We start from the raw sequence: 140,992 nt of genomic DNA, 5'->3' as shown, positions 1-140,992 counted from the left end.
CCACTACCATCGAAAGATTGACTTTATGCTAATAACATATAAGTTTTATATATGATTTCGGTGATGACCTAATAGATATAATAGAAAACTGTATTCGTATCCAGCGATATGACTGTGTGTTGTTAAAATCCATGTGGCAGTTATTACTTTTCTTCTTCTTTCTTTCAAGATATGCCAAGTATACCGCTAAGCGTTCCCGAACAAAGAAGGCATAAAAATAATGTTTAATTAGTTTAATAAACGCGAAGAAAGAAAGAGCGGTAGTCCTATCTTTTGCATTAATAATCGACTTCCAGCACGATCGAAAGAGACCCCCTACACTCTATTCCAATTACGAAGTCTCATTTGACAGATGTTATTATTTGTGTTATTGTGTGTGTGAATTAATTGTATAATAATTTAGATTGATTGTGTATTTTTAAATGATGATTTTCGACCGTGAACAAAAAATGTTTATTATTTCAAATTATGCGAAACGTGAAGAGTTACGTTCTAAGAAGTGTCAAAAGGGACTTCGTAATTGAAATAGAGTATAAATGAAGTAATAATAATAATAATAAATAATAATCTATCTATATATATCGAAACGAAATGCTGTTCGTTAGTCTCGCTAAAACTCGAGAACGGTTGGACCGATTTGGATAATTTTGGTCTTGAATTTTGAATTTGTGGAAGTCCAGAGAAGGTTTAAAAGGTAGATAAATATGAAAATGCTCGGAATTAAATAAAAATAAGAATTTTGTTTTTCCTTTGATGTGTCCGCCGTCGGACGGATTCCTTTTGTTTGTTTTGAGTTTATTTTATACAAGTTTAGGTCTTTTTTTTTCTTTCTTTTCTTAGATGGGTGGATGAGCTTACAGCTCACCTGATGTTAAGTGGTTACTGGAGCCCATAGACATCTACAACGTAAATGCGCCACCCACCTTGAGATATCAGTTCTAAGGTCTCAGTATAGTTACAACGGCTGCCCCACCCTTCAAACCGAAACGTATTTCTGCTTCACGACAGAAATAGGCAGGGTGGCGGTACTTACCCGCGCGGACTCACAAGAGGTCCTACAGTAACCAGTAGCTTAGAGTTTCCTTTACAAGCTTAATGCTAGCTTCATAATTCAATACTTCTTCTTTGTTGTATTACTCTTGTCAGAGCGGTCGTGGTTGTCATTCGTCGTGGAAGGTTGACCATGCGATGGACCGACCAGGTCAAGTTGGCAACGTGCGGCTGTTGAGTGTGCCAGGCTCACCACAAACCGGATGCGGTGGCGATTGCTCGTGAGGCGCATAACATAATTCAATACCACTTACCTACCCGCGCGGACTCACAAGTGGTCCTACCACGAGTAAGCGGTACTACGAAGTCTGCCGGGTCAGCTAATAAAGTATAAAATAAAGTATAGTATGGCACGAAGGCTTGATTTAAAAATAGGTACAGGAACTGCTCTACTAAGTTTTATTCCGACAAGGAAGAAAAGGTGTCGCCAGCGTTTCAACGAACGAAATTCCATCGAATATCGGTAAATGTCAGGGATAAGTTAAAATACATACCAAAACAAACGCCTCTTGTGTGTTAGACATGGAGTTCGTGATTTGTATCTAGTCGGTAATCATAAGGCTTGGTCACAATACATATTTCCAATCAATTAGAAATATGTGAACAAAATTCAAGCTATCTCATTCGTAAGTTACTAAATACGCTGAATCCTGAGATATCTGTTATGTTATATAGCGTGCATGAAAAAAATTCTAACTGGATTTTAATAAAAAGATGATTTTTACTTTCTCGGCTTACCACTACTGCTACCTAGTAGTAATATTGATTCGTATAGACAGACGAACATACGCCCCACTAGGTGTGAAGTAAATACAGGAGCCCAAGGACAGCAGAACGTTAATGCCGCTAACCACCATAATGTAAAGTCGGTCTCAATTTTATTGCATAAAGGCAAATTGCTGCTTCACGCAGAAATAGGAAGGGTCGGGGTACTTATTTGGGATTGCTCTGGCCTCTGACCCTACTTCGCTTTCAGTTACTATCTCGCATGCTAGTAGCTAGCTCCAGCCTAAAGGACGAGACAGCCAAAGTAAGTAAATTAAATTATATTCACATACATGTAGCTTCCGCTGACGTTATTATTTTGGCCAAAATTACACGTTACTTAATTATAAGTTAATTATCAGTTAAATAGAATGATTGATTAAATTTGAGTTGAAATGATTTATTTACTTAATTATTGCCTATTGTCAGATGGTTTCACAGTACATCTGGTGTTAAGCAACCAGGGCCTCAGATATAATTATCTGGATACGATCGAAGTTTCGATTACATTAGTTGACCGCGGGAACCCCCGCTACTCTGACCGGGTTCTGAACCCGGACGGAGATCGGACGTCGGGTGTAAGAGTGCAGGGAAGTTGCCTTCTAAGCCGCATCGTATGCTAGCTTAGCGGAAAAATAGTCAGAAAAGTGGTACCCACCCGTCTGAGCTTGCAACATGACGGTACAGTCACAGGATTAAAGATTGTTGTTACGCTAGTTTACAATTATGTAATATTCTATTTTCATTAATATATATAATTTATTTTATTGTATTATGTTAATGCTACAAGTAGTAATGGAAGTGAGACGGCCACATATGCCGTCTCACTGACAATCGGTGGATCATAAAAGTACTGGAGTGGAGACCTCGTACATGGGCAGTCAGCCAACGAGGTGGACCGATGACCTAGTCAAAGTGGTTGGTAGAGACTGAATGAGAAAGGCAAGAGACCGAAGAGAATGGGGTGCATTCGAAGAGACCTACCTATATACTCAGCATTGGGTGGACACGGGTTCAAGAAGAGAAGCCACGAGTAGAAGCACTTCTTCTACTTAAATTTAAGGTTTAGTATGTGGTTTGTTGGGAGAAAAAATAATTTTTAGTCTGTTTACCTTTGCAAATGCTTTATTACTTAAAAATAGATATTTTATATCTTTATATATAAAAATGAATTGCTGTTCGTTAGTCTCGCTAAAACTCGAGAACGGCTGGACCGATTTGGCTAATTGTGGTCTTGAATGATTTGTGAAAGTCCAGAGAAGGTTTAAAAGGTATGAAAAATATGAAAATGCTCGGAATTTTCCTTTGATGGGTCCTCCGTCGGACGGATTCCTTTTGTTTGTTTTAAGTTTATTTTATACAAAAGTTCAGGTCTTTTATTTCTCGATTGAGGCATTACGAAGTCTGCCGGGTCAGCTAGTTTCCAATAAAAAACAATCGCTAGTATGTCAATTTTGTTTTCAAATTACAATTTCGAGTTTATTCAGAATTGTGTTTGAAATGTAGGAATTTCGACTTTATATGTGTCAATGATTTAGTAATTTTAATGCTTTTTCATTATGCAATTAAATTATAGTGAGTATTTGTTTAACGTTACCAGTATACCACTAAACGTGTGTGTAATATCTTTAATGAGCGTTTAGTATTGCAATTAATGCGAACGATACGGTTACGAAAGCAAAACTAATGTTTGTGTGAAAAAATGTGTTGAATGGTTAGGCCCGACTTTGATGTTAGGGCGGCTTGTTCTAATTTGATTTGTAATTTATTTTTCGAAAGGTCACACGATACTCTTTTTTGGAATATCAGGTTTTATTTTAAATGGTCAACGACTATGCAACATAAGAAAATCGGCAGACAAATAGACTAGAAAGTTATACTTAACTGTTCTATATTTTACCTATTTTACATAAAGATTATCTTTCAATTTCGTATAATCGCATTCTAAGATTGTTATAAAATAATGAATGTAAATATAACGCTCTAGAAAAGTGGTGTTATATTTTGGCTATAATTAAAGCAATGTTTACACTTCAACATAAGGTTGTATGCACACAACTTAACAAACTTAACTAAAACCCGACTCATGCGTCAACATCACTTGAAGTGACAGGTCATATTATTACAGTTAGGTCAGTTTCGAAGCGTGAACGCCTTGCGTTATTCCGAGAAATTTATGTTTATTATATTATGACTAAACATAGAACATTATTCTTGTCAAATATTACAATATTGTAACATTTCGTGAACTTGTAACTAATCATGAGAAAGCCTTGAATGCGTAATGAGAGCGTGCGTTGATTGATATATTGTCTTTAAAGAGTCTAGATATAGTACCTCTTACATATAGGAGACTTGACTAGAGAAATTATAGACGATGCTTTTTTAATTAAGCACTGTTCGTTTTCATGATGTCTTTGTTGACGTTTTTAATAGAAAAACGTATCTAAATATGATTTTTACAAAAAAAATATGTACACGTGGTTACCATAATTTCTATTGTATATTTAAATTTTGAAAAAAAAAAAAACCTGATTACATTCTACAAAAAAGATTTGGGATCGCCATATTTTACATTTGAGTTTTAACTTGGAATGTAATGTTACTAATTCATTAGGAACGTATTTCTTGTACAATTACATGCTCGGTTAAATTTTAAATGATTATCTGTGTTAGAGATTTTTATGTCCTTGTCGGCTTCTTGTTATGATACTATTGCTAAGAGGCATTGACTTTTAGGTTCACATTGTCTCACGTAGCGGCAATCTCAGTGGGATATTGAATTAAATAATTGAATTATTTTTATATAAACATTTTCAAGCTAATGTAATCAAACAGAGTAAAAAGAGGGTTCTTTAAATTTGGTAATTTTAATAGAAGTCGAGGAATGCTATGAAATGTTTATTGTATACATAACTACATTATTTTATTATATATTATATATTATCGCTGGAGCAGACGAGACCTCGAGTGGAGACCGCGCAGCGAAAGACGAAACGTGGGACGCCCCTTGGCTAGGTGGTGCGATGACCTCCGCACGGTGGCCGGCAAGAAGTGGATGAGGAGAGCCGCAGACCGTGCTCAGTGGTGTGGATTGGGAGAGGCCTATTTCCAGCAGTGGACGTCTGTGGGCTGTTGATGATGATGATGATGATGAACTACATTATTGTGCACATGCATATGCGAATTACAAATTGTAAATTTTTTTATTGCTTATATCGGTGGACGAAATCACACCAAGCCCACTTCAGTGTTAAGTGGTTACTGGAGCCCACAAACATCTACAACCAAAATGCACCACCCACCTTGAAAAAGTTCTAAAGTCTCAAGTAAAGTTACAACGGCTGCCCCACCCTTCAAACCGAAACGCATTACTGCTTCACGGCAGAAATAGGCAGGGTGGTGGTAACTAACCACCACCAGTAATTACGAAAATTATAATTTTGCGGGTTTGATTTTTATTATACGATGTTATTCCTTCACCGTGGAAGTCAATCGTGGTCATTTGTTGAGTACGTATTTATTGTCTTAAAGTAACGCAGTTTCAGGGCTCTGGTTGTGATCTTGTCTTACGCTTTCAGGAGGCGTAATTCCCAAATGATTATTACGTAATGTTGTTGAGTTAAAAAAGTGTTGATTAAATACTTAATTTATCTATAAAACCGAATCAACTATACGTTTCATGTTTATGTTTCAAATAATGTTAATAAAATACGAATAAGAATCACTTATTTTTACTGACAATTGTGACAAAGATATGCACGACGAGATCGCTTACGTTAATAACGGAATTTATGAGTTGCAGAGTAAAAGTAGATCTAGATCTAACCATCCATGCCACCCAAGTGCGGTCAGTACGTGACCGACGCCAAGGGCGTCAGGTTAACTGCAAATAGGGTTGCTACGTTCGAGTTTATAACTTTGAATATATTTAGTTATTTTTTTAGGAGGCGCATTAGGTAAGTTTGATTCGTTCTTTTGCATAATACGTAGAATGAGCTCTAAGCAAGCTGGTGATTATTAACACGAGAGCACTAAAAACCACATCTAATTCATTTTTACTAAGCACAGAATTAATTCACAGTCTTCTTATAACAGGCTTATAAAGCTCCAATAACTTGTCATTAATTAGGCCGCTGATAATATTTTTTTGATTAGTGCGCAATGTACCACTTCCTTTAACTTCACTTTTTAATTGTTTGTTGAAGAGGTAAGCGAACGCACGTCTTATCTGATGTTAAATGGCCATCAGCCAAAGATATCACATGGTGAATGTCGCAAAACCTTTGAGAAATAAGTTCAAAGTATCAATTGTATAGTATAATAGCTGGAGTACCATTTAACCCCGCATTACTGGTTTCCAGAACACCCTAACATCGCTAAATATGACTTTAAGGGTTATCGTTTTTAGTATTAAATATTGTAGAAATGATGAAATGAATTTACTTTATTGTTCAATAATCTTTCATTATTCTTTTCAAACCTCCTTCAATTTCTTCGAACATTTCAAAGCACACAGGAAGCACAGAGGGTTGACTTCGTACCTGCATGACACGTGCCAAAACATCTTTTTTTATTATTTATTAGTCTCTTTACACCCTGTAGCATTTACTTAGTCCTAATTGAATGAATTCAATGTCTATCTTTAATCGTATATATTCATTCATATGGTGAGTTATTAACCTGAAAAGTCAACCGTCCGAGTTCATTTGTACGTTATTCAATAGAACCGATGAAAAATGGGTGAATTTTTTTTTATGGAAGATTCCTGCTAGCGCTTATTCCTTTCCAGTTTCACCGGGATATGTGGGCGAGTCAAAGGTTCAGCTAGGAGAGTTGTAATATTGGGAATATTAAAAAAGTTTACGCATGACCGGAGAGGCGTGAAGCTATATAACTCATATTTGACAAGTGTATTTGGGTTGAGAGCCCAAAGAACCGATGTAATGGATATCGATAGCCCTTTGTGACTCGAGGTTTGAATAATAATTGCATATAATTGCGTACCATCCGGCTATGGAATGAGCTCCCCTCGACGGCCCGAGCGCTATGACATGTCCTTCTTCAAACGAGGCTTTAAGCGGTAGCGAGTTATTAAGCGGTAGGCAGCGGCTTGGCTCTGCCCCTGGCATTGCTGAAGTCCATGGGCGACGGTCACCACTCACCATCAGGTGGGCCGTATGCTCGTCTGCCTAAGAGGGAAATAAAAAAAAAATGCATGAAAACTGGCCCCTGAAGATCCGAACACATGACTGCTTCACGGAAGAAATAGATAAGAAGGCAAGGTAAGTAGGAAGGTAGCGATCGGATCTTGACATTACCAATAAAAAGTTTATTTTTTGCGAAATACGTAATTTTCAACACACCGGGAGTTGTTGTTTGTAAGCATATTTAATTTTAAATAACTAATAATAATTGTAATTTTTTTTTTTATTGCCCTTGTAGACAGACGAGCATACGTCGCACCTGATGGTGAGTGGTTACTGTCGCCCATGGACTTCAGCAATGCCAGGGGCAGAGCAAAGCCTCTGCCTACCGAATGCCTACCTAATAATGGCTAATATTTTACGTTGTCTATTATATGATATGATTTATTTTTTCCATAATGAACAATAAGTAACATAAGTAAATAAAAACATAAGTATCATTTTTATCTGCCTTTTCACTACAATAGTTTAGTATTTGTATTTGTACTTGGTGATGTCATTGTCTTGATTCAGAATGCTACCACCCATAAAACTGGGTAGCGACAATTCTCAAGGGCGTCGGGTCAGCCGTCACAAGCTCGATTCTTGGTTACAACCTGCAAAAACTATCCATTTGCGGCATAGAATGCAAATAATAATTATTATTTGAGCTCTTAAATATTTGAATATAACGGCTTAGTAAACTTTATAGGCACAGTTCTGTTACCAATTAGTTTTGATAAATGTACGGTTTTATTGAATACGGGCTCAGACTGTTTATAATAGACGCTATTGTTTGAAACGATATTGTAAGGGTATTTATGTTATTATAACAAATTTAATTGTGAGCTATTACGTTTTTAGGTTATTACGTTAGTAGGATTTCTGAAATAAATCTAACTTAATCGATTTCAAATAAAAATTTCAAGATGATTTTTTAATTAAAAAGTTTCAGACTGATTAAGGACGATGATAATGTATTCATTTGATAACTTTGACCTAAAATCCTTTAAATTTTATGTTAATATAATTTTTAGGCTGTCTCGCTGCTATTACACCAAATTTATATTCATAAGCCGGAGCAAAGTCGGATCGACGCGTTTGAGATGTGGTGCTGGAGGAAAATGCTGCGGATTCCCTGGACGGCGCATCGGACGAACGCATCAATCCTGGAAGAACTAGGCGTCTCCTCAAGACTGTCCACCATTTGCTTACGTAGGATTTTAGAGTTTTTCGGTCACGTTGCGAGGAAAAAGGGTGACAATCTCGAAAGACTTCTCATCACCGGCAAAGTGGAAGGAAAGAGGCCTAGGGGGCCTAGTCCCATGCGCTGGTCCGATCAGATTAGGACGACTTTGGAATCCAGCATCAATGTCGCTATCCACTGCGCGGAGGACAGGAGTGAATGGAAGAACATAGTCCTAACAAAAGCGTTCCGTAAAGGTCACGACTCTCAGCACTGAGGAATACGACGCACGGAGCAGAATATTCATAAGCCACATTCATTGTTTTATCCGAAGAACTACTTCTTTGAAGAGCACAATTTCATATATGCAAATAATATAATATATATTAAATATTTTAGCGATAGTCACCGCCAAGTCGTAATAAGTAAACAAACTAGACTAATAAAATATGTAAATTATATCATTATGGTATCACCCAAATCTACATATTAGCAATTAAACTACGCAAGACAAGTTGTAGGTCAAACGCAAGAAACATTTTAATAAGTCATTATATCCGAATTATTACGTACACGCGTATGATATATCGTAAGTAAATATTGTATTTAATATGTTCCTGGATAATGAATTCATTCGGACATGAATGCAAATTAAACTCAAAGGTCAATTTTGATTGGTTACAATGGATATTTCTAATTTATATTAGTTCTCAACTAGTTTCAGGTCGCACAGTAAAAGTAGGTACCTATAGTTCCGATAATGAATGATATAGTTATTTGGTTATTTAACTGGTCCTGGCATAGAAGATAAAACACCTGGAGCTTTTGTTTGAAGCGATATGACGTGTATTTCGGCTTAAAGAGTGGGGCAGCCGTTGTACTGTAAAACTCCGGTGTGAAGGTGGGTGGCATGTACGTTCTAGATGTCTATGGGCTCCGGTAACCACTTAATACTAGGTGGGTCATGAGCTCGTTCACCCATCTAAGCAATAAATAAATAAATCTTCGTTTTAAGACAAAATATTATCAAGTATTCACTTTAGAGAAACAAAATTACACAAAAAAACATTTTTGTTATAAAATTGAAACATCTAGTTGTTATTCACAAAAGCTTGCGAAAAGTAAATAAGACATGTTTATATTCATCAGTAATGTCTTAGTATCTCTATTCTAAATAGCTTTTATCAATTTTCCACGATCATTTTTGTGGTAAATCTAATTTTGACGTAACCTTGTGTCTTTTTATAGAAAACCATTAGAATTACATTGTTTTTTATCAATCGTAGTCAGCTCTGAAGAGCATGGTTGCATTACATTATTGATTCAGGGTAGATTTTATGAGAACCATAAAACATAGCGCCATATATACATATATTTAATTTTTGTGTTTTTTTTTGTTGCTTCAATGGATGGACGAGTTCACAGCCCACCTGATGTCAAATGTACTGGAGCCCATAGATATCTACCACGTAAATGCGCCACCCTTCTTGAGATATAAGTTCTAAGTTCTCAAGTATAGTTGCCACGGCTGCCCCGCCCTTCAGACCGAAACGCATTACTGCTTCACGGCAGAAATAAGCAGGGTGGTGGGTGGTACCTACCCGTGCGGACTCACAAGAGGTCCTACCACCAGTGTAGTTTTCTTGCACATTGATGTCATTGAATACGTTTTTGCTCCGAAAAACTGGTGCCTATAAAATAATTCGTGCCGGATACAGTTTTGTGGCTTCCTATGATGACTCCTATGAGAGTAGTTGGGATTCTATGGATGCTTGATTATAGACCCAGAAATCGCTAATGCTATCTGAAAGCCAACAGCTTAAGGCACAGTTAATGCATTTTAACGGCAAATCTTGTTTCGATCCAGTGATTTAATGATCAAAACAACATTATTTATCGATATTTTAATTGGTGAAATGTGATTAAATACCCATTGTGAAGTTATCGGACTATTTTATTTATTTTTTTGTGTACTGACTGCTGTATTGTCCGCTTATTAACACTTCGGCTGTTTGTTATCAATGTTAATATAATATGTTATGTACAACACGAAGCGACTGTGATTTATACATCTAAGTGTAACAGGTTTTTCTTTTTAATTTTATTTTTAAGTCTGTCTAGATTGTAACTATGATTATATTTAATTTCTAAATATTTTGGTTTATGTCGCTCGTAAGTCATCTGTTCTGACTTATTTACGAACGGTTCCCATAGTGAAGGAATAGCATTGCGTAATAAAAGTACATAAAATTTATAAATTCGCGTAAGTACTAGCTGTAGTGCGCAGTGTGATTGATATAGCGTAGGATAAGTCTTACTTAATCTTCTTATCACTATCTGAGAGTTTCTGCGGGAAGCGGTCTTGCGTTCCTATTTGCAGGACAAAGCAGCCGTTGTACAACAAAATTGAGACGTCGTCCTCATTTTAGCCTCATTCCCTTCATGACTTCAGTGGGCTTCGGTAGCTATTTAACACCAGATGAAGAGAAATTAAAACTGAAAACGTACAACCAAGGCTGCCCTCGCGGTTCCTATATCATTAAAATACTTGAAATATAAAATGTTCGTTATTACCAAACGTAATACTATTATTAGGTATTAAAAAGTTACACATAAAAACGTATTTAAGCAAAATAAAATGAAAATATCATGATTGTGGTCGAAGTCAATAAAATAATGTAATATTAAGAATAACTCATAAACTAACTGGTCATATTCTGATAAAAATTAAATTGAACCACATGAGAAGCACCAGGATTTAAATAAAAAAATCATCACGTAAAAGAAGCGTATCGAATTGATAATTTCCTTCTTTTTTTTTTAAGTCACTTAAAAAGTATACTTGAAACGGTATTGTGAATAAAAAAATAAAAAAATTAAATTTTTAAATTCGATTAATTATTGTTGATTTATTCATATATGTAAAAGTAATCAAGGGCGTAAACTCATTTGAAAGACATGATTTTTGAAAACTTTTCCTTGATGTTTTTTTTTTTTATTGCTTAGATTGGTGGACGAGCTCACAGCCCACCTGGTGTTAAGTGGTTACTGGAGCCCATAGACATCTACGACGTAAATGCGCCACTCACCTTGAGATATAAGTTCTAAGGTCTCAGTATAGTTACAACGGGTACCCCACCCTTCAAACCGAAACGCATTTCTGCTTCACGGTAGAAATAGGCGGGGTGGTGGCACCTACCCGTGCGGACTTACAAGAGGTCCTACCACCAGTGATGTCAAATAAAAAAAAGCTTCATAAAAGTAGTTTTATGAAAAACGTTCTGCCCTTTTAGTTTTCGAATCATTACCGATTATTTAAATGGATTGTTTCCGGTATCATACACTCAACAAGTTAATGTCATACATAACCGGCTCCCAAAACTGCTTAAAGCTATATAAATTAAAATTGACGTAGATAGGTACTTAGCACCGACAATAAAAATATTTGATCATACGAAATTAAATAATTTTAATGCTTAATGATGAAGTACAATGTTGTATTTTGGAACTGTATACTACTGTTAATTTAACTTAAGACCAGTATTTATTTTGCGGTAAGCAGTACCACCACATTTCTGCCGTAAACTAACGTGAACGGAAATAAAAATTGATTTACAAAGCCAGGCATAAACAGTTAATCTTTTAGAAATCTATATTTGGCGGACACGTAATGTAAGCGAAGGCACGTAATGGACACTCCCCATGCGACAGTGCGTGGATACCCGCAGTCCCGCGCGTTAGCTGACTTTTATTTGTGTTACATTGCATGCCAATTAAGTCGTTTCTAAAATATGGTTTTACGATCGCTATATATTTTATATTACAAGTAACCTTTAGTTCCTGTTAACTTTTTCTGAAGTGTTTTTAATAGGCCCCTCTATGTATATGGTACAAAAGATTTCTCACATGAATTATATTCTAAAACTCGGAAATCGTAAAATGCAATATCTAAGTATATTAATACGTGAAGAAAAAACCTTGTATCCCTTTTACACACTTATAGAGAATATAGAGAAGAAGTGCACAATGCTAATTTTTTTTTTAAAATAATGCATAAAAGATACATTAAATCAATAAAGAAAACATTACACACACTACATACCATGTATTTGACGCACACGCGCATGCATACTATTTATTGTCAAACTTTTGTTCTTGACGTCTGTGGTCAAATTGAGAATAGATTAATTATTGTTTGTCTTTATTAACATTTTTTTATAGTGTAGCCTTGGCGAAATTTGTGATTATAGACGTATAAAATACAATCATAATAGTGTACAAACTTACAATCCCAATTAATTATAGTCGAATTTCGACTACTGCGGGACCTCTAGTAATATTAATTATCTCCATATGTGAGTTTAGGTAAATTGTTGTGGGTTGTTAAATATATTTTTTCAATACAAATATGGTATAACGATTGTGGCAAATACTTGATGTATGTTCGCCTAATAAATGTACGTTTGAAATAATTAAGCAATTTTATTTGGCGAGGACGGCAATTAATTCGATGCTTATTATTTTTGTAGTTCCACTTTATGTGTTATGTGCTATGTCTATATTTAGTCATCGTATTAAATGATAGTTTTATTTAAATGTATCCTGAGGCATGCCTTCAAAACTACTTTGTTACTAGTTGGAAGATAAAATTATCTTTCGACATCAGATATAGTTTTTTTCCCCAGTTGTAAGTACAGACAGAGAGCAATCGACTAGGATGAGTGAAATTTCATTAGAATAAATTTAGCCTTAAAATTCTATGAAAAAAAATAATAGGACAATTAAAAATATATCAATGACTAGCTGACCTGGCAGACTTCGTAGTGCCACTTACTGGTGGTAGGACCTCTTGTGAGTCCGCGCGGGTAGGTACCACCGCCCCGCTTATTTCTGCCGTGAAGCGTAATGCGTTTGGGTTTGTAACTATTGTTGTAACTATACTGAAACCTTAGGGCTGATATCTCAAGCTGGGTGGCGCATTTACGTTGTGGATGTCTATGGGCTCTAGTAACCACTTAACACCAGGTGGGCTGTGAGCTCGTCCACCCACCTAAGCAATAAAAAAAAAAAAAATTTTATGTACCTTTTAAACCTCTGGACTTCCACAAATACATAATTCAAGACCAAAATTAGCCAAATCGGTCCAGCCGTTCTCAAGCTTTAGCGAGACTAACGAACAGCAATTCGTTTTTATATAGATAGATAGATTTACAAACCATCAACTAAAACAATCCGCATATAAATAAATAGGAAAAAGAGTACCATTTGATTTTATATCACAACTTTAATTTCAAATGTCGAATACATTCATTTAAATTATTCTTATCTCGGAACTCGTTCGAAAACTGATTTTGTAAACAAAAAAAATACAGGATCGGCTGTAATTAGTTAAGTTAATGGAAATGTTAAAGGATTTTCGTATCAACATTTTATGTTGATTGTAAATTTTTAAAGGTTTTTTAACTCAATAAATAAGGTACAATGGATATGGCGATATGGCAATGGTGACATACTCGCCTTTTTTCGAATTACCTCGCCACAAAAGAAATACACAAGGCGCTCCACTGATTCACGTGATAAATATTGTTTGTCGAAGCATGTTTACGATACGTACTGGTAACTACATGCTTAAGGTTTTCCATTGTCCGACAAAGATGACAAATGTTGATAATTTGTAACTTTATCGATTTATGAAGCTTTTATTTTTTTGTTAATTGTGTTATTTGCATTCAAAATGTTACACTCGACCAAGTGTAATCCAAAAGACTTGAATTTGTTTTAATACTGAATAAGATGAAATATTTTTATCGCCGAAGAAAAGTACATTGGTCTATAATATTTATAAACTAGTTTATAAACTTCTAGAAGATTCAAGAGAGTCGATGTGCTATCTTACTAAGGGGAGACGGAGCATTGGCTCTGCCTCTGAAAACCCTGACCTCACGCAATTCACCTCATTATAGTCTTGGTGACTGATAGCAGGAATGAACGCTATACATATACACATATATAAACCTAGAATTATTAGTTAAATTTGCATGGCTGTTCTCAATACTTAATGTAAAAAAGGTAAAATAGCCGATATTTTTATTAGGTGCTCAAAGAAAGTGTACCTTTTTGTTTCTGGTAGACTTTTAAGATTGGTCTAGGAGTTTTGGAGATCCCTTAGGAATGTTTTTGAATTTCAGATCCTTCAGATCTACTCTCGGTGCTTTTAGACACTCCAAGCACCGGTCACCGTTCTGATCGAACTGGTAAATGCGACGAAAAGTTCAAAGTGCAACCTAGCCCATAAACACAACCCACTGACCTCTCGCCGGATCTTTTCAGCGGGTCACGATTCCGATCCGGTCGAAGATTCAGCGAAGAACAGCTCTTGCTAGGGTCAATGTTAAAAAAACCTCCCAGGTTGAGGCCTGTGAGCTCACCAACTAGACTACGCGTACTAGCCTTTAGGCTATCAACGATTAGATGAAATATCTAACGCCGGATCTTCTCAGCGGGTCGCAATTCCGATCCGGTAGTAGATTCATTCGCGAAGTAGTTGCTCTTGAGTTGTTAGGTCTCCTTCGGGGGCGCTCGGGCAGCTGCTAGCAAATCCCATCCCTTCTGGCTGAGCCTTTGCTTGCCCACCTGTCCTGGTGACTGGAAAGGCCTCCGGGCCACCAGTAATCCTTTAGTCATAAAAAAACACCTCTGTAGCATTTTATAACTGGTACATGGGACACGAAATTACCGATCGGGCTGCAGGCGCGGATATCGGTGCTCATAGTCATCATAAAGGTTAAGAAATTCAAGTCAATGCTTCCATTTATCGGTCAAATTATTATTCGAAATTTAAATTGTAAAATTTATGATAATCTTCTTTTTCTCCACCTTATCCCACTAGGTGGGGTTGGAACAGTTAATTTTTCTCTTCGATTCTCTTCTATCAGCCGTCATCGCAACATTCACTCCTCTCTCTCTCATATCGTCATTCACACACTCAATCCATGTCTTCTTCGGTCGACCTCTTCCCCCTCTACCCCCTATCTAAAATTTATGATAATGTTATAATATTTATCTGGATTTACATGTAATTTCCTACGGATTAAATGTAATGTTCTTTTAAACGCACCGCCGAACTAGGAAATATAAAGCGATTTGAATACAATAGCAGCGAGACAATAATCGTGCGTTACTAAGTCTTATAGTAATACATGTTGGTGTTGGCGACAATAACAAAATTATACTCTCCAATCGGGAGTTTCACTTAAATTGGTTGGTTATTCACGAAGTTAGAGAAAAGGCATTTTTGTTGGTTTATGTAGGATATTTTCTTTCCGTAATCGGCAAATGGTCGCTTGGTTTTTTTTTTTTCCTACCTATGCTGATAGCCTTGAGAAGCTATTTCAGCTTCGCCTTGACGTGTAGGTGGGCTCACGGGGCTCAAACCGGGAGTGATGAGCAGTGCTTCGCAGAATCTACCACTGGATCGGAAACGCGACCCACTGAGAAGATCCGGCGAGACACTTTGTCTATTCATTACGGATTTATGTGCGAAATAAGGTCGAAATTTTAATAATGTCTCACCCTTAAAAGCAGAACGCATAACTACTTAGCGCCAGTAATAGACAAGACGGCTGATATTTTGCAGGCTTATAGTAGTATTATATAGTATACACAAAATATAGTACCCTTTTTTTAAGTATAATCATTATCATATTTCATCCGGTAATTTTTGATTGTACTTTCAACAAACAAGTAAACGAACCGATAAAGATCTGATATTTGTGTTGTGGAGTCAAGGACACATATTATAATTTTTATACGTTTATATCTTTATTCTATAGGTAGGCGCTTCCTTAACATTTACGTAAAAATAAATATAAAATGCTTTGAAGTAATTGCATACACCTAGTACGGTAGTAAATAGATGCGGTAGTCTGTATTAGTTGCACATAGTCGAAACTAGGGCGCGCTATATTTTTTAATTTGATATGTTAATTGTTTCACGCATTCTTATTTGTTAATACTTACGTTGCTTGTGAAGCAAGACATAGAATAGATCTAGGTAGAATAATTTCTGAAGTTTTTGCAAAATTTGAATGTGAGAAAAAAAAAGATGTTAGTTATTTAATATTGGAGAGATCACGTGTGTCTCGTAAACTTAATCGTTATCTACTAGTAGTACCTAATTAGGCTAATAATAAAAAAATGATGATCCTTCAAAACTTTCCACATTCGTCATTCGTCACCCCAAGACAGGATTGTCTTCAGTAGACAAGAAGGAATCTACCAATGCTTCGATATTTCTTCAATTTAGATTCGATTTTATGGGGAACTGGCTGACCAGTTGACCGGCACTTCTTTCCATAAAGATCTTTTTTGTCTAGCCTTTATTAACGGTAACGGAAAATCCAATCTGCAGTCCAACTGATGCAGTGAGATACTGTCAATAGGCCAAAGTTATTTTCCAATTCATTCATTCTTCTCTTCATTATTAGGATTCCATTAGGATTAGTAGCCACGATACTAACAACTGATTAACTTACACTAAGATATATATTTTGCTATGATTATTTCGCTCCAGTGGCTAAAACATGTGTCAAAACATTTTGATCTCATGCAAGGCTTGGATGTGTCAAATTGATTATCCAATGACTATGGTTTTAAGACGCGACCTTCCTACACGCACTTCGTGTGTGGTAACAATATATCATTCACACCAGACAGATAACTGACAATGATATGTAATCTTGTGATTTAAGTGAAAAAGTTTTACTTGTTTTCTTATTGTTCTACAGGCGACCAATAAACAGATTGATTAATCTAAATGTCGATTGTTATCCAAATTAATTATAATGAATTTGTATATCGCGATAAAGTTAAATTCTCGGTAACAAAACTTTATCCATACATCAGAACATTACAGTCCCAAGTCACAGGTCAACGCAGACCATTTTATCTTAATAACCTAGATTCTGCTAACTCCCATTGTGTAAACGTCCATAGCCGCGTGCCATTCGGCAACTTTATTATAATCACAAAGATTTACAGCACATAATCCGATTTTGTACAATAATACCAATTCTGTAATTTTTTATTTTTTTTAATTTTTTAATTTAGTTCTGTTTTGATGATTCTTATAATTAAGTAAATATTATAGCAAAACGAAGATGTCATTTTAAATTATGTTGATTTAGTGAAATGTCTGCTAAGCAGTTGTAGTGCTTGTGGTAGCCAGCGACCTGGCTGTGGTCCTGGCATTGCTGACGTTCGTGAGTGACGGTAACCACTTACCATCAGGTGGACCGTAAGCTCGTCTGCCTACAAAGGCAAATAAAAAAAAATCACTCATATATACTTCGATAAGTAACTCAAATCATAGGCGAAATAATAAATTCAAACAAACCAACTTTCTCGAAAATAACCTATTAACCAATTACTACAAATGAAATACGAAATATTGTGAACAAAAAAAAAGAAAGAAATGCATGCGTAAACACAATAAATTGGTTCGCGCGTCGCGCAACGCGCTGCCAAGGTCATTACCGAACGTTTTCTCTGCAATCAAGCTACATACTTAGGAATTTGGTTGGTTTTTTGTTTCCGCTTATTAAACTATTTGATATCGAACGAAGCTGATAATCATAGTCGCTGATCGTCTAATTGACGCCTGTGCCTTTAGTGCATGCCTACGCGTAGAGGAACAATATTTAGGTCAGACATGCTTAAATCAATTCGACTTGAATCAAGACCGCTTAAAAAGTTTTTTAAGATAAAATTACAGTAAAATGAAGAGTTTAAGATTTAAGATACTTATTTCATGTATTGGGGTGTGGTCGTGGATTTAAGCAGTTTCTTGAGAGTGCAGTCACGACGGGAGAGTGAACTGAATATTTCAGAGGGCGGCGATCTTGTACTAAAAAAATAGGTTAGGGCTTTCCCGAATTCTGTCAATCGATTCGAGTGGTGACTCCTTTGTTGACACTAGCGGCCAATTCTTAAAGTTCTGATCTGTGTTTTCGAAAAACTTTTTTTTATGATTATAGGATAACTTGTGGCTCGGAGGCCTTTCCAGTTTCACCAGGACAGGAGCAAAGGCTCATCCAGGAAGGGTGGGATTTGCTAAATGCTGCTCGAGCGCCTCTGAAGGAGACCTATCCACTCTCCTACGATATATAGTATGTATTGCTTTTTTAGCAAGCCCGAAAACTGTTTGTTAAAACATGTACATTAATTAGACGACTTAGATACGGGTATAAGACATCGGTCTTTCTAAACCACTAACGATGATGTCTTTCCCACGTAGAACTTTGGTAAAAACATATCTTTTTCTGTTAACCTAGCTTTTCTATTCTAACCCTTTTGTGAGCTGGAAGTAGTACGAATCATTTTTATACTATACTAGCTGTACCTGTCCGCTTCGCTGGTTATTTAAAATTAACATTATTATTTCTCACCCCCACAAAGATTCTCATCATTAACGCCCCCACAACTGGTGTAGGGAGTCCAACGCTCATATAAATATTAACCTATCCATTAAGTACATGTATTTTCTACATCGATACCAAGTTTCAAGTCAATCGGATGCATGGTTCAGTAGTTATAACGGAACATCCGTAAAAACCACTGTAGATTTATATATTTTTTTTTTTATTGCCCTTGTAGGCAGACGAGCATACGGCCCACCTGATGGTGAGTGGTTACCGTCGCCCATGGACTTCAGCAATGCCAGGGGCAGAGCCAGGCCGCTGCCTACCGCTTAATACTCTCCACAAGCCTCGTTTGAAGCAGGACATGTCATAGCGCTCAGGAAACACCGTGGAGGGGAGCTCATTCCATAGCCGGATGGTACGTGGCAAAAAAGATCTCTGGAAACGCACTGTGGATGACCGCAGTGGCTCCAGGTAGTATGGATGAACTCTACTCCGGTGGCGGGCGGTGCGATGGTAAAAACGAGATGCCGGTATCATCTCGAACAACTCCTCAGAGCACTCCCCATGGAACATACGGTACAAAATACAGAGGGAACCGAAGTCCCTCCGCAGACCCAGAGGATATATTAGTATAGATTTGGGATCGCATTGTGCTATGGCCGTTTTGCTTAATTCTGCCGCCAAGCAGTCACATGTTTCGGCGATTTCAAGAACGCGACAGCTGTATTATTTACATTGTAACTAAGACGGCGACTCATTTCCCAAGATGGCTAGCAACATTTACGCGTTACAACTACACCGGAAACTTTTAACGTAAGAATTTTTAAGATAAGTTTGTTGACGATATAAATGTAAGGGCTTGAATTTTACTTTAGTTTTTTACTTATATGATTTAGATGTTGTGATCGATTGACCAAAATTCTGGATCGATAATGTTCTGATTATTACCGGTTCTATGTATGCAGAACATATAATTACCATTTGAGATTTGTTGATAAATTCACTTTAACTAGCTCGTTGTCCCACATTTAAGATCTAATGATAGTGTTTAATTATCAATTTGATTGACAACACGCCGGTCAAAGTGTATGAATTGTTAATGCATAACGTCATGTCCGCATAACTGCCTTCTACCTGTTGTTATTTCCGTGGCTTGCTTAGTTTACAAACTCAATGATTTTTTTAAATTTAAGTATTACAACTATATATACTAAAGAGGCCCGCTCCGGCTTCGCTCGGGTCTTTATCAAAAATTTCAACGATATTTGACGTTGGTTTATTTTTTTAAATTAAAAAGCACTTATTGCGGCATAAGAATAATAGTTAGACATATGCTATCGCGACATTTTTTTTATATAATAATGTGTTGTACAAAGTCGTAGTACATTATTATATTCTATCATCAATAGTTTTCGCAGGGCACGCGATGTAAAGAATATTTTAGGTAATTTTTTTACACCTTGGGTTACATTATTGTAGTTTTAGTAAGGATCCCTATTTTTTTTAAAAAAAGATTATAATCTATGTCACTCGGGAATAGTGTAGCTTCCAAACAGTGAAAGAATTTTTCAAATCGGTTCAGTAGTATCGGAGCCTATTCAATACAAACAAACAAACAAATCTTTCCTCTTTATAATATTATTATAGAAATATAGATAACTAGGATGTGGATTTGGTTATTATATTTTTATATCGTGTTTAAATCAACACACAGATTAATAGTCTCATTATGTGTGAATGCTGTTTTTTTATCTTTTTTCCTTCGCTATCGCACTATCGGCTACTGCAGTATTAAAGAACTTAAGTACGTAATAGATTTCTCATTAAATAATTAAGAAACGAGTAAGAAAATTTTATCGTATCACTAGCTGACCCAGCAGACTTCGTAGTCCCTCAATCGATAAATAAAAGACCTAAACTTTTGTATAAAATAAACTTAAAACAAACAAAAGGATAAAAATCTCCCGTCCGACGGGAGATGCACCGAAGGGAAAACAAAATTGTTATTTTTATTTAATACCGAGCAAATTCGTATTTATCTACATTTTAAACCTTCTCTGGACTTCCACAAATAATTCAAAATTAGCCAGATCGGTCCGTTCTCGAGTTTTAGCGAGATTAACGAACAGCAATTCATTTTTATATATATAGATTTATTTTATCATTTGTGACATAGTGAATGAAATATACAATATAAATTTCTTCTCCGTTGCCTCTCTGCTGTTGCTGCCTCTACTAATAGAGGTACAGTCATACTAACTTGAGGCCCTTTCTTTCGCTAAATATATTGCTTTTTGTCTTCGTTGTCCCGCCATATCGGACCCAGGCGGCAGGGAGGCGCAAAGCCGCCGTCGCCGAAAACGTCTTTTCGGATCCCCCGGATTCACTCTCGGAGCTTTTAGGCCTCTCAAGAGTTCGACAAGTGAACTAACCCATAGACACAACTCACCGAGTTTCTCATCGTATCTTCTCAGTGGGTCGCGATTCTGATCCGAGCGAAGATTCTGCGAAGAGCTGCCCTTGCCCTAGGAAGTGTTACCAAATTCTCTCAGGTTGAGCCCGTGAGCTCAACTACTTGTCCGCGCGTAACTGGAAGAGTCCTTTAGACCATCAACGAACAGGTAGGGGAAAAAAAACGAGATGCGAAAAAACGAGATATATCGTAGATTAAGAGTCAAAATACTTTTCGGTAGGCAGCGGCTTGGCTCTGCCCCTGGCATTGCTGAAGTCCATGGGCGACGGTAACCACTCACCATCAGGTGGGTCGTATGCTCGTCTGTCTACATCGGGCAATAAAATAAAAAAAAACTTAATTTTATTACTGAAATTTATTTTACAGTACATTACATTAACTTTTTACACTTGACAATATAACTAGGAATATTGAAGTAAAAGAGGTACAGATTGGCAAGCATTTGAGTGATTTAAATACCTATTATTAATGGAATATTAATACTACGAGTATATAAAATTAATGAACATCAAACGTCATTAAATTAATATCAAATTGATGTAATTCAAATAATATTTTAGTTAATTATTTATACAAACGAATAATAAATACAAATTAACATCATACAAAAATACATTTATTTCGTTACTAAAACAATACTTACGTTCCTCGTCATGTCAATTTGCGATGTGACGTAGTAATCATAGCCTTTTTCTAATGATAATGAATAATTAATCTAAATAAATTACGAATATTTAATAGAAAAACTCGGAATGCACGAGCTGCGAGTGTATATTTTATTTTTGCCTTTTAATAGTTTGTTCTCATTTAGTTGATGGAAAATCTAAAGTGGTATAAGCAGGTCTAGCTCTAGACACGGCTGACCTTCGAGGCCTGGGATGGGTCTTCCCTCCTTCCATATTCGTACTCAAACTAGTTTCGCCTTCTTCAGGCAAATACGGGGCTCTGGGACTTAAGACCAAAGCTTTGTAGGATGAGTGCGAATCTGCAATGCTTCTGCCGTCCCCTTCATCTCTTCTAGACAGTTCCGAGAATGGAGACACAGAACGTTTCTCTATTCCACTCGGTCCGGGCATTTCATCTTTAGACTTCAATTCGTATTGGTTTTCTTCTTTTCTTTTGATATTAACATCTTTCTTGAATTTTGTTTGACGTTCAATTAAGTCGGCTGTGGTTAAGTTAGAACCCTGTACGTCGGTTTCTAAGGGAGGCGCCGACAGCCACGGCCTAGAGGTGCTGTTGCTGCACCATCTCTCGTCTGTTTCACTTGTGTCTCCTAAGAGTCCTAGCTTCTCCAAGTTTTGCAGTAGTAGGTTTTCACTGGAACTTGCCGTCCTCATTTCTGTTTTCGATTCTTCGGCAAGAAGGAGCTCAGCTAGAGGGGGCGCGAGGCCAAGCCCGATGTTTCTTTCGTGATAAACTTCTGATATGGTGGGCGTGAGTTCTCCGCTCATGTGTCGCACGTGTGCCATAGAATCGCGACTGTTCGTTCCCATTTTGGGTCTGGGAGCTCGTTTTGAAGTGGACGGTTGATTCAGTTGGTCACCCTTATCCTCCTCCGACCTCCTCGGTTGCGCCGTGGCAAGCTCATAGAAGGCATCCAAGTACCTTGTATGGGCGTGTTCAGGTCGTCTTCTTAGTACGGTATCGTGACCGGAGTTTTCCCAGTCAGAGTCATCGGAAGGCGGTCTTCTGGTGTACAAGGTGCGGATTTTAGTTTGGTGTGCGAGTGCGAGGGAGACGTCGCGAGGAGGTGCGGCGGAGGGCGGTGGGGCTGCGGGGGGCGAGGGTGTGAACGCGGCGTCACTTTCCCCGCGGTAGCGTGGTGCCGGGGGTCCGGGGGGCGGAGGGGGGACAGTGGAGGCTGTAGAAGCGGAGTTGGGACCGGGGGCGGGAGCGGGGGGCGGCGCAGTCCTACCATCCGGCTCTCCTCGACCCACCTCCGTGGTCGACCCTCGTACATACATAGTAAAGGCACCACCGCAGGATCCAATCGGTAACGGCGGAGGCGGTACGGAAGACGCACTCTCTTCTGTGGATATAACAATCACTTACTTAACACAATATGCACATCGAAAAATTTGGTACGTAATAAACAAAACATATTAAGGGAAGTAGTCAATTTTTTATTTCATAATTTTATTCGCTGTCAACCGGCACTGGTAGTTACCGTAATCAAGTTTATTTCTACTGCGGAGCAGTAATGCGTTCCGGTTTGGAGGGTGGGCAACTGTTGTACAATACAATCTCGACTTTAGCCTCCTGACTCAAGATGGATTGGATGGACACTTTGTTCAGTCTGTTATAGTCTATATAAATTATAAGTAGTCTGTATAAATTGGCCGCGAGTTCGTCTTCTTATCTAGCGAAATCAATACCTCGAAAGTCATATTGGCAGTGAGCACAAAAAGGTCAAGTTTTGCTGGGAAACATCACCCACATTTTGTATGTATTTGTGCGAAACAATAATACGGTGGAACTCACGTCTATGTTGCCTTGGTGGGGGCTCTCCGTCAGAGTGTGGTTCGAGGTCGCCGTCGTCAATCGAAGCCAATGATTCTACGCTCGAACTCGACTCGAGGCTGAGGCTGCGTGGTGCTTCTTGTGTATCTGAAATAAGAGTAACTCAATTACTCAAGTCACTAGAATTAGTCATCATCATTATCATCATTCTTTCCTATTACTCTCTGCTGGGGTGTAGGGCTCGAATCAAATCCTTCTATTTATACTAGAAATAGTCACAAGAAAAAAAAAACCCATCTAGGCCCGTTTACGGAACATCTATATCAAGATTGACTCCGATTGGGAACATGTTCTTGTATACAGTTTTATTTATTACGTAGATGGACGAACTCACGATCCACCTACTGTTACGGTAGCCTATAGACGTTATCGCAAGGTGATGCATCTACCCACCTCGAGGCTTGAGGTCGAAGGCTCAAATGTATTCCGGCTGTCACACCAGTGCGGGCTTGTAACGCCTTCAATAATTAACTATTCATCTATTCTGCGAAGTACTGCTGTTGCTTGGGCTAGTGTTAACATCGTTACCAGGCTCGGTAACGCTGGCATATCCCTCTAAGGTGACCAGCGTCGGTAGAAAAAAAATTAACCTATATTTTAAAAACATAGGCAACCCTAGCATAGTTTTATAAGATACTAATAGCAAAATCGCGTGTTAGACAATTAAAATAAAACTGAGCCCCGTGGTTATAGACAGTAAACGTAAAGTATACTCACCGAACAACGCAAGAAGAGCCTGTAGTACAAATTGTATGTGTCGTCTGTTTGCAGCTTTACCAGTGCGCAGGGTTACCTCGTCTTGTCCTACTTCGGCCAGGTCGAAGCCGAGGGACGCCAATAGTTCATGACAACCGTTCACACGCCATAACCTACAACATTTGTACTTATTTGTTCTTTTATTGGTGGTAGGACCTCTTGTGAGTCCGCAGGGGAAGGTACCACCACCCTGCCTATTTCTGCCGTGAAGCAGTAATGCGTTTCGGTTTGAAGGGTGGGGCAGCCGTTGTAACTATACTTGAGACCTTAGAACTTATATCTCAAGATGGGTGGCGCATTTGTGTCGTAGATGTTTATGGGTTCCAGTAACCACTTAATACCAGTTGGGCTCGTCCACCCATCTAAGCAATAAAAAAAAAAGTTTTTTAGTCATCTTTTTAGAAAATAAACTCTTCATGTTACACATGACATAATTGAAAACGAGCAAGATTTTTCTTTCGGCACTGACAATTATACTTTTTTTTGTCTCACCTAACATTCACAGCTACTTCGATGGTCTCATTCTCGGAGTTTTTCACCGAAAACTGTGATATGACGGACCGGACTAGTCCTATGATGTCATCAGCCACATCTCCGTTCGAGATAAGCTTCGACAAGGCTTGAAGAGTAGTCGATGTTAGACCTGAAAATAATATTGGTTCACTGGTACGAATCAATTGGTTTACTTGTGGGGAAGAAAGGGAAAATATGTCCCGCTTTTTGCTACCTTTACTCTAGTCTTGGAGTCAAAGAGGAGAACGTTTCAATGATCTCATAAAAATATCGCCCATTGATTAGAACCAGAAAGGATGATGATAACTATCAACAGTCCACATTTCAAAATTGGCACGAATTGATGAAACGAAATGAAAATGAGGTTGGTAAGAGAATGTTAACTATGAATGTGGAAGGTTATAGAGGAAGGGGTAGACCTAAGAAGAAATGGATGGATAGCGTTAAGGACCATATGGGTAAGAGGGGAGTGAACGAAGAAATGGTACATGATCGAAGAGTATGGAAGGAGAAAACATCACCCCTGGTAACTGGGAGAAGGGCAGTATAATGATGATGATGTCAAAATATGCACAATACTATAAATAATAAATTAAAACAACTGGTTTGATTCCATTACACAATGTTATTCCATCCGTGCTTTTCAATACAGTTATTATATTTGTTAGGTTAGTACATACTATAAAAATTGTATCCGGTAAAATATTTCAACCATAATTTTGCGTTTACTTATAAATATAGAAGTAGAAGGATTGTTTTCTTACCCAATAAAGCCTGTAGACTGGCCGAGCATTGGGTCAGTCGTTCCTCAGGATCGCTTTGTGGGAAAAACACACTTGATGGAATACCATTAGCAGCCGGCTCGAATCTGCGATGAGAAGGTTTGTTTGTTGAGAATCTGTGTTTCATTTTTGGTGCATTCAACAAAAACGTCAATTAAATTAATACTGAATGATCGGTGATCGAGGCATTTTCTGGCTGAACTTGAAAATGTATTATAATTGTAGGTTTTTAAAAGTGTTCATCTGTTAATTGGTTTTATAATTTGTGTGTTTTGTCTCTGGTCTCCTTTGGAGTATGTACAACGAAAGCCGGGAAGAGACAAGTAACGTAAGCCGCGAGGAAAAGTCACGTAACGAAAAAACATTATACCCCTCTTGCTAAGAGCAATATAGGCATAAACAAATGTGACCTTTAAGTATACATATATAGAAACTAAAGTCAGTAGCAATATTTACAGAGATTATTTTGTAAATCTGGATCTAATGGTGGAGTCTGAGTCAAAAAAAAATAGCATCTCCGTATTTTTATTCTCACAATAAAATTATGATTACTACTTACTACTTACATGTGTTGAATTAAAAAAATACTAATTACTGATGAATTAATGATTATTACTTTTTTATTACCCTTGTAGGCAGACGAGCATACAGCCCACCTGATGGTAAGTGGTTACCGTCGCCCATGGACTTCAACAATATCAGGGGCAGGGCCAAGTCGCTGCCATAAAGCCTTAGATGGTGGAACTAGGCAGCAAGCGATAGTATACAGTCAATATACAGTAAATAGTACCTGAATCCAACGCTCATGAGTAGTTCCTTCCAACCGGTAGCATTGCCGGCCTTGTTCTCAATGCTTTTCTGTGTTGTATACATTGCGTTCTTCTGTCCTCTCACGATCCTCTGAAGGGACTTTTCCACCAAATGCAGACATACTCGTAAGGCATCACTACGAAGCAAGGAATATAATCTTTGAGCCTTTTGATACCTAAATATTATCATCGCATTGTTGTGTCTATGATTTCTAGTAAATGAATTCAGTAAGTGCTTCTAATGAAGTAATTGCTAATGAAAATCAATATATATCAAAAACTAGATTCTTGGAGGACTTCATATCGAAAGGTTGCAGTAACAAAAAAGTGTCACGGCAAATTTAAGCTTTTATAAAAGTCATGTTTCCGATGTCATTTGCTATACATTTTGTACTAAATCCAGCAATTACCCTAGAATTTATTGGTTGCTCATGATCTTCTAATGTTGATATTAGACACCGATTGACAACTTTACTTGACAATACAAAATTCGTCGGTGTGTGTCAGCACCAGTGTAATTTAATAAAAAAATAAATGTGTATGTCAGGTCAGACGCACAGCTGCAGTTTATTCTTTAAGTGTGACTGTGATGAAATATAAAATAAGTAAAGAATAAACGCATCCCATAAATGTCATAAGTAAATCCATCTCTTATAACACTGAAAGTATAGGTATTTATATATTTTATATTTGTTTAGAATACTTGTAGAAATATTTTACATAAATCACGTTACGTAAATACTCGTAATACATATGCCATCAATTTGTTAAAGTGATAACTTCTTATGGGAGTGTAAGCCGCTACGTTACGTAACGCGTTACGGCGCCAGTACTGCCTTCCTTTTCTCTCACGCCTCAGCGGTACTGAGACCTCCTAACTATTTATATATCTTTTCAATTTATGTTACAACGTTCCTTACATTATCATATTAATATACATAAAATTTAAGTAATAACCTAAGCTTTTCTCAAGTTAAACAATTTCAATATTATATAGTTCAATTTAGATGAATTTAAGTTATCACCTTTATCGACCGTTCCGAGGCGCACACGTTTTTTTTGGTATACATATAATAGGATAGGATATTTAATTTTAATGCAGTTACTTTGATAGCGCTAATCGAATGAACATAATGTATTACCTTGTAATTAATTAATATTAACACGGTTGAGACAAATATCTCTAAACGAATATGTATTACTAACACTATGGAAATTATTCAGATATTAAATGCCTTTCAAATTAGGTTTTGTGTCAGGAGGAAATCGCCGGACTTCCGCCCTTCACTGGGGATGGAGGGCGGGGCATGTCGGAGTCGAACCGGCTAAAACCTCCTGTCTCTCAACAACCAACGTCGAAACCTCGCATGAGACAAAACTCATGGAAAGGCAAAGGGGGGAAAGTGAAGCGTTTAGTGCGGAGCACATCTCTCCCATCACCCTCCCCCTCCCCCTAATAAACATGTACTAAAATTGAAATGTCAAATAGACACTACAATGGTGCTCGACTATTGAATAAAGTAAATTTGACGATTGTGTTTTTTTTTATTCAAATCGGTCAATTTTTATGCCCATGAGAATTTCGTATCAATTTTTTTTAAATCAAATAAATTCTTAATGAGTATATTCAAATAACTACTAACTAGGTTTTGTTATACTACTTACCGGCATCGATCTGGAGTGGCCATTAGTTCGCATAGGGCTTGTCCCATGAGCGCTACCTTGTTGCTGAGGCGGACGTTAGCCCCGAGCAGCATGAGGCCGGCCCAGTGCGCGGGGTGAGCGAAGTGCTTCGTGTGACGCACGGTTTGCATCGCGTCACCTAAAGCTCTGGAATCAATCAGAATCAGGCTTTTTTTTCTTTTTTTTTATTGCCGTATAGGCAGACGAGCATACAGCCCACCTGTGTGCTTAGTGCGAGTTTTTTAAAGTTCTCGATAGCGTAAAAGTTAGCTCATATTTGTATGGAGTGGGATCTTTTGCGTACGTTTGCCGCTAGGGGCGCTGTTTCAACTGCATACAAAATTGGGTTAACTTTTACGCTATCGAGAACTTTAAGAAACTCGCAGCACACTGATGGTGAGTGGTCACCGTCGCTTATGGACGTCAGCAATGCCAAAGGCTCCGACCTCGTACGTCAATAAAGATGGTTTGGTTTACGCTACAATGTTTGTAGGCCCCGTAACTTATTAGCACTAGATAAGCAAGGTGATGCATTTCGTGTTAAGTGGTTTTATCTGAATCCATTGATGTAGTAGCTATTAGGTCTAAGTTTCAATTGTATAGTACGTATGTTCCATAGCTGACTTAGTACCTGAAATTGGTACCTACACGTGAGGGTTTACAATGAACCCTACCACTAGTAATTACGCAATTAAAAAAAAAGTTTTTTTACGTGCATGCGAAAATCATTTAATAGATTCACTAGACCGTTAAGAAGTATATTGATAGTGAGCTTTAGAGCTCATTAATAATTAATTTATAATTCACTATTATTATTAGACACTAACATTCCACTTGCAGCTTCAACCCCGTGGCCTATACGTCATAATGTGGGGGTGTTTCCATTAACAAAAGCGGTCTTCATTATTTTCTCTCAAACTATCTTTATGCCGCATTTCGTCAAAATCAATACTGTACTTTGGGCATGAAAAAGTAACACACAGGCTTTCGCATTTATCTATATATTAATACGTGAAGCAAAAACTTTGTACCCCTTTTTACGAAAATTGCACGGACGGAGCAGTATGAAATTTCCCACACTTATAGAGAAGATAGAGAAGGAGTGCAGAATGTAAATATTTTTATAAATTATGCATAAAAATCACTTTAAATCAATAAAGAAAACATTGCACACACTACCATCTATTTGACAAACACACACTTTTAAAGTCTGTGGTCAAATTGAGAATAGATTAATATGTATTATTGTCTTTAATATTATTTGTCTATAATGTAATCTTGGTGAAATCTGTGAATTAAGAAGTTTATGTCTTTGACAATAGAACCATAATAATGTTCAAACTTATAATTTAAATTACTTAAAGTCGAATTTCGACTACAGCGGGACCACTAGTATCATTAATTATTGCTTCGAAACTTACTTGGCAACCCTGCTTCCTTGTAATAGAGCAGAATAAAGAGCTCTATACAATATCTTGGTGGCTGTATCTTGGGGAGAAGGCCATAGAGTAAGTAGAATGGCTTGAGCTCCAGCAGTCAAGAAGGCCCTCATTAGTCTCGAGATACCTTCACCTGCTTGCGCAATGTCTTCAGACTCCTCAGCGGTGGAACCTTGAAGGGCAGCGCTTGATGGAGCACACGAAATAATAACCTATAGAAAGGAAGGAAAAGGATTTTAAGATCACATTTTTCTTGTAGCATGTGAAAGCTATTACTTTATTGATCAAATGTTTCGTGTTGGAACTCCATTCCCGGTGAGGGTAATAATCCTCGTAAACTTAATTGGTATTCTAGGTCTGGGTGTACATGTTATTAACTTATCGTCGTTGTCAAACCAAAATCTGCTATGTTCACTTTTTGAGATTTTTACTTTTTGACCTTTTCGTATAGGAAGTTCACAGCCTTAACTGCCGTATAAAAAAATATGTTATGTGTCTATAGCTTTAATATTTATCGACAGATTTCATTTCATATAGTTCTTAAAAATTCACTTTCATATAACATTTTATATGAAAATATTTTTACTCGTTAATTCAGAATAGAGTTTTTGCACATAGCAGATTTTGGTTTGACAGCGACGTTATGTGTGTTTGCGTTACCCATAATATAGAAGAAAAACTAAATTTCGGCCCAATTAATGGTTAAAATTTCTTTTCATATTAAAGTAATACGTACCAATCTGGCTGTGATCTTTAAGTTTATAATTTCTGCAGCCGTCAGCATGAATTCTGACGCCGGGGGCAATTCTTCATTGCTCGGGGAAAGCTCTGTACCTGTGGAAGAAAATTAGATAATAGAAATTTAGTAAAGTATGCAATTTAAATTTTTTTGGCCCAGACAAGGCAGCATGTTTGAAATTTACTATGGATTAATCACTACATAGTATAAAACAAAGTCGCTTTCTCTGTACCTATATCCTTATGTATGCTTAAATCTTTAAAACTACGCAACGGATTTTGATGCGGTTTTTTTAATAGATAGAGTGATTGAAGAGGAAGGTTTATATGTATAGTAACATCCATTAAATAGTGGAGAAATCAATAATAAATGACAGTTTCCGAAGCGAAGCGAGGACGGGTCGCTAGTTGGATATAAGTCAGAATTTAATAAAATGAAGAAATGTCAAAAGTCAATAAATAACCACTGGTGGTTATAATCAAATAAATGGTGAATCAAATAATGCTAAATGAAATAAATAGCAAAAGAGAGAGGACAAATCGATGACACATAGTAACCTGCCCCCAAACTAGGACTTAATACCCAATGTATTAAGAAAACCAGAGACCGATCGATATACCAACTTACATAACACCCAGATACAGAGCAAACCAATTTGTTTGGCCACATAAATATTTCCTCGAAGTGGGAATCAGATCTATGAAACTGGACCTAGCCAACCAGGAGTGTTAACTACTGGTCACTGAATCAGTCAGTTAAATATGTGATCAAATGTTAAACTCACTTTCTTCTTCGTTTTCGGTGGTTTCAGCAAGTCCACTACCAACACTTGTGTTTAAAAGACGCTTGGCTTGAGAGTCGACCTGAATACAGAAAAGACTTGTTATCTTCTGTACAACGCTTAGACAGAGGCGGATTATCCGTGGACGGATTATCCGTCAAACTAGGCACGTGCCTAGGTGCTCGTAGTTACAAGGGGCACGCGAGCTCAGAATGTATAAATAAATAAAGAAAATAACATATCGACTATTAAGAACTAAATGCTGATCTATAATCTAAATCTATAATAGATTATATTGCACAAGCATCGATATACTCGTATTATGCAATATTGCGGGTTTGTTGCGTCGTCGCGTCGTTCTCGACCGTGGGGCGGGGTAGAGGCGCGGCTACAACTAGTTAAAATTTATAGTATTATGATGGCCATTTATGGCCGGTACAGGGGCGCCGATAAAGTGATTGCCTAGGGCGCTCTGAACCTTTAATCCGCCACTGCGCTTAGATCTTGACGATACATTTTTTTTGTTCAAATGCTACTAACCACTTCTCCGGGGCTCAGGACAATAGCAGGTGACTTCCAGCAAATGTGTGTCGCGAAGTGGACGCATTCCGCTTGAGGTAGCTGTGCTAGAACGGCTTCTTTTGAGGCCTGAAGCATAAAAAGAAAGGGCTTACATTAAGCCTTTACGGCTTTTACCGGTCATCGCTCTCGTCGAACCCGTCGCGTCGCTTGCGCCGAAGGGCTCGGCGAGTAAATTAACCCATAGACACAGCCCACTGCGTTTCTCACCGGATCTTCTCAGTGGGTCGCGTTTCCGATCCGGTGGTAGATTCTGCGAAGCACTGCTCTTGCTAGGACCAGTGTTAGCAAGTTCCTGGTTTGAGCCCTGAGAGCTCACCTACACGTTAAGGTTACGCTGACATAGCCTCTCAAGGTTATTAGTTTAAGTAGGAAAAAAATTCGGCCTTTAATAATACCTTGAATGCAATTAATAAACAAATAAGAAAACAATTATACTAGCGTCTAAGCGTTTAAGCGTTTACAGTATTTTATCCTGTCCAAGTTTCCTTGTATCGTATATTTGGGTTCATACCTGATAATCAGTGAGTGGTGTGACCCGGAGCATGTCCGCGACAAGCTCGGCCTCCTTGAGTTGTGTGTTGGCCGGAGACCACCGCGCGCCGCCCACCCGCGGGGCTCCCACCACGAGGCAACGCATGCCCGTGTCCGCATTATTGTTACCAGAACCACCTTAATCAAGTTTATTATTATTATTATTATTATTTTTTGTTGCTTCGGTGGGTGGACGAGCTCGCGGCCCACCTGATGTTAAGTTGTTACTGGAGCCCATAGACATCTACAACGTAAATGTGCCCCCCATCTTGAGATATAAGTTCTAAGGTCTCAGTATAGTTACAACGGCTGCCCCACCCTTCAAACCGAAACGCATTACTGCTTCACGGCAGAAATAGGCGGGGCGGTGGTACCTACCCGTGCAGGCTCACAAGAGGTCCTACCATGACGTGACATCATTGATAACGATGACGTACCTTGTTCGTTTTGGGGTCTGGCCCGTAGATGTCGCTGGTGGCGCAGCGGCCGGAGTGCGGGTGCAGCAAGTAGGGCGTAACGCTCGCACAGGGGCTCGGTGTCCGACGTACTGCGCAGCGCCCCCCACGGACACGCGTACAGGGCTCCCTCCACTACCACCACGATCTCCCGTCGGCCCCCGCAGCCGCGGCGCCCGTGTGAAGCTGTGCCGACAGATACGTGGTCTTATTTATATATTTATATTACAGACTAATAAAGTGCGCGCGGAACTAGTTGGCGGCGCTTTAGGTGGCGACAGGGGTGAGGGGGGGGGGGGGGTTGCCTACTGCTCGTAACGCATATAAATATTTATTACAATAAAACAATTGAACTTTTAGAAGTTAATATTGTACCTATCTAATTATATTGTAATTAATAGTAAAATAAACCAAAAACAAATTAAGTATATTATTTATAAATAAATATATAAAATAAATTATTTAATTAATATATACTTATATGAAATTACTCTGACATATCCTCTAAATCTACCATCTTGTAAGTTTATAATGATTTCGTCCTTCATAGTATCAAATCTTATATCAGTAATGACAGCAAGCGTCCCCGCCTCTCCGTCCCACCTCTCACATACCTAAGGCGCGACCAACTACCTATAGTTCCGCGCACAATCTACTTTGTTGTGGAAGTCCTTCACGTAAACGTTCTTACGTACTGTTAGGAATATGCTGGCGTCAGTCTAAAAAAACACAAGTGCTTTTCTACAAAACTGTGTTATTTAAAAAACGCTCACAAAATTGTTGTTTAACACCTCTGTTTCAATTTCTTTATTATATTTTGACTGTACGCCGCTGTACGTGAAAAGATTGAGTTGGCTTTACAGCACTGAGATTGCTGCACTAGGACTGGCTGACTGTGAATGTCCCGCGCCTATTTTTTGCCTACCTATTCTGATAGCCTTCAGAGGCTATTTCAGCTTCGCCTTTGCTTCGCCGTGTAGGTGAGCTCACGGGGCTCAAAGCGGGAGTGTGGCTAACACCGGCCCTAGCATAAGCAGTGCTTCGCAGAATCTACCACCGGATTGGAAACGCGACCCACTGAGAAGATCCGACGAGAAACTCAGTGGGCTGCGTCTATGGGTTAATTTACTCGCCGAGCCCTTCGTCGCAAGCGACGGGTCCGACGAGGACGGTGACCAATGCTTGTGGTACCTAAAAGCACCGTTAATGGATCGGGAGGATCCGTAATGACGTGTTCAGGGCGACGTCGACTGTTTACCATTCGTGGCTGTCTCGATTTTTCTATTACTCTACACTGCTTTTCTAAGCAAATTAGTGGAGTCATGAAAGGATATAACATGGGCTGCTTGTTTAGTACATTAATATAGTATAATAAAAGTATATAACGGTACGTATTTTCTTAGATATTTTGGTAAGTACCTGCTGGAATTTAACTCCGGCACAATCTCATAGGTACACACATCGTATTTACTGAACGAAATCACCGAAATTACTAGTCAACAATAGAGATGATATTTATTTGGTTACACGTAAATTTAGAAAAACATATACCATGGCTGTTGTTGCAGGAAGCGGGTAACAGGTCTTCGAATGGAGCCAGAAGCATTTGGTACAAGGAGCTAAGACAGGGAGGTCCCTGCCAGGACGGCTGTTTTCTGCGCGGCCCGTGTACACTTGACCTGTTACATTAAAATATTAATACAAGAAATAATATATAATTGCAGCTCAACTATAAAATATCGCAGGTCCAATTCGGTGAAAAATCCGTTATGCTATTATTATTATCATTCAAACTTAGAGATAATGTTTCAAGGTGGGCGGCGGTAATCACATAGTGCTATTTATGGGCTCCCAAAACCAATTAAATAGGTGAATTGGGAGCACTATCACCTTTCTAAAAAAAACAATTAGTCATAAATCATCATATTATATACAGGTTGATGTTTATCATTTTAAACTGTTTTTATTAGAACCTAAATGCAAAATTTGACGTGTTATGGCGTAAAAACTATAAAAACTTTAAATCCTGAAATCTTGTCTTCATTAAGTGTAGCTGTGTTTTATTTATATTTTTAAAGTTTGAGAACTAGCGGCCAGTGAAAATTTGAGAACATCTGTTTTTGTCGAAATATGACTTTGTACAGCTTACCTGGTAGAGCCTTGTAGACTGGCAACGGAGCCCGCCACCGAACCGCCGACGGAACCGACGCTGAACAACGAGCTCAGCGAATAGTTAGAAGAGTTCAACAGGTGATTCCGAGTCATCTGGACGGTGTTATACAATACGAAATCAGTAAGAAATAAAATAGGATTTTCCGATACATGAGTAGACTATTATCGAAGCCGGCAATCTGACTTTTGGACAATGATTGGTAAATCGGAAAAACGAATTATTGACTTTGTATTCCATTGGCAGTCACAAAACTCTTCGGAACGACATCTTAGATAAATAACAGGTTAACTATTAACCTTTATTTAATGCAGGTTTTGAACCGTATTCTTTGAAGGAGACGATTATATTCAAATCAATCTGTATTGACATATCAATAACATTTTTTTGTCCAAATGCACAGATTGCCACCTTTAATAATAGACGACTCATATGTACCTTCGAAATTATTTAGGTAAGATCACATATTATTAGGCCGTTTGATAGTTTTTTTTGAAGAATAGATTGTAACGCAATTTTTGATGTCGCAACATTAGATTTTGTAATGTAAAATTTAGTAGGAGCCGATTGTGAACACTCCTAGGTACTGATTACGTTACGTATATCGCACGCATTTTTATATATTATTATATATTAGCATTTATTATACTATATTATTTTAACGATCCACTTAGAATTATTTAACATTACTGGTGGTAGGACGTCTGGTCGGCACGGGTAGGTACCACTACCCTGCCTATTTCAGCCGAGAAGTAGTAATGCGTTTCGGCTTGAAGGGCGGGGAAGCCGTTGTAACTATACTGAGACCTCAGAACTCATATCTCAAGATGGGTGGCGGCATTTACATTATACCTTATAGATGCTTATGAGCTCCGGTAGCCACTTAACACCAGGTGGGCTGTGAGCTCGTCCACTCATATATGCAATAAAAAAAAAAAAAAACATGACAGTATTCAGTACTCTATAATAATTTATTATATGAAATTAGTATTTTGTTTAAAATATTTCGAAAAGGCATTTTGACCTGTATTCTTACCATTCGTGTAAGTCCAGTGGGTCTTTCGTCTGGATCCCACTGGTCCTCATCGCTTCTGCGTTCGGCTGTCTTTAGCCAGTTGGACCATTCGCTGATATACCGCTCGAGTTTGCCCAGGCCTCCTGGATTTAAGAACACACTATGTACAGCATTAAATATAGTTTGAAATTAGGTTAGTACTTGGTTGATTACGGTTGGTCGGGCATTAGGTTAGGTATCACCATCGTGACTCTTCCTGTAGCGGTGTATTCATACGTACCAGTTTCAAGGGGGAAGCGGCCTTTGTACATTACAACTGAAACTTGAAGCTTATGTCTTAATGTGGGTGGTGGCATTTAGGCGTGATCTCTATGAGGTCCGGTACCAGTTTATCAGTCGATGGGTTCCATAAGTTCGATCACTAAGGTTGCAAAATTAATTAGCATATTCATTACCGTTGCTCAATTGTAAATCGTCTGGACTGATGTCTGGCAAGCTGTTATCATTATCTTCAGCTTCTTCTAGCAGTGAAATTTGATGGAACCTCAGAATTCCTGAAAGCATTTGTAATTGTTTAGAAAACTTGTTATTTTACTCAGTTCCCCAAATTATTCAGTTTTTTTATTTATTTTTAAGGCTTAAATCAAATTATTCTTACCTTTATGTGGCTGCATCAGCCATGCATAGAGCCGTCCAGCAGCGAGACTGTAGTATAGAACTGGTGCTTTTTGTTTATTAACTACTTCTAATATTTGTTCGACGTTAGATGGACTCCAAGGTTCAGGACGCTCTTTACTCGATTCCTCGTTGTTCCTAAAAAATAAACTATGAAACTCTTTAAATCGTGTAAGCCAAAAAATATATTCATAAAGCTTAAGTATTGTCAGCGGTATACGCAAGTCTTAGATATAATTAAAACTACTTTATCACTTTAATCTCCTGTTTCTAATTTTCATTATATTTTTTAGGAGACTTGGAATACTTGACAGTCAACAGACAGTTTGACTGTCAAGTATTCCAAGCCTCCTGACAGTGACCATGTCATTGACGACTAAGGTGTTACTCGTCGTTTAACTTACTATAAATTTCTGAGAAAAGTAAATACATATCTAGTAATTTTTTTACATTCGTATATAAACATCAACGTACGTAAATGAACGTTGGATTACACTGTAAAAGTTGGTTTAATTTAATTTATGGTTAAAAAAATTCAATATTTTTTTTACTTCTGCAAAAAAATCTGCGTACAGTATTTTGAATTCATGTAGAACATAATATTAAACATTTCTAGTATTAAATAAAAAAAAAAACGAATTGTGTACAAAAATCAACATCCTTTAAGTGATTAAGATTTCTAATGAAGAATGTTTTCTAAAGCGCGCTGTAAACGATCAAATTGTTTGTCAAATTTTACGTGTTTGTCAAATTATTTGACAGTATGCAGCTTTGTTTGACGAGTTTGTCAAACAGTCTACGTGTTTGCCGTGTTTGATGGAAATCTTGATTGACGGCGCGTTTGACAAACAAATTTGAACGTGTATCAGGGTGTTTGTCAAACAAGATCTCAGTCGTTGCTCGACACGACGTCTTGTTACGGCGAGGAGAAAACCGAATCTATGGGCAAGTTAACAAACTTGTTTGATTCTTGGTTTGGTCGTTTACGCTATTGTTTGATGAAAACGTAAAGTTTGACAAACAAATTTGTCACACAAATTTAATCGTTTACAGGGCGCTTAAATTGCACGTCGAATCGTGTTGTGAATAAGTAGACCGACCTTTGAGCAGTATGAAGCTCTAAGTTCATCTGGTTGAGGGTTCCCGACTGCTTCTCGGGTACAGTGTCCAGGGAACGGCAACGTCCTCTTTCAGCCACCACAAGGGCTTCGGGGTGACGGCCCAGCTCTAAAAAACATTCGGAGCTCAATTTGTTATTGATCAGTACTAGGGTCGTCAGTTGTTTTAAAATTTGAAGAGGAGGGTCTAAAGGAAATATAGATTGTAAAACTAACAAATGAAATCTAAGAAGCATATTTAAAAAAAGACAAATAATATTTTAATTAATTAATATCGACCAAGTCATGGAGTTTGAAAAATCAGCATCGGCTCACAAAAATTGCGCATACGTTGGGTACGTAACTGGGAGCACATTGCCCTAAACAAGTCATTACGTGTCCTCTCGATCCATTAACGGTGCTTTTAGGTACCTCAAGCACCGGTCACCGAAGAGCTCGACAATTAAATTAACCCATAGACACAGCCCACTGAGTTTCTCGCCGGATTTTCTCAGTGAGTCGCGTTTCCGATACGGTGGTAGATTCTGCGAAGCACTGCTCTTGCTAGGGACAGTGTTAGCAACACTCCCGGTTTGAGCTCACCTACTAGTTCGGTGAAACTAGAATAACCTCCCGAGGCTACTAGAATAGGTAGGAAAAAAAAGGGAGCTCAAGTAGCACTATCTCATCTGCCAGTATGAAGACCAAAACCAAACTTGTGCCTTCAGGGAAAAAAAGATAACTATTATCAATCTTTGGTAATCTTATCGTAAAAATTGCGATACTCACCAACTAATATCCTCTGTAGGGCATGCTGTGTGGAAGTGTACAGGGCGGCCACTTTCCTATCCCTGTGCTTTTCGTTACCAAACTCTAAAACGTTTAGAGCGGCCTGCAACTGTTCCTTTGCTTCTTCTAGCTCACCCGACGCCCAAAGTGCGAAACCGAGTCTATGCCGTACTCTAGCCTGAGAAATGTAGTTTGTGTCTGAGTGAATTGAATAAAAAAAGGCATTTTTAATAACGGTCCCAGTATCGAAATTCACCATTTAAAGTTACTTTCAACAAAATTAGTTGGCATAAATACTAGTACCGGATAACAGTGTGTTATCGGCCAGTGTACCGTTTAACGAAACCAGTCGGCTTAGTGCAATTTTTTTAACTTCTCGATCGCGTAAAAGTTAACTCAAATTTGTATGAAGTTGAAATAGCACCCCTAGCCGCAAACGTAGGGGTGCTCTTCCAACTCCATACAAATTTGCTAAGGCTAGTGTTAGTGACGTCCATAGGTTAGAGCCCTGTGAGCTTACCTACTAGTTCGGTGAATCTAGCATGTATGACCCCTCGAGGTCACTAGAATAGATAGGAAAAAAAAAACGCGATCGAGCAGTTAAAAATCTCGCACTAAGCACACAGTTCGGGGTTACAAACATTACCTCTTCGTCAACATCCGTGAGTCCTTCAGTAGCCGCCAGCGCCTGTCGGAGATACGATACGGCGCTGCCACAGGCTCCCATCGCGAGGTGCGCTCTGCCGAGATCAGCTAGTGCTTGAGCGCGACCCCGGGTGTCGCCTGGAGAAATATTCGAATTTGAAAATAATCGGCAACTTTGATTGAATCTCATGATAAAATGCCTGGTAGGTATTGTACAGTAAATGCTGTTAGCTCGGGGGGTATTTATTCTGTAAATCTGCCGTCAATACAGAAACCGTGAACGTGGAATGGTAATTTACATGTAAGGGATTATAGGGAATACGTTCTTAGGCGATAAAAAAAAACAAGTACATATATGTATAAAAAATGAATTTGATTGAATTTAATGGTCACATTGATTAATTATTATCTTCGATTTTGTAATTTTACATATAATGATAATATGTGTAATACTTTTTATCAATGTGTATATACCGATTAGATCTGCCAATATAAAGAAATCTTTAGCCGCGAATAGGGGAATTAGGTTGCATTTTTTATATCCGCGAATAGTGAAAACGCAAACAAAGAATAATAAATTTTTACTGTATTGAAAATAGTTTATATTTCTATTAATGATTACCAAATGATTGCCTACCTGCAGCAGTAGCGTGACGGAGTCTTGATTCATGCCACCTTGCTGCTTCTGCGTGAGCACCCATTGAAGCATGGGCCGCCCCTAAGCCTCCAGTTGCACGAGCCTGGTATAAGACGGCAACAAGACTTTAGTATATTAAATTTGGTAGCAACCAAATCTCTGAACAGATGTGGTTAATAATCCTGAGTCAAATAGATAATCTAAGATAGTTATAAAAGTTAGATTAGCTTTCATTAATTCTGACAAATTTAATAGATATTCGTAGATCAGTTGATTTACACGTGATATGCGAATACCATATTCGCCATATCTGGCTATAGAGCGCATTTGCGCATTCGCGCATTTGGCTATAAAAAAAACTGAACGAATTGGCCTTTTAAAGATGAAAAACCTGACTATTTTTATGCTAAATGTCGCTTATTTTCTGATTATCTTTTATTTTTGAGGCCCAGTGTTTGAGTCACTAAGCTTGTAAAAGAAAATATTCTAAAAGTCGCTTCAAAGGGAAACACTATTCTTTGTAATGGAATGAATCTTACTTGTAGATGTGTAAGTCCTAGTCGATGAGCCAACTCAAGTTCAGCCCGATGATGTCTTATGGCAGCTGCATGGTCTCCGAGTGCATGTTGAGCTACGCCAAGTGAGTGACAGGCTTCAGCCTCCATTATGTGATTGTTCAATTCCCTATTGAAAGCATCCAATTAAATTGTGTTTGAATAGTCAAAAAAATTTAGGAAAACTTAGGTATTTGAGCTTTTGTTACGTCTGGGATTAAATGGTACCTGAACCTGGTATGACTCAAAGTTGAGACACGAAGTTGAAATCTCAAATACTCTGTAGCGTACAAGTACACAACAACTCAAAAACTAGCGGTAGATTCCAACATTTTAATGTTGCTACAAATAATTTCTTACTTGGCAATATTTTTTTGATGATCCAAACACAGCACAGCTTGTTCTAAATTGTTAAGGGCAATATGTAAAGCACCAAGTTCTCCATAAGCTTGGGCCTTTGCTTCAGGAGCTCCGAGTTCATGGGACACAACAAGCCTTTTTTCAAGGCATACTAAGGCCTGTTGTAAGTTGCCCACAGATCTAAAATATTAAACGAAAGACGCATTAGATGTTACAACAGACGAGGAATTTATTGTAAAAACTAGTTTCTGGGAATGTTATATTTCTCTTCTATAGGTCTCGGTAAGCAGATGTCGTTATTCGTGATAGGTACCTCTGTTTCTAATTAGGCTTTGGTTATGATAACTGAAAAACTGGAAATAGAGTAGTCATATGGACAAAAAAAAAAGTGACGGTTGTGCACTATTGGTTGGTTAGGAATTAATAAATCCGAAACTTACTTTTGGCTAAGTCCTAAGCCTCGATAGGCTCGTTCTTGCTCCCTCGAGTTATTCAACTTCAATGCAGAAGCTAAGTGTTGCTCGTGATATTTTGTTGCTTCTTCAGGATCGCCTAACGCATCGTAACAATCTCCAAGGGATCCTAAAGCCCTTGCTTTGTCTAATTGGCAGGTTGGGGTGTTAACGCGCTCCAAAATGGCAAGTTGCTGTAAAATTCAATCTCATAATAAATCTCTATAAATGATACTTATTTGTATTTTTTTAGATTCGCTAGAATAGGGACATGACATTCATTCATCAGCTTCAATTGGTACTGAAAAAGAAATCTTTAAAACATTTTTAAAAATATTGTAGTTTGAATACAAACCTGTTCCAAATAGCCAATAGCGTCTTCGTAGTGTCCCATATTTAGTTTGGCGATACCCAAATTTCCGTACGCCTGAGCTTCTAATGCACAATCTTGTAGTTCTTGAGCCCTCTCTAACTGCTCCTAGACGAATATTTTATTTTAATTTTAAATCCGTTACAAAAATGGATAAACTTTGTCATTGATAATAAACTTACACGGTAGCATCTAGCAGCATGTGAATAATGCCCCAAAGCCATATGGACAGCTCCAAGATGAGAGTGAGCTCGGGCTTCTCCAGCAGCGTCCCCTGCTTCTTGGCGAAGTGTCAATTCCTGAAAATCAACAAGCATGCTTCTGAAACTGAGACTTGAAGTAACCTAACTAGAAATAGTTCGCAAGTTAATTAATTTCTCAAATGATTTGATACATGTTCATAACTGTTCAAATATCAGTTGTAAAGTTAAAATGAAGATTTTAATATCTTACTTGAGTATGATGTCCTAAGGCAGCATCCAGTCTTCTCTGGAGTCTTCTTGCAAGACCTAAAGCACCACAAGCCGCAGCTTCCAATGATCTATCACGGGCCTGTCACAAAACGATTAATGAAGCTTTTAGTGAATAAGCATTTCAAATGTCTACCTTTTCTGTTATAATATAAAGTTTTTAATTACCTGTCTAGCGAATCCCAGTTGTCTTTGATACATTTTTACAGCTTCTTCTACGTCACCCATTTTAATCAGTACATCTCCTATATTGCCCAAGGCCCTGAATTTGCCTTGTAGATGCTGTGTCATGTGTGCTATTGCGAGAAAGTATTTTTGACATTCTAAAGCAGTTTCTAAATTTCCCAAAGCAAGATGGGCGAGTCCAAGATTGCAATACGCTCTGCCCATATTCATTTTATCTTGGAGATCTTTGGCTAATGACAAGTCCTGATCGTAGTATCTGTACGAAAAATATAATAACGTTTAAATTAGTATCTTTTTTTTCTAAATTGCTAGAACAGCTTAGGATATATTATGTTTTTTTACAAACCTGACCGCTTCTCTATAATTTCCCAAACAATAATGTGCATAACCCAAGAAGTGACAGGCTTTAGCCTCGGCTGTCACGTCACCTAGTTCTTGTGATAGCATTAAATGTTGTTCATAATATGGAACGGCTTGAGCGAATTCCCCTCTGGATGAGAGGCAATTTCCGAGATTTAGAAGGGCACATGCTTCTCCTGCTGTGTCTTTGAGTTCTCTTGCGATTCCTGATAAAAGACGCAACAGCATTAAACATATCTCTGAACATTTTGAACTATAAATGAGCGATGTGATATTTAACCTAGTTGAGGTAGCTATTCAATTAGTATTAAATCAGAAAACAAATTAAATGTGGTTACAAAATAATTATCTCCATAAATATTCCACTCACCTAAATGTGCTCTGTAATGAAACAAAGCCATATCATGAGCACCTAAAGCTTGATATGCGACAGCCAAATTTCCATGCGTTGATGCTTCGGAACTTCTGTCATGTACTTCTTTGGATATCGTCAATTCTTGTTTGTGGTATTTTATGGCTTGTTCATAGAAACCGGCCGCTGAGTAAGCATTTCCAATATTACCGTATGCTCGTCCCATTCCTGCTTTATCCTATAAATTTATACCCATTTAGCCAATTTTCTTAGTACCCCAAGTGCTTTTATATATTGTTCCAATGTTTCGTACCTGTAATTGTCTGGCAATGGAGAGATGTGCCTGATGAAGTTTAAGGGCAGCGTCGTGCTCTCCCAGTAGCTGGTATACGATACCTAAATTTGAGCATGCGCGACCTTCTCCTACCTTTAATGAGAAAATCATGTTTATCATTTGCTGATTTTGTTTGGGCTTTTTCATGTGACACTTTACGTTTGACATCTTTATCTGAAGGGAGTTGACGAGAAAAATACTTTGCACTATATTATCGGTGTAATTTACGAGTTTTACTTTAACCATACATATATATAATAGTTTATATGTAATAGTTTACCTTGTCTCTCGCAGCTAATGCCACGTCTAGTTGACGTTCGTGCCATTTCTTTGCTTGTCCGTAATCACCGGCACATCTGTAATAGATGCAGTATTTTCCAAAATCAATTGTAAAGGTGCCAATAAACGTATTTTAAAAAAATATTTCATGTGGGCAAAATTACATCTACCAAAGTGATCGTAAAAGTTAATGTTTTTTAGTCCCCTTACCTTGCTGCGTGTCCTAATCCAGCATATGCTCTCGCTTCGATGGCTCTGTCGCCAAGATTTTGAGCTATCCTTAAAACGTTCTCATGATAGGCAATGGCCTGTGAAAAGTTTCTTCTGTAATGATAGGAAGATCCAAGATTTGAATACGCTCTTGCCTCTTCAACCTGCAATGGAGCAATAATTGAATAACATTAATTGTTTTCATTAATGCTTCAGTGTGCTTAGTGCGAGTTTTTTAACGTTCTCGATAGCGTAAAGTTAGCTCATATTTGTATGGAATGGGATCGTTTGCGTACGTTTGTCGCTAGGGGCGTTGTTCCAACTGCGTACAAAATTGGGTTAACTTTTACGCTATCGAGAGCGTTAAAAACTCGCACTAAACACACAGAATATGATAACAGAAGTTTTCTTAGTCTTACTTATTTAAATAACTAACATTGTAGCTATTCTCGACTTAAGGTTAAATTTGTAATATTAATAGATAATACCTGATCACCAAGTCGTCTCGCTAATCTTAAGTGCTGCGTATGACAGTCGACTGCCGAGTCGAATTCGCCCATAGCTAAATACACAGCTCCAACATTTCCAATCTCCCTCGCCTCTTGTAATCTATCTCCCATTTGTTTCACTAATTGCACGCATTGCTTGTGACTCGCCAAAGCATTTGGATAATCACCGATTGCTGTGTAAACGTGTCCTAAGGAGGTTAACGCGGCAGCAGCTGCTTGAGTATCCTATAAGAAACAAAGTACATGATATATTATTTTAATTTGCATGGAAGTCATTGTGGCTTAATGGGGAAGACACACACACGTGTGATGCGACTATACCGGGTTTCAGATCCAACTGAAATGTATCATTTTTAAGACTTCCATGATAGGAGAATAATAACATTATGAAAAAATAATATGAAACTTCTAAAACATAACAATTTGCGTATTAACTGGTGATAGGGTGTATTATTAGCAGGCAGGGTAACTATGAGCTTGGGGCGAGCCAATCATGCGGTCAGGTTCGAAGATAGCCGCCATGAGAAACAAAATTTAACCTTATATCACATATATTAAGGTGTATGGCGGTGTTCACAGTGTGATGTCTCTGATCTCTAATAACAACCCTATTGAGTTTTTGCTTAAAATTTCGTTGTAGAAATCTGCAGTTATAAAAATCATCAGGTACTCGACTGCACGGGTAGGTACCACCGCCCCGCCTATTTCTGCCGTGAAGCAGTAATGCGTTTCGGTTTGAAAGGTGGGGCAGCCGTTGTAACTATACTGAGACCTTAGAACTTATATCTCAAGGTGTGCGGCGCGTTTACGTTGTAGATGTCTATGGGTTCCAGTAACCACTTAACACCAGGTGGGCTGTGAGCTCGTCCACACATCACATCAATTTTTTTTTATGTAATTTAAACGCGGATCCCTTTATCGAACCCAAACTAATTTCGGTCAACGGTACTAAATAAAGTTACGACGGCATCCAACAATCTAACTAATTAAGTATGTGCGACATGAAACGATAACGCAGTGATTTAAATACCGACTCCGTAACCGACCGGCGTATTCCATCTAAGGGAATTTCAACGTAGTGTGTTCTGCGTTAACTATGTATAATAATATGAACTAGAGATCCCGCAGTAGTCGAAATTCGACTATAATTAATTGGAATTGTAAGTTTGTACACTATTATGATTGTATTTTATACTTCTATAATCACAAATTTCGCCAAGACTACACTATAAAGAATATTAACAGAGACAAACAATATTTAATTTATTCTCAATTTGAGAACAGACGTTAAGAACAAAAGTTTAACAATAAATAGTATGCATGCGTGTGTGCGTCAAATACATGGTATGTAGTGTGTGTAATGTTTTCTTTATTCATTTAATGTATATTTTATGCATTATTTTAAAGAAAATATTAGCATTGTGCACTTCTTCTCTATATTCTCTATAAGTGTGGAAAATTTCATACTCCTCTGTCCGCGCAATTTTCGTAAAAAGGGATACAAAGTTTTTACTTCACGTATTAATATATAGATACTGGATCGAAAACGAATGTCTTTAAGACGTCAGTTGTAAGCGCATGCCTTATAAAAAGGGCTGTACAAATATAATACTCGAATGTGTTTATCGGGTTTTATTACGTATGCATATTGTTTCTTTTGTTTATTCGTAAGCACAATAAACATTCTTGTGTCGAATATTTAACATGTTGGCACTCGCATCGCGGTGTACCTGCCGTCTTTTATTTATCGATTTAAAAGTTAAAAAACTAATGTAATACTTTATGTTGCTTTATGAATTACTAGCAACCCGCCCTCGCTTCGCTTCGGAAACATTAAAACACACATGAAACCAAAAAAAAAAAATAAAAAAAAAAATTAAAAAAGTAGCCTATGTTCATCAGGGACAATGTCGGCTTCTAATGGAAAAAGAATTTTTCAAATCGGTCCAGTAGTTTCGGAGCCTATTCGAAACAAACAAACAAACAAATCTTTCCTCTTTATAATATTATAAGTATAAGTATATAAGTATAAGTATAAGTATAAGTATAAGTATAAGTATAGATCTATAGTTGTTTTCTAATATGATTTTCGTATTTATCTAAAATACTATCGAGTAAATTAATTTTTATCATCGTAATAATTAGTGACTTAATTTATCGTTATAACATCGATAATGTTATTCAAAACGTTTTTCCAAATACTATAACATAAACTATTTGCCTAATTAGTACGGCGGTTGTACTCTTTTAAATAAATATTAAAAACTAGCTGACCCGGCAGACTTCGTAGTGCCGCAATCGATAAATAAAAGACCCAAACTTTTGTGTAAAATAAACTTAAAACAAACAAAATGAATCCATCCGACGGGGGACACATCAAAGGAAAAACAAAATTACTATTTTTATTTAATTCCAAGAATTTTCATATTTATCTAATTTTTAAACCTTCTCTGGATCTCCACAAATAATTCAAGACCAAAATTAGCCAAATTGGTCCAGCCGTTCTCGAGTTTTAGCGAGACTAACGAACAGCAATTAATTTTTTTATATATAGATTATGATTATATTACTAAAAAAGATTGTATTAAAGATATGGCGAAATAATAAATTCTAGACGGCAATTGAGACTAAAAGGTCTCATTAAAGCGAACTACTGTATCGATGACAGTTACAGATAATATGTTAATAACACTGTAATTTTATTCCAAATACTTAATAATTTATATACGCATTCATGTTGAAGATCTCAAGTAAAATATGTTGAAGTATAAGCAATGAATAAAAATAATGTTTCAAATTATAATCAAAGCATAGAAAGAAATAACACAAGACACTTGATGTTTTCAAGATTACTTTGCATATATAGGGTGTAGTATCACAAAGGGCTTATCAAGACAAAACGTGGTTATACCTTAGTATCCACAATGTAGGTCATATTTAACAAAAAACGTAGGTTCGTAATATGTATCAATCATGAGTTAAAGCAAAGAATAAAAAAAAGTTAATTCAAATTTGTTCCATAGATGAAACTTCTTTCGGATTATCAATATAAAGACAAACTCAGCTTAGCTAAGCTGAGATAATATTTTGACGTGTGGCAACATTTTGTGTTCCGTTCATTCATTTTAATTTTTAATCAGGTCCCAAGTTTAAAATAATAGGGGTTAAAGTATGAATTATGAGTGAAACTTTTTTCAAATGGTACCTATAAAAAAGTACGATATTCGATTATCGACTTTCAGTTGTTTTTTTAATCAGCTTAGACAAGAAAGATGGATACTTCGCAAATTCGAGTGATTTTTGAATACGAGCTCCGATGCGGAACGAACGCTACAGAAACAACTCGCAATATCAATGTTGCGTTTGGAGAGGGGACTGCTAAAGAACGAACGCACCGTGCGATTTTGGTTTAAACGCTTTCGTGATGGAAATTTTGATTTGAAGAACGAACCACGTGGAAGACTGCCCACACATGTGAATAACAATGAATTGGAAGAGATGGTGGAAGCCGATCCGAGCCAAACTACCCAGGAATTAGCAGCATGATTTAACGTTACCTTACTTATAATATTGACTCTTTTGCGTCAAATCAATAATAAAAAAAATATGAAAAATGGGTGCCTCATGATTTTACTGATCTGCAGAATAAAACGCGTGTTGAAACTTGTGTTGCCTTGTTGAATTATCCTAAAGCAAAACTTACCAATAAAAAGCTAATGGTAACTGTTTGGTGGTCTCAGCATAGTGTTATTCACTATAGCTTTCTCCGATCTGGTCAAGCAATAACGGCATGTTGTCTACTGTGCCGAACTCCGAACAATGATAGCAAAACTTGCAGTGAAACAGCCCCGATTCATGAATCGACCTTCACCATTCGCCATCACAGTGGGAAAAAAATTACAGAGCGTCCAAACTTTTTAGGATTAATAAATTTAAGAAAAATAATACTGGTTCATAATCATACAGAAAAACAAATAAAAAAATATATAAATTCACTGATAAACAGAATCAATTTGAAAAAAAATATATCCGTAGTATCGTAACCAATAGAATAATGGTCTTTCTTATCTTAGACCACTTTTTCTCTCAGAAATTTATTGATCTAGTGAGTCATAAAAATCGTGGCTTTGGTGCATGGCTGAGACCAACAAACGAATACTGGTAATTTAGTAGTGAACCAACTAAATCTTTTTTTGTTGTGTTGTTAGGGAACGCACTTCTAGACGTAAATACATTTTTGTCTTCTAAGCGTATCTCAACAATTTTAACAAACAGTACCCGACTAAGTTGCAGAATTGCTTTAAGAATTAGTTGTAGACAAAAGCTTTTAATAATCCTTTTGTCAATAGTTAAAAAATAATGTTCGATTTTGGGATTTACATTTTGAAATCTCCCGCCAACTTGCCCGGTACTCGCGCAATCAAAACTGAGCGCGACACTAGCGCTACGTTTTGCCGCAGTTTGTGCAACATTTGAAAAAGGAGTCGTGAAATCTTTGAGCAGTTGGCGGTAAGTCCGTAATTCTTTAAATCTTTAAAATATCATAAAACTGAGCTATCGTACATTTATGATCATTCGACCGGATTTTACCTGTTACGAAATCAAATACCAGTGATTCAGTATAACAAAAACATAATTATTGTAAAACAATTCCTACAAAAACTTTTATTCGTAAGTAGGTAGTTGTGCGTTTTTGTGAAAAACATAACTTCTGTGTTTTGTGTTTTACAATAAAGAAATTTATACAGTGATTCATAATATACATCGGCGTTCAGGTATTTAGTATTATTTTCGTTGCAATATTAAACTTTATTTCAAATTTGTTGCGAACTTTTTAATACATAAACATATCTGACGCCTTGCCGCCATTACTGGTAGTAAATTAAATTTCAATAAAATAACCATAAAATATTTTTATTGATAATTCTTATTGTTTGCTATTGAATTAAATCTTAGAATCTTTAATTTTGTCGGATTAAATCGTTTTTAACCATAGTATTGTCTTCGAATATTAATTAATTAATTATTAATATTGTTTTGTGTTACAATTTTACTTGGTAGAATTTCTTTTAATATTTGTTGTTCGATTATTCGTATTTTATAACATTCTACTAATTCTTAAATTGTGTTTTAAACAAGTTAATTTGTAAATTCATAAGTACCTACCTAAATAAAATTGTAAGATGGCGAAAGTAACATCTGGAAAAAAAGCAATAATTTCCGATGACGATGTCGATCAGTTGTTGCAACCACATCAGACAACCAAGGAGATGGCATTTATGCGTTTACAATCGTTGTACGAGATGTCACGAGTAGTTAGAAGTAATACTGATATGCAGCCACAATTTCGCGCCCGTTTTAGAGATATTGTCGCTTTGAGAACTGCATATGAAAGTGCTATGAGTGAAATGATTTGTGTCCAAAAACGTTATAATGCGTCGTATGTAACGTCATACGACCAAATCAAAGCATTTGATGAGATGTATTACTCTGTTTGTGATATCGCGGATAGTCTAAATTTATCAGGTAGTGATAATACTAGATGTGATTTCGGTTCCGGTAAAACTGTAAAACCTCGATTACCGAAATTAGAAATTTTCCACTTTGACGGAAAGTTAGAAAATTGGCCCACATTTAGAGACACTTTTACTAGTTTAGTACATTCTAATACTGATATAGTTGATATTGAAAAATTTTATTACTTATTGTCAGCTGTGAGTGGTCCAGCACTCACTATCGTAAAATCAATGCCGATAACAGCAACAAATTATTCCATTGTATGGAATTCTTTAGTTACACGTTTTGAAAACAAGAGGGCGCTAGCGACTACATATTTAGATAAAGTATTTAGTTTCGAAACATTACAATATGAGTCAGTAGACGGCCTAAATGCCTTTTTACAAGCGTGTCAAGATAGCGTCAAAGCATTAAAATCATTAAACATACCAGATTTATCAAGTTTTGTTTTGTTTTATGTAGCTTTGCGTAATTTGGATTCAACTACTAGGCGCGCATTCGAAAACAAAAGTGTACCGGGTGATCTTCCGACATTTGAGGGTCTTATCGCTTTCGTGGAAAACCAGGTCCGTATCCTGGAGATGTCGGAAAGTAAATCGGTCTCAAACCAAAGCATAGACAATGCAAAACCTATATACGCAAAGGGTTACCAGAATACCAGTCGTTTTGATAAAAGGCTTAATAATTCAAATACCAGGGTGGGTGCGCCTAGAACATCTTTGGCCTCGGCCGCAACTGCGGCTACTAAGAATCTTCAGAACGAACAAAAGTCGAATGAAACTTTAAATAAAATAAAAAAATGTTATTATTGCGGCAAGCCTCATTCAATATATCGGTGCTTCGAATATAGTGATCTCACTCCTGAACAACGGCTTCAAAAAATAAAACAGTTGAAGCTATGTGAAAATTGTTTGCGTGATGATCATATATTAAAGAGTTGTCCATCTAGGGTACGTTGTACAGTTTGCAAAAATATGCACCATCACACACTTCACATCGATGCTGGCGCTGGTGCCAATTCAGGAAATAATGCCAGCTCGGTGGCTCTTACCGTTTCTACAACTTCGACAGTCTTGCTCGGAACCGCAATTATACACGTCGCAGATTGTTGGGGCATCTATCAACCCGTACGTGCTATAATTGACAGTGGTGCCATGACGGGCTACATTACTCAAGACTGTGCATTAAGGTTAGGACTAGGGCGGAGAAAGTGTGATTTCGATTCCATTGGTCTAGGTGCCAAGCCTATTGCAGATCTGGGGCTAACTACCTGTACTGTAAAACCGCGTCAGTGCGATAGCCCCATATTAACTACCGATGTAGTCATAGTTACGAAAATAGCCGAAAATCTACCAACTATGTCTATCTCAGATGATGTGATCCGTAAATTTCAAAATCTTTCACTTGCTGATCCAACTTTTGGTACATCGGGTCCCATCGACATGTTATTGGCCGGTGATGTATTTCCTCAAATTTATGATGGAGAAAAGATCATGCCACAAGATAAGAATATGCCGGTGGCATTGCATTCCATTTTCGGCTACGTCATCGCAGGTCAAGTATCGATTTCGGGTCATAGAACTGTAGACACGGAAAATCATCATAACAAAAGCAATAATACAAAATCATTTGTGGCCCTTTCTGTGAACTTGGAGCAAGAAACGCAGTCTGTTTCTGAGAAGGAAAGCATTCTTATCAACGAACCACAACATCTAGATAATATATTAGCAGGGACATTGTTTGATCGCGATTGTAACCGTGATAAGAGAAATAGGTATTTCGTAAACTACTCTTTACAACCTTTTATAAAACTTGGCGTTTCATCTGGAGCAGAAGAACATAAATACATTAATATAGAAAAGAAGTTGGAACGCCATCCGAATTTAAAATTTATTCGTGAGTACGAAAATCTTGGTGGACACAAGAGCCACGTAGGCGCGGTACAAAACGTGGATTCGAAATTTATTATCCCGCATCTTTGTATTTTGTGGCTTTCTAATACAACAAACAAATTTGGAGGCGTGTTTAATGCATCATGCAAAACACATGAGTGGTTTAACGGCCTCCATTGGCTTAATGACTTCCAGTCAGAGGGTCCAGTTAAACCTATAACTCTAAGCCTAGAACGAAAAACTTTAAGTACTGTACTTGTCTCAATAGAAGTCAAAGAAGCATATTCACTGCTGGACCTCACTAACAGATACTCTAGTTTTAGTAAGCTTGTGAGTATAATCGCGCGGTCTTATTTGTTCATCCACAACTACAGAGTCTTTCAATTAGAACGTAGATCGCTTTTTGTGGATGACAGCAGAAAGGCTCACGATATTATTATTAAAATCGTACAAAGTCATTTATTTGTGGACGACATTATGGCCTTACAAAAAGGTCAGAGATGCTCTCAGAGTTTGCGGAAACTAATTACCTTCATGGATTCAAACTGTTTCCTCAGGGTGGGGGGTAAATTGTCTAATTCTAGTCTTTCACCTGATAGGAAACCTTCTTTACTTTTACTTAAAAATTCAATTTTTACAAACATTTTAATAGATTATTGTCATAAATTTTATTTATATGTTGATCCTCGCACTTTGCAAGGAATTACAACAAGTCAATGTCTCATGATTATTTCAGATAATGCCAATTTTGTGTCGGCTACGAAACAGTCAGCAGATGTTTTGCGTTTAATCGGGTCTTACTTAGAAAGCTTATCAAGAGAACTTGTAGTGCGTAATATTCGTTGGAGCCATAACCCTCCTAGTGGTGGTCGCTTCGGTGGTTTCTATGAGTCTGCAATAAAGTCTGCTAAATTATATTTGAAACGGATTGTAGGAGACAAATCATTTCCATTCAAAGAGCTCCGAACGCCTTTTGCTCGGGTTGAAGCAGTTCTCAATTGTAGACCGCTATGTCCACTGTTCGATGATCCAGAGGAGTTCCAAATGCTGACGCCGGCACATGTGATCGGGCGGGAATTGTTGGCTGTACCGGTATTCAATATCAGTGAGCATCGTTTTTTGTCTCGCGAGCGGTGGAAAATTTTACAACTCTTTACACAACTTTTTTGGAAATGGTGGGGCCAAGAATACCTCCACACATTTCAGCAGCGACAAAAGTGGTTCAACAACTGTCGAATTTTAGTTCTCATTAAATCACACGCACCACCACCACCTTTACAGTGGGATCTAGCGCGAGTCACAGTATTTAAGTCAGGCGTGGATGGTGTCGTGCGAGTGGTTAAAATTCGTATAAAAAATAACGAAACGGCGCGTCCTGTCGTTAAGCTATGTCCGCTCCCAATAGCGACGGACATAGAGTTAGCATTAAAAACATAAAAATTAACTCATAACAAGATTACATAAAGGTAGGCCTTTGTGTGATCTCTCTTTTAGTTATAAGTCAAGTTTATTGTTTAAATACTTGGATTTAATTACTTAAAATAATTTTAATATAAATACAGTCCACTGTGAAACTGAATCATCAAAACATTGTTATTGGTATCGTAATGGGAAATCCGGGCGGATTTCGGTGGGGGGAATGTTCGATTTTGGGATTTACATTTTGAAATCTCCCGCCAACTTGCCCGGTACTCGCGCAATCAAAACTGAGCGCGACACTAGCGCTACGTTTTGCCGCAGTTTGTGCAACATTTGAAAAAGGAGTCGTGAAATCTTTGAGCAGTTGGCGGTAAGTCCGTAATTCTTTAAATCTTTAAAATATCATAAAACTGAGCTATCGTACAAATAACATGATTTAGGATAAAGTAATATTCAGCTATTGACTTAATTTCAAATAATGTATAGGTACGAGCATTGTGTCGATTTGTAATAAATTAAATTTGTTTAATATCATATAGCGATAGTTTGGATGTTTTGTATATTTTTTCGAAAGGGAACTGAAGACAGAATAGAGAGAATTAATTGTATATGACTCTTTAAGAAAGGAAATAATGTAATAATGTGTGTAATGAATAGGAATTAGGAAAGGAAATGCAAAGGAGGAAATAATGTCCTTGACATTTGATAATGATGTTTTGAATACCGCACACAATGTATTTATTACAAAACTAAACGCAATGAAAATGCGCGGAACTGGTTTTTATTTTTAAAGTTTAATTACTAAAGCTTATTTTCTACTATAGGTATGAGGCCGATGATCAAATCCGGCAAGCATATTCATCAGGAAATACGTATTCACCGTGACCCGTATTCACGGACATCTTTCATGTTGAACAACAATCGTGTAATAAGATTACTGTTGGTATATTACGGTTGGTTGAGACAGGTAGGTACCATCACCGCGCCCATTTTTGTCGTGAAGCACTAATGCGTTTCGGTTTGAAGGGTGGAGTTGCCATTTTACTATAAGACTTAGACATACAAAACTGATGTCTCAAGATGGGGTGACGACATTTACGTTGTTGATGTCTATGGGCTCCGGTAACTAATTAATAGCGAGTGGGTCGTGAGCTCATCCACTCATCTAAACTAAAAAAAGTGCGGAAAAGTAGTACTAAGTACCCCCCTACTCTGACCGGGTTTTGACCCCGGACGGAGATCGGACGTCGGGTGTAAGAGTGCAGGGGAGTCGTTTAGTGGGTAAGGCCCTAAAATTCCTTGGGCCCGCGGTCGTCTCCCAACACCTTGCAGATCGTCAAGTCCCGCATACCCCGAAATTTTGGTAATAACGTTTTCTTTTCGGCTATCGTGAGGAAAGGCTGCCTCTAGACCATGCAGATTGCAGAAACAATTGCTCTGTTGCCTGCCTGGACCACTTCTAAGACCGCGACTTTAAATATAGGGAGGTTTATTAGGAGCCTTCTAGAATTATGTAAATTGTGTATTTATTTCGCAAATGAAGCATCAAATTATTATGTTAAAAATAAAAGCAAAACATACAGTTATGGACGGTACTAAATAAGTTAATATTGAAAATTGTAAAAATAGTTTAGTTCTCAAAGGGATACGCAGAATTTTTTTTTTAATACAATACGCCACTGTTAATGCAAAACGACCATGTATTCGTTTGATGGGTAAGGTAGCCCATATATTGATATAATTGAGAATCAAGTAATGGTAACGAAAGGTTGGGAATTTCCCGATCCGTGAGTATGTGGAATAATATTTAAAAAAAAATTGGAGCTTCGAGAAGTTTTAGTATTAAAAAGATCGGTTTGCTTGGTGCGAGTTTCTTAACGTTCTCGATAGCGTAAAAGTTAACTCAATTTTGTATGCAGTTGGAACAGCGCCCCTAGCGGCAAACGTACGCAAACGATCCCATTTCATACAAATATGAGCTAACTTTTACACTATCGAGAACGTTAAAAAACTCGCACTAAGCGCACGGACTTAAAAAAATTAAAACACCCGTAATTCAGATTAAGTAATAATTAGAATGGGGCTCACAAATCATTAAATTTATTTCAAGTAGGATAATCAAAGAACTGAAATCGTGTGCGCGGTAATTGGAATGCGAGCCTTTTAGCGCGATAACACCTGTACGGAGCGAGCGATCCCAGGCATCCCCTAATGAAGGCTAGCTAGCTTCACATGTTAATGTCAAATTATTCGCGCTTTATGCCGACCACATACCTGGTAATTTTACTGCAGATGAAGAGTCGTGAAGATTTTAATATTGAGTACATATTGTGAATAATATTCAACAAACGAATTTAAGGTTTGAGCTATGTATTATACCTTTGTAATTCTAAAATAACTATATTCTAAAATAACTATACTCGAGACCTTAGAACTTATATCTCAAGGTGGGTGGCGCATTTACGTTGTGGATGTCTATGGGCTCCAGTAACCACTTAACACCCGGTGGGCTGTGAGCTCGTCCACCTATCTAAGCAATAAAAAAAAGTGCAGTTTTTTTAAAGTAAATTTCGAGTTTAGCAAATAGTTTGAGGACGTGTAAATGTTAAATATAAACACTGTTCATAATATTAAAATTGTCGATAACTTTAGGTAAACAGTTCGTTTCAATGTTGCCATTGTCATTGGAGAACATCGTAGTTTAGGACTAAAATATGAAAACAATTGAATACCTATTTACATTAAAAAGTGTTTGTCATTTTTTTTTACGTCTATATAAGAACATGAGCAACGTTAAATTCCTGGCAATCTTGTGAAGAATCGACTTCACGCGATAATTCTTTTGATTGTAATCGCATCTGCCGAGACGAGAGGTGTGCGCAGTGCTCACCCTGTCATGTAATTATTCCGCCATTCTCAGATTACCGATGAATGAATTCCAATGTTGCCAGCATTACGCGGCTACTTTTATAACCTGGTAAGTTTTTGTTAGCCTCCGTCCGAGTGGAACGGGGCTTGTTTTTACGACTATTTGTTCTTTAAATTCGTTACTACGCATAACTTATATTGAATAAAATAAATTCTTAATTGAAATTGTAACAAAATACGTAGGTACTTTTTATTATGCACGAGTGCATCCATAAATACATCGGTGTTAAATATATTATAATGAATATTGAATAAGTTTTATTTGAATAACATTTTTGAAAACATTTTGCTCAATTGAGCGAGACTGGACGGTTAGAAAAGCTGATAATAGGAACTTTAAACGTTATTACATAACATGTCATATATACATAACTAGCGACCCGCCCTCGTTTCGCTTCGGAAACTGTAATTTATTATTGATTTCTCCACTATTTAGTGGATGTTATTGTACATATAAACTTTTCTCTTCAATCACTCTATCTATTAAAAAAAAACCGCGTCAAAATCCGTTGCGTAGTTTTAAAGATTTAAAAATACATAGGGATATAGGGACAGAGAAAGCGACTTTGTTTTGTTTTCGCTGGTCGCAGATATGACGATTCACGTTTACCTCGCGTTTATTATTCGTTCCTTCATTTCCATTATTTAAAAGGTTAAAGCTTTATGGGGACCACAAACATTGGAAAGTACTCGAAACATATTTTATAACGTAGGGCAAGAAATTATTACACATAATATAATTGTGTGTCTGTCTTATGAATTACTGAATGTCACATGTATATATCGTGGAGAACGACTTTATAAGACACTGTTATCAACAAATAAGTGTCAATTTGACTAAAAAATAAAAATATTTAGGTTAAGTACGTCGTGACACCAAACTTGCATATTGAAGGGCGGAACGTGCACAGAGTTGAACTGAGAACAAGACTGTGGGCTTATCCTTGTTGTTGAGGATAACTTAAGGATGACTTGATGAGAATAACTTTGGGTTACCAGCGATATGGTAGGAAAAAAAATTATAATTAAATTAAGCAGATTTAGACAAAAAATTTTTATTGCTAGATGAGTGGACGAACTCACAGCCCACCTGGTGTTAAGTGGTTACTGGAGCCCATAGACATTTACGACGTAAATGCGCCACCCACCTTGAGATATAAGTTCTAAGGTCTCAAGTATAGTTATAACGGCTACCCCACCCTTCAAACCGAAACGCATTACTGCTTCACGGCAGAAATAGGCAGGGTGGTGGTACCCGCGCGGACTCACAAGAGGTCCTACCACCAGTAATAAAATCCTAAAATATGTTACACTACAAATACTCAGGTTAGTTTTTAAACACATCTAGTTTATTGTTATTGTTGCGTATAGCCCTGAGCGGAAAATTCATTGCACAAAATAAAATTTAATTTTAAAATTATGCAAAACAATACATTTTATCACGAGGTGTGTGTTAATAAACATGATCACTGCGTGTGCGGGTGCGCCGGCAGTGATCAAAAGGACAAATAAAAAAGAGGCTTTACTATCTCTGGTTTTACTTTTAAAGTGCAACACGTCCGCGGGTTCTCGGCGACATTCGACGAGAACGAAACTTAGCTTTAGTTACAGAGCAAACACAACCAACTGTTTACGTTTGGATGTTTGACGTTTTCGAATGGAGCACTACGCTGTGTTATTTCCGTTCTTCATATAAAAATGGTATTAGTGTGGTATTTTTGGTATTCAATGTATGCATATTGTTTATTGTGCTTTCCCGATTTAACACGTTGATTGCGGGAGCATTTTTGTAAGACTTTCAGCCAGTGCGTTTTAGGTATTTTCGAAGCAATATCGGACTTCTTTGCAGTGCGTATGGGACATGATAAGCCTCACAAAGGACCGTGTTTTAACATGACTCATGCCCATAGAAACCTGGACACGGTCGCCTCATGTTTCGAGCGTTAGAACACGAGTATGACTGCCGCATCAGAAGACAGTTGCGTATGGGGCTTTTTAAACCGCACAAAGCATTCAATGTGTTAAAAGTAAAGTAGATTATGTTTTACTGAACCCTTAATTGAGGCAGTCAGCGCAAAAGTGGCCTAGGCTTACCATACTTATTATGGAGCAATGAGGTTTAAGTTTTCATGAATTTGAATTTGAGTAGGCAAAAAAATTATACGCGCAAAAATAATTTTTACAAAGCCATCTATTATCTATGGGTGAAACTATGGATAGGCCGGTTTTGCATCAAAATTAATTATATTTTAAATAAATTGCAAAAATACATAATTATAAACATGATTATAAAAAATTGTGGGTTGGGCCGCTTTTGCACTGACGGCCTCAATTATACTTCACAAAAGCAAATCAGGAAGTCTTATCAGTCACAGTAATATTTTCTTTGGAGCAACTTAATAGGCTACTAATATGAAATATTAGTGATAAATCTTTTAAATTACTGAATATTGTGTAGAAATAATGATTTAATATTATATTTGTAGTTTAAGTCTCTAATTATTGTATTTTTTGTATTAATCAATCTGAATAGTATTGGTCGTAGTCGAACGAGATCTGCCGTGTTCTTTTTAGGAATTTCCGTATGTGAAAACGGATGGAAAATGCCGCCAATTGTTCAAGTAATACGTGCATATTGACCGATTTTCAATGTCTATTGTTTTTTGGTTTTCCACAAAGTGTGGTTTCTCTAAATATAAATATAATGATTCATTTTTTCTTGCATAGATCATTGAACTAGCTCACGATATTATGACAATGTGAACGCCGCCACTTACCTTTCAAATTCTCAATTGTATTGTACAACAGAAGTCCCACCCTTCAGACCGGAACGCATGTAACCGGTGGCATCTAGTCGTGCCCTTAACACGCCACCGCTAATCACGCAAATCTTATAAATTTCGCGGATATTTTTCCTTCATTATCAACTTTTAATACAAAAGATTTGTGCTTTTTCTATAAAACGACTAGCTGACCCGGCAGACTTCGTAGTGCCTCAATCGATAAATAAAATACCTAAACTTTTGTATAAAATAAACTTAAAACAAACAAAAGGAATCCGTCCGACGGGGGACACATCAAAGGAAAAACAAAATTGTTGATTTTATTTAATTCCAAGCATTTTCATATATTTATCTACCCTTTAAACCTTCTCTGGACTTTCACAAATAATTCAAGACCATAATTAGCCAAATCGGTCCAGCCGTTCACGAGTTTTAGCGAGACTAACGAACAGCAATTCATTTTTATATGTATAGATATATAGATTTTATTCCTTCATTATAAACTTTGAATACTAAGTTAATCGCGTATCTTAATACACTGGGCGCCTAAACACAATGCGTTAATGGCGTGAACGTTTGATAATTGATGTTTAGAGTCATCACGATGCATCATGTGACTAATAATAGTTGTGTATTAGTGGATGATTTGGTTGTCCTTTCTCGAAATGCCGTTACGCGTAATGCGGTTCCGTTCGGGAGAGTTTTGTAAAGGTTTTTAGGCAGGCACTCGAGAGACATTCGAGAAGTGATTACTAGTTTAGCGAGCGAGAAAGGTTAATAAGATTAAAAGGAAACAAGCTGTCGAACTTGAAGCGGCGAATATGAAGTCATGCTGTAGTGTTATTTAGCGGAAAGAAAATATATTTTTATTGCTGTCTAAGTGGGCTAGCTGATGGCCTACTCTAGTGTCAAGAGGTCACCGGAGCTCATAGATATCAACAACATAAATGTAACCACCCAGCTACCCAGCTTGAAACACAAATTCTAAGTTTCAGTTTTATAGTATGGCTACCCCATCCATAAAACCGAAAGGCATTACTACTTCATATGAGTCGACTATTATCAAAGCCGGCAATCTGACTTTTGGACAATGATTGGTAAATCAGAAAAACGAATTATTGACTTTGTATTCCATTGGCAGTCACAAAACCCTTCGGAACGACATCTTAGATAAATAACAGGTTAACTATTAACCTTTATTTAATGCAGGTTTTGAACCGTATTCTTTGAACGAGAAGATTATATTCAAATCAATCTGTACTGACATATCAATAATTTTTTTTTGTCCAAATGCACAGATTGCCACCTTTGATAATAGACGACTCATATAGAATATAATATAACCTAAAGAAACATTGAATTAACAAAATAAAAGAATACACATAGATTTGTTCCTCGCGTTCCCGCTAAAAAATCGTTTATTTATTTGTATACTGTCACAAAGGAACCATAGTTTAGACATAATTACATAATATTAATTTTAAGCTTGTATTTTCATTGAAAATAAATTTTAATAAATTTGAATTAAAAATAGTGTAAGAAAAAATGATTTTATTGTAAAAAAGCGTGGGGTGCTTTTCAGGATATTATCAAAATAACCCTTCTACTCATATCTGTTCATAAAATATTTATAACTACTGATACCATGCACCCCACGCTTTTTTTTACAATAAAATCATTTTTTCTTACACTATTATTTATTTATTATTAAACTATTATTTATTTTACATTTTATAGTTGAATTTCAATTTTTTCAAATTTTTTTATATATTGAATTGCCATCGGTCCTTAATAAGTATACCAAATTTCGAGTTAATCCGACGTTTTGAAGGGGGTCAAAATCATGTTCAAAGATTCCGTTACATACTAACACACATACGTCTGAAGCTAATAAAAGCGTATTGAAAAGTTAGCACATACCTTGCATTTCATGGCCAGTACCAGTTGATATCTATGTGCTGTCAAGGCGTCTTTGTAGGAGCCTTGGCTAAAGTAAGCCGCCCCGAGATTGCCGTGAGCGCGGCATTCTCCTGCCGTGTCCCCCAGTGATTTCGCGACAGCCAGGTCTTGCTGCATGTAGTTGATGGCGGCGTCCAGTTGGCTCAAAGCCCAGTGAGCTGATGATAATGCACTGAATACCGACCCTCTGCGGAGACCAACAGTTTTTTTAGTATGATTAAATATTTATTAATTTGAGTTTTTGGGATATTTCATCAGTATTTCCCCTTGCAGTGTGTGTAGGTTAATGAAATTTGAATGTGTTTTAAATAAAATTACATTAAAAAATTAAATTTAAAAAGAAAACCGTTTCAACACTCCAAGGGAAAGGGAAATGAATACTATTATATTTATTGAAATGTTTTGTTTCTGATAAAAATAAGAACATTCATCATGTTTGAGATAAATATTTTTTTATTGATAAAAATAATGAAGCATACGATTTTTCCTCTTCACAAATAAATTAGTAGATACTAAAGAATTACGTTTAGATAGAACGAAACGCAATGGGCCGACACTTTAATTAAAACTTAATTTTTCCTACGAGTATAACTTATTTGAAAATTGACATTACGAACAAGGTATAAAATTACAACATTTACCGTAAATGTTTAATTACGATTCCAAATTATCCATTACTTAACGGGAAGACATTAAGATTTATCAGAAGACCGCCTTACGGGTTCAACAAATTGAAACTTTCTAAGTGAGATAAAAAGGCTTACGACAATAACCAGTACATTTCAGTAATTATTTCCAGCAAAAGCAGTATATTATATAAAACAAGCTGACCCAGCAGACTTCGTAGTGCCTCAATCGATAAATAAAATATCTAAACTTTTGTATAAAATAAACTTAAAACAAACAAAAGGAATCCGTCCGACGGGGGACACATCAAAGGGAAAACAAAATTATTATTTTATTTAATTTCGAGCATTTTCATATTTATCTACCTTGTAAACCTTCTCTAGACTTCGACAAATAATTTAAGACCAAAATTAGCTAAATCGGTCCAGCCGTTCTTGAGTTTTAGCGAGACTAACGAACAGCAATTCATTTTTATATATTACTAGCTGACCCGGCAAACGGTGTCTTGCCATATATAAGATTTCTAGAGAATTTCTAAAATACTAACTTATTGGAAGTGTATAAGGATGTGGAATATGAGTGAAAAAGGCCTGGAGCGCTGGGAACGATGAGGGAATGTTGTTTAAAAATAACAAAACACCAAACATTAATTGTTTTAATTTATTAAAAGTAATAATTATATATATAATTAATTCATTACATAATATTAATCTCTTAATGCTACAGCGTGAACAAAATTTTTTGTTAGCCCGCTTAAATTGAATTGGCACATCTGTGGGTATAATAGGTATTCGTGGTATCAATATATTTTCACCTCGAAACTTGCCATTTAAAATGGTGCCTTCGATAACTTTTTTCATTATTTTTTTAATGACTAATCGCGTACCATTGCGTAGCCGTGGCGGGTTCAAATTACGAAGCAAAATAATTGGAGATCCAACCTTCAATTGTAAGTTATGTGGTGGCATGCCTGGCAAATCCAGTAAGTTCAAAAACTCTGTTGGAAAATTTACAGCTTCAGTGCTATCGCAAACTGTATCAATAGATCTATATAATACCAAGTCCCCTGGCAATAACTGTTGTATCTTCAGATTTAAAATGTCAACGTCCACATTTTTTGCAGCTAACATTGCTCTTTCTGCAAGCCACTCCACATTTATGTAATTCGTGTGTACATCGGGAAATATTTGTTCAATGAGAGCATCTTGCGAATCAATGATAGTGCAGAAATCATTCGCTAATTTTATGTATCCAGTTTCAGCTATAGTGACTTTTCCATCACCGATATCTAAGAGTTGTTTAGAGACTGTTTCAGCGGATGGATCTTGAAGCATTTGAACGCACATATTTACTTTCAGCTGTACTATTTCAACATTACGCCACAATGTCGATGATTTTAAGCAGGCGTTGATTTCATCAGCGTATGTTGAACGTGGAATGACGGGAAGTGTTTGTCTGAAGTCACCTGAAAGGACTAACAGAGTGCCACCAAATAGTTTGTCGTTATTTTTAATATCTTTCAATATCCTGTTCAACGCCTCAAGCGAATGTTTGTGTGCCATGGTACATTCATATTTTCCACTCTAAACACCGCCATGTCACTGCCTTTATGGACATAATTGCAAATTTATTTGATGCTCTTCACAGAACTGCAAAACTCAACATTAATATGAGCATTGTATGTTTTGCTCAGCAGGGGCGAATATGGCACGACCCAACGATTGTCAATATCAATGTTTGTGTTGCTGATGTTTATAATAAATGATTGTCCGCCATTATCTGGATTCCTTCGACGATATATTGGATATCCGTCGACATTTGTGATTGTATCGTTAGTGAAATATTCAGGGAATTTTTTTGTACTTTTTCCATCTGACATGCAAGACGATGAACTAAAAATGTTTAACTACTACGCTTGAAGCATAAACACTAATAATAGCCGAAAACTATAGAGGTAACATCCCTACTCCGTGCTGTTTACTTGGTCAGAAGTGACACCTGTAGACATCTGGGAGGGATAACTAATTAAATGACGATTGATCAGTTTTCGACCGGAGAGGAAAAATGATTAAATTACTAAAATGGCTATTAAAAAATAAGGGTTGATCGTAGAGGGGTGAAAAAATAGAAATAAATTTTTTTGTCTAAAAATTAAAAAAAAAAAATTTAGGTGTGGACTACCCCTAACATTTAGAGGGATGAAAAATAGATGTTGGCCGATTCTCATAGATACCGGATAAGCACAAATTTTTTTATCAAAATCGGTCAAGCCGTTTCGGAGGAGTATGGCAACGAAAACTGTGACACGAGAATTTTATATATTAGATATAGATAGATACGTTTAGAAATTATAACCAGACAGATCAATGCGAAGCATAGCTTTATTTTACATCGTAAAAGAGATAAATGCAAAAGGAAGGCATTAGTAGAAGAAGACCCACTAAGCTCTTGCCCAAACGTCCGGTGCCCAATTGAGGTAGCGGGTTACCACCATCAATACTGGGCAGACTCAAAGCCCACCCAGAGGACGATCGACCGTCGGAGTCGTTGAGACGATTCGACGACTTCGTTTGAATAAGTATTTAAGTATATAATATTTAATTTATTTCGAGACCAGAATCGCTGAAATAAACATTACATACAAATAAGTCGTCAATTTACTGATCCCAGAATATAATGCAGCTGTAAATATATCATAACCATATTTATCTAGCACTTTACTGGTGGTAGGACCTCTTGTGGGTCCGCGCGGGTAGGTATTTTTTTTTTCCGGGTAGATGGCCGAACCTCCTACGAGGTCCCCGCGCAAAAGGGGCGCGCGGGGTATGTGGGACTCAACGATCTGCGTGGTGTTGTGAGCAGACCGCGGGCCCAAGGATTTTAGGACCCACCCACTAAACGACTCCCCTGCACTCTTACATCCGACGTCCGATCCCCTCCGAGGTCAGAACCCGGATGAGGTAGGGGGGTTACCGCGGTCAACACTACAACCAGACGGCGCGGCTCACCCCAAGGACGCCCAGCCGACGGAGCCTTCGAGGCGAATCGAAGGCTCTGAAACGTCGGCCGTCTCGGTACGGCAGCCCGTCAGGCCGCCCAGACGGTGCCGCTGGTGACCCGGAATACCCCGCTGGACCAAAACCAGCCTGCCGGGTCGGGACGCAATACACCGCCAACCGGTCGCTCTATTTACTCCTCGGCAGCGCGCTAGAGTGCTGGTAGCGCGCCGCGCGACCTCTACACCCTCAGGTCGCCCCTTGACCTTCACCGGAGGGAGGCCGCTACCTACAGGGAGGTACCACCACCTTGCCTTTTTCTGCCGTGAAGCCGAAATGCGTTTCGGTTTGAAGGGTGGGGGAGCCGTTGTAACTATACTTGAGACCTGAGAACTTATATATATCTCAGGGTGGGTGGGGCATTTTACGTTGTAGATGTCTATGGGCTCCAGTAACCACTTAAAATTAGGTGGGCTGTGAGCCCATCTAAGCAATAAAAAAATAAAAACTTGGGAAATACCTCATGAAATTCCAACAAAAGGTAAAAAACTAAAGAATACAAATAAGGTATTACAAAAGGTAAATAACAGATAAACAAAGACTACCCACAAACCTATTTACAAATAAACACTTCCCACCCGGCTAGCGCGCCCGCGATCGCTAAATAGCTAGTGTGAAACCGATTAAAATAATCCGAGATAAATATTTTAATTCGTGGCCAGCCTAATGAATCACGTCACCCGTCAACCCTGGCAAAGGCGCGTTGTAATGCGACGTCACACTACGTCACCTCGGAGAAAACGATTTCGTATTCCGTAATTGATACTTTAAGGTTTAGAAAATTGATTTATTTTTCGGTATTGAAATAGTTAATCAATAAATATGATTCTTCGGTTTTTTATCTTCAGTTTTTATTTTATGGGCTCACGGCCCACCTGGTGTTAAGTGGCTACCGGAGCCCATAGACATCTACAACGTAAATGCCGCCACTCACCTTGAGATATGAGCTCTAAGGTCTCAGTATAGTTACAGTGGCCCATCCTTCAAACAGAAATGCATTACTTCTTCACGGCAGAAATAGACAGGGTGGTGGTACCTACCCGTGCGGACTCACAATACGTCCTACCACTAGTAGACTGGCAGAGGAAGTTCAGGTGTCATTTGGTGTTGAGTGCTTTTCATAGTTCATTGACATACAAAAAGATTTTACTCACCTTGAGACATGAGGTCAAATTCTCAATTGAAGATGGCGGCTTTTTTTTTATGGGTACGCAAATTTGAGGGACATTCTCAACAATTAATATACAATATTTGTATAAACATTCCTAATTTAAATCCTAGAAGAAAGCTTATTCATTAGCCTTGAAAAAAGAATAAGAAGTTTTTTTTTTAAATGGCAACACATATCTTAAATAGAAGTACTTACATAGTTTCATTTTTCTTAAAGAGATCAGTGTAAATTTTGGTAAATACTAACTCACGTAGATTACTGCATTAAATTACTTAAATATACTATATATGTCTTCTTAATTACGCAAATCTCTTTCACTAGTCGTTTATACTATCATTATTTAAATCAACACAGTGATGACCCTAAGTTAATCGTATCGCTATACCATTTTAATCTCGTCATCTGTCAACGAGGATGGTATCTTAAAAAAAAAACTGGCACCTATTTTATATATGTAGTATCGTTACAGAATAGGGCCGTATCGGTTCGCTTCGATCCATCAAGTGCGAGATAAGATCTAGTCGAGGTGTGGGTTTCGACGCCGCTTCGATTCACTTTGGCCCGAGTTAAGGTGACAATTTTGGATGAAAAGAGTCACTTAATGTCCCCGAAATGTATAGAGACGACGCGGCTTATTCAATCAACGTCTCGTACGATGGAAACCTGTTTAAACGTTACAATGTTTATAATCTGGACCAGAGCGGAAAAGCTATTTAATACCTTTAAACGAGCAATTCTTATATATATTTAATCTGAATCTTGGAAACGGCTTCAACGATTTTCATAAAATTTAGTATACAGGGGATTATCGGGGGCGCTAAATCGATCTAGCTACGATTTATTTTCAGAAAATGTTGTTTTTTTCGTGTTTTCAATAATCAACTTTATCGATAATCAACTTTCACTCTTCCCGGCATCTATTGGCGAATAATAATACTATTTTTCTTAATTGAGAGCAACTAACTGCTTTAAAGACACAACAAGATGGCGTTATAAAAAAAAAAGGGTAAAGCTCGGTCATCATCTAGTTTGAATTTAAATACCAATTCGGTCTTTGTTAAATAATTTTATTCTTTCGTGTTCGTTTTTTTTTAATGGCGATTCCCGTGCAGAAATTTCGTGATCTTTATCAAATACCACTACATTTGCATTCGTATCGAGATCAGAGATTAAAATGATAAATTTAATTATTATAATCAATGATTTCGTTAAAATCATAATAAAATTTAGTTTTAAAAGAATTCATTCATTCAATTCACTATGCGTTTTAGTAAGAAGTCAGTAATAAAAATAAAACAAATCACTTCAAGATTACCGTTTCTGGAACGCCTGTACATTAAGTATCAAGTAGATAAGGTGTCTTATATTAAAATAAATTTACAGTATATTTCAAATGATGTGTAATCAGTTTGACTTAAGCGATCATTAGTACGGAATCTGGAAGTGGGCTTCTTCAGACGTACTTTATGTAACCGATCGATTTCACAATTTCATTTTGTAGAACCTTCACAGTACAGACAATTCGTTAAGAAATCAAAGAATAATCTGTTATGATATTATTTCTAGAGATTCGATTATTTGTAGGCAAACATTTTTTATTCATTTTGTAGTTTATATGAAAACGATTTGTGAAATATATCTATCTATCTATAAATGTAGGTATATAAAAATGAATTGCTGTTCGTTAGTCTCGCTAAAACTTGAGAACGGCTGGACCGATTTGGCTAATTTTGGTCTTGAATTATTTGTAGAAGTCCAGAGAAGGTTTAAAAGATAGATACATAATATGAAAATGCTCGAAATTAAATAAAAATAACAATTTTGTTTTTCCTTTGATGTGTCCCCCGTCGGACGGATTCCTTTTGTTTCTATTAAGTTTATTTTATACAAAACTTTAGGTCTTTTATTTATCGATTGAGGCACTACGAAATCTGCCGGGTCAGCTAGTGATAAATGAAAATAAATTGTGAATTCTTAAATTCAAATTAAACTACATATGTATATGGGTGATTATACAAAAATTGGGTAACTCTATGTCATCAGCCAATATATACAAAGTCTTATTATATTTTATTGAAATACCAATTTATTTTAAAACAACGAAACGTCCTTTATTTGGTCACCCAATTTCACTTCTTTATTTTAAATACAAGTTAGTAAAAAAACCAAATTAATACTTAAAACGTCAGTCCTTTGGCATGTCACAATCCCGAAAACTAACAATCAAGTGACTATCCATTAAACATTATCATTGGTTTAAGAAAACTTACTAATTTACTACAATCTGTTATGTATATAGTATTATATACTACAACTTTCATAATGCAATGTTCTCCATTTTATTTAAAAAAAAATAAGAAACTTTGTGTTCGTTTCATTGGTCAGTCCGTTGTGTGTTCTTTAAAATTTGAAAATCTCGCCAAATATCATCGAGTCAAGGTCAAATCCCTGTTTAAGCTTTAATGTTGATAATGAAGTTAGTGTCGGACCGCACAATTTGACGGTCGCCATAACTATATCACTGCTTGGGTTGTGTTTGTCGTCTACACACGTGCGAAGCCAGTCAAAATTTCAGTCCTGTGGTGAGTCGTTATTTTCTTGTTAATGTGAGGTTTATTTTCATTTATATATAGTTAACTATGATTTGTTAAAATGTAGTTTGTTGATATTCGAAATTACCAAAAAAAACATTAGTTCTGATTATAACCTCCAATTATGCCTTTTTCGTCAGTCCGTTGGCGTCAGTCCTTTGTTAGGTATCGCGTTAGAGGACTGACGTGTCTCCTTAGTACTGTTTTTTTATATTGTTTTAGAGCGCAAGTATCTTAATTGCTACCATGTATAAGCATTTCTATTTTATATTTCAGTGTAAAACATCATGCGACACTCTAAAAAACTAGGGAAGAAATATTTAAAAAAAAGAGAGAAGCCGGAAAGGCTCGCTTGGACAGAATTAAAAGTGATCCTATTAAATTAACGGAATACAAAAAAAAACCAAAATTTCAGTACTTAAGGGAAAAAAAGAAAGGACAAAGAAAAAATGTTAAAGACATGACACCAACCAACGAATCACTAGAAAAAAAATGGATAAAATATTCATACAGGCAAAGAAAACAGCTATTGAAACCAACCACTAATAATTTTATATGCCAGAATACTCCTCCACTAACTGACGACGAAATACGACCCATAGTTAATCAAGCAATCAGACCTGTTATTAACGAAGAACAAAGATCAAAAGAAGTCAAAAGGAGAAGTGAAAGACAGAGAAAATCTTGAAACAGGGAAATAAAAAAGATGGAGGCTATAGTTTCAAAGCTTAAAGCTAAACTAAATACTCAGCGTCAAAAATGTACGAGTCAAAAAACAGCTAAATTACTATTACTAAAAAAGTAATAAAATCTGTTAAAAAAACGCCAAAGACCGGAATTGAAGACATGAGAGACCAATATCTCATAAATAAAACAAAATATCATTATACAGCGGTCTGCTCTTCGGTTGATGATGAAGACGGTGAAGTAAGAGTAACTTTTCTCAAAATTTGTAATCACAATGGCACTCTGTTCAAAATGGATGAAAAAGATGTATCAGATGTTCCCGTGGATCAAATAATAATAAAATAATAAAAAATACCCGTACCAAACCTCATTACAAAAGGGATGAGGGTTTTTTACCAATTTAAGGATAAAATGATGTTTTCGAAAATATACATGTTTCCATTGTTTGTTGATTACTTGAAATTTTAAGTAAAACTAAGTAAAAGTAGTAAAAGCTAAGTGAATAACTTTACGTTAAATTTCAAAAGGCTGTATTGAAAATTGAGATAGTATTTTCTCCCAGTATTACATATAATATTAATAATTATTTTTAATTGTTACTAAGTGATTATAATACTTAAAAGACATGTGCCATTATTATTAAAAATAAGAGATTTGTACTATTTTTTATTAAATTTCATTATAATTCTTACAAAATTGTGTACTTTATCAGTACTATGTTAGCCTCGTCAGTCCCCTGGCAGTCAAATTCAGAAAATTTTAAATATCTCAGAATCTATTTAAAAAAGTGACTGGCCCGATTTGGAAGAAGATAATCATTAGATTAGCCATCATATACACCCAAATTTGTAACAATTTGATTTAATAACTATAGTAAACAAAATATCCTCAATAGTTACCCAACTTTTGTATAATCACCCATATATATTCGCTAATTATAGTTGTAGATTTTATGAAGACACTCAAAACGCTTCAAAACAGATTACAACACGAATATCGTCAGTAAAAAGGATTACACCACTTCATTGAATAAAATTTAACTGACATAAATTGAACTAAAATACGTGTCGAAGTTACTTTGCACGGTCGTACAAGGAGAAATGCCAATCGTTAGGTCCGCCGGGTCATTAACGGTGGTTTTAATAGTCCCATAAACAGTCCGCCCTCCATACAGAGATGGGTAGATCCTCAACTGTATTTCGGGAATGTACGCGTACGTACCCCGAAGTCGATGTTTCAATTGGTTACAATTTGTTCTTATTTATTACGCCATTGATATTGCAGTGCTCCGTGTGACGTTCTCGTCAATTTCATCGATCTTTTTTCTTAACATAAAGCCGTCGAAGACAACAGACACGCATCTATAAAATATATAAGAGGCGTTCTCTTTTAAATTTGTTGAATCTAATATATAAAATTCTCCTGTCACAGTTTTCGTTGCCATACTCCTCCGAAACGGCTTGACCGATTTTGATGAAATTTTTTGTGCTTATCCGGTATTTATGAGAATCGGCCAACATCTATTTTTCATCCCCCTAAATGTTAGGGGTAGTCCACCCCTAAATTTTTATTTTTATTTTTTAGACAAAATTTTTTATTTCTATTTTTTTATGATACAACATACAAAAATACATACAATCCTCAATTTTCACCCTTCTACGATCAACCCTTATTTTTTATTTGCTAATAAAAACTTTAAATTTTTTTGCGAGAAGTTTGTTTTTATTTTGTCATGACGTAGAATAAAAAAAATCATATTACTTTGAAATTTTCACCCCTCTACGATCAACCCCTATTTTTTATTTGTTAATTATAAACTTTAATTTTTTTGGCAAGATCTTCATTTTTATTTTTATTTTGTCACGAATTAAAATAAAAAATCTGATGTTACTCTCAATTTTTCATCGCTCTATGATCAACCCCTATTTTTTATTTGTTAATTATAAATTTTAATTTTTTGGCAAGTTTTTTATTTTGTTTTGTCATGACTTAAAATAAAAAAAATCATATTACTCTAAATTTTCACTCTTATACGATCAACCCCTATTTTTCCATCCCGATTAATATTTTATTTATTCTATGCACAGATCCGCAATAAGGTTGCAAGATGGCAATCAAATATTATAATTGTAGTACGACAAATTCTTATTCAGAGTTTATAATTTCAAGTTCCTTTAATTATGTTTTTTTTAAATTGAATTTGATCTCCCGCCCTCGCCGGTCGACTACTGATCAACTGTCAATCGATCAGCTATCCCCGCCAGGTGTCACCACTCATCCAGCAAACATCACGAAGTAGGGATGAGGACGAAGCCGGTCTTCTGTCTTACTTACTCACTATACATCGTAGATTATACACTTAATATATTTGAGAGCTATACAATACTATACATTTTTCAGCCATGTTTTTTTGGTTTTAATTGTGTACCAATAGTATGTTCAGTAGGTGTGAGAATCGGCTACTATCTATTTTTCATACCCCTAAGTGAAAATGGTTGTCCACCCCAAACATTTATTTTTTATTTTATTTTTTTTGATATTATTTTTTGTTTATAATCAGGTATTATGTGGTTAAATGAGATTTTTTTTTCTACAGTAGAATTTCCCTAGAAATCTTATTTAAGGCAACACAACGTTTGCCGGGTCAGCTAGTATCTATATATATTAATACGTGAAGCAAAAACTTTGTATCCCTTTTTACGAAAATTGCGCGGACGGAGGAGTATGAAATTTTCCACACTTATAGAGAATATAGAGAAGAAGTGCACAATGCTAATATATTTTTTAAAGATAATGCATAAAAGATATATTAAATTAATAAAGAAAACATTATGTATTTGACGCACACACGCATACCATTTATTGTCAAACTTTTGTTCTTGACGTCTGTTGTCAAATTGAGAAGAGATTAAATATTGTATGTCTTTATTAATATTTTTCTATAGTGTAGTCTTGGCGAAATTTGTGGTTATAGAAGTATAATAGTCTTTGAAAATAGAATCTTAATGTACAAACTTATAATTTCAATTAATTATAGTCGAATTTCGACTACCGGGCGACCACTAGTTTCTTTAAAACTGTGCGCTATATTGGCATATCTATATTTAGCAGCATTATCTCTCACATGAACTTCAACTTTTTATGGATGGCATTTATTTGTACATTCAATAAAAAGGTTTAATGAAGCACGAAAACACAAGAAACTAGCCGAAGTGTGAAAAATGCAAGCTGAATTCCTTTTACCAAGTTAGTGAAGTCACAAACAACAATTTGGAATGCAGCGGCCGATACCAGACAAGTAACCTTTATGGTAGCAATTTACGTTATATTATAAATAGATACTGTAAATAAATCGATGAGTGTTAATATGAAAATTGGAAAATATTTTTAACAAATTATTATTTATTTTTTTGTTTTTTGTTAATGTTCTTTAACGGCAATTTTTTTGTACTGTAGTTTTTTTGTTGCCCTTGTTCGTATACAAGCATAGGGCCCACCTGTTGGTGAGTGGTTACCGTCGCCCGTGGACTCCAGTAATGCCAGGGGCAGAGTCAAACCGCTGCCTACCGATATCAGCATTTGCATTCATAATTCACTCGACACTTCTTAATGGTGGTAGGACCTCTTGTGAGTCCGCATGGGTAGGTACCACCACCCTGCCTATTTCTGCCGTGAAGCAGTAATGCGTTTCGGTTTGAAGGGTGGGGCAGCCTTTGTAACTATACTGAGATCTTAGAACTTATATCTCAAGGTGGGTGGCGCATTTACGTTGTAGATGTCTATGGGCTCCAGTAACCACTTAACACCAGGTGGGCTGTGAGCTCGTCCACCCATTTAAGAAATAAAAAAATACATATATATTATATGAAAATTGGAAAATATTTTTAATAAATTATTTATCATCATTTTGTTTTTTGTTAATGTTCTTTAACGGCAATTTTTTTGTAGTACAGTTTTTTTTATTGCCTACGAGCATACGGCCCACCTGTTGGTGAGTGGTTACCGTTGCCCATGGACTCCAACAGTGCCAGGGACAGAGTCAAACCGCTGCCTACCGATATCAGCATTTGCATTCATAAACCACTCGACACTTTCGAGTTATTAAAACTGTTCAGATAAAATTTACCGCGTCTTCATTTCTACGGTCCGCGCAATAATATAAATCAAATCGATATAAATAAATGCCTTTAAGAAGAGGCTACGGTTCCTTTTTAGTAAATATAAATTATAAGACTGTCAACGGTTACATACCGCATGTGATTAAAAATAATGTTACAATCAACCGAATAAGCCGTATCCGAAGACATTTGTCTTCTTCTTATTAACTCTGAAAGGGTACGAGGCGTGTTAATGGCGCGAAATTGTTATTAAAGTATAGAGATCGATCGGTTGATACTCGCTGAATGTACAATATTTCTTTTACTTCTCATTTTAATAAACAATAATAAGTGGTTTCTTATTCTTGTCAGTACGATTTTCTTCGTGAAACTAATTAAAATAACTTAATGAGTCACTTATAACGTGAAAATGTGTTATATGTATAATGAAGTTAATTTTTTTTTATTGCTTAGATGGGTTGACGAGCTCACAGCCCACCTGGTGTTAAGGGGTTACTGGAGCCGATAGACATTTACAATGTAAAAGCGCCACCCACTTTGAGATATAAGTTGTAAGGTCTCAGTATAGTTACAACGGCTGCCCCACCCTTTAAGCCGAAACGCATTACTGCTTCATGGCAGAAATAGGCGCGGTGGTGGTACCTACCCGTGCGGACTCACATGAGGTCCTACCACCAGTTAATTTAGAATTTAGACTTTTTTGTATTTGAAAATCAGTATTTCGGTGTAAATGATAATGAGTCCCTTGCTTATTTCTGTAATGTGCTTCAGTTTTAATGGTGGGGCAGCCATTATACTGTGTAAAACGGAAACCTTAGAACTCATGTCGTAAGGTGGGTGGCGGCTTTTACTTTGTAGGTGTTTATTGGCTCCACTAACCACTTATAGCAGGCTTAGTTTAGTCTGTGTCGAGTCGCCGCACAATAAACAGGTTGCAAACTGTCGTGTCTTTAATCATTATCACTCTACATAATACACACGCTCTATATATAAGCACAGACTCAACATAGTCGTGCCCCCGACGTGACAATACCGGGTGGAGCGTGAACTCGTCCACTAAAAGCACTAAAATACAAGTCACAGAACCAATAAATGGTAAAAGTAAAAGAAACATTAAAAGAAGAAACAGAAAAGTCCTTCCCTACGGCACTTATGGATATATAAATTTATAACCAAAGGAAGATTGAGATCAAGTAGGCCGGTCATAAAACTCATGCCAAATCCCTATGATCCCTATCCCAGCATGACATGAGGACATGCTGCGCCGACTTCGCATAATGTGATATATAAGAGCAAGAAGAAGAAGACTGAAGTAAAAAGGTTTTTTTTATTGCTTAGATCGGTGGAGGAGTTCACAGCCCACCTGGTTTTAAGTGGTTACTGGAGCCCATAGACATCTACAGCGTAAATGCGCCACCCATCTTGAGATATAAGTTCTAAAATCTCTGTATATATTAGTTACAACGGCTGCTTATTAAATACCAAGCATATTATTATTTTAAACATACCTTAGTTTTAGGGAGCATGATCCTATACGTAGTGCCGCTTCTAATACAGTCACGGCAGACTGATAGTGACCGGCTGCCAGAAGCTCTTGACCGACAACCTGCAAATATTCATAACTTACATATTACTGAACTTCTAAATCTAAATATAACTATTTTATTATAGGAAATAGTCTTTTTCGCGCCTTTAATCACCTTTAAGGTTTAATGTCGTGTTTTTTATTGCCATTACATTACGCCTCAGTCGTTCATGACAACGAGAACTGTAATGTATTCAAAGCGTCGGAAATAATAATATAATAAAATGACAATAAAATATAAAATGTTCAACCGTAAAAGTTGTTTCAATTAATTAGATATAATGAACTATTTGACGCGGCCTTGCAGACAGACACTATTGGACAACAAAATGTAAAATAAAATAAAAACTTCTCCCACATATTAATGTAGAATAGGGATCGCAGCGCATAAAATAAAACTTCCACCGTTCCAAACTCTTCTGTTATAATAATAATTAAAAATTATTTAACACTTTTATTACGCCTTGCTCATTTTTTAATCGTCTTCGCCATCTTCCTTTTCTCTGTCATTCTCTTCTCTCTTTCTTTCCTATTTCTCTCACTCACATCTTAACGCTCCGTTCTATACTCTTTTCATACGTTCCGTTCTTATCAATCCTACATTAATTAAGTTTACAATATCTTTAAGTAATTAATTGTTTTTATCGGAGCAGAGTTCATTCATACTACATACCAAAAACCACCAGTGATCAATAGTGCATTTGCGAAGATTTTTTTTAAATTTTTTTGAAAGCAGATGTGCATACGACCCATCTAATGGTAACTACCGTTGCTCATGGACATCTGCAACAGCAGGGATAGCCAAGCCACTCTCTACCACGGAGTACTCTCCAAAAACCTTATTTGAATAAGGACATATCATAGCGCTCGGGAAATACGGACTTGCGCATTCCGGAGTCGGATGACAAAAATATGTTTTCAAACACACCGTGGATCGTATGAATGAACTTTATAGTTTCATCTTATGCGGCTTATTTTGCAATGTGGTATCATAGGCTTTGAAATGAATTTACCCTCCACGGTGTTTTCCGAAAGCTATTTTATGTCCATCTTTGCCCGTGTCTCTAAAATTGTTGAGTTCAATGAGCGCCCAATCATCATCAGATAGGCTTTATGTTGTTCTGTACAGCAAGGCAATAAAAAAATCTGTATGAGCGTTACTGAGTTTCGGCAGTTATATTTCTGTCTGAAAATAATTACGAGTACTTTTAGGATTTCAAAAACCAATCTCCAAGTAATAACGGAGTCCAATTAAAGTATGCTATTATCCTTTAATCGCATTGATGCCGTTTCTCGTAAATACGACTCTTATAATCATAAACTAATGCACGGAATTGGTGATTTTGAACATTTAATGAATGGTCACAAAAACCGAAACGAATTTTATGGAGCCATTAAGTCTGTAGTTGCCTCTGTAGACGTCAACATTTGCTTTAAAATTTGCTGATTTGATTTTATCTTTATGTAAAGTTATAAGGTTAAAGAAATCGAGGGACACCCACGGTGGATAAAAATAGTCACTGCAGTTTGTGACTTCGCCGCCCCTTTTTGAAATTACTTGTGGTTTTGTCTTTGCTGTTCTTACATTACAAACTGCATTAACTACTATGAGCTCGTGTTTCGACTATTTCAATTTGTCTGTAGTTAAATAAGTCTAGAGATTGAAACGTGAAAATACAGCTCACGAGCATACGAGGCAGGCACCTTGTTGCAATTGATGTCATTATTATATACTAAAATTTGTCCATTATGTTAATAAGTTATATCCATAAAATGTGATACTGGTGCATCGTATAACCGCCGAGTTTTGTTTATAGTCAACCTAATGCAGTTCAGATTACTACCTTATGTCTCATAGTATAGAGTTAGCATTTATGTTGTAGTAGCATGACCCGCAAAATTATAATTTGCGTAATTACTGGTGCTAGGACCACTTGTGAGTCCGCGCGGGTAGGTGCCACCACCCTGCCTGTTTCTGCCGCGAAGCAGTAATGCGTTTCGGCTTGAAGGGTGGGGCAGGGGGCAAAAGCAATTGTAACTATACTTGAGACCTTAGAACTTATATCTCAAGGTGGGTTGGCGCATTTACGTTGTAGATGTCTATGGGCTCCAGTAACCACTTAACACCAGGTGGACTGTGAGCTCGTCCACCCATCTAAGCAATAAAAAAAAACATCGTTCAAGCCCGGTCCGCGAGAAGCTGGAATAACCCCTTAGGTTACCAGCGGATAGGTAGGAACAAAAATCGTTAAACCGAGTTACTCATTTTTTACTAATAAAAACAAAGTTTTTTCCAAGTTCAATGGGAGGTCGTTTTAATTGGATTCACAATTGCTTAATTGGAAGGCATCTTCGCAGGTCACTAATCCGATATGCATCTATACAAAGACATTGTCTCGATCTCATTAGGGGCTATAACGGAAATCGTTGACTAAGGATCATCTGATAATTCGCTTTCATTGAATACGTAACTTTCTAATTGCATCGCTACATTGAGGACTTCATAAAAAACAGGAATGTTATTGGTTAAAGATCAGTTTCTAAAAACGAAAACACGGTGACGGTTCTTTGACGTTTAAGATTTTTTTATTTTTTATTTTTTTATTGCTTATTTGGATGGACGAACTCACAGCCCACCTGGTGTTAAGTGGTTAATGGAGCCAATAATAACGTAAATGCGACACCCACCTCGAGATATAAGTTCTAAGATCTCAGCATAGTTACAACAGCTACCCCACCCTTCGAACCGAAACGCATTACTGCTTTACGGCGGAAATAAGCGGAATGGTGGTACCTACCCGTCCGGACTCACAAGAGGTCCTACCACCAGTAAAGATGTTTCAAGTAAATTCCTTTGCTGTTTACAGTTGCTAGAATAAATTTAAAATTCGACCCAAAAAAAAAACAATGGTCGCAATTCTGAATCTCTACAGATTATATCGATTATTTTGTTTTATTTGACGTTCGATTGTGTAACCAGTATTCGCATTACATCGGAATAAATGTACAAAGAATTCGGATTCGATATTCGGATTCGGGAGCAGCGCCACAGGAATCGTTTCGCGACATTTCGTCCGCGCACGTCCTTCCTGCCTATCAACTGTCGTGCAGATTGTATGTAAATTCAAAGGGGGTCGCTCCGTATTTATGGGCCTTTGATCGCCAACTACCATTGTCTGGCCAGTTAAATGCGCCGAAAAATGTTCAGATGTCGCCAGCCCGTTCCGCTGTGGAATGTATGCAGATTGAACACAGCAGCTATATATGGGGTGTTCGATGTAGCCAACGAGCGTAATCGGTTGTATCAATCGGATTATCGATGCTTTTTCGGGTTGAAATATGTAACAGCTTTGAGATGGTTTTTTTTTAATTATAGATCTTCCTTTTGCTGCAAAACATCATTAGGATTTTATGTAGGTATGCACGGGAGCCTATACAGCCCAAGTTGCGGCTGAATTCTCCGCGGCGATTGAAGTCTCTATTGAGCTGTGATAAGGGTTAGTTTTCCTTTCAAATGCTTCTCAACAGAAATAGGCACATCTGTATTACGACCGCACTGATACGAATAGTCTAACAGTATGCCCTACCATAATTACGAAAATATGCACATTTTTCGAGACCTAACCGTAAAAGTAGTTTTAATTTTATTTCATATTAAGATTTTATTAAATTTACTGACAAATTATTTTCAAATATAATAAACAATAATAACTGAGAAAAAATTAAGCACGGTTATCTGGCCCCAATTTAGAATTTCCTGTGTTATGGATACTAGAGACTGATAAAAATCCTTATATATAATAAACGTGCAGACAAAGAGCAAACGAATTTGTTCATCACATAATGCTGGCCCGATGTGGGAATCGAACCCACGACCCTCGGCACACCAGTCAGGGGCGCTAACTTCTGCACCACCGAGTCATCACTATACAAAATAGTCTCTTACGGATTCATTAGAAGCGTTATCGAAAAAAAAGACTTATTCATAACTTTTTTCAAGGTAACCTAAAAATACAGCCTACATCCGTACAAGGGGGACTACACAGCGACAAAAGAATAAATATTTCACTCTATATACGGTTGCCCGAGCACTATTCAACAATCGGAGTTTTATGTAAATTATTGTTTTAACGTTGTACCCTCTGTTTTTGTTGAAATGTAAATTGAACTTCAATATATCTTATGTGTTTCCGGCGATCCTTAATATCTGGCGTTCGGACTACAAAATTTCTTGTTCTCAATCGTGAACATAATTATTTTATTAGTAAAGATGGAGACTGTAACGATTGATTGTAATGGGTGTTTTTAAAATTTTGTTGAATAAAATTTTGCACTGTACGTTTCTCATATGTGTCATATGTGTCAAGTAATATTTTATTTGAACATAATTACGTACTTATTTATTTACGTAGGTATACAAAAATATATCAACTAACAGTAATAACAGTATTCATATAAATATACATATTTGGGAAGGAGCGTCATGCATTCAGCGCGAAATGCGTCGTAACTTTGCCCCTAACCTAAACTTTTTTCCTACCTATTCGCCGGTAGCCTAAAAGGCTATTTCAGCTACGCCTGGATGGGTGGGTGAGCTTACGGGTTCAACCTGAGAGAATTTGCTAACACTAGTCCTAGTAAAAGTAGAGAATCACCCGATCGGAATCGCCACCCACTAAGAAGATCTGGCGAGAAACTCAGTGGTGGGCAGCCTGCTTCTGTCGAGTTACGTCCCATCCGAAGCGTGGCCACAGGTTATTGAGCAAAAGGCGTTTTAGTCTGTTTAACTCGGATATGCCCCACCTATCGACCCCTAGCGCGTAGGCGGAAGTGAGGCGATTTCCTCCAGACCCAAAAAGAAAGAGAAGTAATCTCTTCCATTAGAGCAGTGATTATCAAACTTATTTCTTTTACCGCCCCCTTTGAAAATGAATTATTTTTCAGCGCCCCCCATTTTTTATACACCCCTAAAACTTTAAAACCACAATTTCATTAATTTAATTAATAAATGTTGTATTAATTTTAGTAAATGTAGTACCACCTAGTACATAATTATGTATTTGTAGATGCTGTTATTGTTTCTTTATATTATTATATGTCCGTACATTGCTATAGGGCGTGTATTTACAAATTTGCAAAGTAAAAATGAATTCTTCTCATCAATATGTTTGTTTAAATTCAGAATCACCAAAATAAATTGCTAGTTCACTCTACTATTACTATGCTAATTTATTAGAACGATACTATTTTTGTTGAATGTCTTTCTCATTAGTATAAGATTCTCATCATAAGATAATTAAAAATTTATATTTCGACTAGTAAATAATACTATTAACAATAATAACTTATTAAACTACGAATAAGCTAAACCTGGAAGTCGTAGAGGATTTCATTTATCTGGGCTCCGTCATAGCTATGTAATGGATCCTCCAAAAAGGACCTCAGAAGGCGAATCAGTATGGCAAAGAGAGCTATGTCCCAAATGGACCGTGTTTGGGCGGACAAAAACATCTCGAGGACTACCAAAAAGCAGCTCGTCACCTCCCTCATCTTTTCCATTTTTCTTTACGGCACAGAGACTTGGACCCTCAAGAAAGCCGATCGCCAACGCATCGACGCGTTTAAGATGTGGTGCTGGAGGAAAATGCTCGGGATTCGTTGGACAGAACACAGAACCAACGAATCCATTCTTACCGAGCTCAAGATTCCAATGCGCCTCAGCACTACATACGCGCGGAGAAGTTTCGAGATCTTTGGACATATCGCCAGAAAGAGAGGTGAAAATCTGGAAAAGCTGCTGGTAACAGGTAAGGTATGCGGGAGAAGGCACAGAAACAGAAATCCAATGCGCTGGTCGGACCAAATACGCTCCACTCTCAATATCTCAGTCCACGTTGCTATCCACACAGCCGAGAACAGGCAGGAATGGCACAAGATGATGCAGGAGAAAGTTATTAGAGGAGGCCACGACCCTCAGCACTGAGGATTATCGACGCAAGAAGGAAGGAAACTACGAAAAATAAATTAATATCATTTCGTATTATAGATAAATATGGGTAATTTTTCATAGAATTTGAGTTAATAATTTAGAATTGGTTCAAATAAAAACCGCCGCCTAAGTCAGCGTTTTTATTATTTGTAATAATTAATATCTATACTAATATTATTAAGAGGAAAGATTTGTTTGTTTGTATTCAATAGGCTCCGAAACTACTAAACCGATTTAAAAAATTCTTTCACTGTTTGGAAGCTTCACTATTCCCGAGCGACATAGGCTATAATCTTTTTTGAAAAAAATTAGGTATCCTTACTAAAACTCCAATAATTTAACCCAAGGTGTAAAAAAAAATTCCTAAAATATTCTTTACGTCGCGTACCTACGACAACTATTGATGATAGAATAAAATAATGTACTACAACTTTGTAGAAAACATTATTATTTACAAAAAGTGCCGCGACAGCATTTGTCTAACTATTATAGTTATGTCACAATAAGTGTTATTTTATTTAAAAAAATGCCCCTGGTAAGACACGGAGTGGCCCCCTACCTTCGCCGACTGGTGGTTTCCTAGTTGGAGGACAGATCGGTCACGTGTACTGGACACGGTGGGATCGTGCACAGGCTTCCGGTCGTGCGCGATGTTCCACAGGGGTCGGTGCTCGGCCCCCTTTTGTGGAATATCGGGTATGACTGGGTACTGAGAGGTGCCCTCCTCCCGGGCCTAAGCGTAATCTGTTACGCAGACGACACGCTGGTCGTGTCCCGGGGGGGGGTTTTGCTGAGTTTGCTCGTCTTGCCACCGTTGGGGTGGCGCAAGTCGTCGGCAAAATCAGGAGATTGGGCCTCGACGTGACACTCAGTAAATCCGAGGCCATGTGGTTCCACAGGCCCCGGAGAGTGCCACCTGTCGATGCCCATATCGTGGTTGAAGGCGTCCGTATCGGGTCGGGGTGCAGTTGAAGTACCTCGGCCTCATTCTGGACAGTCGTTGGGCCTTCCGTGTCCACTTTCAGAACCTGGTCCCTCGTTTGTTGGGGGTGGCCGGCGCGTTAAGCCGGCTTCTTCCCAACATCGGGGGGCCTGACCAGGTGACGCGCCGTCTCTATACGGGGGTGGTGCGGTCAATGACCTTATACGAGGCGCCCGCGTGGGGCCAGTCACTGGCCGTGAGGGTAGCGAAGTTGCTGCAACGGCCGCAACGCACCATCGCGGTCAGGATCATCCGTGTTTATCGCACCATCTCTTTCGAGGCAGCGTGTGTACTGGCTGGGACGCCGCCTTGGGTCCTGGAGGCGGAGGCGCTCGCCGTTGACTATCAGTGGCGGGCTAACCTTCGTGTCCGGGGCGTGGCACGTCCCAGCCCCAGTGCGGTCAGAGCGCGGAGGGCCCAATCTCGGCGGTCCGTGCTGGAGTCATGGTCCAGGCGGCTGGCCGATCCTTCGGCTGGTCGTAGGACCGTCAAGGCGATTCGCCTGGTTCTTGTGAATTGGGTGAATCGTGACAGAGGACGCCTCATTTTCCGGCTCACGCAGGTACTCACTGGGCATGGTTGTTTTGGTGAGTTCCTATACCGGATCGGAGGCGAGCCGACGGCAGAGTGCCACCATTGTGGTTGCGACTTGGACACGGCAGAGCATACGCTTGTCGCCTGCCCCGCATGGGAGGGGTGGCGGCGTGTCCTCGTCGCAAAAATAGGAAACGACTTATCGTTGCCGAGTGTTCTGGCATTGATGCTCGGTGACGACGAGTCGTGGAAGGCGATGCTTGACTTCTGCGAGTGCACCATCTCGCAAAAGGAGACGGCGGGGCGCGTGAGAGATGCACAGGCCCGCCCCCGTCGAGCGGGGTCCAGGGAGGCGGATCTCGCCCAAGCCCTGGCCCTCTAAGTGTTTCGGGTCTCCCTCACATGTCGGCCTGGGGACCGGTGAAGGGGGCCTAAGAAGACGACGTGCAAGCTGCTCTGCATACGTTTAAGTATGAGCATCCGGGTGATGGAAGGCCGGCTATCCCCAACCCACCCTGGTTCTGATCCAGCGGGGTATTCCGTAGGATAGACCATTCTAACCGGCGCCATCTAGGCGGGCTTCGGACAGCCTGCCGACCGAGAGGGCTGGTGGTCGTGGCGCTGACGACCGCCAGTCCGGCATCCCGAGGGGGAGGGTGATGGGAGAGATGTGCTCCGCACTAAACACTTAACTTCCCCCCTTTGCCTTTTCATGAGCTCTGTCTCATGCGAGGTTTGGATGCTGGTTGTTGAGTGACAGGAGGTTTTAGTCGGTTCGATTCCGACATGCCCCGCCCTCCATCCCCAGTGAAGGGCGGAAGTCCGGCGATTTCCACCTGATAAAAAAAAAACGTGTGGCACTCGGGAACTGCGGCGGTCAAGCTATTGCATAGCATTTTTTATCAACTTATGGTATTATAATTAGACAATTATAATTTAATATTAAAACAATAATAAAACAAGACCACGCTATATTAAACCTTAATAAAGGCAAAACCTTAACTGTTCCCTTCACACTCATAAGCTAAACCGTGCGAGAAAGAGATGGGCAGACTTTTCATGATTCTCATGCAGTGTGACATCACGCCACGCGCTTATTCACAAACACTACACAAGCGCAACGTGTGAATGTGTTGAACGCGAGCTACATGGTACGCGGAGTGAGGGGTGTTAGGTTTTTTTCGTTACGGAATTTCATGATTCGGTCGCCGCGCTCAAGGCCCGCGATAAAAGCTATGCAATAGCTTATGAAATGTATGAACTTGTAATAAAATCCCTTGGCTATACTATTTGTATCTGGCTGGTTTTGGTATCATTAAAAGTTTAAATTCGAAAGAAGATAATTCCAAATTAAAATTAGGAAGATGTGTGATTTTTATTTATTTTTCGTACTGTCAAGATGAGTGAATCTAATGAAGATATTCGATACATTTTAAAATTTTACTACAAAAAAGGTAAAAAGGCAACGCAAGCCGTGAAAAAAATTTGCGATGTTTATGGACCTAGTGCTGTGTCTGTGAGAGTAGCACAAATTTGGTTTAAGCGTTTTCAATCCGGAAATTTTGATGTCAAAAATGCACGTTGCTCTGGTCGCCTTATTACGGATAAAATCGATGCCATTTTTTAAAAAGTGGGGCAAGATCGAGATATCAGTAGTTACAATGTAACTGAAGAACTGGGAATTGACCACAAAATAGTTATGGCGCATTTGAAAAAAACTGGGTACACAAAAAAGCTCACTGAAAGAAACCTAATGAACCGTGTACTCATTTGTGATTCTATATTACGACGTAATGAAACCGAACCATTTTTGAAGAAGCTGATAACTGGTGATGAAAAGTGGATCACGTACGACAAGAACGTACGAGAAAGGTTGTGGTCAAAGGCCGGTCAGGCTTCACAGAATCTGGCGAAACCCGGGTTAACTCGCAACAAGGTGATGCTGTGTGTGTGTGGTGGGATTGGAAGGGCATTATACATTATGAGCTGTTACCACCAGGCAGGACCATCGGTTCTGAACTCTACTACGAACAACTGATGAGATTAAAGCAAGAAGTTGAGAGAAAGCGGCCGGAATTAATCAACAGAAGGGGTGTGGTTTTTCATCACGATAACGCTAGACCTCACACATCTTTAGCCACTCAGCAAAAATTAAGAGAGCTTGGCTGGGAGGTGTTAATGCATCCACCGTATAGTTCTGACCTTGCACCTTCAGATTTCTACCTGTTTCGGTCTCTTCAGAATTCTTTAGGCAGTGTCAGGTTAACATCACGAGAGGACTGCCAAAACCAATTGTCGCGGTATTTTGAACAGAAGCCCCAAAATTTCTATAGCAATGGGATCATGTCCCTACCTACAAGATGGCAAAAAGTTATTGAACAAAATGGTACCGACATACTTTAGTTAAATGTGAATAAACTATATTAAAAAATGTTGTGAATTTTCTTAAAAAATGCGAAGAAACTTTTTCCCCAACCTATTATTATACAGAAATAAAATAGTAAACAATGTTTACAATAAGTGAGCTGTTTAGGCTTACTATACTATACTATTTGACATTGGACGGTAATGGGTAAATTGTAAAAAATAATAATCTAAGACAAGTTTTTGAACAATAATTATATACGCATTTCCATTTTATATAAAAATTATGATTCTAACATCAGTAACTGCCTATAAAATGCTAGGAAAATGCTTTAAAATGCCCTTATGTTAAAAACAAGAAAGAAAGTAAAGAAAACTTCAATTTATGTTAGTTTACATATGTGTAATATTTTAAAACTCTGCATGGTAGTCTTTTTTCTAATGTTTCAAATATTTTCTGATACAATGTAATTAAGGTAAAATTGCTCTAATTTTTTAACTGTCATCGATCATGTTCCGCAGAAACTTGTTACAACTTGATTGCGTACGGTGTGTGGGCTATCCTACGTAATCTATGTTAATTATTTTAAGTTTTTATAACATCATACAGGGTAGAAATATAAACTAATTATTCGTTATTGTGTAGTAGGTGAGTTTTAATTTTAGTAAAATTTAAAATACTATAAACTAAATGAAATTACAAATTTTACAGCGCCCCCCTAACCCACATCAACGCCCCCCATTTTTTCCTGGGCCCCTTAACGCCACCCTCTAGGTTTCAAACGCCCCCCAGGGGGCGTTATCGCCCACTTTGAGAAAGACTGCATTAGAGCATCTAAATAATAAATAAAATTTATAAAATCACTTATCAAACATATATTATATTTGTTGGGTTTTCGCAAGTTGTATACGCAATTAAAACTACTTTTACGATTTAAACTGGTGGTTTTTATTTTCATTTTATGTATAGGATGATGCGATTCCAACTCTAATAAAAAAAAATGTAATTCCCGTATTTAGTGATAACAGACTATGGTGGTAGCTTTTTTTGGGTTTTAGCGTATTATAAATAGGTACCGTATTGCCTATGTAATGTAATTTTTATTACTGGTGGTAGGACCTCTTGTGAGTCCGCATGGGTAGGTACCACCACACTACCTAGTTCTGGTGTGAAGCAGTAATGCGTTCAGGTTTGAAGGGCGGAGCAGCCGTTGTAACTATACTGAGACCATAGAACTTATATCTCAAGATGGGTCGCGGCATTTACGTTGTAGATGTCTATGGGCTTCAGTAACTACTTGACGCCCGGTGGGCTGTGAACTTGTTCACCAATAAAAGCAACAACAAAAATTTTTTTAATCTTTCTTATAAATAAACTGTAGAACTCGTCACTGTGACTCTTCACATTAACTTTATTAAAAGCTACAAACGTCTTGTAGTCTGCGTATATTATTTTAGGCTCCACCCAAAGGATATCGAATGACATTTGTAAGGACCGGGTTGTTAAAATTCGATCGACGACGAATAAAACATTTTACAGACTATTTCGACTCGTTTAGTGAAGTAGGTATTGTTCATTAAATTCTCCTTTGCCGTTTGCAAAAACATGTGATCAAAATTCAAGTGAAATATAATACGTTTGAAAACATATTTCGTGTATTTTCAGTATATAACGGCCGTCTGGTGTAGTGGTAAGTGACATGGTCACTACATAAGGGGGTCGCGGGTTCGATTCCCGCCAAGGAAAGATATTTGTATGATAAATATAAATGTCTTTTCCAGGGTTATGGATGTATATTAAATATATGTATGAGTATAATAAAAATCTTACATTTATTTCCGTTATCTGGTACCTGTAACACAAGTTCTTTACGAACTTATCACGGGACCAGTTAACGTGGCGTGATTGTTAGTAAACATTTATTTATTATATATATTTTTTTTTAAAACCCCTAAAATTCAATAGCTTATGTTAATTTTATGTAATGTAGTTTAATTAAAGGAAAAAATATAACCTTTTTTTATCAAGAGGAAGAGTATTTAAGTGTTTGAATTTGTGTGTAGATTACAAGTTACTAAGTAAGTTAAAATTTGTCCATTAGGTTGTCGTTTCTTTTACGGTAAAGCACAGTATTATTATTCAAGATAATGGCGAGACACTGCATGAATTAGCTGTTAACTTCGTTCACGTGTGTGAGATTGAGATAAGGCTTTTACTGTAGTAGGTACGTGCACCTTTAATAGAAGACGTGGTTACAAAATTAAATCTTCGAAAGATAGATTATTTGTACTTAATGTACGGTTGATTGGAAGCTTTGTGAGTGTTTATGGGCTGATACCGTTGTCCAAGCTGTTTCACCGCAAAGCAATGATATGAAATAAAAGAAACAGGCCTAAACAAATTTCTAGTCTATTTCTAAATGGGTCACTTGCGCAGATTTTTGTGTTTTCTTTTATTTGCCTACCTATTCTAGTAACCTTGAGGGGTTATGCTAGATTCACTGAGCGAATAGGCTAGTTCACGGGGATCAGCCTGGTAAATTTGCTAACACTAGCTTTAGCAATAGCAGTATTACGCAGAATCTACTACTGGATCGGAAACGCGACCCATTGAGAAGAACCGGCGAGAAACTCAGTGGGCTGTGGCGGAGAGTGAATTTTTGAGTAAAGGTGGATACAATGGATAGTTAGCTAACATGTCACTAAAACTCCGCTATCCGATTCATGTAATCCATCTAAATCAAATTTTCACTGGTGGTAGGACCTCTTGGGAGTCCGCACGGGTAGGTACCACCACCCCACCTATTTCCGCCGTGAAGCAGTAATGCGTTTCGGTTCGAAGGGTGGGGTAGCCGTCGTAACTATACTGAGACCTTAGAATATATATCTCGAGGTGGGTGGCGCATTTACGTTGTAGATGTCTATGGGCTCCAGTAACCACTTAACATCAGGTGGGCTGTGAGCTCGTCCATCCATCTAAGCAATAAAAAAAAAAAACGGAACAGTTCAGAATTTAATAAGCTCACCGAAATCAACACAAAAGGCGACTGGTCTAGTTTCATAGCCTCCAACTGCCTGAAAGTCGGCTCTAGCGTTGCTCGCAGAGGAGATTTCAGTGATGCCTCCACAAGCGCGGCCAGGAGTTGTCGAGACGAGGGCTCCACTCCCAGACCAGAACTGAAGGCTGCGAGGGCTTCGCCATGTCTCCCGAGGCATTGTAGTGCCACACCTGATGAAAACAAATACAATGGTAAAATATAAGAAAAAACCAATGCTAAATCAAACAACTTTAAGATTGTATAAAAGATATAAAAAAAAATTACATAGAAAGGTCACACCCTCAATAATAATATTTGAATAAAAACTGATTCATTGTAATAGTGACACAATAATTGAATTATTATGGTGGTAGGACCTCTTGTGAGCCCGCGCGGGTAGGTAACACCGCCCTGCCTAGTTCTGCCGTGAAGCAGTAATGCGTTTCGGTCTGAAAGGTCCGCCGTCGTAGCTATACTGAGATCTTAGAACTTATATTTCAAGGTGGGTGGCGCATTTACGTTGTAGATGTCTATTGGCTCCAGTAACCACTTAACACCAGGTGGGCTGTGAGCTCGTTCACCCACCTAAGCAATAAAAAAATATTCACACCATTGTTTCTACAATTTATATTATTTATCGTTTAAATACTTTTATCTGTTACATTTAATTAAGATTTCGTTTACAATTGTCGTCGTCAATCGTCTTTCAGTTATGGTTGATCATGAAAACTATAAAGCATTCGAAATATATTAAATAATATGTCAATAAAAAGCCGAGATAAATTTTTAAACGTATTTTTAATTATCTATTATCTATTATATATATATATAAAAATGAATTGCTGTTCGTTAGTCTCGCTATAACTCGAGAACGGCTGGACAGATATGGCTTAATTTGGCCTTGCATTATTTGTGGAAGTCCAGAGAAGGTTTAAAAGGTAGATAAATATGAAAATGTTCGGAATTAAATAAAAGTAACAATTTTGTTTTTCCTTTGATGTGTCCCCCCGTCGGACGGATTCCTTTTGTTTGTTTTAAGTTTATTTTATACAAAAGTTTAGGTCTTTTATTTATAGATTGAGGCACTACGAAGTTTGCCGGGTCAGCTAGTGTTAAATAATAATTTTAATTATGAATCGCGAGAACTAATGACAATACTAAACCACTGACATAAAGTTACAATTACTAACCACTAACTGTGATTGAGTCGTATAAACAGTATGATTTCCTTTTTACTAGTCATTTCATATCATTTTCGCTAGCGTGGCTGCTTTAATATTTGCTTTGCCAGACTTAGTATTTAGACGCGCATAGCTGATAACCTAAATCGAAATATGAGGGTATTTTCGACTTTTAGTATTCTACTAGAGGTCCCGCAGTAGTCGAAATTCGACTATAATTAATTGGAATTGTAAGTTTGTACACTATTATGATTGTATTGTATACTTCTACTATCACAAATTTCGCCAAGACTACGCTATAAAAATATTAACAAAGGCAAACAATATTTAATCTATTCTCAATTTGACAACAGACGCCAAAAACAAAAGTTTGACTATAAATGGTTGCATGCGTGTGTGCGTCAAATACATGGTATGTAGTGTGTGTAATGTTTTCTTTATTGATTTAATGTATCTTTTATGCATTATTTTAAAAAAATATTAGCATTGTGCATTTCTTCTCTATATTCTCTATAAGTGTGGAAAATTTCATACTCCTCCGTCCGCGCTATTTTCGTAAAGAGGGATACAAAGTTTTTGCTTCACGTATTAATATATAGATAACCTTTCCCCCACAAGCTTTCGTACACATGTTTTTTGCATATTAACTACACTACTACACTACAGATTTACAGTACCGTTTCCGACACATATCTGTCGAACGACTACCGTCAGTATAGCTTTGATTAACGAAAAATTATACGCCATATTTCACTATAATTACAGCGAAGAATTAACATTACTCGTCCCATTTCTTAGATTACGCTTTACACTAAGTCCATTTACACTTTTAAAGTAGATATTTTTTATTATACGCCGTCAGAGCAAGAACGAATGTGCCCATAAAACAAATGGACTGTAATTATTACTTGCGTATACTTGCTTACTTATTATTTTAAGTTAAAAAATCTTAGACACTTTAAATTCCATTCTGGTGGCTTCTTGAGGTGATGTACTTACGTAACTTTATAACGTGGCGAGGGAAAGCCGTTTCTGTTTTGGAATTGCCTACCATTGAACAGAAATTACAATTAAAATTGTATTTTACAGATTAAGTTGATTGTAATGCTGGTATATTGCAAGCCCGAATGCTCCCGGACAGTTGTCCCAGTGCAAGAGAGACCATCTTGTGTCAAAATGGATAGTAGGATTCGCGTTGTGATGTCTATGATGTCCATTACAATCTGTACACCATATTGGCCATTATAGGCCTCGTGTCTGCCCAGTTTAGTTATTGAAAAAAAAACAAATCGTGTATTACTTGTCATTTCCTTAATTACTGTGTAAAGTTTTAGTGATATTGATTTTGTGTTTCTGGAATGTTCATCGTCAACTTTCTTTTTTATTGGTTCACATTAATTAACCTCTGGCAACTGATAAATAAGTAATTTGTGTTCTAAAATATTATATTATTATATTTAAAAGAAAACTCAGCGATTATTTTATTTAAACAAACTGTATCTTCTTAATATCTTTAAAAATATTTACGAAAGTAATGGAATAATAGCCTCATTTATCTAATATCTTGAAAAAAATATTAAAACATTGTGTCATAATATAATAGTTATTATAAAATATTTACACAAAACAAGTCTTGTTTGTACACAATTTGTGCATTTCAAATTGTTTCTCCGTACACTCGCGAAGCTTTCCGTTGTCGGGGTTTAATGTTTAATTTTTTCATATTCTAGTATAAGTTTTAATTAATATAAGTAATAAAAGTATTAACATAGGTAGTAAATGGGAAGATACTTGTCCATGGGTGTTTTAAAATTAATGAATATTACATAAATTATCAATAGTAAATGTTAGGGCATATCTTTAAATAATATCTAGTTACATTACGATCGATTATGTTTATTTTTAGACGATATGCTGCTATTTGTGAAGAAACTTATGTAATTTCTAGTTTTTTAATTATAAAGCTTTTGTAGTGAAATAGCTTTACTTTCATTAAAATTAGTAACGTTAGTAGTTAGTGTTATTGTACGTAGGTGATTGAAAGCTCTGGATGATTTCATTTAAGAATAACAAATATAGATAATGGTATATTATAGATATAATACATTCATTTGCAACATGTACTGGTGGTAGGACCTCTTGTGAGTCCGCGCGGGTAGGTACAACCGCCCTGCCTATTTCTGCCGTGAAACAGTAATGCGTTTCGGTTTGAAGGGTGGGGCAGCCGTTGTAACTATACGAGACCTTAGAACTTACATCTCAAGGTGGGTGGCGCATTTACGTTGTGGATGTCTATGGGCTCCAGTAACCACTTAACACCAGATAGGCTGTGAGCTCGTCCACCCATCGAAGGAATAATAAAAAATAAAAAATAAAATTGTACAACATTTCTTCGTATTTTACGAGTCGCAGACATAATTAATCTACGATTACTTTACAGTTTTGTTACAGTTTACGAACGACCATGATCACGAAAACTATCAAGAATTCGATACGTCAGAAATATTGTTATTTAATATACTAATAATAAACTCGAGATTAAGCCGTAAAATCTATATATTAATACGTGAACCAAAAACTTTGTACCCCTTTTTACGAAAAATGCGCGGACTGAGGAGTATGAAATTTCCCACACTTATAGAGAATATCGAGAAGGATCCAGAATGCTAATATTTCTTTTAAATTATACATTAAAAATACATTAAGTCAATAAATAAAAATTACACACACTACCATATATTTGACACACACACGGAACCGCTGGGTCTGCGGAGGGACTTCGGTTCCCTCTGTATTTTGTACCGTATGTTCCATGGGGAGTACTCTGAGGAATTGTTCGAGACGATACCGTCAAACTTTTCTTATTGCTTAAAGTCAAATTGAGAATAGGTTATTATTGTATAACTTTAATATTATTTATCTATAGTTTATGTGGTCTTGGCGAAATCTGTGATTATAGAAATTTATTAGTCCGACAATAGAATCATAATAGTGTACAAACTTATAATTTTAATTAACTATAGTCGAATTTCGACTACCAAGGAACCACTAGTTAATTTTAATTATTTGAATAATGTGATTGTTTTAGTTTTGATTTCCTCTCGATAAAAAGTTCCTTCGATTCGAGCAACAGAGCGAAAAAAAATAGAAGCGGTCAAGATGCTGTGTTGGCGAAGAATACACTGCATACTGTGAATTGCAACAAAACATTCTGTCTTCGAGCAACTTTGCGTAGTAATGAGACTGTCTACGATTTTCTACCAAAAGGTTCTTGGTTACTTTGGTCACATTGCTCGGTGGCCACCAGACAACCTTGAAAAATTGGCTGTGGCGGGAAAAGTAGAAGGAATAAGATCCCCCGGCCGGTCGCCAAGCCGTTGGTCAGATCAGATAACCGTGCTCACCGGGCTCTCTGTTACGACTGCCTTCAGAGAAGCCGAAAACCGAATGAAATGGAAGCTGATGAGTACAAAGAGTCACGGTCTTTCAGTGACACGCCCTTCCGCAATGAAGTATGCGACTAAAAAGAAGAAAAACTTCTTAATTAATAGTCCAATTAAATATCATTGCTATATTCAAATACAATTTCGTAATATTTTACATAACGGATCGGCATGTCCTTTCCAGAAATTTCCTTTCCTTTACGCGTCATATGCGCCACTAGGGAAAGTTTTCACTTACGCCACTGCATAGAAATTAACTTTTTTCGGATCACACGCAACAATTACGAGTGGCATAAATAAAATGCGCCAGTACCCTTACATAACACTGAAAAAGAAATGAGGTTTGTTTATTAAAAAAGAAAAAAATACCTTGTCTATAGTAAGCCTTTGGCCAGTTCGGGCATAATTCTCGAGCCCTGGTGGCATCTTGGAGGGCAGCCGCAAACTGGCCCTGTTTCAATCTTGCCGCAGATCTGTTTCAATGGAACACTGGTTAGTGATAGCAAACTATTATGAAAGATAGCTGTGTCACTCTTTAGCTAATAAAATATAATCTAGCAAAGCATCGTTTTCTGCGATGTAAAATAACAAACACACGCTCATAGTTCGATGAAATTATTAGGATCTGAGGCGTCATGTGCCTGGTCTTAAGTAGTCGCTTGGGAGTTAATTTTTATTTTATATAAACCATGTAACGTGAAAATAGCGTGACACAAAAAAAAATGGTAAATGTTCATAGGCTCTTAAAGCTTTAATATTATAACTTTTTTTATTAATTGAACATATCCCTGGTATTTCTACACTGAGAAGTAAAAAAAATTGCTGAAGACCGGACCTCTATTAATTTATACAAACAAATAATAATTTATAAAATAAAAACATATTTACCTATTACTGTAGAGTATGTGATTAGCGGGATCTAGTGTCAGTGCATCCGTGTACAAAGCTACTGCGGTGGCGAAGTCACCAGCCTGACAGGCCGCGTTCGAAGCCCTGACCTTCTCCACGAAGAGGGCTCTTGACGCCGCTCCGAGGGACGCGGAGCCACTTGGTTCCACCTGCCAACAATAGTAGCGCGATTAAGGTCCACACTATAACGTTATTTATCATCGTAAATTTACTTTTTTACGGGAACGGGAGGAGAGAAGTTGTGTGATTTGTTTTATTTTGTCTATTTAGTTTTTCTTCAGGTTTAAATGTGTAATAACGGTGGTTTATTAACTGTTTAATATCTGTGAAAGTGCACAAATGTGGGAAAATGAAACAAAGCGCTGGACGTAATTTCTCGGGATCCTCCAAAAAGTCCACTGAAAAAATCTCAGTAAATGACCACCATTTTAGTGAGATTATATTTCATCCCATATAATCTCAATTCATTTAATTTCATCCCAGTTGATTAATGTCTCAAATTAATCATCTTCATTTCATTTCACTCCATATTATCATATTTCATAAAAATAAGAATAACAATTACAATAAGACATGACTTAAAGGTCTTAGTTACCAGGTCATAAAATCCTTTAAAAAAAATCATCGTAAATTAAAATTACTAACGCATTAACTATTTTTAACAAAAATAATATATGAAATAAAATAAAAAACAAAAAAAAACCACTTAAATCGCAAACCGAATGTACACTTTCAATTTAGCCGTCTTTTATTATCCTGTTGATACTGTTTAATTACTGATCAGGATCAGGATATCAGAGCGAAGTTATAATATGAAATTACTGTACTGTCATCGGTCCTTGATACGCAAATTTTAAGTTAATCTGATGTCTTGGATTCCTTGTAAAAAGTCGTTCAAAGATTCCGTTACATACATACATACCAAGCTAATAAAAACGTGCTACAAAACATACCTATATTATGGTTAATAGAATTGTTCTCCGTCTTATCGTGTTCTATTTGCTTTTAGTGTTTAAGCTTACAACAGTAGCCCTTTGTCATCGTCTACCGGTAAAGTACCTGTTTACCCTCGAGTAAAAACTATCTCACCTCATCCTTCAACAACGAAATGTCATTATAAATTTTAGTGACACTTCAATAATTTTTAGAATTAGAAGTCCGATCATATATACTCGTATATATTAGGCAGCGGCTTAGCTCTGCCTCTGCCATTGCTGAAGTCTATGGGCGACGGTAACCACTCACCAACATGTGGGCCGTATGCTCGTCTGCCTACAAGGGTAATAGAAAAATACAAAATTGTAGAATCAAACATGAATTATTACGAACCATTCCTTAACCATTTTTTTAAGGTAAAGATACCACGTTGATGTTGTTTCTATGAGCTTCAATAAAAGATGGAATCTCGTCTGACATAATAGTTAAGATATCTGTATACAGAATTGGTTGGTGGCCTTGAAAAACTGTGGTTTCCGAAGATTCGCTTAAAGCTAAAGTGAATCTTATTTATAAACTTTTTGTGAGTGATCGTCTTCCTAACAGAAGCACAAAAGACTCGGTGATACGGACATTATAATAATAAAAAACGACAAATGACAACCTGCTACCGAATTCCAAATCCATTCTTGTGGAGGTAAGAGTTTGAATGTTACATTTATTTTATTTGGGTTCCCGTTAAGCTTTTTTTTATTACAGTTTATTTATTACATTGCGCCTTTCAAGAAAATGAATTTGAAATTTCAGAAAATGAAATTTTAGTTTTTTTTTTATTGCTTAGATGGGTGGACGAGCTCACAGCCCACCTGGTGTTAAGTGGTTACTGGAGCCCATAGACATCTACAACGTAAATGCGCCACCCATCTTGAGACATAAGTCCTAAGGTCTCAAGTATAGTTACAACGGCTGCCCTACCCTTCAAACCGAAACGCATTACTGCTTCACGGCAAAAATAGGCAGGGTGGTGGTGGTACCTATCCGCGCGGAGTCACAAGAGGTCCTACCACCAGTTATCGCGCCAAATATTATGTTGATTAAAATGTACTGTGAACTCGGTGATTTGTTAAACATTTTCTATTTATGTTTCATATCTACTCAAGTTTACTTCATTTAGACCACATTTTTGAAGATCCCTAAAAACAAAACATTCTGAATTTGAATCGGCTGGTGGCGTGAGGCGTTCACCACCTGCGTTATCTAGTCGACCGCATCGGAAGCGAGGGCTTTTTTTCTCACAAACCGCATCTTCTTCTACCATAATACAAAACAACTGCTCATCGTATCGACAGGCATCAAATACATTACCGCTTTCACTATTTTAAGTTTTGTGAATTCTTTTCGGTGTCAAGTAGTGTATATTAAAGTTGGGTTTCGACAATATTTGAACGCTGTGGGTACAAAGAGTGCCTTATTACCTATAGCATGGGTTGAGACAACAGAGAGCAAATGCGATATGTTGATTTTAAACTTAAAACACCGTACGGAAACATCCAACAATGAGAGCAGGCGGCGGTTTGTGTATCTATGTGCGTACTTATGATATTTCAAAGCTTATATGTATACACGTTTGTATATGGTATACACTTAAAATATTAGTGATAAGGGGTAATAAGAATACGCATAGGTATGTCCCCCGTTATGTTCATTATAATAGCCATAGCACGTTACGTCCAGATTCAGTCTTAATATATGGAGGGTGATGGCGACATACTTAATGCAAGATGGGCTACCCATAGATACTTAATATTTAAGACGTCTACCAATGTATGGAAAAATAAAACTTACTATAAACACGAAAATGTTGTTCAAGTTGGTATTGTTGTAAATAATTTGTTTATTATCGAGCGTGGATGTTTTTTTTTTTTATTTTAGGAAGGAAGGATTACTGTTGTCCCGAAGACCTTTCCAGTTTCACCAAGACAGGAACGAGCTTGTACATAATAATATGTGTGAACGCTTCGTTGGTTTTTCTTAATTCGTTCCGTGTGTAATGAAACGTAAAAGTCTAGAGATAGGTACTTTTCATAGAAAACAGGCGGCAGTTAGGCCAATATTGAAATGTTGACGAATAAGAATTTATTCGTCGGTTTGTTTGACGGGAACGCGAGGGGCGATGTTCTGTGAATTGTTTTAATATATAACATAATGCTATTTATAAAAACGCCAGATGTAGCAGTTAAAGTGGTTATGTTTACAACTCGCAAGAAGAAAATACTACCCATATGCTGGCTTTTGGTTTGGTCTAGCTATGATAGCACGTGATCTGGGTCTGATTCTCGGTTAGAGATCTTTGTTAAAGATATTTGTTATTCGGGAACAGATGTACTTTGTCTTGTCCTATATAATATGTTTTCGATACTTCTTACACAGGAGTAAGTTTTGACTTGGGGCCGTCTTATGTCGAACGTTTATTTATTAAAAATACATGGCGAGTCATCCTTATTGGACGCCCGCGTTGATGGTGGCCATATACGCGATATGTTTTTATTAGTTTGCGTGCTGGAGGAGGTGATTTTTTGAGAATCTCAAATTAAAATCGCTGTGGTTAAACGTCAATGATTTATCATCGAGTTGTGCGAAATTTTCGAATGTAATTGTCCTTTTGGTGACATTAGTAAGCGCTACGTTTATTTTAATGACTTTTAATGGTATACTCGGTATGCGTTAACACAGCGTGAGTTAAAATTAAAATTGAATGTTCTAAGATCAAAATTGAATTGAGTTGTCGTCGTGGCCTAAAGGATAAGCCGCTCGATGCATTCGGTTCGAGCGATGCGACAATGCCGGTGTTCGAATCCCGCAGGCTGGTACCAATTTTTCTAAAAAAAAAATACGTACAGAACATAAAATGTTCACAAATGATTTCCCCGGTGAAGGAATAACAATTAAGCCCCAAAAATTTATATTTTTGCGTAATGATTGGTGGTAGGGCGCCTTATAAGCCCGCCCAGGTAGGTACCCCTACCCTGCGTATTTCTGGCGTGAAGCAGTTTTAAACGGTTTTAAGGGTGGAGCAGCCTTTTTACTATAAACCTATGGTTTAGAATATATCTCTAATGTGGGTACCGGCATTTATATTGTTGATGTATACTGGCTCCGGTAACCACCTAATAATACCAGGTAGGGCATTGATTTCATCGACTCATGCAAGTAATAAAGAAAACCTACTATTGATGACACTAAAAGCTATTTTCATAATTATGTATCATGGCGAATTCATAAAAATTTATAGCTAGCAACCGCCTTAATTAAAATCTATATTTATGTCCGAACAACAAGAGGCGTCTTATAAACGTCCAACCAATGAATTCTGTAATTATTTTCCTTCGAAAAATTTCATTTATCTCGTAGCGTTATTTTAAAGACGTTAAGACGCGGACCGCCCCGCGTCCCTTATTCGACGTCATGTAAGAGGTTTTTAATACAGCCGTGCTTGATTAAAGTGTGTTCAAGCATCACACCGAGATCCATCAGAATGTAATTGCGATGTACGGGTTTTCGTCGTTATCGTAAACTTCCGCACTGGCTTTGAGGCGAATAAGAAGCACGGGTTCAATGCCCATCTCCCCACTGATTCAAAGGTATTGCATGTAGTCTTTTAAGGCACACTTTTATGTTACTGAAAGCGAATCTGAATACTGTTTTACGATATTTTACGATCTTTACTGGTGGTAGGACCTCTTTAGTCCACGCGGATAGGTACCACCACCCTTCCTATTTTTGCCGCGAAGCAGTAAAGCGTTTCGGTTTGAAGGGTGGGCTGTGAGCTCGTCCACCCATCACGACGGAAATAGGCGGGGCGGTGGTACCCACCCGTGCGGACTCACAAGAGGTCCTACCACCAGTAAACACCAGTAAACCAGAAACACTTATATGCGTAAGACTTGGACGACCTCTAAATAAAAAGCATTAGAACTTGCATTATATAAAGTTTGGGTTTTTAATGACCCAATAAAAGTTATTCACGGTATAAACTTTAAGTTAAACAAATGAAAAATTACTTGAATTAAAAAAAACAATTCATTGGTTTCACTATTGTATTTTGGTTTCACTATTGTATTCACTAGACATACAGCTTGTTTGATAGATGACGTTTGTCTGTTGGTTTCAAAATCAGCTCTAATGTTGACGCTTAAAGCATGTTTTCTGTTGAACGAACGTAACGTCTTTGACAATTCAAAAGATTTCTTTGGCACGTAAACTACACACTTTTAATATAAGTTTTCATAAAACTATAAAATACCATGAATGTGACCACGCATACGAGGGATCATAAAATGGGAAGTTATAAACGCGCAGTGAATTTCAAATGTTATTCTAAGAATACGCTTCGAGTTTATGATTAAAGTTTAAGTGATTGCTTTTGTATATACATGTGATAAACTCGAAAACGTCTTCAGTAAAATATTATAACGTTCATTTTTGGATTATTATCTTTATCTCTATATATAAAAATGAATTGCTGTTCGTTAGTCTCGCTAAAACTCGAGAACGGCTGAACCGATTTGGCTAATTTTGGTCTTGAATTATTTGTGGAAGTCCAGAGAAGGTTTAAATGGTAGATAAATATGAAAATGAAATTAAATAAAAATGACAATTTTGTTTTTCCTTTGATGGGTCCTCCGTCGGACCGATTCTTTTGTTTGTTTTAAGTTTATTTTATACAAAAGCTTAGGTCTTTTATTTATTTATCGATTGAGGCACTACGAAGTCTGCCGGGTCAGCTAGTACAGTATAAAATCCGTTTATCAATTTATTTTAGTATTTTATTTTTTAAATGTACGCCATGTTGATCCTTAATGAAAAATAAACATTTTGAGAGTCGTTTGGTAGAAAACTACAATAAATTTTCATTGTAACCTATACTAGTTAATAAAATAAGAAATATCGTCTGTAGCCTAATTAACATGCGATGCAAAAATATTGAGTATTTGCATGTTTGTTCTGTATACATTCCTAAGCAATTCGTCTGCTTATGATCCGAAGCTCTACAATAACCATTGAAACCAGAAGCTTTTACATATGTACTTACTAACTTTCTTCATTTATCTGTATATATATTTTACTTATAATTTATGTACTCATAAAATGTATTTGTTTAATGTCTATAAATGGTTAAATAAATTGAACAGGCAATAGAAAATACATAAAATCTTGTAAACGGGCGATTAGATCATAAAACAATTAAGAGTACCGTAAATTGGAAGCCAGAATGACAGGAAGGTTTCAGGACACCTGCATAAGATTATTTTGCCAGTTTGCTTGGCGATTTATGAATGAAGCGTCAAAATTCTGGGCACCGAAGTAAGAAAAGGAGAAAGAATAAAACAAGTGTTATGATTTGGATAACGATTAATTAATATCGATTTGAATATTCTGTAACGGACGTGGATAAATTGAGTTTTTTATATTTACAGGTATAGTATAAGGTAGCGAGTAGCCCGCTGAGTTTCACGCCGGATCTTCTCAATGGGTTGCGTTTTCGATCCAGTGGTAGATTCTGGTTTTAACTGGTGGTAGGACCTCTTGTGAGTCCGCGCGGATAGGTACCACCACCCTGCCTATTTCTGCCGTGAAGCAGTAATGCGTTTCGGTTTGAAGGGTGGGGCAGCCGTTGCAAAAATACTGAGATCTTAGAACTTATATCTCAACGTGGGTGGCGCATTTACGTTGTAGATGTCCATGGGCTCCAGTAACCACTTTACACCAGGTGGGTTGTGAGCTCGTCCACCCATCTAAGTAATAAAAAAAAAAAAAAAGATTCTGCGACGCACTGCTTTTGCTAGGGCCAGTGTTAGCAACACTCCCAGTTTGAGCCCCGTGAGCTCACTCACATACACGTTAGGGTGAAGCTGAAATAGCCTCTCAAGGCTATCAGCAAAGATAGTAAAAAAAAGTAGGTACATATGTATTTTATGACGTTATTATATTCTAATGGCATAGCTCGAAAATAATTCTCATGTTTCAAAGGGTTTTATGGCTTTTACGTGTGGACCGAAAATGTGATGTGACTACTTTAATTCCGTCTCCATGTAGGTAATATTACTTTTATATTAGACGCGTGAATTAAACTGTAAATTTGATTTCTTTGAATGTCAATAGTGCAGTTTACCTTTGGAGTGAAAGGCGAAAGAAACTCTTTGAATAGTTATAAAATAAAATTGGAAATTATTTCGTAAAGCAAAATAAACATTTTAAATACCTCATTTATTCAATCGTATTTTTTGTTATTCTAACTATGATGATTATTTATTGCAAAAATATTGTAGTATTGATTTTTGTTATAAATAAGACTATTAATATTATTGTAGAGCTTGTTCACAAAAGTCAGAACTCTTAAAGGCACAACATTAAAGAGAGATGAGCGTTATCCTTCGTTAGAAATTTAATATGTTCTTACCAAAGCAAAGAAACACAAACACGAATTAACTTTTAGAAGATTTCTAAATAGTGCCGCTTTCAAGAGACCCAAGCCCAGGGCAGGTATAAAGGGTAAAATAAAATGGAAAAAAAAAACAAGTCGTCGGTCATCCTTTGTCTATTTTTTTCCTTCTATTTTGTCGGGATAATTACGTGAGGTTTTACCTGTCCGAAATAAAACAATTAACGTACGTCAGTGCCGAGACAAATCACACAATAATTTAGGACCGGATTCGAGTAATTTTTCGATGATTTAGTGAAAACTTTTTTTTGAAGCCATGTCCGTGCGTGCATTTTATGGGAAACGACTTTGAGCGTGCGTTCCGGTTGTAAGACATTCGTCTTGCACGTTACTAAGATAATAATTAATATAATGGCAGTGAAATGCCGACGCGTTGTTTATTTTAAAAAGTTTTTTTTTTAATTGCGCATTTTCGGCGCTTCAAGCGACAGTCTTAAAATCGTTTCGACTTTGACTTCCGCGCATCTGTTCAATTCAGTCGAAGGTAATATAACGACTCGTGTATACTTTTATGAACGGGCATAAGGAAGATGTGTATTTACAAAGCTGGCACTGTTCCCGTGAGATATTGATTTTGTTGGTTGGCAAAACTAAATTCAATGGTTTCAAATTCCCGGTATTTTTCACGGATCGCGTTTACTTCAGTAGCCTATGTTCATAAAAAATCCTTTATCCCCTAAAATGTTGAATGTTATAAAATTTCGTAAATATTAAGCTACATAGACTGTTAAGGTTCTGAATGCTAAGAATGAATTTCGTTAGCATTAAATTTAACTAAGATCTGTGTGCTTAGTGCGAGTTTTTTAACGTTCTCGATAGCGTAAAAGTTAGTTCATATTTGTATGGAATGGGATCGTTTGCGTACGTTTGCCGCTAGGGGCGCTGTTCCAGCTGCATACAAAATTGGCTTAACTTTTACGCTATCGAGAACGTTAAGGAATTCGCACTAAGCAGACAGTTCGAAGTATATTCGAATTCGGACAAGCACGTTTTTCGCAGTGTGAATTGAACGTCTCAATTTCCAAAATCACTAACTCTTAAACGATTCCCAAGTAAATTAGCATATTTAAATGCGGCGAACCGCGAGATTGTTTAAGTAAATTACTCAATAAAGCTTCGAACACAATAATGACCGCGATTGTCAGCGCCAATGGTAAGATATTTTCCATTGTATTCTGTTTTAGGTAACATTAGAATTTGAATATTTCCATATTTACTTACTTACTCTTGGGCTTCGATGCTGTTTTTGTTTTAGTTTGAATCTCTTACAGTACAAATTCTAATGTTTGCTCTTCTTAAATAAAAAATCTTCTACAACATTTATGAAGGTAATTTCATTCATCAATCATAGCCCATGGCCGTTTATTTATTAGCTTCGTTAGTTCATGTTAGATACACAGTGCATTTGAACAGTAAAATTAAATCAAATCGTAAATGAATGAAAGCAATGCTATAAATAAATTAAGTTTGTGTTCCGGCACGCATGTGGAATGCACGGAATGCGCTGAAATGCTCTCGTGACGCTCGATTTCGCGCGTAATCATCGGCGGCCATGTTGTTTTTGCTGTCAAAATAATAGCCCTCAAGCATTTTCCGTCGCACGCTACTGTGTTTACGTTTTGCTATGAGGCAATATATTTAAATAAATTTTGATGGATCAGTCAATGTGTTGTATGTTTAATCTTTGGACGGGAGCTATTTTCACTTTAGGCAGAGGATCTTGTAACACAAATCTATCAGGTTTCAAGGCAAAAAGACATCTGTATACAGCCTCTTATTATTCAATACATCCGCATCATTCATAATAGTAATATAATTTTATCATAATTTTCGGGCTAACATCTCTCATCCTAACTCGTATTTTGTAATGGCAGGAAGCCGTGTAAGTCCGCACAGATCTGTACTAGCTTTTTTCTTTTTCTGCTTAATCGCTGGTAGCCTCGAGGAGCTATTCCGGCTATGCACGGTTTGATAGGCGAGCTCACGGGGCTCAACCTGAGAGAGCTTGCTAACACTAGCCCTAGCAAGAGCAGTGCTTCGCTGAATTTACTATCGGATTGGAATCGCGACCCACTGAGAAGATCTGTCAAGAAACTCAGTGGGTGGGTTGTGTCTGTGAGTTAGGTTGCACGTCGAACTCTTCGTTGCATTCGACGAGTTCGACCAGAACGGAAACCAGAGTTTGGTCTGCTAAAAGCAGTGAGATTGGATCCAGTAGGACGTGTTTAAGGTGACGGTGGCTGTACGTTGCTCCGTCGCGTCGTCTGGGTCGGGTATATAATTAAAGGCGGCCACGACGCCGCGACGTGTCGCTCCGCTTTTTCGAAGAAGCTGGTGCTACCATTCCGCCTATTCAGCAATGAAGCATGCGTTTAGGTTTTAAGTACTTGACAACCAATGTACCGATGTAATTGAAACTTTTGATTTTATTGCTATTGCTCTAAAGCTTTCGGGCGACATTCTTGTTGTGATCATTGTAGGCTTCTGTAATCGCTTAGCACAAAGTAGCCCGTGGTCATTGTCCGACCATCTAAAGCCATAATAAACTATAAGCTTACATACTTATTAATTTATTTTATTATATTTTTCTTAAATTATTTATTTACAGGAGCCAATTAATACAACGTGGATCGGTTCGTTCGCCCAGCGATTCCCACGTCATTATGGATCCTCCTGATCCATTAACGGTGCTTTTAGGCACCACTAGCACCGGTCACCGTCCTCGTCGAACCCGTCGCTTGCGACGAAGGGCTCGGCGTGCGAATTAACCCACAGACACAGCCCACTGAGTTTCTCGCCGGATCTTCTCAGTGGGTTTCCGATCCGGTGGTAGATTCTGCGAAGCACTGCTCTTGCTAGGGTCAGTGTTAGCAACACTCCGGTTAGAGCCCCGTGAGCTCACCTACACACGCTAGGGTAAGCTGAAATAGCCTCTCAAGGCTATCAGCATAGGTAGGAAAAAAAAAGTCGATTCAATGTAAAAAAAATGTATTTTAATTTTTATAAAAAAAAACATTCGCATATAATTATTCTTTTGAACGTATAGTATCGCATCGAATTTGTTCTTCGTTCGTTTAATTATATTCAGACTGTTATTACGGACCAATATTATCGCGGATTAAATACTCTTTTATTTTTTAATGGTACGCGAACCAGCCGTTGTGGGCGTGGTGGGCAACTTGTACCTCACAACTGGTCAAGTATAATGCATCGACGCTTGTTTAAGAAAAGAAAAGAAACGAAATACGTTTGTGGGTGTAGCTGTTACAACGAAGTAGTGATTGCGTGAAAAATAAAATATTGTTTTTTTATCGTCGTTCGAAAATTGTTATTTGCTACGGAAGAAACAATAGAGTGCAATATGAAATGTATAATAACAAATTACCTACGTTCGAATATCTGCTGGGAGGAACAGAGCCACATTCAGAACTCGTTTTTATGGTACTCATTCCAATAATTCAGACCGCGAAACCACATTTACCTTAAAATAAAATATTAGCTTAATGCATCCGGTGACTTTATTGCCTAAAGATCTACTGTCTTAGTGTTATTATGGCGTTATTATTTTCTTCCAATCAAACAAAAAGCATACAGCCAACCTGATGCGGGGCGGTCACCGATGCTTATGGACCTCAAAAACGCCAGGAGTATAGCTGCTGTTTACTGCTTAAAAAGAAAACCGTTTCTTTTTTTTTGCCTATTCTAGACAGACGAGCATACGGCCCACATATTGGTGAGTGGTTACCGTCGCCCATGGACTTCAGCAATGCCAGGGGCAGAGCTAAGCAGCTGCCTACCGTTGAGTACTCTCCACAAGCCTCGTTTGAAGAAAGACAAGTCATAGCGCTCTTAAAATAGTTACTATTACTGACTGATTAACAGAAACTGCACTGCCTAAATATGACGTAAATAATCTTCTAGCACGTACTGTAAATCTCTAGAGTAGAAGTCTTTTAATTTCTATGCCTAAATAGTTAATGAGGGGCAATAAATTTCGTACGTTTTTAACTAATGACAGTACAACTATTCAATGTTTCCTTATTTTTGATTCCAAAATTGTACAGGTAAAGCTGCGGGACGGGATAAAAGCAAGAACATATAACCCATAGACACAACCCCACAAACATTCTCGCCGGATCTTCACAGTCGCGATTACGATCCGGTAGTAGATTTAGCGGAATATTGTTCTTGCTAGGGCTAGTAAATTTTCTCAGATTAAGCTCCGAGAGCTCATCTATCAGTTAGGGTGGAGCCGGAATAACCCCTCTAAGCTACCGGAGGCTAATTTAAACCGTCAATAATTTTGTTCAAAGCTGATGATCATTGTTAATTTTATAATATCTCATTATTATGCAAAGGTATTTTTTTCTTCGAATAACTGAATACTGTTTAATTAACACAAAGACTGGTTTCTATTCAAGTTTTAAAATCAGTAAAACAAATTGCCCGTTAAAATAATCCTTTGCTTTGAATGTTTGCTTGAAAGTAATAAATATCGATGAGTGGAGTGTATCCGTTTTTAATTCACCTTGTTTTGAGACCTAGATTCGCTTCTGGAATGCCTACTTGTCTTTTTAATAAAGATTGTTTTCGTTTGACAAATCTCAATTAGATTTCATGGCAATATTGAGTGTTCAGATTTATAGTGGGACATCCGGGTATTTTCGAACATATCATCAGTCTATAGCAGTCCACTGCTGGACATTGACCTCTCCAATTACACGCTACAGAACACGATCCCCAGCTTTTCTCATTTCCCACTGGTGGTAGAACCTCTTGTGAGTCGGCACGGGTAGGTACCACCACCCCCGCCTATTTCTGCCGTGAAGCAGTAATGCGTTTCGGTTTGAAGGGTAGCGCAGCCGTTGTAACTAAGACTTAGAACTTATACCTCAAGGTGGGTGGTGCATTTACGTTGTAGAAACCAGCTCATGCCTTCGAACTCTGTTTCCTAATAAATTATTATATAGTATTGCTGTAAAAGTGTAAACTCATGATACACCCTTTGTTGAGTGTTTACCGGAGCCTTTTCCGGTCACCGTTCTCTTCGAACCCGTCACTTGCGACGAAGGGCTCGACGAGCGAATTAACCCACAGAAACAGCCCACTGAGTTTCTCGCCGACTCTTCTCAGTGGGTCGCGTTTCCGATCCGGTGGTAGATTTTGCGAAGCACTGCTCTTGCTAGGGCCAGTGTTAGTAACACTCCGGTTTGAGCCCCGTGAGCTCACCTACATGTTAGGGCGAAACTAAAACAGCCTCTCAAGGCTATCAGCATAGGTAGGAAAAAAAAGAAGCCTTTAGATATCACCACGTGTAAGTCCTTCCTTACCTTGACGAACGAGCTTGAACTGTATTGTACGTATTATGGTCCTTAAAATGTGAACGCATAATTGCTTCAAGGCGGAATTACATAGGATGGTCCACAATACATTCTACCACATTAAGTCTAAGTGTGTGCATATATAGTCGGATTTTTAATTAGACGAAGCCAGCTGACAGTAGCTAATGTCACTTTGTTGAATGTTGAAATAATGTTGCTATATTTAACGTAATAGTGATGCGTTCAGTTCTCGTTCAATCACATAAATGAACAATGAGTGTGAAGAGTTAATCATTAATTTCAAACTATAAAAGAATATCATTTATATTTTACAATAAAATTGTATTAAAGTGATCCAATATTATAATATGTTACTAGTAGTATGTAACTACAATCAGTTTTTTTTATTTTCATTACCTATGTACCTATAATTGTTATATTTTATACATCTATAGTTTCAACTAAATGATGCATTGGAAATAGGACAGTCTTACAAGCTTCCTCGCAATGTTTTTCTTAATGTTTAAAACACTCGGTATTCAGTAAAGGTAGATACCATAGGAACATAATATTTCGTCGAAAACTCGTTGGTATGTACAAAGCACGGCTAAAATTCGAACCCCGTGCCCGATATCGGCAGTTCGGCACACTAACTATTCACTAGACAATCGAGGCAATTTCATTAATTCAGGAGTTTTTTCAATCGTTCACTTTGTCACAACACTATTTTTATTTCATCAAAAACTGACAACACAGTAAACGTCAGTTTACTTCGTCTAATAAAAAATCCGACTATAGACTACAGTTTCACTAAAACACTTTCGAACAATTTCAGTGGTTACTACATGTAATTTTTGAAACATGATTCACGTTTCTCAAAAGTCATTGTCATGATAAGTATTATATTAATAATAAATCGCTTTTTTTTAATGATCTAATTTAGTTTTTTTTTCTTGTAAAACCATCCTTAAATCGTCGTGATAAGGTGTCACATGATTTTTACGCTGCGTCTGCGTGTGCCCTTTGTCGGAGCATTGAGGTGAGCAGCCACCGACCGCAGTATTGCCATTATTACCGGACCCATACTGTGGGTTTCTTACAATAATTTATTTAATAAGTTTATGACTATATATAATGTATTATTGCGTGAAGTATGTGGTTGGAGGATGTTATTGAGAATAATTGATCCAACAATTAGTTCAGAGAAAATAATGTTTGACTCCGGCCTTCTTGATGTAGTGCACTGCTAATTATACAGTATTTTTATTAATATACAAGTATATTTATCTTAAGGGTTATCCCTTTAGTTCCTATGCTTTTATGGGTATATACTACCAGCCAGACTATTTAGTAGAGTTTTTTAAAGAGTATTTTATTGCTAATTCAAACACAATTAAAATTATATTATATTAATTATAGTGAAAACCAGTCAATAGGCAGATTTATTTGTGGAATTATCCCGAAAAGTACTAAATGCTTTGCACATGATATTTTAACGAATGGACATAATTAGATACATTTACATATCGACGGATACAGAGAAATACGGCTCCATTACGAAATTATTTCGCAGAAATTAACTATTCTAATCAAATCAAATTATTTTAATAAATCAGAAATTTTACTTTCAAGTTAAGTCTAAGTGCATCACCAATTTTTCCACCGGCTGTTATCCGGTAGTCGGTCAATCAAGGTAATGTCTCGAGTATGTATTTATATCATGTGCAATTAGCTTAATCATAGCATTTTTAATGTTTCGGGAATCGGTAATAACGTAACGCGATGCCTGTCTTTAGTCGCGATCGGCATGTTATAGTCATGTATACACGTCATGCTATGGGCAGTGCGTATACAGTTCGTAACTTTTTTCTTTTTATTTATTTTTGTACCTAAGCTGATGGTCTAGAGAGATCATGTCAGCGTCACCGGGCTAGTAGGTGAGCTCACGGGGCTCAAACCTGACGATGTTGCTAACAGGAGCACTAGCAAGAGCCGTACTGCGCAGAAGCTACCACCGGATAGGAAACGCGGCTCTGTGAGAAGATCCGGCGAGAAACTCAGTGGGCTGTGTCTGTGGGTTAATTTACTCACCGAGCCCTTCGTCACAAGCGACGGGTTCGACGAGAACAATGAGCCGAGTAGCTTTAAAAGATATCGTTGTACTATTTATTAGAGCAAAGGTGAAATTTGAACCTTTTTATTAAATTGATTTATTGTGTATGTGTATATGTTACCGGATGGAAAACAGCTATAGATAATGCATTTTACACGTGAGTTTTACACTGAAGAAAGTTGTTTCGCTAACCAACAAAGAAACCTGTTAATGTAGTCACGCCTTATGTTAATTGCTTAATGAATCTTCAGTGATGTTCGTTGCTTGTTACATTTCGATTATTCAAATTAAGTATGTGGTTTTGAAAGCAATTGGCTTCGTGACGATAGCTTTTATGAAGTTTTAGCGATTTATGAAATTCACGATTGCTATGGAAATTTATGGCCAAATGCCTATTCTGCGTTAACTTATTCAACTAAACTAAAAGAGATATAATTTTGAAACCAAAATTATTTTAAAAATGCTATCTACGTCATCTATCTGGTAGCTCTAAAACTATCTAATCCCTGTGCCGATGGCAAGTGTGGTACAAGCTTTGACTCCCAATTTACTTGAGACTTCCGTCTAATTAAGTTGTTCCTACAGTCTATGAGCTTTCAGAGCATTAAGTAAATCGTAACTTCGTCTGCTGGTCTCCTGGTTTTTTTTTATTGCGTAGACGGGTGACGACGACTCATCTGGTATTAAGTGGTTACGGGAGCCCATAGACATCACGATATGCTTACCAGCATCCATATTGAGACTTGTGTTCCATTGTGTAGCAATTACACAAATTATAATTTTTGTTTGATTTTTATCGCACGACGTCATTCCTTCACCGTGCAAATCAATCGTGAACATGATTTAAGTAATTTTTTTATATATTTGTTACAAAAAATAGTACAGTTACATTATTCCATACGAGTACACCAAGTATTCTATCCTTAGGAAACTTTTGCTTAAATACAAACAAGGTTATCAAAATGAATAAATATTATGGGAATAGTGTTATTATCACCACATAGTATAAAACAAAGTCGCTTTCTCTGTCCCTATATCCTTATATATGCTTAAATCTTTAAAACAACGCAACGGATTTTGATGCAGTTTTTTTAATAGATAGAGTGATTGAAGAGGAAGGTTTATATGTATAATAACATCCATTAAATAGTGGAGAAATACTGTTATCAATAATAAATTACAGTTCCGTAAGCGAAGCGAGGGCGGGTCGCTAGTATATTATATACAAAATTATTATATACGAATTATGATATATAAAAAAACCTGCCTATTTTTGTTGCTCAGCAGTTAAGCGTTTTGGTTTAGAAATTGAAATTTCGACTTCATGTCACGATTCAAGTCGATGGCAGTCTTCATGTTATATGATGTATATGAGCTTCGCTCAACACGACGAGGGTTAATTGAACCATATATGCAATAAATATATTAAAAACGCGAAGGGAATTTTAATTTTAATTTGATTAATTTATCTTCTACGGACAGCCCTATTGCTCGTTTTAAGGGAAGCCAATACCCATTTCCTTACGCATATGAAGCGTGTGCCATTGCATACGCTGACGCCTCATCAACCGTTGAAATACGACACATTGTGAACAGTAGAAGTACTCTGACGTTATCGGTAAAATTGTGGACTAGGGTTGACACGAGCTAAGTTTATTAGGCTTTAGATGCAGAAACAAGAATATTCGTCATATGTAAAATGATAAGGAGATTTGAACCTTATATCTCAAGGTGGCCATTCATTTTGTTATTACACATAGGCTCCGGTAGCTATTTAAAACTAGGAGGGCTGTAAACGCGACATAATTAATCTATATATATGTATCTATATATTAATACGTGAAGCAAAAACTTTGTATCCCTTTTTACGAAAATTGCGTGGACGGAGGAGTATGAAATTTTCCACACTTATAGAGAATATAGAGAAAAAGTGCATAATGCTAATATTTTTTTAAAATAATGCATAAAAGAAACATTAAATCAAAAAAGAAAACATTACACACACTACATACCATGTATTTGACGCACACACGCATACATACTATTTATTGTCAAACTTTTGTTATTGACGTCTGTGGTCAAATTGAGAATAGATTAAATATTGTTTGTCTTTATTAATATTTTTTAATAGTGTAGCCTTGGCGAAATTTGTGATTATAGAAGTATAAAATACAATCATAATAGTGTACAAACTTACAATTCCAATTATAGTCGAATTCCGACTACTGCGGGACCTCTAGTATATATAGTTTCATGAAAATTTGACGCGTTCAATGTTAATTTAAAAGTAAAATTATTCAACACTACCCAAACAGAAGACAAGCAGAATAAACACATGTAACGACACTAAAATGATTTAGGGTACTTTAAAAACGGACCAGTTTCTCTTGTAAGAAGCAAAATAACAGAGAGCCTAGTGTGGATGTTTTGCATTTTGATGCGAGGTTCATTGTCGTGTGAATAGTTGAAAGCAATAATCGTACGAAGTGCCCTGACATCGCAAAATCGTAACGAGGATCTCACCCGGCACGTTCAAAATAGCCTCTCGTAGACATAGACACAGCATACTCAAAGATATCCGATAAAGACTTTTTAGGAGATTAGATGAACTCTGTTTTTTATATTTTTATTTATTACTTAGTTTGGTGGACGAGCTCACGGCGCACTTGGTGTTACCGGAGCCCACAGATATCTACAATGTATATGCCGCCACCCATGTTGAGATATGAGTTCTAAAGTATAGTTACAACGGCTGCCCCGCCCTTCAAACCGACACGTATTACTGCTTCACGGCAGAAACAGGCAGGGTGGTGGTACCTACCCGTGCGGACTCAATATAGCGTATTTCTTATTTCTTCTTCTTATTATTCTTATTCTTATTTATATATTCTATAATAGCTTTTTTCTTTCTTCATAATAATGATTAACTTGTAACGCTAGAAAAATTGAAATTGTTTTTTTTTTAATGAAGTTTTGAAATTAACGCCCTCTAGCGTATACGTGGCGCAGTGTGGGGAAATATTATATAATTATGAATCACTGCGTAGTGCCCTGAGATCCTCCTCACAGAGTCTCCTGTTCACCGGTTGTCTACCGGTGGTGACGTGTCTAGAAGTGGTGCGACTCGGCCCCGTCTCTCTCGACCCATAGACCACCTTTTGGGGAGTGACGCGACTGGGCCTCATGTAACATCGGCATACCAGGGACACCCTTAGACACAGACACGTTATAAACTCACGGCGTGTACGTTGTGGCTTATTGATAAACACCCAATTTAGGCGTGTTTTCTAAACATTTGAGAGCTATAAGATAGGAATCGAACGCGAAATGCTCTCATTATGACAATTCCACATAATATTTGTGTAAGTTGTGTTTGCCATGAACACATATCTATCTATGTAAAATTTTATTTAAAAAAATTAAAATAATTTATCCATTTCGAAATGTACATATACATACTCGTATATATATGTAGGTGCTAGATGTATTACGTTTGTCTGGTTGTGTCGCCGTAACAACCTACATATCGCGTGCGACTTGATATTACTGTGTGTCACGTTCGGTTGCTGCGCGTAACCTATTCTGTTATTCGCACGACATTTTAAAAAGACAATCATTGCAGTATTTTTTGTTTGTTAGCAATATATTTTTCAAGGAGATATTTACTGTTTAATACTATAAGAAATTAATTTTTTGATCCCACGGTCTATCTGAAGTAAAAAGTGGTTACCGCAGCTCGCAAGTGGTATCTGCCACTGCGGTCAATACGGCCTGCTACAACGAAGTGCTAGTTGGCGATATTCCGGTAATACTGAAACACTGCTCTCTGTTTTTTGGTAAATGCCTTAGTTGCCTTTTATGACAAACGCGAAAAGAGATGGGGTAGTGATATTTTAGGCCGACAGAACATATTATACGTACAGATAATAGTAATCACACCTTCAGAGAAGAAGAGGGAGATAACCGAGGTCTTCGTCTTTTTCCGATTCCTCTCAGAAGACTACGCCTTAAGAAAGGAACGCGAGGAGCCGCGCGGCATGAGCACCGCAAGGCCCAACCCCTCAAAACTGATTAAGATATCCACGGTACCGTATAGTGCGCGCCGAAAGTCCGCCTTTCCCGGTACCCGTGCTTATGATGAGGACGGGATTTCATCCCCGGGAAGATCCAGAAGGACGTTGACTGGGGAGACACACTATGAGCGGAGCACAGGGGTCATCTTGCCCAGCCCCACTAATGAACCGACAGCCGAGCACCGGACGCCCTCGTATCCTGTATCCGGCTGCCCCTACGGAGCTTCGCGCCTACGTTAGTATCTACTGAAAGGGCTTTCATTACAATGTTTTTTATATTTGGATATACTGAAATCCATAAAAATTTTAATGATGATTATTTGGATTGATATATAGGTACAATATTCAATAATTTCTTAATGGCTGTGTAGTCGTGTAACAAAAAGTTATTTGCTTCCTTGATTTAGCTAGTTCACTGTACCACATTGTCAAGTCTCGATTTTCTACCGGAATTAAGATCTCTCTTAAATAAATTTGTTATTTCTCATTTTAACCCAGGTGCTTATTTCTGTCTGTTATTTCCGGAACCTATGAACAATAATAAAAATCCTTGGGGCTGTAGAATTTGGAAACGTTTACAAAAACTTTATGAAGCTGCTGGTCACATAGGTTTTCAAAACAACCAAGCAAGTAATCTACCTTTTTTTAATTTTTTAATGTTAAGATGGGTAGACGAGCTCACGGCCCACCTGAGGTTAAATGGTCACCGGAGCCCATAGACATGAACCACGTCATGAGTTCTAAGTCTCAGTCTCTCTTTTACAGTATAACGGCTTCAGATTTACTACCGTAATACCAATAGGTATGCATTCATGCTACATTATATTATTTGTTAAAATTATTCAGTTAAGATTACATTTTAATTCTACTGTTTGTTTTAAATGTGAATCACTCATTAATAGTATTATTTGGTATTTATTATAATAAAATAGATCAGCTAAGCTGTTCACAGATTTTACGTGCTTTTTAAAATGTCCCAATTTTAAAGAACGAAGATGTTGTATCGCTTTTCTGGGCATGTCGTTCAACTGATGATGAGTGATCACCGTCGCTCAGGAACGTCAGTAACGTAAGAGGTACAGTCAAGCCTTTGTCCGATTGAGAACTTACTGGTGTTAGGACCTCTTGTGAGTCCGCGCGGGTTGGTACCAACACCCTGTGTATTTCTGCCGTGAAGCAGTAATACGTTTCGGTTTGAAGGGTGGGGCAGCCGATGTAACTATACTTGTGACCTTAGAACATATATCTCAAGGTGGGTGGCACGTAAATTCTTTGTAGGTGTCTATGGGCTCCAGTAACCACTTAACCAAGTGAGCTGTGAGCTCGTCCACCCATCTAGGCGAGATAAAAAGAAAGAGAAGTACCATCTGTTCAAGATTCCCACTATTTATGACTATTGCTAAATCGGTTTTATTTGCCAAATTATACCGTAACTGACCACCGCCCGAAAGGTTAACTCCAACAACCCCAATACCATGTATACAACAGGATGGATCAAAGTTATAATGTATTGTACAAGATAATCAAGTAAAGTAAACTTTTCAGACACCGATATTGCGAACACAGCAAACTTGCAAATCAATTGGGGTATAAAATGAATCTCGCACAGTTTTAACAATAGGTCGCTTCGACACCGGTATGCGTAATTGCGGTCGTCCTTTTGTATTCGACAACCCAAGGGCTAGTAGTAATTCTGGAATTTTAATGTTGTATTTTGACGACATTTTTATGACACTTTGCAGGAAGAGTATCGTCCTGTAAATGAATTTTCAAGTTTAGCTTTAAACTAGTAAAATGTTTATGAGCTGAAATTACTATTCGTTGTTTGTTACTCGTGGTTCGTGGGAATCGTATTGTGATCTACGATTTTAGTGTTTTTCAGGGTTGCAACTCAACAATAATATTGAAAATATGTTTTAAAAATATGCTAAGTTACGAGAGCGAAGTCTATATAAGAAATATTGTTATTGTCATGGAATCTCTCTTCTGGTTTTTAGTCAAAAAATGAATATTGTAAAGATTTGAGTTCGCTTGACAGCCCTGGTTTTATGTTTGTTAGCAAAGTCACACTGTAAACTATAATTTGTTGCACTTAACCATACAATAAAGAACTTGTGCCGTAAACAAAATACATTTTATTTTCAATTAATAATTTAAAGCCCTATTAAAATCACATACTATTATACCTTATAGCTGACTACATGTTTTTAATAATTATATAGATTGCTTTTATAGTTTTAGGATATGGATTTTCGCTTTTAATGCTACTAGTAAATGTTTTATGGAAACAGACGATCGGCGAATGGTAGAATGAGTTTAATGTATACATGATTCCACTGAATGCCTGCGATGTTTGTGCGTTGTATGTATATCGAATTCAGAATAACGAAACACGTTGCATTATTCTTAGCGACAAATTTATTTACATGGACGATGTGTGGCATTAAAAGCAATATAAAAAACCTTCATACATCTTCGAATATTAATGCGTATCACTGGATAGTACATATGCGTTTCCGATTTGGTACAATTAAAAACAAATTGTAAATTTAATAAAAAACGTTGGATGTTAAATAATTGTGAAAATATCGAGGGGTGACTTAAAGGACATTACGCTTACTACGCCATGTTTATCTTTTTAATTAAAGGTGCGTTTTATTTGATATTAGCATCAAAAGTCGGATATTTTCAATTGAGCTTTAATTAAGTTTACTTCATTAAAATAGCTGAAGAAGTTGTTTTGTTTGTACAGAAACTTCTAGTTTGGGTCCAGATGACCATGAGTGATTTGTCCTTGGTTATTATTATTATTAATAACGTATACGTTTGGGCCTTATTCATGATGATGATGATGATGATTATTATTGAGCATTGTTACAGGAATCGAAATTTGAAAACGTATTAAAAACTTTCACATTCCTAATATTAGGATCTCACGAGAGTGTTTCGTATCTCCGGTAATAGGAGTGCCAGGGTTCCGTCACGCCCCCACTATCGGTCACATCTACACGTTTGAATTACATTAATTTGTATCAGACCTTATGTGTAACTCACCTAGTCATTCCTTTGGTGTAAGCAACGAGTGATTGCTTTGATTTCTTTGGACAAGGTCTCGTGTCCAAAGTGCGTTTTGATTTCAAGCTAGACAGAGGGTACACTATATTGAATAGTGACGTCAGTATACATATTTTCTAAACCAATTACATCGGTCATAAGGCGGATTAGGAAGACAAGATTAAATTTTAGTGGGGTATGTTGCGAGCTTTCAGAGGCACTGCCAAGCAATGATACGTTCTGGTTTTCAAACATGGTATAGAGTCTGCGGTCTTATATCTCGAGATATAACGTGGTGGCTTTTAAATTCTGATAGTTGTTTAACACCAGTACATCTAAAAACTAGATTAATGTTATTTTAACAGAAATATAATATATTTTTCTTGCATCTGTTGCTTTACTTTCTATTTTAGTATGGCTAAAGGCACAGGACCTGAAGGCATGCCTCGTGCTTGATGACTTTCGGAGCCCATAGACGTGATAACGTAAAACAACTATATTTTTCTTCTCCCTGCTTGTATCTCTGACTCAATTATTGACAGGAGTTCTGAGTTACCGAAAAGAATTGTCATTAATTATCTCAATCTTCTGTATCTCAAATTGCACGACTGTTAAGCTTAGAAACGTAATATTCTGCGGAGGGACTCCGGTTCCCTCTGTATTTTGTACCGTATGTTCCATGGGGAGTGCTCTGAGGAATCGTTCGAGACCGCCCGCCACCGGAGTAGAGTTTATCCATACTACTCGGAGTCACTGCAGTCATCCACGGTGCGTTTCCAGAGATCTTTTTTGCCACGTACCATCCAGACCATGTCCTTTTTCAAACGGGGCTTGTGGAGAGAGTATTAAGCGGTAGACAACGGCTTGGCTCTGCCCCTGGCATTGCCGAAGTCCATGGGCGACGGTAACCACTCACCATCAGGTGGGCCGTATGTTCGTCTGTCTACAAGGGCAATAAAAAAAATATTCTACAGGTTTTAGATAGTGAATCTTACAAACGAATTGTGTATATCTTACGCTATCCGTTTTCTTTTGTACTACACGACAAGAACAAGCGAGTCACGCACTTCCACACACGCACGTTCACGCGTCGATACCAATGCAACTGTCTTTATGTCTATAACTTAGTGGGTACCTCTGTGATAATCCTACGTACGCCGGATTAATAAGATTAAAGGGAGTCAACTTGCCGAACTTGGTGCGGCGGATATGGAATTCATGATGTAGTGATGTTTATAATCAAAATATTAGCGGGGATAAAACTTACGTTCTTTTTTTTATTGACTAAATGGACTAGCTCACGGATCATCTAGTGTCAAGTGGTTAGCGGAGCCTATAAATATCAATCATATCAGTGTAAATGTCATCACCCACCTGAGCTCGTTTTGAAGTCGTCGTGGCCTAAAGGATAAGACGTCCGGTGCATTCGTGTTGAGCGATATGCACCGGTGTTCGAATCCCGGAGGCGGGTACCAATCTTTCTAAAGAAATACGTACTTAACAAATATTCACGATTGACTTCCACGATGAAGGAATAACATCGTGTAATCAAAATCAAACCCGCAAAATTATAATTTGCGTACTGGTGGTAGGACCTCTTGTGAGTCCGCACGGGTAGGTACCACCTCTCTGCCTATTTCAGCCGTGAAGCAGTAATGCGTTTCGGTTTGAAGGGTGGGGCAGCCGTTGTAACTATACTGAGACCTTAGAACTTATATCTCAAGGTGCGTAGCGCATTTACGTTGTAGATGTCTATGGGCTCCAGTAACCACTTAACAACAGGTGGGCTGTGAGCTCCTCCATTCATCTAAGCAATAAAAAAAAAGCTATCAGTCTCAGTTTAAAAGCATAATGACCGCGCCGCGCCTCCCTTCGAACCGAAATGCATTACTGCTTCACGGTAGAAATATCCGGGGCGGTGGACCTACCCGAGCGGGCTCCTAACCAGCCCTACCACCAGTAAATAGTAGACAGTTTTGAGATAAATTTTATAAGTTATGGAAATTCGCAGTGAACATTTTAAAGTCGAATAATATTATGATTTAAATTTTCGTAGTATTTAACGGGTACTCGTGAGGCGTAGATATGATCAACACTCCCGCTTTGTTACACTCCCGACAATGTTTATATAATATAGTATATAAGGAAATAGACACTATAAAATTCGGTTTTAATCATTAATCAATAGGTTTCGTGTCGCGGACTAATGTGGTATAATGATTCAGTTTTGTTGGTTTAAAAATTTGTTTCTTTTTTTTTATTGCCCTTGTAGGCAGACGAGCACACGGCCCACCTGATGGTGAGTGGTTACCATCACCCATGGACTTCAGCAATGCCAGGGGAAGAGCCAAGCCGCTGCCTGCCTGTGCTTCTTAGCCACAAAGCGATAAGTTTTTTCAAACGTTTGGATTATAAGCAACGGTCGTAGTACTTGAAAATCGAAAACAATATCCAGTTACATATATTTACAAAGGTTAGAAAAAAATACGAACCTCTGAGAAGTCTCTCTGCGACATTCTGTTTGCTTATCCCATGCCAGGTAGTGCCATCTGAAAAAGCAAAAACACATCAACATTTAAATTACATAGTTGTGTTTTGGCAACTTTTTTAACAGAGTCATCTTCAACGAGGCCTGTGGAGAATACTTAGCGGTAGGCAGCGGCTTGGCTATACAGTCAGAAATAATGGCTTTATTTAGCAGATGATGATCTTAGAGTAAATCCGAGATAAAAAGAATGAAACACTAAAAACTAAATGTTTGCAAACAAACCTTTGTGTGTGTTTAGCCGACTTAATTTAATACTAATAAAGAATTCAAATAAATAAATAAAAGAAAACCTTGTGTGGAACGACATTCGTATAGCAATTTTCATCATTTTCATTTATAAAAATGAATAGTTGTGATTTTTTTAGTTTGTTCGTGTGCTTAGCGCTCGTTCATCGCTTATAGTGATTGGGTTGTTTTGTATATTTGTTGTTACAGTTGTTACATTTCTAAGTTCTATACCAGTGATAGATGCCGCCCGAGGAACTTTAGTAGTATCCGTATCTAGGGAGTGATTACGAAATGTGATCACTAGCCACTACTAATAAATTAAATCAGGTTAGAGGATCTTAAATGATACAGGTTTATCCGGTTTTTCGTTTAAAGATATGTGACCCCGGCCACCTCGCCCTATTACTACCATAAGCCATTATCTGCGCGTACCGTAATTCCCTCCCTATTTTTTCAACAAACTCTTGGGAACGTAGATGGAAAAACATCAAAAAATCTTTTTTTTGTTTGTTAAAAGTTAGCAGCTATTAGATGGTCTCATTCATCTTGATATATTTAAATAAGTTACTATAGTAATATTTATATTTCATTTTATTGTCTTTCTTAAATGTGTATCATCGTTAACATCCTTATTTGATTTTGAAATAGTTTTCCTGTTATGACTTTATCCGTATTATTTACCATCATAGCAAATTGTTGTTATTTACATTAAGTAAATGTAACTGCATCTTTCTTATTTAAATTTCTTTTTTTTTTCTTTTTTTTGTCCTATCTAGCTGATAGCCTTGAGAGGCTATATCAGCTTTACCCTAACGTGCAGGTGAGCTCACGGGGCTCAAACCGGGAGAGTTGCTAACTCTGGCTGTAGCAAAAGCAAAATCTACCATCGGATCGGAAACGCGACCCACTGAGAAGATCCGGCGAGAAACTCAGTGGGCTCTATCTATGGGTTAATTCACTCGTCGAGCCCAGATCGACGAGAGCGGTGATCGGTGCTTGTAGTGCCTAAAAGCACAGTTATTGGATTGGAAGGATCCATAATGACGTGTTTAGGGCGACGTCGACTGTTTACCATTCGGTCCACAGGATCGGATATCTAATTTCCAGCGGCCACGACAAGAGGGTTTTCATGTCGTGCCGCCTTCTCGAATATATGTAGATACTTACTGACAGAGTGAAGCTCCAGGTCATCATGGAGATTCATGATCCTTAGGAGCCATGGTGCTCCGACGGCTATCCTTCAAAAACGGGATTGAATAACTTGAAGGGGTTTCAAGTTGGTGCGGGCCGCGTGAGCGAACACTACACTTGCACAGGTCATGACGGGGCGTATGCAAGTTTTGTAGAGTGTCACCTTATTTCGAAGGGACAATTTACTTCGCTCGCAAATTATAGGATAGAGTTTAAATTTCGATTTCGTAGTTTATATTTATATTCTTTGTTTGAATTTTCCTTTCTTTGAACCTTTTTTTGTATAAAATCCCTTGTCGCAGGTATTCCGTCAGATACCCATTGTCATTGACATTGTTCAAACAGATTGTCATACTGTAATTTTGTTTTGAATATAAGACAGGTAACCCTCCTATAACACAGTATTATACAACGCTGTTTTTCTTGGTGCTTTTAAGCTCATCGAGCACCGGTCGCCGTCCTCGCCGAACTCGTCAACTCCGACGAAGAGTTCGACGTGTGAACTAGCCCATGAACACATCCCACTGAGTTTCTCGCCGGATCTTCTCAGTGGGTTGCGATTCCGATCCGGTAGTAGATTCAGCGAAGCACTGCTCTTGCTAAAGCTAGTATTAGCAAGTCCTCCCAGGTTGAGCATCGTGAGCTTACCTATCAAACCTTGCGTAGCTGGATTAGTCCCTTAGCTCACCTACCGGTCCGCGTGATGTTGGAATAGCACCCTAGGCTACCAATTTTTGTTTCAATTCTTTAGAAAATTATATTATGCACTTTAAATATACAATACCTAGTCGAGCCATAAGTTCTGATATAAATAACAATGCATTTTTTTAAATGAAGTAATGTAATATTATGAAATTTTATATCTATATAATTATTAAAGTTTCAACAAAAAATGATAATAAATTCTATTCGAAATAGCCACCTTTGACTTTTATACAGGCCTTTAATCTGTTTGGCCACGAATCTATGGATTTACGTACTGTTTTCAAGGGAAATTTCGCCACTGCTTGCTCCAAATATTTTTTAAGAGATTCAATGTCGGAAAAAAATACTCTCCTTTTTGTACTAGCTGGCTTCTAGTCTCATATAAAGCGGTATCGCATAACATGGGACTTTGTAGGAACGTATCTTACCTTGTTACAAGAAGGTTACCTATATTCAGTAATATCACAAACATATTTTTTTTAAACCGTATGCTCGATAACTGCGATCACGATTAGCTGCATTTTAAGTAACGATCTCTATAAAATAATTGAAAGTTTACGTTTTTATTTATTGCTTAGTTGGGTGGACGAGCTCACAGCCCGCCTGGTGTTAAGTGGTTACTGGAGCCCATAGATTTCTTCAACGTAAATGCCGCCACCCACCTTGGGTTATGAGTTCTAAGGTCTCAGTATAGTTACAACGGCTGCCCCACCCTTCAAGCCGAAACGCATTACTGCTTCACGGCAGAAATAGGCCGGGTGGTGGTACCTACCCGTGCGGACTCACAAGTAGTACAATATATTTACGTAGTATATTCAGTGATAATTTGTAGGGATGTAATTACTAGCGAAGTCGTTAAATCACTGCGGGGGACCACCCGGCTCAAGTGACTCACATATTCACTCGAACTGGTGTTACGCTGATTGAATAACAAAGATACACCGACAGATTATTCTAACTCGGAATTCAAGAGACGTGCCGTAATTGTTAATGCCTTTTTTTGGCCGACAACTACGATTTGCCGACAAATTACCATGTTTGGGGTCGGGATTGGACGTCGCAAAAACGGACATGCCTCAGAGCTGTATACATCAAACAGTAGCCAGCTGTTTAAAAAAAAAAATCCAAAGCCCTAATCTTCTATCTTGCTACGATTACGCGCACGTGAAATAGCGTGAGCACAACAATCAAACGTAATTTGTTTTGATGCGGACTCCTCTCGACTTCATACGATATTCCTTATTACCTAAACAGTAAGGATTATTTTTCCCGACATAAAAAAGCGACGTTGCTTGTTAAACGTCTTGCATCTCGTAAATAATAGGGCTAGGAATAGAGAACGTGGTTACATCTTGTTTCTCCGTCAAATTCTTGAGGTTTATTATAATACACTTCTGATGTACGCAACGTTTTTGTGAACGTGGCTCTATGTTTAGTGGAAGCTTGTTTTAATTATATGTTGGAGGCATGTCATTTCTGTTAATGGAGCTCATCCATCGCGTAAATGGGAATGACTTTAGCTCCTTAACTGTTCCGTAGGAAGAATTGCGTCGACGGTATTATTATGCGTCTATATATTTACAATGCCGGTGGTCTGACTTATTTTCCAATTGTCGTACTGTGACTCTTCTTTTGGATTCTATACTTTTTTTACAGCCATAGTTTTCTTTAACTCATTTAGACGAACTGAAATTAAGTATTAACTATGAACCAATTTGATTTTTAGTAGAATAGTCTAGTATTTAGCTGTGAACCGTGCAAGCGGTTCGCCCGTTTCTGGGGGACTGGGTGAATCGCGACCGAGAACCCTCGTTTCCCAACAATGATGAAGTATTTTAAAATATACAATTGTCAACCGTATTACTGTGGCTTAGGCCCCTCCAGTCAGCAAAACGAAATCTTATTTTATGTAAGCCAGGTAAAAGAGAGTAGAAAACAATACGGTATAACGAAATACAGTAACTTTGTCGGCCGATGATTCCTAGAATGCAAAGATTATACGTATAAGGAATATTCTAGAATTATTGAACAATAAAAGACTTAATTGCGTTTTCTGTAATTTACTATGATAACAAAATTTAAAGCCTTTAATCTCGTTTTGAAATTAATATTTTAAATAGTATTATTAAATTATGCAACACTGAACCTTCACTGAATGACAGACGAGTCAGTGAAGCTGTTTAAGAAACATTTTTTTAGGATTAAACGGTTTTAAAGGTCTTAAATACTAAAGATTTTTCTTTACATTTGTATAAAATATCTAAGTTGACGTTTGAAAATTCTATGGTAAGTTTAATAGCCAATGATACAACTAAGTTGTACGTTTCTTGTCTTCATTAAAACTGTGAAGTAAATCTGAAATTCTTAAAAGAAAATTACTGTTAAGGTTGTGTTACCTTTACATTTGACCCACTTTTCACAACAAAATTGAATAGAAAAAGTTTGGACTCAGGGAATTGATGTGTCGTCGCGATTCCCTTACAGGGGCGCGGGTTGATCCGCCCGGAAACCCCCTCAACCTGGGTTATTATTACATCTCTTTAAAAAGCAGGGGTGTTGAAGTCGCTAGTGTTTGTTTTTAACTTTTTTAACTTGAAGTTCTTTTACACTTAAAATGGCGGATATCCGATGGGCCTTCGTCTTTGCGCCGAAACACGGACTTTGACACGAAACGGATATAGGCTGCTTTTAACCCACTACTGAGAACCCGTCCCCAACCACTCGATATAAAGCTTAATCTACGCAAGCAAAATTGCCGACCGAAAGCTAGTCTATACTAATATATAAATCTACAGTGGTTTATACGGATGTTCCGTTATAACCACTGAACCATGCATCCGATTGACTTGAAACTTGGTATCCATGTAGAAAACGCATGTACTTAATGGATCGGCTAATATTTATATGAGTGTTGGACTCCATAATAATAATGACAATACATAATAATGTTAATTTTAAATGTTCAGCGAAACGGGCGAGTACGGCTAGTAATATAAAAAACTATAACATTATTTTAATCGTTAATCTGTTTATCAGATGTCCTAAGGTTTGAAAGGTGGTCGCGTGTTCAATTTGTTCCCCGAGGACGCAATAAGTTAATGATACCAATGAATTCACAAACTACCTCGGGCGTATCAAGCGGTAGCAGGTGATGTCGGCATCATATTTTATATCACACGAATCACGTTACGGTTCTCTTCGAGGGAATAGCTTACAATTTAAATTCTTAAAGATGACTGCAAATTGCAAGTGTCAAAAAGCTTTAAGACTATCGTTATGTGGTTAGCTCTTATAAAACTTTGAATGAATTTAAATTGACTGCTGATAGGTAGGTACGGCTTATTGTGAGTCGGTCTGAGTCGATAATGCTAGTCTCTTTCTGGTGTTAAGAATTTAGCCCTAAGTGCCGTTCGAAATTCAGATCACGATCTCTTTTACAAAGGTAGCATTCAGATTGTCGTTTCTAGCTTCCGATTATCATTACAAAAAAACTTATTTCTGTTTAAGAGTACCTACTAAACCTATTAGTATTATCTAAACCTATTAGTAGGTATTATAGGTATTATTATTCTCATTATCCTCTCACAGGTCTGCTGGAAGAGATTTCTTAAAGAAATAAGCAGTGCCTTTGTACATAATTTTCCTATTACTCTGTATTATGTCCTCTTTTCTGTGTGTACATAAATAAATACCTAAATGAAATGAAATACTCTTAAACAGAAATAAGTTTTTTACAAATTTGATGATTATATTAACGTGTATCGCAATTGCTAGTGACGGTTTTTGTATACAACATAGAAATTAATTTAGACACAGGATTTGAAGTATTAAAATTACAATATACATATATAAAAAAAAATGAACGATGGCACTAAGTTAGAATTGTTGTGAATAAACAGTAGCTAAAAAAATTGCAGTAGCTAAAAAAATTATAATAATGCATTATTTCTGTTTAAGAGTACCTACTAAACCTATTAGTATTATCTAAACCTATTAGTAGGTACTCTTAAACAGAAATAAGTTTTTTTAACCAATTTTGTTGTTGCGCATTTAATATTTTCGTCACAATGAACAAAAAAGGCAACCGTGAAATGATTATACTTCGACAATTCGCATTGGAATTGACATGGTACGAAAAACGTCAGATAACATGTTTGGTATTTAATAGTTTCATAGCAATTATAACATTTTTGTTTCTCGTGAAACAGGAGGTACAATTAAGTATAATTTGGATGGCCTTGAGACAACACAGACGCCGGATTATATAGACTTAAGCTATTGAATACTAGCGCCAATCTTCATTTTTTTTTTTATTGTAGCGTACCCGACATCGCAGAGTGAAAGTTACCGCCCTTATTAAAACCTTAGGTCTAAATTATTTTAATTGCATTTGAATATCGCATTAATAGAAATTAGAGGCAAAGTTTTTGGTAAAAGTTGGGATTGATAATATCATTATAATTAACTAATATAATCAAATATTTTTTTAATTCCAGTTTTGTGAGAAGCCTTCTGACGTTAAGTCTTACTAGAAATATTATGGGCTGGGTTTATGAAATATTTGATATATAGATATATTTTTTTATTGCTTAGATGGGTGGACGAGCTCACAGCCCATCTGGTGTTAAGTGGTTACTGGAGCCCATAGCCATCTACAACATAAATGCGCCAACCACCTTGAGATACAAATTCTAAGGTCTCAGTATAGTTATAACGGCTGCCCCACCCTTCGAACCCAAGCATTACTGCTTCACGACAGAAATAGGCAGAGTGGTGGTACCTACCCGTGCTGACTCAAAAGGTCTACCGCCTACCGGTCCTACCACCAGTAAGTTAAGCGTTAATATTTTTTTTATTTTTTTTGTTTATTTAAAAATTATGCGATCACATCAAATACAAATACAAAACATAGAGCTTCAATGGAAAGCACTGAAATTGTAAATAAAAAATGTAGTTTAGTTTGTCAATAGCAGTAATAGAGCTTTACGGGTATTTCTTGGGATGATGATAAATAAAAAATAAAGCTCACGTCTTGTGTACATCATCAACTGAAAGCTTTCAGATGGCGAAATGTGATACTTGACTCCCACCTCGAGATATGATACCGATCCCAATTTAATTATAATCGAATATAAATAGTCTCATCTCAGTGTAATACCTATTCCATCCTTCAAATCAGAAGACATCCGTCCGTCTGGTGTCGTGGTAAGTGACATGGTCACTACACTAGGGGGTCGCGGGTTCGAATCCCGCCAAGGGAACATATTTGTATGATAAATATAAATGTCTTTTCCAGGGTTATGGATGTATATTAAATATATGTATGTGTATAATAAAAATCTTACATTTATTTCCGTTATCTGGTACCTGTAACACAAGTTCTATACGAACTTATCACGGGACCAGTTAACGTGGCGTGATTGTTCGTAAAATATTTATATATTATTTATATGTCTACCTAAACAGACTTACATTGCGCCCTAACACCAGTATGCAAATTTCTAATTCATTGCGGGTTTGATTCCTATAAGTGCACGATGGTATACCTTAATCGTGGTAGTCTTTCATGAATGTGTGTTGAGTGCTTGTTTTTTTTTTTTTTTGTTGCTTTGTTGGGTGGACGATCTCACAGCCCACCTGGTGTTAAGTGGTTACTGGAGTCCATAGACATCTACGACGTAAATGCGCCACCCACCTTGAGATTAGTTCTAAGGTCTCAAGTATAGTCAAGTATAGTTTATTTCATGCTATTAATTTTTTTAGAATCGATAAAATGTTACGAACGACATACGAGTAGTATCGAGTTAAGATTCGACTTGATAATAATAACGATTTTATGAAGATTAGTTGAGCAACTGATCCCCGATATCTTGGGAAAATCAAATATAATTAATAAAAAGTATAACAAAAAATAATAACAATTATAAATAAATTATTATGTTCGAAAAAAAAGAACGAAAATTTACGGTTTCGTAATTCAAAACTTGTATTCGTATAATAACTGCTGAGTTGAGTTTTAATTGCAATTTTTTTTGACTACTCTTTATTCACAACAATTGTAACGTAGTGCCTTCATTCATTCGTTTTTATTTTTATTTTTATATATATTGTAATTTTAATAGTTCAAATCCTGCGTCTAATTTCTAGGTTGTATACAAAAAAATCATTATTAGCAATGAAACGGCCAATTGCGATACACGTCAATATAATCATCAAATTTGTAACTTTCGACTATGTATAAGATTGTTTGTCGCCAGCATGATTTATAAAATCCAGTGATTAAACAAGTAATGCCGTGGGGTGATTATTGTAAATTTTTACAAATTGAAAATTGATGCATTTCACTTGCTTGTGAAGAGCACTTAACGCTAGCCCCTGGTATTGCTGAAGTCCATGGGCGACGGTAACCACTCGCCGTCAGATGGGCCATATCCTCATCGGCCTACAAGGGCAATAAAGTAAACTTAATTTATGTAGGTATATACGAAACAAAAGCAAGACACACACAAGTCTCATTTACGTAATCCAAGCACACGCGAGCTATTTACACGCGCCCGTTGATGTCTTTTGCATTACGTATGTTTGTGAGCACGAGCTGGCTATCTTAAGCTTCATCTAATCATCATATTTTAATCAATTAACAGATTAATGATGAACTTTTTAAAAGTTCGTTGTAGTTCTAAAAATCTAAACGCTTTTAAGTAACTTTTGATATTTTCTTTAAAAAAATGTTTTTGATTAATTACTTAGTTCATCAGTATTACAATTAATGCCTACTTTATGTAGCGTTACATAAAAAAATGTTCTCAAATGGAATGTTAAGATTTAAAAATTAACCGAATAATGTTTCAGGAAATTTACAGGTTTCCTTAAGTAACAAAACCAATTTCTTTAATGAGCAGTTTAACGCACTCTAGATAACGTCCGAACGCACGTAGTTAAACAACTTTCTAGTCCACTGACTTTACATCTCTCAGTATCATTTCTTCTCAAATATTCGACTCAAAGCACAGCATTTAGATAAAGCACGTCTCTACATAGAGATAGTTCGATCATAGAGCTTCATTAAAGTTAGTATCAAGAGGCAATCACCGCTTTGGAATGCTGGCCCAACTACTCCTTCGAATTCGATTGTTTGAAACTTAATGTAATTATAAATAACCATGACCAAAGTGAAATGCCGAAAGTTTAATTTAAAACTTTGAAGCTTACCATAACAGTTATTTTTACACCAATTATAAACCTATTTTTCGGTTCGGTATATGATCATTAGTACAATAGAATCGTCTTTCACATTACCACGTACATTACAATAACTACACACGAATATCAACGACACTCACTGCACTTGTGTTTGTGATAATTTAGTTATTAAGCGAACTTTGATCTTCAAATAATAAAATTTTATTACCGAGATAGCGTGCGCAAGCGCTGCTCGATTACGACTGAAATGAAGAGCGGCGTGTTGGGTTGCCATATAATTAATTTCGGTTTCTTCTGAGTGTTTTCTTCGACTTAGTATTGTACGGACTTGTTTAAATAAATAAAAAATAGTGTAACAGAATCTTTCTTTAAGACATTCGGCTTAGTTGTGCTGTTTTTTCTTGAAACTTAATTATTAAGTGAGTTAAATAGAATGAGATTTTTACTTTATCATTGTGTCAATAAAATGTCATTAAATAAATTACTTTAAAATGAGAATAATAATACACCAAATATAAAATCAAAACTGATATTATGAAAACGTATTATAGCTGCTGTATTATAGGTAATAGAGAGACTTAAGAAAACTAGAAAGACAATTACGTGAACAAATAGGTCTTGTATCCAAATAATAAAAGTCAATATTGCACATTGAATTAGCGTAAACTAGTATTTTCATAGATACTGCCAAAACAATTATACTCGGACAGACGCCAAGCCCCAAATATATTCACTTCAATAGAAGGAGCACCGCAGCGACTACTAATAACATAATATAATAACAATAATAAATACACATAGTTAAAATCCGCAACGAGTATGTGCGTGAAAGCCTCGATGTACGGGACATCGTCGACAAGATGCAGGAGAGTAGGCTGAGATGGTATGGTCACGTAAAAAGAAAGTCACCAGACTACGTCTGAAATTTGGTACTACTGCTCGACCTTGCCGGTCGGAGACCTAGAGGTGGTCCTAGAGGTCCCTAGAGGAGGGACCAAGACAAGTAGTGCTGAAGGACAAAAGGGAATGCAATGTTGCTGACGAGGATGTCGAAGACAGAGCAAAATGGAGGAATATAGTAAGGAAAGCTGACCCCACCACCATGTTTTTTTTTTTTTTTTTTTTTTTTATTGCCTTTGTAGGCAGACGGGCATACGGCCCACCTGATGGTGAGTGGTTACCGTCGCCCATGGACTTCAGCAATGCCAGGGGCAGAGCCAAGCCGCTGCCTACCGTGGGATAAATAGCTGGGAAGAGAGAGAGACATCGAACCCAGACTATTGACAATAGTTCGATCAATAACCACAAGACCAATAAAGCCATCAAATTATATACAAACGTAATACAAAATATAAAGTTTATGTTTAATCATTGTTCTAAATAGTGCTAGCCTTAAGTAGCGTAGTTAAAAAAATACGTAAATTACGCAATTACGAAAATTAAGTCTGTTACTTTGTTTAAATAAAGGTAATCGAAGTTTCGTTGTGTATTTTTATCTCGTACGTGTATTTCTTTAGAACAGAATAGGATTCGTTGAAAATTGAACATTTAGGTTTAGTTCACAAGTTAGTGAAACATAAATGTTCCTAACAGATCCATTAGCCTTTTGAAGTAGGCATGATGAAAGAAATCTCGGTATGATTGGCGATCCCAACTATTTTACAACAATAATAGAAGCTACCACCTCACGTCTCCCGGTGCATTGCTGCTTTAATATTGTTTTATTTTTCCTTTATTTTTCCTACCTAAGCTGATATTCTAGAGATTAATATTGTGATGCTCGCACAACAGAGCATAAAATTTGTTGACATAAAATTAATCGTCATATATCCATTCATTTGCTCAATAATACTTTTACAGTATAATTTTTTATAATCTTGCAACACGGATCGTTACGCCATTCGAATTTTACTGAGACAGATAATATTCCTCACTCCTTCTACTCGCCGGAATGTGACCCGGTATCACCTTGAAGGCCGTAGGCCTGCAAGTCGGAAGCTTCCATAAAAACAACAGCTTAAAGCTGTGTATGTTAGGTAACTTACGTCGAAGGTGTCAGTAACAGCTAAAGTGGCGAAGTTTATTTTTATCCCGGAAATTTGACAGTCTATAAAATTGCATGTTAAAACAGTTTGAAACAGAGTTAGAGTTATAATTTAAATCAAATTAATAAAAAAGTCATGATAAATATGCAATGCGAACATATGTATAGTACAATAGGCAACTTAATCGTTAGAAAAAATCTGTTGATCATTATGGATGAAAAAAAGACGTGCATACCTATATGGAAAGAAAAAAAAGGATATGAATTGCGATGAATTAAGTACAATTTGAGCACTGTTATTAATTCATATTAACATTAGTATGCGCAGTAGCGCAGTAACACTAAAATTATCAGTGCCTATTTTGTATAAATCACACATTTATTTACATTTAATGCTAACTGCATAGTTATAAAAAATTACAATAGTACAATAAAAGAGTGACACAGAAATTGAAGGAGAAACTAAAAAAAACTTTGGAAAAATAACAGTAGATATTATGTACTGTTATTAGCTTGTTCCAGAAAAAAAAAACAGTATTCGATGTCCTTATCTTTCTGAACCCGGGAGGAATCGCTAAGTTTAGGCCTACACGTGGTCGGTCGGCAGCCCAAAACTTGTCGCTCAACAATGCGCGTTCAAGCCTCGTTTAAGGAAGAACTCAATCGAGGTAGGAAAAGAGCAAACTAATTCTTGAAAATATTTCTTATTGCCACCATATCCTTACGAGCACGATGTATCGCTACGTAAATGTTCGCTCGTCCCGCTATACCTAAGTATACAACATCGTTAAGTACTGCAATATTTAATCGTGTTGAATATATGGTATTTTATGTAATATTATTTCCTGTTTAAATCAATTCTCACGCCATTGTCATATTGTATCTAATATGTATTATAAAATCACCTGTTGCTCAATTTCTAAATATATTATTATTTCTATTTAAGTGTTTGCGTTTTGTTACTGCCTCTGCTTGAAAGCCTATTTGAATTGTAACCAAGTATTACACATAAGTAGGAGTATTTACTTACAAATTTACTTATACTCGAAATTGACTTATTTAGATCGATGAAGAAATTGGTTGTTTATAATCTGCATATTATTATTTTCCTTTCTTCTTCCGACAAAACCATAAACCTATACTTCAGTGGACAAAACACGTTGCCTAGAAACAGTGTGAACTGTCACTTTGACAGTTGATTGTTGTCCCGGTTGCGTGTGAAAAAGAAGTCGGTTCAGTTTGAAACTTTAAAATTGCGTGATTGCGGACAATGAGACAATTTATTGTGAGGAAGTAATTTTAACGATACGTATGACCTCACATACTCCAATTACGGTTCGTTGTCGTCGCCCACACTATGCAATAACCGTTTATGCGATCATTGCATCAAAAGAGGTTGAACGGAGAACAAGGTTTGTTTTACTATTGATTTTACAATGACTCATTTTGACTAAATTACGTTAAAAAATCGGGAATGTATCTGCTTGACTCTTTAACGAAGTAAATAATTTTTATTATGATTATATTTATTATTAATGTGTAAATAATATTGTTCTTTTCAATTTAAAATTGACTAGAAAACCAACCCATTTACAATTATTATCTAACCAAAATAATTATTCTTGCAGATGTCCCGCTCCAAGCCACAATGGCATTTACAGGCACTGGCTGCACAACGTCGAGACAATGTCCTTCGTCGCGCTGAAGAGCTTCAAAAAGTCGCTCAGTACTTTGAAGCCAATACTAATAAATCAAGACATCACGAACAATGGACCACTGAAGGATATTATGAACGAGCAAACAAAGAAGCTGAATTATTAAGACAGCAGAAAATTAGGGCAGCGTAAGTTAGTTTAAATAATCTGGTGCTTTTTTTATTGCCCAGGGAGGCAGAAGTCCCTATGGTGTGTGGTTACTGTTGCTCATGGCCGTCAGCAAAGCCAAGGGCATAGCGAAGCCGATGCCTACAAAAGTCATAATTGTCATGAGAATGTTGCATTTTATAGTTCTGAATCAGTCATTTCCCTTTTTTTTAAACAAGAACAATATTGTAAATAATTGCTGTAATAATGTGTAATGCACAAGTATTTTATAAATTGCAAAATACCAGGATGATTCACTATCACAAAAAAGAATATTCCAATGAAATAATGTTTTTTTAAAAAGTTATTAAAACTTGGAAGTAAATTATACATTTAAATATTTTGAAGTATATACATATATTCAGATTCATTGATGAATCAATGATTTATGAACTAATTTGTTTGAGTGATAGATTTTGTAATTAAGAATGGAAATGTATTATTGTAGATTGAAATCTCATTCATTAAGAATATGTGTAATAAGAAGATGTCATATTACTGACAAAAGTGATCATAGTAAAATTTTCACAATAAATTAAAAGAACAGAAAATATGAAGAATAATTTTAAATTTAGTTTTGTTTGATTGGTTGCATATCTATCTATAATCTAAATCTATCTGGTTGCAAACATTGGTTTATGATTTTTCCTACTATTGTTAATTTTCTGATTTTGTTGAAACAAAAATTTTTTTTCATTCAGGAAATTAGAAGAAAGACGCCAAAAACTGGAGCTTATGTTGTTCCAAGAAAATATGCAGTACCAACAGGAACTCAAGAATCTTTCAGCGCAACCTAAATTATATAAAAATGGGTAAGGCTGCTTCTAAAACGTTGTTTCTCTATTGTATTTTCCCTGAATTGTATAAATAAAAAATTTAGAGGAATAGGTAGATCTAAGAAAAAATGGATGGATCATGTGAAAGGCGATACGCAAAAAAGGGGAGTGAGTGAAGAAATTGTATATGGTAGATTATGGAAGGAGAAAACATATTGCACCAACCTCAGATGACTTGGAGAAGAGCAGGAGAATGATGATTATATAAATAAAAATGTATATTGTGCTTATATTGGGAGAACAGTGTACTGTCTAAAGGCAGCAGTAGTTGGTGTCATTGTCCATAATAAATATGGAAGTTTGCAATTAGCATTTCTTAATATATCTACTTCAAATTATACACATTGAGTAATATATTTATTATAGGGTCTAATTCAAACAGTAAAGCTACTGTTAATTGAAAAAACAATCAGATGGTGAGCATTCCCAAATATACTTATTGTTTTACCGAGCTTTTATTACATAGACCCACCTCTATAGCCAAGGCAACTGATGAATGCTGCTTGGTCATCAAAGAATATTGAATTCTGTTTCAGTTCTTTTTCAAATGTTTTACTTAGAGTGCAATATGAAAATACACATTTTAATTGAGGACTACAAAACAAATTAGTGTTATAATAGTGCTATCAACAATATAAAACAAATATATAATATACAGTAGACTAACTATTAGACCAGTGATTCTCAACCACTGTTCCGTGGCACTTTTGTGTGCCGCCAAATTTTGCGAATATATAATAATGTTAATATTATTAAATTATATCATTTTAAAAGAAAAATATTTTAAACATAAATATAAATTTAAATTCACAAAAAAAATATTATAGTATATTTTAGTTTATTTCGTATATTAAAATTTTTTGATAAACTATTTATGCAGTTTGTTGTAGTAAGTAAATAATTTTTATCTTTTTTTTTGTGTGCCGCCAAATTTTGAAATCGTTAAATATGTGCCGCAACAAAAAAAAGGTTGAGAATCACTGTATTAGACTAATATATTAGACCCAGCGTTTGCTTGTTGATTCTTCCTAATTTATATTTAATTTGTAAAATCTACTTCATTACAAAGTTCAACTAGATTCTAAACTCCATGGGTTTCCATGGCCTGTGAAAAGTTTTGACCATTACTTCTTCTTGCTTCGGTTTCCTCAATACTGAGGGTCGTGACCACCTCCTCGCAACAAGAGTTTATTACGGACCAGTCCATTTGCTTCTATCTGTCGCCGAGTATAGAGCATCGTAAACTGTGGCGTCGAGGGTTATGCGGATCTGGTCAGTCCAACGTGTCGGGCCTCTACCTCGTGGTCTTCTTCAGTACCATTACATATTAATGTAATTTTTAGGGTTAAGTTTTTATAATTTTTTCCAATCAAAACTTTACTGTTTTGTAAATGTAAATTTTGTCTTTATTTCAGATCATATCTCAACAAAGTTCCAACATCAATGCTACAAGACATAAACCAAGGTATAATAGAGAAGGAAGAACAACTACGTAAGCATGAAGCTGAATTGCGACTCCATCACGCATGGAGACTGCGACAGCCAGAATTGAGAGCTGCTAATTCTTATATTGCTAACGGGAAATTGAAATCTGCTTGGTCAGTATATTTAGGTAGATTATTTTATTAAGATTTCAAGTATATACAGCTATTAGGTAAGCAGCGGCTTGGCCCAGTAGGCAGCGGCTTGGCTTTGCCCCTGGCATTGCTGAAGTCCATGGGCGACGGTAACCACTCACCATCAGGTGGGCCGTATGCTCGTCTGTCTACAAGGGCAATAAAAAAAATATAAATAAAATTTTATCTACATACCATCTTTAAAAACATTTTAAGTGTTTGTTCATGATATGTCGAACACAAGAAGTGACTAGTCGGTGCATTTGTTAGTTTCCCTGCCAGCTGTACCGAGTGGCAAACATTGGCGTTATTAATAGGTTGTTTGCTCCTTATCTGAATGCTTAAAATACGGATATATTTCAATTTATCATAGTATGTAAATCAATCTCTGGTTCCCAAAGTACAGAGAATCTTAGTTTGGGATTAAGCGATCGTTCGCGATTTATCCTCGGTTATTATTATAGTCACTTGCCTAATGATATACAAATGTTATCGTGAAGTCTTCGTGGCCTAAGACGTATAAGACGTCCGGTGTATTCGTGTTGAGCGATGCACCGGTGTTCGAATCCCAGGCGGGTACCAATTTTTTTAATAAAATTCGTACTCCACAAATGTTCACGATTGACTTCCACGGTGAAGGAATAACATCGTGTAATAAAAATCAAACCCGCAAAATTATAATTTGCGTAATTATTGGTGGTAGGACCTCTTCTGTGTCCGCGCGGATAGGTACTACCGCCCTGCCTATTTCTGCCGTGAAGCAGTAATGCGTTTCAGTTTGAAGGATGGGGCAGCCGTTGTTACTATACTTGAGACCTTAGAACTTACATTTCAAGGTGGGTGGCGCATTTACGTCGTAGATATCTATGGACTCCAGTAACCACTTAACAAAAGGTGGGCTGTGAGCTCGTCCACGCATCGAAGCAATAAAAAAAGCCAACATCCCCAAAGAAATGGAAGAGCTTTTTGAAGCTAAGGGAAACGTCAGGTAGATTACTTTCTGACGTGTACATGTTCTATTTAGTACCCGATACTTTATTTTAGGATGGAACAATTAGTCGAGAAGGAAGTACAAAAGAAAAAAGAAGAAGAAGAAACACGACAAATATTGAAAGAGCGAGATGAAACACTGCGACGTCAAATAGAGATGGAGGAAGAAAAACTGAAGGAGAAAGAAATACAGATGAAGGTAAATGAATATTGTTACTCGCTGGGGTTCGGGATAAATAAAAATTTCACCAAAGTACAACTTAAAACTGTATTCAACACTTAGAACACTTAAATCACTGAACAACATTTAGAACACTTAAATCACTGAACAACACTTAAAAACTCTCAATTCGCTTGTTCCACTTCGCTTCAGGTGATCCGTTCGCTGTTTCGCTTCGACTAGTTCCGATTGCTAACTGACTGCGTGCCATCTCTGCAACGCTTTTATAGTCTATACCTCATCCCTAGAATTATCGAGAATATTCAACACATCTCTAGTCGTAGTTTCCGCTATCTGTCAATAGATGGCGTTGTACTTCTCGAGCGTACTAGGTGCTTTTAGGTCCTTCCGATATTCGTTCGACTATTCGGCGATAGATGGCGTTGCTCTTACCGGCGTAACAATATGTAAGGTGTATAGTGGTATTCATGTTGTGATGTCTATAGGAATTGCTAACTGCTTGACACCACATGGCTAACCACAATAAACTGTTTGTTCCAAAGCTTCAGATGGACTAATTTTGTAATTTGATATTACAGGAGCTGCGTGAAAGTCTAGAAGGTCAAATAGCGGAACTAAACGAGAAAGAAACAATTGTCAAACATCTCCGTAAACTGGAAGAAAGGGAGAGATTGATACTCGACCAGCTTCAGTTTATATCGTGCGAAAGGGAAAGAGAACACCGGCGGCTCGTGTCGGAAAGAGACGCGAATATCGTGAACATGGGTCTCCATAAGTACAAGCTGAAGAAACAAGTGATCGCAGTTGTGAAAGAAATCGAATTGGACATTCAGATGCTTGAAAAACTTCGAAAGGCGATCTTGAAGGTTGAAATTTTGATTCATTGTTCCGTTACTAAATTTGTAGCAAACATAAACAACAACAATGTGTAAGCCTGGTCTAATGATATACTTGTGATGCGACAATACCAGGGTTCGATTCATATGTTAAATTTGAAATCAATAGCTTTGTTAGTCGAGTGGTTAGTCATCCAGACTACTATGCTATAGGACTTGGATTCGATACCAAGTGAGAGGTTAATTTGTTTAATAAATAAATCAATAATAACCGGAAACAAGTCATGCACTGTTATCCATCCCCAAATAAATAATATATATGTTTAAATATATACAATTGTGTTGGATTTCTAGCTTTAAGCGGTACATGAAATTCACATGATCTCTATTACAATGGAAATTACTGAATTCGGAAGCTGTGGGCTCCTCTAACCCTACTATCAAAAAAATAATTGTTCTAACTAACAATCAAATAACAATAAATAAACAGGGATTGATTACTTGTGTTCTGAGTTCTGGGTTCGATTCTCGGTCAGCCGTCAAAGGTATTCAAAATTCGGTTGAAATGATAATTGCCTTAATCGCGTATGTTTCCAATAATTACAATCTAGGAGATGATCCTAACTTGGAGTTGTTCTCAGAAGGCTTTACGTAATATTGAATAAAATCAGAAATCAATAAAAAGGACAATTAGTTGAGTCCTGGATATAAAATTATAGTTTAAAGGAAATGCTTCATTCAGGATTACGAATCGGAACAAGAAAAATGCGCGAACCACAGACGCGTCTTGGACGCCGCTCTTCGGGAATTAGAAGAGCACAGAGAGAGGGAGCGACAGAGACAGAAGAACATCGAGACGATGTATGACGGGGAGGCCAGGCAGATAAACGAAAAACAAGACAAAGTGAGTTACTGTTTTGAAATTCATCTAACACTTTACTAATTTACTACCAAGATATATACTGGTGGTAGGACCTCTTGTGAGTCCGCGCGGGTAGGTATCACCGCCCTGCCTATTTCTGCCTTGAAGCAGTAATGCGTTTCGGTCTGAAGGGGGGGGCAGCCGTTGTAACTATACTGAGACCTTTAGAACTGATATCTCAAGGTGGGTGGCGCATTTACGTTGTAGATGTCTATAGTCTAGTGTATAGGGCTCCAGTAACTACCTAACACCAGGTGGTCTGTGAGCTCGTCCACCCGACTAAGCAATAAAAATAAAATATCTCCGACCATTATCCATTGTAAGTTGAAAAATACTTTTTTTAACAGCTGTAAACACTGTTTTAGAATTTGTAAGAAATTAAATAGAAAGTCAAAGCTAAAGAAACGTAATAAAAAAAAACACTTAAACATATATATGTGTGTGTGTGTGTGTATTTGTATGTGCATATATTGTTTTGTATCTTGTAATATGTGTATATTATTTATATGTAATGTTTACTGTATGCACTAGGTTTGTGTTCCTAATTCTTCTTTCCTTTTGCGGGCCTACTGAAAGAGATTTCCAACATGAAATAAGTAGTGCCCTTGTACTCTGTATCCTTATTGTCGTGTTTCTTCTAACAGCTGTGTGTACAAATATTAATCTATATATATATATATATATATATATATATATATATAAATGAATTGCTGTTCGTTAGTCTCGCTAAAGCTCCGGCTGGAACGGCTGGACCAATTTGACTAATTTTGTTCTTGAATTGTTTGTGGAAGTCCAGAGAAGGTTTAAAAAGTAGATAAGTCTGAAAATGCTAGGAACTAAATAAAAATAACAATTTTGTTTTTCCTTTGATGTGTCCCCCGTCGGACGGATTCCTTTTGTTTGGTTTTATGTTTATTTTATACAAAAGCTTAGGTCTTTTATTTATCGATTGAAGCACTACGAAGTCTGCCGGGTCAACTAGTTTATAATAAATGTACACTAATGAAAGCTTTCATTATTAGCAATGGGCGAAGGAGTGTGAAGCTCGGGCTTTGTTAATGAGCGAAGTGATATTAACATTACGGAGTCAGGTCGAGGAAAAGATTGAGGCTAACATACAGAAACAGCGAGCCAATGTCCTCGAGCGCGAGAAGATATTGGAGCAGATGGACAGCTTCCACCAGGAAGTGCGGGCTAAGGAACGAGAAACACAGGTGAGAAATGAGAAGAAACAGGGACTATCAAAGACAATGGTTTTTTTTTCTTAGATGGGTGGACGAGCTCAGAGGCCACCTGGTGTTGAGTGCTTACTGGAGCCCATAGACATTTACAACGTAAATGCGCCACCCACTTTGAGATATAAGTTCTAAGGTCTCAGTATAGTTATAACGGCTGCCCCACTCTTCAAGCTGAAACGTATTACTGCTTCACGGCAGAAATAGGTGGGGTGGTGGTACCTATCCGTGCGGACTCACATGAGGTTCTACCACTGTTGCTGAGGCTAAAGTATAAGTGAAATTTACGCAACGTAATGCAGTGAAGTCCGATTGTTCTTACTTTGTTAATTATTATTATTAGCATAGCCGGCCACGTGCTATTTAGAAACAAAAACCTTAGCCACAGCAACGTGTGGCCGGGTCTGCTAGTTTAAATATTATGTCAAATCTCATTTCCATCTCGTTGATTTATAAATTACAAAGGTGCTTATTTGCGATAGGCAGCTGCTTGGCTCTGCCCCTGGCATCAGGTGGGCCGTACGCCCGTCTGCCATAAAGCCACAAGAGCAAAATAAAAATCGGTTTTTCTTTTTTACAGCTAAAGAACACATCGTATTCAACGGTGACAGCCTTACAATCTCAACTGAACGGTCTTCGGCTCCAGCAACAGCAGTTGGAAGAGAATTGCGCCCGAGAGAGTGAGCTACGCGAAGCGGCCGCGCACGAACGCAAACTACGTACTGAGATAGCGAGGATGCAACGCGCCGGCAACGTCCAGGCCTGGACGTAAATACGATTACGTAATTTTATTTGTAGGGAAAAAAATCATTTTGAGGCTAGCAACTTTTTAATTCGGTATTGCCAGAATGTTGATTTAAATTACACGAGGTCTAAAAAAAACCTGTGGTTCGTGTCGCTTTTGGTCTTGTTGTCATTCTCTATGGGCGAATATAGTAATTACTCAGTAATACTGTGATGATTTAAATCAGCGTAGAATCTTGTTTTTTTTTTAAGTACAAATCTATACCGCTATTTTTTGACGCGTATGATTTAAGGTTAAGGTTAATGTAATGAGGTTTGTTTTTTGTGTGAACTATTAACTAGAGTCTCTGAGGAGTCTAATGAACTCATGTTTTGTGAATTATTTTGATTTAGCACGATCGGTTTTTTTTAGCAATGAATTTGATATGAATTGAAATTCACAAGTGTGAGGAACTGCATCAAAATTTGTTAGACATGGCTTCTCGGTTTTTTTCAAAAAGTTTAATAAAATGGTGTCCTTGAATGAAGTGATTTAAAGATTCCTTAACTCTCAAATTTTAAACCCGACGCTGACAATAATGGCACGCCAGAAGTCGATTGTCATATAAGAAAAAAAAACTGAAATGAGGTGCCTAGTCATTTTATGTAGCCAAGTATTTCTAAGATGATGTTAGAGAGAATAAAGAAAAACTACTAAAATAGTAGGTTTACTTACTTTTATAGTTCGCTTGGCAAGAACAGACACAGTTTTTGAGTGTGAAAAAACTTTTTTTATCTACATACGTGGTTTTACGTGTTTGTTTTAGCTTATAGGATTCGCGAGTGTAAAAGAGAGACAGATATATCGCTTGTTGCTATTTTTTTTGTAATCAAGCATCAGGGTTAGGAACGAGTTTGCAAGTTTTATTTCAATAAAATTTGTTAAACCTTTATTTGAACTTCATAAACATATTAAAAGATTAATTTACTTTTCATTCTTTCTGGTCGTTCCCTCAATGCTGAGGATCGTGACTGTATGTCAATCTTCTCCACTCGGTCCGGTTCTGCGCCATATGTACCGCTCCCCATATCTGGCCTCCAGTCACCTGCTTGAGTTGGTCCACCCATCTAGCTGGCGCTCTTCCTCTAGCGCGCTTCCCCTCCATTTGTCCGAGAATTGTGAGTTTCTCCAGGCTGTGCAATGAGGATCGCATTATGTGCCCAAAGAAACTCCGGATCCTTTCCTGGCACATAGTCAGCAGGCGCTTGGTGACCTTCAGCTCTTCGAGGATGGAGACATTGGTTCTCATAGCTGTCCAAGGAATGCGTAGCAGCTTTGTCCAGCAATACATTTCAAACGCCTCAATCTTTTTGCGTTCCTTTTTCCTGAGACACCAAGTCTCCACCCTTATTTATATATTACTTTTCATATTAAATAAAAAAAAATACTCTTATTTTCAATTGTTTTAATTAAAGAGGTCTCGCATGAATGTGAAAATCGGGGAAACGGCGCAAACAAAACGATCCTACAAAATATTCATTTTCAAATATGATAAGATTGTTTTTAGATAAGACTGAATAGAATATAGCTAAAGTAAAAATATTGAATAAGTGTAAGGAAAGAGTTTACTGGGAATTTAAAAAATCAGCCTCGGGGTAACTGTATGTGATTTTCAACTTTTATTGATGTCAAATGGGATATTATTTTTTCATGTAGGTTAATTTTAATAACGTGTGTGATATGTATTTGTATGAAAGTGAATAAAAATATATATATTTATAATAGCTTTGTTTTCTTACCTGTGAGATATTTATTTGGAACGTCTGGGGAGCCCGATATCTACTTGCCTATTTCTGTCGCGAAATAGTAAGGTGTTATGATTTGAAGGAAACAGCCGTTATATTGTACAACTAGCGGCCCGCTCCGGCTCCGCTCGGGTCTTTAACAAAAATGTCAACGATATTGGAAGTTGTTTAATTTTTTAAAACATTTATTGCGACATAACTATAATGGCTAGTCATATACTGTCGCAACACTTTTTGTAAATAATGTGTTCTACCAAGTCGTAGTACATTATTTTATTCTATCATCAATAGTTTTCGCAGGGCACGCGATGTAACGAACATTTTAGGTAATTTTTTTACACCTTGGGTTGCATTATTGGAGGATCCCTAATTTTTTTCAATAAATATGTCATGCCTATGTCACTCGGGAAGAATTTTTCAAATCGGTTCAGTAGTTTCGGAGCCTATTCAATACAAACAAACAAACAAAAATTTCCTCTTTATAATATTATATTGTACATTAAAAATCTAGACCTCATTTCTGAACATGGATAGAGGAAATCGCGTGATGTCCAAGGGCTTCGGGTTCTATTTAACCCCAGTATGCTTAGTGCGAGTTTTTAACGTTCTCGTTAGCGTAAAAGTTTACTCAAATTTGTATTGTTGGAACAGCGCCTCTAGCGGCAAATGTAGGCAAATACTGGTCACAATTAGAAGAGCTTTGGTGGAATATTTATTTCCGAAATTAGGAATTCTCAGGAATTATATAATTAGGAACTCTCAGGAATAATCTAAGTTATTTCGGTTACAATAGCGTACAGTGCACGCATTTAAATTATTGTACAGTTAATTGGAGGGCTAATAAATTTTGTTGAGAATAGCGCCATCTAGTTTGTATTATAGGAAACTTATAAATAATTGTTCAAATATTACAATAGATGTCGCAGTAGGTTATTCTAGCTTCACTGTCAGGTCGCTCGCTTACTGTGTGGGCAGAACTCGTAAATAGTGAAATATTTGAAACCTACGTGGCTGTCATTTGCCGTATTTTATGACGACTCTAAGTAAGGTAAAATAGACAATCCAGTAATGTCGTGATTTTAATTTTATGGAGTCACTCACTGCCTTTAAAGCTATTTATTACCATTGTACTAACGGATTTATAGTTCAGGATCCC

At 37.0% G+C, this 140,992-nt stretch overlaps 2 protein-coding genes and 2 long non-coding RNA genes across 5 annotated transcripts; 2 read left to right on the top strand and 2 right to left on the bottom strand.

The window, feature by feature from the left end:
• Positions 1-21,417: 21,417 nt before the first annotated feature.
• Positions 21,418-127,091, bottom strand: LOC101740550 (tetratricopeptide repeat protein 28). Of its 2 annotated transcripts, none has more exons than XM_062672982.1 (42): positions 126,795-127,091; positions 117,403-117,459; positions 92,891-93,060; positions 92,372-92,475; positions 87,367-87,569; positions 74,395-74,492; positions 60,598-60,823; positions 44,118-44,363; positions 43,630-43,793; positions 43,421-43,496; positions 43,120-43,233; positions 42,825-43,044; positions 42,441-42,660; positions 42,077-42,350; positions 41,892-41,990; positions 41,621-41,737; positions 41,424-41,546; positions 41,057-41,262; positions 40,617-40,796; positions 40,242-40,386; positions 39,703-39,805; positions 39,067-39,203; positions 38,421-38,598; positions 37,635-37,761; positions 36,518-36,672; positions 36,315-36,413; positions 35,881-36,002; positions 34,824-34,939; positions 34,226-34,353; positions 32,657-32,860; positions 32,200-32,357; positions 31,647-31,754; positions 31,110-31,188; positions 30,323-30,420; positions 29,569-29,798; positions 28,130-28,294; positions 26,446-26,601; positions 25,638-25,741; positions 24,853-25,003; positions 24,322-24,473; positions 23,566-23,691; positions 21,418-23,110 (listed from the first exon to the last, which is right to left on the bottom strand). In XM_062672982.1, exons 2-42 carry the CDS (start codon positions 117,424-117,426, stop codon positions 21,885-21,887), a joined length of 7,131 nt encoding a protein of 2,376 aa, XP_062528966.1. In that variant the 5' UTR covers positions 117,427-117,459; positions 126,795-127,091; the 3' UTR covers positions 21,418-21,884. The 2 variants fall into 2 exon arrangements, with proteins under 2 accessions (XP_062528966.1, XP_012548261.1); XM_012692807.4 differs by having other exon boundaries at positions 21,418-23,113; positions 126,795-127,090.
• On the top strand, positions 67,428-69,464 carry LOC110385675 (uncharacterized). Its single transcript, XR_002430937.3, has 2 exons — positions 67,428-68,072; positions 68,358-69,464. It is a non-coding gene; the product is annotated as an uncharacterized LOC110385675 (long non-coding RNA).
• A 2,091-nt stretch (positions 127,092-129,182) lies between the features above and the next one.
• LOC134200325 (uncharacterized) lies at positions 129,183-129,991 on the bottom strand. The gene is made up of 2 exons (XR_009975179.1): positions 129,860-129,991; positions 129,183-129,599 (listed from the first exon to the last, which is right to left on the bottom strand). It is a non-coding gene; the product is annotated as an uncharacterized LOC134200325 (long non-coding RNA).
• A 22-nt stretch (positions 129,992-130,013) lies between these two features.
• LOC101739137 (trichoplein keratin filament-binding protein) lies at positions 130,014-139,813 on the top strand. The gene is made up of 9 exons (XM_004928845.4): positions 130,014-130,241; positions 130,458-130,672; positions 131,393-131,503; positions 132,943-133,125; positions 134,188-134,332; positions 134,893-135,180; positions 135,893-136,054; positions 137,095-137,286; positions 137,888-139,813. The coding sequence occupies exons 2-9, from the start codon at positions 130,458-130,460 to the stop codon at positions 138,077-138,079; spliced, it is 1,488 nt and encodes a 495-aa protein (XP_004928902.1). The 5' UTR covers positions 130,014-130,241; the 3' UTR covers positions 138,080-139,813.
• Positions 139,814-140,992: the final 1,179 nt, after the last annotated feature.

The sequence above is a fragment of the Bombyx mori genome, chromosome 16 (genome assembly GCF_030269925.1).
Source record: "Bombyx mori chromosome 16, ASM3026992v2".
Classification (NCBI taxonomy): domain Eukaryota; kingdom Metazoa; phylum Arthropoda; class Insecta; order Lepidoptera; family Bombycidae; genus Bombyx; species Bombyx mori.
Note: the sequence above shows the minus strand (reverse complement) of the source record. Positions and strands in the feature narration are given on the sequence as shown.

What these genes read in the sequence shown, in the direction of transcription:
- LOC101740550 (XM_012692807.4), bottom strand. Translation starts at nt 117,426, where the DNA reads ATGTCGCAGAGAGACTTCTCAGAG. An exon ending in CCACTGGACTTACACGAATG is followed by an intron (nt 34,940 to 35,880) that starts GTAAGAATACAG and finishes AACACCGTCCAG; the next exon opens with ATGACTCGGAATCACCTGTT. An exon ending in GAAGTAGCTGTGAATGTTAG is followed by an intron (nt 24,474 to 24,852) that starts GTGAGACAAAAA and finishes CAAATGTTGTAG; the next exon opens with GTTATGGCGTGTGAACGGTT.
- LOC101739137 (XM_004928845.4), top strand. Translation starts at nt 130,458, where the DNA reads ATGTCCCGCTCCAAGCCACAATGGCATTTACAGGCACTGGCTGCACAA. An exon ending in GGGAAATTGAAATCTGCTTG is followed by an intron (nt 133,126 to 134,187) that starts GTCAGTATATTT and finishes ACTTTATTTTAG; the next exon opens with GATGGAACAATTAGTCGAGA. An exon ending in AGAAAGAAATACAGATGAAG is followed by an intron (nt 134,333 to 134,892) that starts GTAAATGAATAT and finishes TTGATATTACAG; the next exon opens with GAGCTGCGTGAAAGTCTAGA.